The sequence below is a fragment of the Oculina patagonica genome, chromosome 2, assembly GCF_052425735.1.
Source record: "Oculina patagonica isolate OP01 chromosome 2, crgOcupat, whole genome shotgun sequence".
NCBI classification, from domain to species: Eukaryota; Metazoa; Cnidaria; class Anthozoa; order Scleractinia; family Oculinidae; genus Oculina; species Oculina patagonica.
In genome coordinates this window covers 41,279,585-41,414,183 of record NC_135759.1, presented here as the reverse complement: position 1 = coordinate 41,414,183, position 134,599 = coordinate 41,279,585, and the positions used below count along the sequence as shown (strand labels likewise).

At 38.5% G+C, this 134,599-nt stretch overlaps 8 protein-coding genes, 1 non-coding gene and 1 pseudogene across 16 annotated transcripts in view; 8 read left to right on the top strand and 2 right to left on the bottom strand.

Moving 5' to 3' along the window:
• The window catches only part of LOC144641549 (uncharacterized), a 5,609-nt gene extending 1,864 nt beyond the window's left edge, over positions 1 to 3,745 (top strand). For 2 of the 3 annotated variants that reach the window (XM_078500574.1, XM_078500573.1), the window contains 3 exons: positions 1,832 to 1,900; positions 2,289 to 2,516; positions 3,011 to 3,745. In XM_078500574.1, coding sequence (XP_078356700.1) covers positions 1,832 to 1,900; positions 2,289 to 2,516; positions 3,011 to 3,466 — 753 coding nt within the window. In that variant the 3' untranslated portion in view covers positions 3,467 to 3,745. The remainder of the gene's footprint in view (positions 1 to 1,831; positions 1,901 to 2,288; positions 2,517 to 3,010) is intronic. The other variant, XM_078500575.1, reaches the window with a different exon arrangement.
• A 5,603-nt stretch (positions 3,746 to 9,348) lies between these two features.
• LOC144641628 (uncharacterized) lies at positions 9,349 to 11,173 on the top strand. Its single transcript, XM_078500677.1, has 2 exons — positions 9,349 to 9,500; positions 10,666 to 11,173. The coding sequence occupies exons 1-2, from the start codon at positions 9,455 to 9,457 to the stop codon at positions 11,004 to 11,006; spliced, it is 387 nt and encodes a 128-aa protein (XP_078356803.1). The 5' UTR covers positions 9,349 to 9,454; the 3' UTR covers positions 11,007 to 11,173.
• Positions 11,174 to 14,652: 3,479 nt separating this feature from the next.
• On the bottom strand, positions 14,653 to 31,384 carry LOC144640979 (uncharacterized; annotated as a pseudogene). The gene is made up of 11 exons (XR_013568473.1): positions 31,311 to 31,384; positions 28,922 to 29,230; positions 27,280 to 27,765; positions 26,249 to 26,326; positions 25,885 to 25,978; positions 20,374 to 22,423; positions 19,035 to 19,256; positions 18,259 to 18,301; positions 17,545 to 17,802; positions 17,021 to 17,098; positions 14,653 to 16,493 (listed from the first exon to the last, which is right to left on the bottom strand). The product of XR_013568473.1 is annotated as an uncharacterized LOC144640979 (transcript).
• A 1,890-nt stretch (positions 31,385 to 33,274) lies between these two features.
• LOC144641627 (uncharacterized) lies at positions 33,275 to 36,201 on the top strand. The gene is made up of 2 exons (XM_078500676.1): positions 33,275 to 33,412; positions 35,812 to 36,201. Exons 1-2 carry the CDS (start codon positions 33,367 to 33,369, stop codon positions 36,153 to 36,155), a joined length of 390 nt encoding a protein of 129 aa, XP_078356802.1. The 5' UTR covers positions 33,275 to 33,366; the 3' UTR covers positions 36,156 to 36,201.
• Positions 36,202 to 38,375: 2,174 nt separating this feature from the next.
• On the top strand, positions 38,376 to 40,773 carry LOC144641626 (uncharacterized). The gene is made up of 2 exons (XM_078500675.1): positions 38,376 to 38,505; positions 40,236 to 40,773. Exons 1-2 carry the CDS (start codon positions 38,460 to 38,462, stop codon positions 40,577 to 40,579), a joined length of 390 nt encoding a protein of 129 aa, XP_078356801.1. The 5' UTR covers positions 38,376 to 38,459; the 3' UTR covers positions 40,580 to 40,773.
• A 695-nt stretch (positions 40,774 to 41,468) lies between these two features.
• LOC144641000 (uncharacterized) lies at positions 41,469 to 64,514 on the top strand. 3 transcript variants are annotated; one of them, XM_078500067.1, is made up of 29 exons: positions 41,469 to 41,599; positions 41,743 to 41,848; positions 41,989 to 42,036; positions 43,211 to 43,259; positions 43,374 to 43,421; positions 43,845 to 43,952; positions 45,259 to 45,420; positions 46,195 to 46,274; positions 46,893 to 46,970; positions 47,323 to 47,361; positions 47,779 to 47,829; positions 48,022 to 48,092; positions 48,648 to 48,720; positions 48,886 to 48,956; positions 50,639 to 50,709; positions 51,103 to 51,204; positions 51,781 to 51,839; positions 52,467 to 52,587; positions 52,762 to 52,921; positions 53,435 to 53,530; positions 54,021 to 54,258; positions 54,736 to 54,768; positions 55,228 to 55,433; positions 56,311 to 56,432; positions 56,813 to 57,322; positions 58,744 to 59,430; positions 60,117 to 60,359; positions 61,040 to 61,098; positions 62,981 to 64,514. In XM_078500067.1, exons 2-29 carry the CDS (start codon positions 41,822 to 41,824, stop codon positions 63,077 to 63,079), a joined length of 3,711 nt encoding a protein of 1,236 aa, XP_078356193.1. In that variant the 5' UTR covers positions 41,469 to 41,599; positions 41,743 to 41,821; the 3' UTR covers positions 63,080 to 64,514. The 3 variants fall into 3 exon arrangements, with proteins under 3 accessions (XP_078356193.1, XP_078356204.1, XP_078356198.1); XM_078500078.1 differs by lacking the exon at positions 56,813 to 57,322; XM_078500072.1 differs by lacking the exons at positions 61,040 to 61,098; positions 62,981 to 64,514 and having other exon boundaries at positions 60,117 to 60,364.
• On the bottom strand, positions 45,802 to 45,874 carry Trnas-gcu (transfer RNA serine (anticodon GCU)). The gene has a single exon. It is a non-coding gene; the product is annotated as a tRNA-Ser (tRNA).
• Positions 64,515 to 68,108: 3,594 nt separating the features above from the next.
• LOC144641605 (AN1-type zinc finger protein 6-like) lies at positions 68,109 to 76,098 on the top strand. Its single transcript, XM_078500652.1, has 4 exons — positions 68,109 to 68,256; positions 70,527 to 70,705; positions 72,452 to 72,670; positions 73,863 to 76,098. The coding sequence occupies exons 2-4, from the start codon at positions 70,531 to 70,533 to the stop codon at positions 74,009 to 74,011; spliced, it is 543 nt and encodes a 180-aa protein (XP_078356778.1). The 5' UTR covers positions 68,109 to 68,256; positions 70,527 to 70,530; the 3' UTR covers positions 74,012 to 76,098.
• Positions 76,099 to 79,383: 3,285 nt separating this feature from the next.
• LOC144641141 (glutamyl aminopeptidase-like) lies at positions 79,384 to 105,424 on the top strand. Its single transcript, XM_078500192.1, has 19 exons — positions 79,384 to 80,187; positions 81,394 to 81,673; positions 82,468 to 82,588; positions 82,983 to 83,137; positions 84,388 to 84,501; positions 86,146 to 86,280; positions 88,246 to 88,311; positions 88,976 to 89,041; positions 89,384 to 89,550; positions 93,460 to 93,548; positions 93,805 to 93,929; positions 96,344 to 96,399; positions 96,837 to 96,984; positions 98,394 to 98,473; positions 98,578 to 98,679; positions 99,581 to 99,754; positions 101,913 to 102,053; positions 102,772 to 102,850; positions 103,616 to 105,424. The coding sequence occupies exons 1-19, from the start codon at positions 79,502 to 79,504 to the stop codon at positions 103,760 to 103,762; spliced, it is 2,931 nt and encodes a 976-aa protein (XP_078356318.1). The 5' UTR covers positions 79,384 to 79,501; the 3' UTR covers positions 103,763 to 105,424.
• A 5,453-nt stretch (positions 105,425 to 110,877) lies between these two features.
• Positions 110,878 to 134,599, top strand: part of LOC144641082 (colorectal mutant cancer protein-like) — a 26,157-nt gene continuing 2,435 nt past the window's right edge. The window contains exons 1-10 of one of the 3 annotated variants that reach the window (XM_078500139.1): positions 110,878 to 111,122; positions 114,898 to 115,240; positions 124,585 to 124,885; positions 126,560 to 126,786; positions 128,117 to 128,231; positions 128,932 to 129,011; positions 129,992 to 130,120; positions 130,559 to 131,125; positions 131,936 to 132,997; positions 133,753 to 134,088. In XM_078500139.1, coding sequence (XP_078356265.1) covers positions 111,028 to 111,122; positions 114,898 to 115,240; positions 124,585 to 124,885; positions 126,560 to 126,786; positions 128,117 to 128,231; positions 128,932 to 129,011; positions 129,992 to 130,120; positions 130,559 to 131,125; positions 131,936 to 132,997; positions 133,753 to 134,088 — 3,255 coding nt within the window. In that variant the 5' untranslated portion in view covers positions 110,878 to 111,027. Of the gene's footprint in view, positions 111,123 to 114,327; positions 114,620 to 114,897; positions 115,241 to 121,587; positions 121,774 to 124,584; positions 124,886 to 126,559; positions 126,787 to 128,116; positions 128,232 to 128,931; positions 129,012 to 129,991; positions 130,121 to 130,558; positions 131,126 to 131,935; positions 132,998 to 133,752; positions 134,089 to 134,599 lie in introns of those variants that run through there. The other 2 variants (XM_078500132.1, XM_078500146.1) reach the window with 2 other exon arrangements.

Sequence of the window (134,599 nt, the reverse complement as noted above, 5' to 3'; positions counted from 1 at the left end):
AGAAGTGTCGCTTGTTAAACTGCTGTCAAGGTTTTCGCAAGTTTCCAGTGAACACAAATCATTAGGTTAGTCTCTACTTCTTTCAAACCATGCTGTAGTTTCATTCCTCCGTTCTACAACACTTACAACACTAGGGTTTGGGCTGCATTGTCAGGGACGTGTTGGGTATTCATTGTTTATGTGTCCAATGATGATATTCATGAATGTGAATGAAATTACAGGAAAATTACAGAATGTGAAGTGTCGTAATTATCCTCGCTACTGTTTGGGATTCAAGCGATAACAAGTAAAGAAGAAAACTAGGAAATAAAAAAAAAAACTGCTGGAGCGATCTGTGGTCATAGCTTAAAATGGTTTAAACAGATCTAAAAATATAAAAGGATACTCTAAATTTTCGATCGCCTTCTGCGGTCTTCTTCAGAGAATGATGGATTTTGCATGGTTAGCAGAATTCTAATAAGTTGCATTGACGTTATTGTTCGTTGCCCCCCTGGGGAGCAACTAGCGATGCGTAAACCCTTGGGAAGGGCGCTCTTTCGTTTATAGTGTTTTTGTCGAGGAAAGAATGTAAAGACTCCAGAAACAGTCTTTTGTTCTTGCTGCTTACACCTGTTTCAAGAATTTCGGCGTAACTTGGATGTATGTCGTGGCCGATTTCTGCACTACTAGGGCTAGCTGATTACTAGGGCTAGCTTTAAAATGTACAGCCATCGATTCCCTTCTTCCGAGAAGCAGTGAGCGACAGCGTTAACAGACATTTCAAGTCTGCACCCTATCAAGTAAATTGAAAGGAAGGCGCGGAGGCCTGGTGGACACAGTTAGGGCTTTCCACAAGTTGCTCGGCAACTTTTTAGCAACTTTTCATCTTTCGAGCAACTTTTTTCCTTTCGAGCAACTTTGCAATTTCTAGTCCGAAGATTGCCCGAGTGTTATTCGAAAACCATACCAACGTTTCCGAGCATTTTTCGAACTTTTCCGAAGATTAACGAAACTTGCCGAAGATTTCCAAAGAAGTTCAGAGGATGCTTCAACTTTCGGATCATTGAGCATTAAAATCTCGTCAGCAAACATGACGTCGTCGGTATCTTCACGATTTTTCTTTAGTGAAAGAAATCCTTGCAATTCAACAAATTTTGGCCTTTAAATGTTATTTAGTTGTTTCTGTTGAAGTAAAATTACATGAAAATGCTTAGCAATCTTACCTTCAAGGGGAAAATAGCATATATTTGGAGAACGTTCTTATTTAAATTAAAGGCAATGTTGTGGATTTTTGGAGCAACTTTTTGGATTTTGAAGCAACTTTCGAGCAACTGTTTAAGAAATTTCGAGCAACTTTTTAAGAAATCTAGAGCAACTCGTGGAAAGCCCTAGATACAGTGCGTTGTTGAACTGTTTCTCTGAAGACTTTTCACTGTAGCTCAAATTTAGTGCGTGGATCTGAATCTAATCAAGAATAGCTTTTTAGGGTCCCAAACGGTGTGGGGAGAGGTGACCGCATCCCGGAAGGGAGTAAAATTTTCGCAATGAGCTTGGAGCCCTGATAACGTTTGCCACAGACCCCGGAGCCCTTTTTAATGGAGAGGGGGCGGAGTTTTATAGCTACTTTGGAATCCTGGCTTTCCGGTACAACTTTCCAACTTTCCGCACAACTTTTGCACTCATTTTGTGAAAGGGGAATGAAAATGGCACTTTTCGTTTCCGTACAACTAGGAAATGTGGCAGGGGAAATAGACATAAAAATAAAACTCGTTGTTTGTACGATGATCAGCCTTTGACACTGTCTTATATGTTCAGACGTGACAAATATTCCTGTTTGTCTCTTCTATCCCAGATGTGCGCCACAGGAACTATCGGTATTGTCGCCAGTCGCCGAGAAATAACTTCTTCCAGAAAAGTGCTTGTAAGTTACAAAAATTAAAAGCGTGGTTAAAGTAACATGTACTGACTGAAGTGTAAAGTTTGAACCCTGAAATACATTTCTGAATCTAGCTTAATTACATCCCACTAAATACTTTTTTATTCTCTTTGTTTTTTTATGAAAAGCTCTATTGCGCATAAAATTCTTCACCCTGTTAGAGACTAGCATTCTGCGCCTTCTTCGTTCTTGTTTACTAAGAGCATTCCAGTGTTTCTCTGTGCTAAACTGCTAGTAGAAAAAACGTTGCAGTGGACGCCTTCTGTGGACACCCGGATAGCAGGGACACTTGTGTGTGTCCTTTTGGTGTCTATATTAACCACCTAGCCCAGGTTTATACTCACGACATATGTTTTATCTTTTCTTTCTTCAGACTGGTGTGTTCTTGTGTCTCTGCATCGAATCTGCTTTGCTTGGTTTAGGACTAATCGTGACCTACGGCTTTTTCATTCGCTTTCTTTGGGATGTCGCTACCCATATTCCTGTACAAATAGCCATCGCTTCAATCCTTCTGACTCTCGGCATTTCCGTGGTTGTCATAGGCATCTGGTCAGCGGTCTGCTGTTGTAGGACATGCTGTACCGTGAATCCGTCAGAACTGGTGAGTCTTCTTTCGCAAACACTGGAACGACATCGAGACATCTCGAAATCCCGTGTAGCCGGCTAGCTGGTGTTTCGGGTTAAATAACGCAGCACGAGGTCAAGGTCAGGAAAATGAGCGGCGAAGCCACAACGTCTCCCCATTCTTCTCGCGGCTGTCCGCGCGCAGCGACCCCAGGCGAGAAACTCTGCTTCCCATGGGAGGGGGCACACCTGTACTAAGGAAACACTGATTTTGGACCCCAGGGAATTTTTCTTTACGGGAAGTTCGACTTAAGTTTGGTATCATGACGAATCACTTGTTTTATGTGTCTCGCTCCTTCTAAATTTATTACAACTCATTTATATAGTGGAATTCGGTGAAAGATGATTGAAGTCACACTTACCTTCCTTAGGGACACATGGAGACGATTTTGTCACAAGCTAAATAAAATTATTTTTTACTGATATAAATATATTTTTTCTTTTCGTCTTGTTCCCTCTTGTAAATTCCAGGAACAACCTTTTGTGAATCCTGCTGATGAGCCTGAATCAACTTCCTCTGGTGACGTCATGACGCAAGGATCTGGTGGTGTTCCTGTGGTATATCCAGTTCAAGTAAGCGACAGAACCAATGCAACACAAGTGCAGGGAGGCCTTCTTCCAGTGATACTGGTACCTACGGTTAAAGCAGTGATGGATCGACCTCACCTTGGTGGTGCTCCCATGACAGTTCCCTTGCAAGTAGGTGGTGGAGAGGCTGTTGTACAAGATTCCACATCAGGGGCTCAGCAAGAAGGACCTCAAAAAATCCAGCAACAGCCTAGTGGTACCCAAACAGCAGTTGCAATTCAAGCAGATGCTGGAGTGGTCGCAGTCCAAGCATCCACATCAAGATCACAGGTCTGCCAGCCTCAAATGATCACGGTGCCTACATGTGAAGTGGAAGGAGGGCAACCTCAGATTGTTTAAGCTGAGTACCTCTCGAAAGATAACGCAGGCAACCCAGCTCCGTAAAAGAGATCCCTCATACGGATTTGTCTAATTAAAATTGTTACAAGATAAACCTAGGGAGTCAAAAAATACTAATAGCACTATATTTTTGTACGCAAGTTACACCAAGGCTGATGCGTGAAACTAAATATAAAGCTGAAGCATACCAATCAAACATTTGGTTTGTGGCAAGATGTTGATCTCGAGAATTAAGACCGTTCTTATTACCGGCGCTAGGAACAGTAGGAACATACAAACTTAAATAAAAAACACAAGACAGACACTGGATAAGTCAGTTTTATTTAGATTAATTGCGAAATATATAACATTTAGAACATATTTCGTGCATTGTCACTGGCAACACCACTATACACATATAAACAGAGTGATTTTCACTTGAGGCGTGACCGTATGTAGCGTCTGTTTTGGTTTTGCATTACTACATTCAGTGATTGATGATTGGTTCAAAAAGCTCGCGCCAATTTCTGCAAACAGAAATACACCTGGATTGTCTGTGTTCTTTGTTATTGGCCAGTGATTACTTTGACCTTGGTTTTATGATACTCAATCGAATAATCTGTTTCCGATTATATATCTCACGTGCAGGACCCGTGCCTATCCTACCCAGTCTGGTCCAGTCCAGTCCAGTCCACAGTTATTTTTTAGTGTCCCAGTTATCATTTATTTCCGAGAAAAAGTTTCTTGTATTCTTAGAAGTGTTTTCCGGGTAGAAGATTTGTCTTGATGCTGACCTCAATCGCCTCGTAGACGTCACCGACAAGGCATTCCTATTGTTGGTTAAATTCCGAGAAATGGAGTCACGCGGTCTTTGAATTTTTATGACCACAATCCTTCTTACAATCGGAACCTCAAAGCGCCAGCTCGTTTTCGACGTAAAATACTTAAGTCAAGGCGTGAACCGTTGAGTAATTAGCTCCGAAGAGACTTTCTTTTCAGTCATTGTCCGATGTATTTGCTGCATTTTAAGCTATGCGATTTCTTTTATCCCAGTTCCAGCGTTGACGGAACTTCTTATCTGATGACACCTATTGCGTCATCAAAGCATGTTTGACCTTTATTCTTTTCTCAAAAACAGGTTCCCTTTCCTAGAATGCATTCTCATTCAAGACTCAAATACAATGGAATCAAGACTTCTGGAACCTCCCGATAGCTTGAATTTGCCTCACTGAAGTAGAACACTGCAAATTTATCTCCGATTTCTTGAACTACCGATTTTTCGAAACAATTTTCGGTTCCGTTTGAGGTTCGGGAAATCGCGATTTCATTGCATTTATACAGCCTCAAAAAAAGCTGATGTGTTAAATTGTGGACGGGCGCACAGATGTATACCGAAAAATAACTTTTGGTCATGTTTTAGACGTGAGTGATAAGATATACCTGCATTATAAGATTAATGTTATATAGCGACATTGAGTGTTCGACTGAGTTGGGGGCAGGGAGGGGGGATTCGTTTATATTGAGGGTAAATTCGTGATCCCATTTATCTCGGTCGAAAAATGGAATCTACAGTAAAATAACACGTAACAATCCCTCGTAACAAAACTGGTCAGACCGTGATGTTTGCCAGGGATTCAATCACGATTCAATGAAAAACCTTGCCAGGGCAGAGAAATATCCAAATGGCGACCGAAAAAGACCTCAACTGACAAAGCCACCGAAGAAAACAGCCCCTGAATTTAAAGCCAAAGTTATCATTATTATATAATACTGCCAACAATATTAATTGCGGTCGTTTCACCTACGAGTCGTTTCGCTATTATATTTTTATAGTGGAATTCGGTGAAAGATGATTGAAGTCACACTCACCTTCCTTAGGGACACATGGAGACGATTTTGTCACAAGCTAAATAAAATTATTTTTTACTGATATCAATATATTTTTTTTCTTTTCGTCTTGTTCCCTCTTGTAAATACCAGGAACAGTCATTTGTGAATCCTACTGATGAGCCTGCATCGGCTAGCACTGGTGACGTCATGACAAGATCTGATGGTGTTCCTGTGGTATATCTAGTGAAAGTAAGCGACAGATCCAATGCAACACAAGTGCAGGGAGGCCTTCTTCCAGTGATCCAAGATCACCGGTTTGCCATGCCAAATGACCATGGTGCCTACATGTGAAGTGGAAGGTGGGCAACCTCAGATTGTTTAAGCTGAGTACCTCTCGAAAGATAACGCAGGCTACCCAGCTCCGTAAAAGAGATCCCTCATAAGGATTTGTCTAATTAAAATTGTTACAAAATAAACCTATTTTCTTCTAGATTTATTTGTTTTCAACCGTTTGGAGCGTGAAAAAGTTACATTTACATCGTCTAGAACTTTCAACCTCTTCAGGGTTCTCTTCAGGACATGATAATGAATATTATATAAGTCACTACGTTAAATATGCTGGGCAAGTAAGAAAATAGCACATGAACATTGATTCCCTAAGGTGCTGTCTAAATTGTCTTATTGTTTGAGTTTCTTAGGATAATAGTATTTAATTAGGATATGTACGCAGTTCTATTCTTACGCTCTGGTGATTTGTCTTTGTGCGTATTTGCGTATATATACAATATTGAAATAAGAATAAGAATAAGAATAAATAATAAGAACGTTTCCATGCTTGGCGAACCGCGCCAGTCCTATCATTCCGGTCGTAAAAATAACAGCAGGGGTTCTTTCGGACCCAGGGCCTCGTCTGAGATCTTGACGCCTCTGTAGGTGTCGACTAGAGCCACGTTATCGGCGAATTTCTTGGTCAGGTGTTCGATCTTATGCCGGTTTTTCTGCTTCGCCTTCGCCCAGTCCGCCTCTACCTCACGCTTGTAGATCCTTCTGAACTCTTCTGCGACTACACAGGCAAAAGGAATTATCTTCCAAAGTTGTTTCTTGGATTTGTGCCAGCGGTAGTCGACGATGTTCAAGTCTTCCTTCGCGTCAGCAATCTTCATGTTCATGATGTTTCTTAGGATCGCTCTGTTCCTCTTGAATCCCGTTCTGAAGCCTTCCTTAGTTAGTTCCGCTGCGATTCGCTCTGCATTGTTTGTTCCCACTCTTCTTTTCAACAGAGTTTCTAACATATTAAGTCTCTGAATCCTCCTGTTCCTTCTCAACAGGTTTTCTAATGTGCTCATCATCTGTATTTCCGTCCTTTATGGATCGGTGCACTCCGTGGCGAGTAGTCGAAGGTCGTATCTTGTTGTTGGTCTCATTTTCTTCTAGATTTATTTGTTTTCAACCGTTTGAAGTCAGAAAGTACTAATAGCACTATATTTTTGTACGCAAGTTAAACCAAGGCTGATATGTGAAACTAAATATAAAGCTGAAGCATACCAATCAAACATTTTGTTTGTGGCAAGATTTTGACCTCGAAGATTAAGACCGTTCTTACTGGCGCTAGGAGCAGTAGGAACATACAAACGTGAATAAAAAACACAAGACAGACACTGGATAAGTCAGTTTTATTTCGATTTATTGCGAAATATATAGCATTTAGAACATATTTTGTGCATTGTCACTGGCAACACCACTATACACATATAAACAGAGTGATTTTCGCTTGAGGCGTGACCGTATGTAGCGTCTGTTTTGGTTTTGCATTACTGCATTCAGTGATTGATGATTGGTTCAAAAAACTTGCGCCAATTTCTGCAATCAGAAATACACCTGGAATGTCTGTGTTCTTTGTTACTGGCCAGTGATTACTTTGACCTTGGTTTTATGATACTCAATCGAATATCGCTCTGTTTCCGAATATATATCTCACGTGCAAGACCCGTGCCTATCCTACCCAGTCTGGTCCAGTCCAGTCCAGTCCACAGTTCTTTTTTAGTGCCCCAGTTATCATTTATTTCCGAGAAAAAAGTTTCTTGTATTCTTAGAAGTGTTTTCCGGGTAGAAGATTTGTCTTGATGCTGACCTCAATCGCATCGTAGACGTCACCGACAAGGCATTCCTATTGTTGATTAAATTCCGAGAAATGGAGTCACGCGGTCTTTGAATTTTTATGACCACAATCCTTCTTACAATCGGAACCTCAAAGCGCCAGCTCGTTTTCGACGTAAAATACTTAAGTCAAGGCGTGAACCGTTGAGTAATTAGCCCCGAAGAGACTTTCTTTTCAGTCATTGTCCGATGTATTTGCTGCATTTTGAGCTATGCGATTTCTTTTATCCCAGTTCCAGCGTTGACGGAACTTCTTATCTGATGACACCTATTGCGTCATCAAAGCATGTTTGACCTTTATTCTTTTGTTTTCTCAGAAACAGGTTCTCTTTCCAGGAATGCAGTCTCATTCAAGACTCAAATACAATGGAATCAAGACTTCTGGAACCTCCCGATAGCTTGAATTTGCCTCACTGAAGTAGAACACTGCAAACTTATCTCCGATTTCTTGAACTACCGATTTTTCGAAACAATTTTCGGTTCCGTTTGAGGTTCGGGAGATCGGGCTTTCATTGCATTTATACAGCCTCAAAAAAATGATGTGTTAAATTGTGGACGGGCGCACAGATGTATACCGAAAAATAACTTTTGGTCATGTTTTAGACGTGAGTGATAAGATATACCTGTATTACAATATTAATGTTTTATAGCGACATTGAGTGTTCGACTGAGTTGGGTGTGGGGGGGAATTCGTTTATATTGAAGGTAAATTCGTGATCCCATTTATATATCTCGGTCGAAAAATGGAATCAACGGTAAAATAACACGTAACAGACCGAACGCCTGAAACAGGCTAGTGTGTTCATGGCAGCCATGTTGGAGGAGTCAAACAATAAAAGATATTTGCATAAAAATGTTTTTATTTTTCTCAAAGGAAAATCATTCTATTGTTTCACTCCTCCAATATGGCCTCCATGAACACACTCTACACTCCCTCGCAACAAAACTGGTGAGACCGTAATGTTTGCCAGGGATTTAATGAAAAACCTTGCCAGGGCAGAGAAATATCCAAATGGCGACCGAAAAAAACCTCAACCGACAAAGCAACCGAAGAAAACAGCCCCTGAAATACAAGCGAAAGTTATCATTAAAGGAAATGTAATGTCACCGGAGACGATTTTCAACAACTATTTTTAAAGTAACACATGGTTGCAAGGTTGTACAAATCAACGTTGCATTAAAAATCGACACGTGTAACAATGCAACAAGATACTGCCGTAAAAAAACAATCCACAAAACACGTCAAAACAAAGATTTGTAACATGAGCAGAGAGTTTTCGGATTGCTTGAAACGCTAACGAGATATTTGCATTAAACCCACATAAAACAGTGGGAAAACGGCTTTCACGTGAACCCCAGCCTTAACAGACACATTTTCCCAAAGTCCAGTCCAGCAGTACAGTTTCGGCACTTCCTTTGTACAGAGCCCAGTTATGCCATCATGTAATTCCGAGAAAAAACCCTTTCATTCTTAGAAATGTTTCCGGAAAAGGATTTGTCTCGTAATCAAAGCATCTCCATTGTTAAACGAATTCCGAGAAACTCGATTCGACCCTTAATACACTAGCCGGCTTTCTGTATAAATGTAAAACAGAAAAGTCCTAAAAGACAAGACGTGATCTATTCATTAATTAATAAGCTTCTAAAGTGATTTTCTTGTCAGTGATTGTCTCTAATTTATTATAGTTTCATTTCTATTCTTTTTCTTCCCTTTCCAGTTCCAGAGATTGCGGCATCTGACACCTACAGTGCACGTGTTTTGTCAAAGTCTGTTCTGACCTTGAGCATTTCTCAGAAATATGGTTGTTCTTTCCAGGAATGCTGACTAATCAAGATCCAAAAAAATATGACGTCTGCAAAAGAAGCTGATTGGTTCAAATTTTTGACAGGAATCAAAACCACTGTTTTCAGTGACACACTATAAATAACGGCCAGTAGCGATACAGACGTTAATTCATTCGCCGCCGAACTGTGCTTTGGCGTTAACAAAGAGAGTTAAGAAGAGAGATTGCGCCTTTGAAGATGAAATCACTTTTTGTTCTCGCTTTTCTTCTTTGCATCTCTACTGGTAAGTTAATAACATCACACTTTGCTGGAGTTTGATATTCTTTGCACTGAAACCAAGAGAAGTTCCCATAGTTGAGCATTTTTTAGGCTTTTAATCCAAAATACGAATCAGCCAGCGCCCACTTATTGCTTAGAATAACAAAGTGTTGTGAAACAAGTCAGAGTTAAAAATCATCGCGTTTCGGTAGATCGAGTCTTTGATTCCCAAATTCGGACTTTTCGCTTGTTGCTAATGTAATTTTCCGCTGTAAACGTCTTTTTTAAGTGTTCTAAATGCGGAAAATACTCGACCACGTTTTCAGCACGCTCGCATGGCACGCTCTTCTATGACAATACACACTTCTTTAAGGTTTCAAAGAAGAAATTAAACGATTTTACGGTTCAATTTGACTTAGAATTGTATCGCGAATAGTAACTTTTCGTGTGCGTAAGTGCTAAAGTTTAAATTCGAGTAAATGTATCGAAGGATTATCGAACGATTCATGCTTTAAAGCGAAGAAGTCGAGTGCTCAATAATTTGTGATGCACTGCTTGGTTGATGAACTTCTTTCTACTGGCAAGCATGTGCTTTTTTTCGCTCTGATAAAATTATCCATTTGACCACGTCCCTTTATTAAAGCACAAGAAAGAATTAGAACGACTTGTAGCTCAAATGTTACTTGAGGTGAAAACGAAAGCAAATACCAAGCGTAGCCTTTATGTGACCTTAGACAGCGCCCAGAAATTCTTTACAATTGACAACGGCAAACAGGATTCGGCTATTAAAATCTCCCGATCTGTGCTTCAGGTTTTTCGAAACATGGGCCTTGTTGCGATGATTACTGCTAATACGTTTACCTATGAATGAAATTTCAAGTTATTTTGACCAAGAGTTGCTGAATGTTGACCAAATTGCGCAGCCTTGTTTTCGGCTTAATACAGTTCAGTCAAATTTACTTATCGATTCATAACTGACACAACTGATCTTTACGAGGATATCAATCCTGTTTGCGTAACATATTTTATTTAGTATTTAAACGCTTCACAATCTTATTTGTACACCACCTTGAAATGAACAGCTTCACAAGATTAGTTCGAGTCATGTTCCTCTAGTCTTAAAGTTTGTATTTGCAAGACTACCATTGTTTATGCATGAACTGATTCTTTCTCCGATGATATTTTCGCAGGATATGGCCTCGAGTGCTACCAGTGCTATAGCACTAAGAGCTGGGATGACTGTGCTAATGTCAAAAAAGAGGTGACATGTCCTTCAGTTGCAGACCGCTGTGGCAAAGCCTATATTTCGGGGAAAAGCGATGAAGCGTCAGTCGCGGTATACGGCAAAGGATGTGCCGTTTCATCTCAGTGCGATGCTGATTCATCCGAGTTGTGCAAGCATTCTGATCCCTCAGTGACGGTCGAGTGCGACATCTACTGCTGCAGTGGGGATTTGTGCAATGGAGCCAAAGTACCAATGGTCAGCGCCATCATGCTCTTGGCATGCGCTCTTGTAGCTTTTCTTCGTTAGTTTTTTGTGAAGTTGTTGAACAGTATGAAAAGCTGTATCAATGTTGCGTTACCTATTCTGTAAAACTTGTGTCACATTAAGGACATTACATTCTTACTAGGAGTTGTTTTAGTCATTGTAAACTGAGTGATTTTATTGTTCAGAATAAATCAACATATATTTGTTTATTTTTGATGAGTTTGTGCTTGACCCTGAACCTCCCGCCCCTTGCTTTCTGGTTTATAAGATGAAGAATAAAGTTGAAGCATGAAGTTGACTTTTTAAGTCCAAAGACAGATGAAACCATGGAAAAGATTTCTGAAAAGCTCGCAGTTGATTACGTAACTTGTGATAAGCTCTCCTGAAGGACACCGATATCAGATCTTTTCTATCTTTGGTATAGACTGAGAAAATCTTGGTACGAGATTATAGGATGTGAGTAATCATGGCCGGGCTTGGGATTTACTCACCGGTAATATTTCCTCTTTTGTCCGCTTTGTTGAAAATCAGTTCAGATTTGTGTGTTTCAGATAAGTGTGTTTAGAACTAATTAATGGCTCTTTCGTTGTTGTCCTTTAATAATCGCCATTATTCCAGTACAAATAGCCATCCCTTCAATCCTTTTGACTCTCGGTGTTTCTGAGGTTGTCACAGGAATCCGGTCCTCGGTGTGCTGTTGTTGGTCACGCTGTTACGCGACCCCTTCAGAAACAGTTAAACGACACACAAATAAGATATCTCGAAAATGTTTTTATGATCCTCATTTTTTCGTGGCTTTACCACTTGAAAAGAAACGCTAGCCAGATACTCGGACAATGAACTCTACTTTGACGCTTGAAAGCACACCCATGGGAATTATACGGAAATTTTGACAGAAGTTGTTGTGATCAAAAAGGATCAAAAAGGATTTTTATTTCGTAAGGTCCTGGAGCCGTGATGTATTTCAGGATCACTGAAATAAGTTTGTTTCATGAGCTAATGAAGGCATGCATACAGAAAGCGTTTTTGATTTTGCATTTCATCGTAACATAAATTTAGCCAGTGTATGTAAAGGAACCAGACATTGACCTCCTCTTGATAATAGTCCAGGCATTTTATCGCATAAAATAGGTCAACCTGATACTAATTGCAACAGAAGGTTTTTTAACGGATTTTGATCCAGGAACATGTCCTCTATAACATATCAAAAGTCTCTGAAAATCTGAGCAGGGGAAGGTGACTAAAAACGGGTTTTTTATAACCCTGTATCGTCCCTGTATAATACAGCATGGAAACGAGGCTCCTCTACTATCTGCTGTGTTGTTTGAGTTTAATGCCACGTTCACCATGGGCTAGCAGAGAAAGAAATATTTTTGTGTGTTTTCCTGATAGTTAAGTCCAATTACATCTAAATTAGATCAGATAATTGCTTTAAGAAGATGATTAAATCTATAAAAATACACAAATCGACACAAAGCTTGTAGAAAGCGTCTGCGCTGTTGCTTATCTGTTTGAGGTATTTAGCGTAGGAATTTGTTTTCCGCTAGCAAAGTTAAAACATAAAAAAAAATTAAGCTAAAATAAACATGGATGTCATGTGCTAAGGTTATGCAGTTCAAAAAAATCATTGTGGCCTGTATAGTGAATCCCAAATTGAGTTTCAACTCAGAGCTCGAAAACTGATATTCCATTTATCGCTTCGCGCTTCGTGCGTTATCTTTTTCTCATAACTTAGAAATCTCTAGATCTGAACAATAAATTCGTTTTGAGCACAAAACATTTTGCCTAAAATTCATTTTTACTTAAGACTTATTAAATTTGGCAAGAATAGAACCAAACGTTATCAAAAACTCAAGAAAGCCAATTTAAGTCACATTTAGGCAATCAACCTAGACGTTTCCACAAATAGCTGTTAATTAGAATTGAGAATTGGTTTGAGCAAAAAGCGTTGTTGATACATCTATCGTTGCCTTGTTGTCTTTTACACGTTTCCATCTGCCTGTAATTTCAGAAAACAAGATACTCAACTATGTATGACACAGAAAAGTGTGTTATTTGTAAAAAAAAAAAAACTTTGACGGCGCGGGCGAGGTCGTAACGCTAAGAGAAAAGGGAAGCGCGGGAATTAATCGGGCGAGCACGGAGCGAAATGATTCTATCACTACGGTTCCTGTGCAGCAGGTTCATCAGAACTGCCGGCGAGAATATTGTCTGCCAAGTAACATCAAGCGAACCAAGAAAATTCTTACTTCTGAAACAACTAGTAATCGTCGCTCTCTAACTCGCCAAGTAGAACAATATTTCTCATTCAAAACTGACTGTTTCTTTTGTGGTACCAAAGTTGAGTTCGGGGAATAGAGAAAAAGACTGGGGGAAGCGTTCAGGGTTACAACAATTGAAACGAAAGGCACGATATTGAAAATTTGTTCAGAGAGAGTGGACGAGGGGTCTGACACGATAAAAGCTAGACTTCTAAATGTGCATGATTTGCCTGCTGTTGACGCAGTTTACCACCAGACCTGCAGTGTAAACTTCCGCACAAAGAGGAGATTACCTAAAGTTTATGAAGTGGAGGAGCAACTCCTGTGCGACGGACCTTCCGCCTGCGCCAGACTCGCTTTAACAGGTGCATCTGCCATAAGAATGGCATGCAGTGCTCTCCAGCCTGCGGCCAGTGCAAAGGGTCCGCGTGCACTAACTTTACCAACGCTCTGGAATACGAAAGTGAAGATTCGGAAGACTTCCTTGAATAGCATGACTGTGTAGATTACAATTCAAGAATGACTCTATCTCTAGCTTGAAGATAAGTGATAAACGTGTCTTGACCAATGTAAACTTTCGAATAACTTAGCATTTTAAAAATTGCTCTTTTGTGGGTCTTTATTTTATGATTAAGGCCAGGGAAACATTGTATTAAGAGTATGTTCTTAACTTTAAAGAAAAGGCATAATTTATACCAATAAAACAGCCGTAAACAGCAACTTCCTGTTTATAGCCTCGTTTTCATGTTGCAGCAGAAAGCGAGTTAGACGTTGATCGTATTTGGAGGTGTTCCCAAGCTTGAATCTTTAGAGACTTTTAGTATGTTATTGTATAGGTCATTCCTAACTAGTTTATGTTGAGAAAGCTTCTGTTGCAATTAGTAGTAGGTCTGATTACAAAATGCCTGGACTATAAGTACATCATGATTTGTTTGCTTGCCTCGTTCATTAAGACGTGCTTCCCAGTCACGCCCATTTATCCTGCCAGTGACTCTTTATCGACTTGCACCGATGCATGTTAAAGAAAACTTTGACGGGATGTAAGCTCAGCTCCCTTTCACAAAGAATCCAGAAGCAAGGAGCGCGTAGCGCGTGTTGGTTATAATTATCTCATATCCAACAAACTGGAATGAATGTGGTGGATAACTTTGAAAGTGTATTGTTACCTTGTTTTCTTGTGAATTAGCCATGTACGGGGCGGGGCTTCATAGAGAGGGGGCCTTATTAAACAAAATTGAGCTTCCAGAAGGGGGTTTATTAGAGACGGGGACTTAATAGGGCTTTTACGGTACTCAAATATTTCTCTCTTTTTTCGATTAAGAGGGAACAAAAGGCCTTATATCTGAGCGTTTTATATTTTGCAGTACAGAGCACAATTTCAGTTAACCAAGTCACGGCGGCTCGCGAATATAACGTACGAAACAAAATACATAACAAAATATGTACTTGTCTTTATTTATCCACATATCTCTGGAGTTACGAGGTGGTGTGAAAAATGCTCTTTTCTCCCAGCCATGGCATGATTAAGTTTGTAATCACTTGCTAACCAGCAACGAGCCAGTTATTTAACATTTGCCTAATTACCTATCCCGACCAGGAAAACAACACGATTCAAAGAACAGTACTTATTCATAATTACTATTAGTCTCCCTCGCAGCCGTTTTTAGTGTCGTTACGCAACGCTCCACCTGGATATAACGAATTTGTGGAAAAACAACCAAAATGTTCGTTATCTCGAGGTACAGTTAATTATTGCTTTTCACGCTGTTATGTTGCACTAACCAGCATTTACTGAACTGAACGACTCTGATCTGAAAGAATGGACATATGTCTTTGAAGTTGTTCTCCTATTACAGGATTAAAGTATTTTCATCCTTGTTGGTCTGTTCTACATTCATCTTTTGTCGCGGGTTAATTATAATTCGTTATATCGAGGTACATTTTTCGCTTGGGCTTCCGGATTGTGTTCGTTATAACGAGGATTTCGTTTTATTGAGGTTCGTTATGTCGAGGTCCTGTTCCATACATTTTACTGTAACTTTGGCCGGGCTGAAGAATATCGTTCGTGATACCGTGGACTTCGTTAAAAAGAGTTTCGTTAAATTGAGGTTCCACTGGGGAGGAGCCTTGCGTGACGACAATTAAAACGGCAGCGAGGGAGACTAGATTACTAAAGACGATCTAACATAGCTACAATAAAGTTTTTAAATCTTAATCGATTTTTTTGTACAAATTTTGAGTATAAAAATAGAATATTAAATTAATTTGCATCATCTAAGAAAATTAAATGTATTTCAAGCAATAATCAGCCTTGGCAGTTATATAAAAATACTATATGGAATAATTAATTAAAGATAGTAAGTGTATTTTAAATTCAATTTGTTATTGTGCAACAATTACACGCTACTATTTAATGTTCTATTTAAACTAGCAAACTAGCAAACATTTGATAGACATTAGCCGAATAATATACAGAGAAAAGAACTCTGTTATGCAACACAGCTCAACAGACCATTAAGTTATCTTTAGTTTTCTCTGTTACGTTTTTGCCACATCCGTCAAGGGTGTAGCCGAATAAAATACAGAGAAAAATACAAATCTTTGGTATAAAAATAGAATATTAAAAAAGTCGCCTAATCTGAGAAAATTCAATGTATTTCAAACGTGCCTTTTTGGCAGGTCTTTATATAAGACAAATACTATAATGGAAAAGTAAAAGATTCAATTTACCCCCACCTTAGCCTGTCGTCTTTAGAATACATTACGGCAAAATCTCTGTTAAAATATAGACAAGTAGTCCCTCAGTCGAGCGGGCGAGCACAAAGTAATTTTCTGAGGGTCTACTCAAATTCTGACGAAAATAATTCTCAGAGAGTGAATTCCGACCTAAAAAGGCAGTTGCTCTCCCGAACGTATCAATCACATGGCGAGTTGTTTGGAGGCTACATATCAGGCTATAATTAAAAATGGTAAATCACCTTGCACGCGTAGGTTGAAAAGTATAATAGCTTGAACAAAAGATAAATTTTCTCTGTTTTCTAAAGAAATAGTACAACATCACCTAAATACATCTTCTATAACAAGTCAGCAAACATCGGAAGTTCACAATCGACCAACACATCATACAGGTGTCCCACAGTCAAATACTGCTGATTCCTGCTGTGCTGTAGTGCAGGCTCAAACGGGTTAAGACATCGTCTCTCAAGGAAACGGATCTCTGCTGGACTCAACCCCAGTCTCTCAGCAACGGTCATCCACTCATCTCCACCTAAAAAAAATGACAGCATTTTGAATCTTATCCAACATAAGGAACACATGACTCTGAAAAAGAGTTTTAGTGACACTTTGGTCAGAATTTTAAGTAAACAGTTGGCATCAATGGCCGTGTACAAAGCATTCAAAATGGCTGCTCTAAAATTGAGTAAATATAACAGTATCAGACAGTTTTGAATAAGGCCAGTTCAGTTGTGGGTATAGAGTAAAACTAAACGGAGGAACTTTTAGGAATCTTACCAGATAACAATGAGCAAAGTGTAAACAACTGTCCTATGTAAAAACAAATCAAAATGCATTTTAAAAATCACCAATCAACCTATAACACAGAAGTTCAGTACACCGCTTTCGAAGCAGAAATAAAAAGTGGCCCGTACGCTTAACTGTGAAAACTCTGCGTCCCACATACTTGATTTCATTTATTGACCATCATAACAAAACATTTTCTCGTTTTCAATTTATTAATTCAACATCTTATATCAGGTCTCCGTTCTACAGTGTGCACTATACATCGTCACTTACCACACAAATGCACGGACAGCTCTCTACTCTGCTGAAGAGGAATGTTCCGAACATCAAGATTTTCATGCAGTAACGGGCCTGTTGGAGGACAAATTTAAATGAGTATTACAGTACTCTCCACACAAAAATGCAATCTTGGGAAAATGCACAAATAGCGGACTTCCGAAGTAAAATTGCGTCACGGCTAAAAGCTCTTTGAGCTATTATAGCTAGCTTTCAACTTTGAAATGCAGCCAGTAGTAAAGCCCTGATGCCTTAGACTGGTACCATAACAACAGCGTAATGTCCTTTTAGAATCCAATAACATGTACATAGCTTAGTCCAGGAATGACAATTGTTCGTTCGGGTGGGAGAAGTCCTGAGGAATACTATTGTTGTTTATTTTACATTTAAGTTATAGCCAAGCATAAGTCATCTTCTAAAGCTCAGGTAACTGAAATATCATCCAACAACAGTTATTCTAGGCACTGCTCGCCATAGTTACAATGTGGCTGCAGAATGAGCAGCGTAAAACCTACAATTACCTGTGGTCCCAGCTGGTGTAACTTTCCTCAAATGCTTCACCACATCAAGTCTGCACGAACATTTAGCTTTTCGTGCCAGGCAACGGATCATCCTTTTGGTTTCTGGGTCTGGATTTTCCAGAGAAGCCTGTTCCAACTGCAGACCCTCTTGTAGTCGAACCACGACATCTTTTGCATCACAAGACTGTGATAGAAGAGCATCTTGAACTGCACAGGGTAAGGCAAGGGCCTTCTCTTCACCTGACTCCTCCTCAGCTGCTGGGATTTAAACATGTCACAACACTATAAGAACTTTTCTGATATATTTAACACTTTCATCACTACACAAGCTAGATTTTAGTGTATTTGGCTTGGCTTTCAGTAATGCAAGTGGCAATTACATCCAAACTACATCGCCAAACGTGACTCTTAAGGCATCAATCTAGTTATGATGTAGTAAAACACCACGCAAATAAAGGTTTAACTCCGAGTTGACGATAACTTTCACCTCATCTCTCAAACAATTCACCCACAATTTTCAAATCAACAACCGGCTCGAACATCGGTCCACTCCTACCCCTCCCTCAAGTTTACATGTACACAACAGTTCTTGCCCAAACTGAAGTAGCATCACTTTTTAGGACGAACAGTGAAACTAATCGCCCTGTGCTCTTATTAAAGGAATGTATTCAGTATTCATAGAGGAGAAATTCTACCAAAAGCACGCAGGCTTACCTTCCGCTAAAGGCAGACCTGTCCTCTCTTTATCTTCAGGTTTCTAAAAATAAAAGAAAATATTGATAAATAGATTTAGTACAATTTGCAGAGGTGAATTCAATTCTGATTGGTCGAGAAGCTCGGACTATGACCCGATATTCACCGCGCTAGGCGGTGAATATAGCATTTCAAGGCGTGGCTACTAAGCCATGCCACCTTTCCCATCCAGGCTAGTGAACATGGCGGCATTTGCTGAATGAAAATTTCTCTCATTTAAAAGACATCACTCCAAGTCCTGGATATTTGAAACATTGGGAATTTTGCAAATTGACTACCAAGGCTTTTGGACCGAAAATATTTCCAAGAGATGGTTTTCAAGGCTTTGAATTGATCGTAAACATGGTGGTTTTGGAGATCGCAGCGGCCATGTACTCAGTCAGATCGACTGGTAAAACATTATTTAGCTACCAATTTCGAGAGGATTCACACAATTGCTCAGAAGTCACCAACGATTAAACAAAGGTAACAGATATCCATCTTTTTCGTAGTGTTTGTTTTGTTCCGTTTCATTGCTAAAACTTGAGTGTAAATTACGATTTCAATCGATGAATTAAACTGGTTTACACGTATGTAAGCGAGCACCTGTGTCTTTTGTTTTCGTGTTTTCTATTGTTATTTTGCAGGTTTTGATATTCACCTCTGAAAACTATACTAAAACAATTTTTCGCCTCAGGCTCAGTGATTATTGTTGAATAATCACTGAGCCTGAGGCGAATAATTGTTAAATATTTTACCTTATTATGTGAAGGTATAAACCATGGTGAAAAGTGTTTCACTTGAACCCTGGTTTCCACGGCATCAGCGGACTCTCGGCAAATGACAGCTTGTGAATGTTTGCACAACTCAGACTCGGGCCACAAGTGAAGGCACTCAAGCTGCTGGCAACCATGTACTTGATGAGTACGGCAGTAGTTAACTGTGCCTCCTTGTGAACACACTGGGCAGAGGAAACTGACCTTGTTGAAGGCACAAGTGTAATAACTGGTCACAAATGTAATAAAGTCACAAGTGTAATAAGGTTTGGTCACAAATGTAATAAATATTTTACACACAGGCACAAATGTGAACAGCAAATATCATTAAAACTCATGTTGTCAGTCACCGTCGCTTTACATCTATACAACACTTATATTGGAGAGCTTGTCTAAATGGACAAATTAGTCATTTATAAGGTCGTTTTTACAATAAGATGTTTCAAATGTTCCAGGAAGGCCACAAAACACCACATATGAATCAATCAATTAACATTTCATTTTACTCTATGTAATTTTTAGTGCTTTTTTCATAAGCCTCGTATATTTTGATATATTTCTTGTGTTCGTCTTATGTCAACAATTGTTATAACCTTCGAACACTTAGGGTGGTTTGCCTGTGGTTTCATAAGAGGAACAGTTGTCAATAAAAATACTTTATCAGCATTTAACGATCTTGAGGAATTTTAAGAAGTCTATTCACCTAGTGACAGTCATTTTAGTATGAAACCCAACTTCAACAGCAGAAGTTACAATGCTACTATACTAACTTTAATATCGTGATAGCAAATCTTGGCCAGTATAGTGTTATTCATTTCGTCAGTTGATGTATTTATGATATACTCGAACTAAACTCTAGCCATGGTTTAATGAAAGCCAGTATACGCTGTCTGGCCATTTCTTGAATAAATCCCAGCTATGGCAAATCGACCATACTCCAATATATCTATGCTTGGTGCCATCTAGGGGATTTTATTGCCTAATTACTTTATGGTTGAATGCAATTCCATTTGAATATGTTACTGGTTGAGAGCAGTGCTTTATCTGACGTGGTCCAACCGAACCAATGATTAATATGTCCATTTAGACAAGCTCTCCAATATAAATGTTGTGTACATGCAAAGTGATAGTTACTGACAACATAATTTAATTCAGCGACAGGTGCCGTTCACATTTGTGCCTAAGTGTGAAATATTTATTACATTTGTCACCATGCAAACCTTATTACACTTGTGACTTTATTACATTTGTGACCGAATGTTATTACACTTGTGACTTTATTACATTTGTGACCAGTTATTACACTTGTGCCTTCAACAACCTCATATCTCATATTCTTCAGCCAACAGAATTCATTTTTCATACAGTCGAGCATCAGAACCAACTGCCTTCGTACAGCACGGGCCACAGTGACTTCAAATGTGCATTGGCTTTGGTCAGCGGAGAAGCTCAGCATCGACTGTGAGCTTTCATCTCGATCAGCTATGTGACTTTCACTGAGAATAACAACCTCGACCACAGCAGGATGGCTCAGAAGGACAACTGAACAACCTTCATCTGGAGAGATGTAAAACCTGGCAAAATTGTGGAACAACTGGGGGTCTACAGGGCTTGGAAATTCTTCAGTGCACCACTGAAAAAACTGCAGCACCAGTCGGGGAAACAAGCTGGGAGGAATTTGAAAAAAAGAAAAAGAGAGGGAATTGATGCAGCTTCTAAAAGTTTCACGATGCTCTGTGGTGGGTGCGACATCAGCATGGATGGCACCAGGTACTGTTTGCCACATGAAGCATCTGATGAAGGCCACGGACACATCAGGCTGAATTTCTCCATGATTGCAATAAGGCTTTCAGATGTTCCTTGATGGTCCAACAGAGGACTCCAGACATGTGTTAAAAGTTCTTCCTGCAGGATTCCTGTTTTCTCTAGTTTGCGCCATAGTTCTCTAAATTCTCTTTCTTCGTGATCATAACGCTTGACAGTTATCACTTTCTTGAACACATCAATCATCCACTGAGGGTCCAAGACCACCAATCTATTCAACTCAGGAGTGTCATCAAAATGAATCAAAATTCTCTGGTCATGTAAAAAGTTCAGCAACGTCACAATTTCTTGATCTTCACCAATCTTGCATACTTCAGAAGCAATCTGTTTTGCTCGTTCAAGAGAAATCCAGTGGAATCCGTCTTCCTTCATGACTTGAAGTTCTTTCTCATATTGCAGCCATTTGATCGGAATAGCTTCTTCCATCTGCGGCAGTTCCTTGGCAACTGCAAGTATTTCCTGCCGCAAACGTAGTACTTCTGGACACTCAGATTTTCCGCCAGATTTAGTATTATCCACAACAAAGACATGCTCGAACAAATGGGCACTGTACGGCTTGTTTTGTAAAAAATCAAAGATTTCATTGGCTAGTGCACAAGGATCACCACCACCATGAGGTTCATCAGCATGAGTGCACACTAAGAACACAGGAGGAAGTTTCTCTGGCAACAGCATTGAATTAGAGCACACTTGATGGTTGCAGTCAGGACTGGCTAGGGAAGCAACGGATGTCATCCAAAAATCTAGGTAGTCTAGATTCGTTTTTAGACTGCAGTTGTCTTCAAATGCTCTGAACATTCCTTGCTTTGCAAGAGGATCGGCTTTCTCATGTGGATTTCGGTTGAGGTCATAAGCAAGCAAATAAATTGCCCTCGATGTAAGAAAGAGCGGGTGGGTGACATAGTAGACTGACTGTCCACCAAAATCCCATAACACAGAATAGATGTCTTTCTTGTCTTCTTCTTCTTTCTTGTCCTCGTGAAGCAATTTTTCAACCAGAGTCGCGACCTCGTCTGGTACGTTTGACGTGCCTTGTTGATCTCATTCATTTGAATTGGCCACATCCTCTCCAGGTTCACGTGTTGTCTCTGAATCTTTCGAAGGTAAGGGTTTCAAATCTCCTTCTTTGGGTCTCGGAGGTGATGAATCTGCACTAACGAAAGGAATACTTTCAGACTGCGCTGCAACTGAAGCTGTAGTTTCTTCTGGTCTTTGTTTTTCCGTCATCAAGCTATCTACAATCAGCTGTGCTGCTTGGTGCTCATAAGAAAAGGCTGCATTAACAGTTGATCCTTGATCCTTCTGCCCTGTCTTCCAAACCTCAGTTGACACTTTGAAATGTGAAGGATCCACATCTATCCCTACAGTGGTGTCTTCATTTGGGTTAAATACCTGCCCCTTCAATGACTTCTTTAAACTGGTTTTTCCTGACCGATCTTGTCCAATCATCATGACTGGCACCCTCTTCACAGATGTTCTTCCCTCACTAAGAGCATTGTGGTATGCTCTCAAGGCCAAGGGCCCTCGTGCAAGAATCTCTGGAGGCACTATATGAGAAAAGTAATGTTGAAGAGGCTGTTTCTGTAAAAGCGGACCGTTCGGTTTCCGATCAAAATATAAACTCGACTGACCCTGAACGTGTGGTAACCCCTGCTCCCCCACCTCGCACGCGTGCTTCTCCCTTTGCCGCGTGCATATGAAGACGACTGGGGACGAATCAGGTAAACACCTCGGTAAAGGACTGAGTGCCAAGGTATCAAAATCACAGTTATTTGGGTTTTGGCTTTTAAATTACTTCTATTAAGGCGAAAATTTATGTTTTACTATCATAACCAATTATTGCCCCCGATGTTTCTCATTTGTTTTCTACTAGTAGTCAAATACACAGTTAAGACACAAGAATAGAAAAGTGTTATCGACCACATCACTGTCGTACAAATCTAAAGCAGTTTACAATACTTTTCCAGGGTCCTAAAATTTGGAATTCTCTACCAGCATCGATCACTGGTTCGAGTAGCTTCTCTTCTTTTAAGAAAAAAATGATGAAATTTCTAATAAAATGAGTCTGAAATTGGCCTAGCTGCACATTCACAGCGAAATTACTAACTTATTGCTAACCCGAGGTGGCCTCCCCCATAAGCCTTGTGGTTTCTTGGAGGTCTCCTCGCCCTATCTATTTAAGTTATTTTGTATGTATTAATTCTAAAGTGGCAAATAAAATGATGATGATGATAAACTAATTTGAGCGATCGTTACTTGCACGCAACCAAAGCCGACACGACTGTTTACCATTGTCAAGGCGAATGGCGTAAACCAAGAAGTGATATATTGACACAATTTAAACATAGCAAGACAGACATTCTTTCTAGCATAAAACAGACTTAGTTTGATGTTTTTATTCTCGCACGAACTATCAAAGACCCATTGATGCAACTCCCGTGAAAAAGACATTCAAAGGCAAATGAAGTGAGATTAAGATATTATTAAACGCTTAGGAGGGAGGGCATTTAATCGACCTAATCGCATTACCATGAGGTTGCTCAAAGGAGCTTTAATTTTATCTCATCCGCCAACTGGTAAAGAGCCCCCACGAGCCTCTAAACGTAGGGTGAGAAGCTTTATTGTATACCAATAAGTAATTTCAAAAAGTTGCAGCCCATAAAAAATGCAAATCGTAAATAGCTCTTGTGTCGGAGTTCGATCACCTGCAAGCAACCGTTACAGTCGAAGCTCTCGTAAGCGGACACCCTCGGGACGCGAAAAAAGTGTCCGTAACTGGAGCTGGCTGCTTACGAGAATGGTTCTCGTAAGCGGCCACTAGATAGGGATAGATGGCTGCTTACGGGAGCTTGCCCAGCTAACAACAACCGGACTGACGTGGATGGCGACAAAACAAACACTGAAATATGGTACTGTTATTACTGTAATTACGAGCGTTCGATTGTTTCATGTTCGCGTTTTTGTTCAGTTTTAGTTTCTTTGTTTAGCGTTGTTCATTATTATGTATTTTTGTGCAAGTTAGTTTCTCGGTGTCGCATTATGTAATCGTTTATCGCTAGTTTCGTAACATCCTTAGCGCTATTCTTTGTTCTCAAATCGGAAAAGTCTTTATGCTTTGGTTGTAAATTAGTTCCTGTTTTTCTGGAGTTGCCGTACAGATCTTGTATTTTTTTCGATTCTTGTTCATTATTGTTGTATTCTGTTTAGTAAAGTTTCAAGTTCTAGTTTATTAATTCTTCGTTTTTCTTTGTTTATATGTAATCCAAGTGAATCGCAAAGTTAACGCAAGTATTAAAGGCGAATTCAAAACTTTAGCAGGAGTGTGTGTTACACTACCCTTATGTTGATTTAAACGGAGAAAAATGTAAGCTTAGTGAGTTTTAGAGTTTTTGTGTTCTGGATACGTGACTTACCAAATATGGTCATGACTACTGAAAATGAAAGCTTCAATAGCACAAACATGGCCAAAACCTAAACCTAGGATACTAAGGGAGCCCAAGGTATTTTGTAGTTTAGGGTCTCCCGCCTTAACACTGAAATGAAAGAGTATGCACAAACTGCGACGACTGAAGCCGACAACAAACAAAATATTACATGAGAATGTTTGTTTTTAACATCTTTGTACAATTAATTACAAATAATTGTTCTCAGCTTTGTGTCCCTTGCGCTGGAACATAGCGAATTATCATAATTAGGTTCATTGTTGTAAACATTGGCTCGAAAGGTCTTCGGAAGCCTCAAAACCAAACGAATTCGAAACATCAGGCCGTTTCAAATTCACCAATCAGGTTTTGAACCGCGTTAGGCTACTGCGGGATGCCAGCGCTGATTGTTGAATTTGAAACAGCCTGCGTGTTTCGAATTCCTTTGGTCGCTGAGTTGGGCACCGATCATATTGAGAAAGCTGTATGCATGATTTCAGCATAGATTTTCCCGGAAAATGTTGGAGGGATAAAGCTAAAATTTGGTGAAGAGATAGAGCAACAACTCACTGGTCGACAGCCATCGTCAGACAGGCGAGATTTTCAGTAGTTTTACGTTAATTCCGGTTTGAAGAGGAGGAGGTCGCTGCTGGTGGCCGCCAACTTGCAAGCCATGCACGTTGCTGAGTCTCACGCATGGTTTGATGAATACAACTACCGTGATTCCCTGCAGGCGTGCGCTATAGAGGGAATCGGCTATTCATTTAAAAGGCGCTTAAAACGGCCCGGGCAGGCGAAGAAATACAACACATGAATCGATTAACGTCTCATTAAACTTAATTGAGATATTTAAAGCGAAATGTAGTTACGATAAGTAATTTCCAGAGCTTTATTTCAGTAACAAAAAAACAAAAAATTTCTTTTGTTCGTCTCACGGTCAACAATAATAATTAACCACGAGCACATAGGGTGGTCTGCCTGTGGATTGACGTGGATGACGACAATTAATTGGTAATTAAACGTTCGATTTTGTTCGATTGACCAAATTTTATTGTGAGTTTGATTACGTTCGATTACCGAACCCAATCGAACGATAGGTGTCCGATTGGGTTTGATTAGCGAACGTTTGATTGGATATGCTGTGTTTAATTTGATGCGCTGTTCTAGCTGAAAACTTGGACACAAAATCGCAATATCTGCAGTTAAACTTGTAAGAACTTGTAACATAACAGTCAACGGTCATCTCTCAGTAAAAGGACATTCATGATGTAATTCCATCATCCCCTAGCATCCTTGTTAAATTTTAGCGAAATCGATGTTGAAAATGAAGAAAATTCACGAAATTTGCCTAAGGAATTTATTAATGAGCAGGAGTCTTGCACGACCATAAAGAAGAAGGAAGGTCATGTGCCCCCCCCCCCCCTCCCCCCGCCCCATGATGCAATTTCATTCACGACCTGTCTCACAGGAGCCTTTGTCTAAGGAGCCTTTGTCTATAATAATGCAATCAAAAACTGTAGATGTATCAATTTCTGGTGTACAAAACCCTAAAATATCCCACAATAAAAAAAAACATAGGAAGATACCTGTGGATTGCTTGGTTTCTTGTGTAACATGGTTTGTTACGGATGATGACGATGATGATGACACTGTCGATTTAGGCTGTACACGGTATATAGACTGTAGGAACATAAATAAAAAAGAGAAAAAGGGAATTAAAGAAGAATTACAACAAACAGCTTCTGACAACCCGTGTCCTCCATGTGACAAAGTAGCCTAAGTTGCCTCAATTAACTTCTACTATATAATCGTCTGTAGCCTGTGAATAAAGCAGCCTCTCATCAATCCCAGCCAGTTTGGCTTTTTAGCCAGGAGCGATGAGAGGTGGCTGTATTCAGGGGCTACCATACATGTAACTGGCACACATGTAAAGCTTACAGTAAAACATACCTTTTTCCGCCCAAGCTTTTTAAATATGTGTCTTGCAGAAGAGAAGAAACCTTTCTTAGATTTTTCACTTGACTCTTCCTTAAAGCAAACAATGTTTTAGGATACGTTCAGCCATTGTGAAGTCTGTTATATACATTGCATACTAGAAGTATGCAATTGAAAATGCTAAATGACAGAAAGATGGACGGACTAAGAGACAGGCAGACAGACAGACAGACAGACAGACAGAGGAGGGAAGGAGGGAAGGGAGGGAAGAGGAGACAAGATTACCATTATTTCAACACATTATAGTTTTTAAAGTTTCAAGCTTGCGGGGTTGGGTATAAAGTAAAAAATGAAAATGAAAACAAATTCAGTGTGAGAAATAGGATCATGTTCCTATATATCGGTACCGTAATGATTCGATTTAGCGCCCGGGGCGCTTATTTACTTTTGGTACCTCAAGGGAGGGCGCCTATTCGAGACAGGGCGCTTATTCGGGACAGGGCGCTTATTTCATTTTTTGAGAAACAACCAAATGTTCAAAACAAAACTTAAATAAATATTAAAATAACTAACAATAACAGAACCTGTCACAGTAGCAAATTGTCGAAAGTTCAGTTACTTTTAAAAGAATTGTTCATTTTAGCAGTAAATATATACCTGTACAGTACAGTGAATGTTTATGAGTTTATCTATTCAACGTCAATGACTTCACTAGGGGCATTTATCCACAATAGGGGCGCTTATTAGAATAGGGGCGCTTGTAAGAATGGGGACGCTTATTAGAATGGGGGCGCTTATTGGAATAGGGGCGCTTATTGAGAAAAACACATTCGAAGGGGGGCGCTTATTCGGAAGGGGGCGCTTATTGGAAGGAGGGCGCTAAATCGAATCATTACGGTAGTTGTAGATGACTATAACAGCTATTCACCACACAGTTGGAAAAGGATTGCCAAATTTTCAAACTTAGCTAAGCATGAACTACTTGTTGTACTCTGCTTGAATAGTTCTTTCAAATAATTTACCCGACTGTTCAAAATTCAACAAACCTTGGCTGAATTCACTGATGTTGACTTGTTTCCATTTGCAGGCTCATTTTCAGTGTCTATAACTACCGTCACATGGTTTATAGGAACAAGCCCTATTAAACCATCTTGGTTTTTCACAAGCCACCATTCAGGATCATCTTCAGGCTTATAAATAACATCCAGAATGTCTCCCACTTCACAACTAAGTTCCTCAGGTTTATCAGCATAAAAGGTGAACTTGCACTTGACTTTGTGTATGACAGAAGCATCAGGTCCACATTCATAACCGTTATCCCAGTCCTTTGTTACATAGTTTGATGGAAACCATCCAATCCTTTTTCCAATCTTTCCTTTCCACCACCCATCCTTGGCCTTTCTAATTACATCTATGCGGTCACCCTTCTGAATAGTAAGTTCATCCCCATATCTTCGCCTGAAGTTGAATTTAGCAATCACAGTATCGCATTCATTTCCTGGTATCACTGCTCCATCGTCTTTTTGGTTTTTCTAGTCATTTGAGTTGAAGAAAACAACAATCACATTGCTGCAGAGGCTTTTTGTCAAACTAAAACAAATTACAGTCAATATCCTTGTTATAGCGGACACACTGTGGCGTCATCTAGTGTCCATTATAGCGTGAGTCGTAATAGCAAGAGTCATTTCCAGTCAAACTTCTTTCGCCGGGGATCTGGATTTTGTCCAAAATAGCGAGTCTCTGCAATAGCGGGGTGTCCGCAAGGCAAGATTTGACTGTATATCAACTCAGCAACTCTTAAAAGCGATCAGTATCTCATTTGTTCATTAATGTCATGCAGTAAAAACAATATTATTGAGGAAACGCGCAAGGTCTACGTGTACACTAGTGTACAAGACACTTGACAAACACAACCATAAAAATTCTGTTATGTACGTACAACATAATGTTCGCTAAACCAAATGCCTCACCAATTTCTACACTGGAATCACAGGCATGGTACCATTTGTCTACGCATTTTATAATTAGACTTGTAATCGATGGCAATAAATATAATAATAATATATATTTAAGGAAATTTCATTTGTGACTACATGTACCAATTGGTCATTGATTGGCCGATACCAACCGATATCAATTAACTTACAATAATTATTATCGACTGATATTATTTGATCGATTGATTTCTGATCATCGATTTTCAATGATTGGTCAGGTCAGAAAATGTTCTGTGCTATTAAATTTATTTGGGTTGAAAACTTAATGTGCAAACATAAATCTTAAAGTTTGAAAACTCAGAGGAATATCAAATGTGCTGGCTTGCATATATTAAACCAGTTAAATACAACAGTTGCAAATCAATTTTCACATCAGTTAATTAGGCAATAAAACAAAGTAAAAGAAACACTGACTACAAAAAACATTTATTTCATACCTTTGTTTTATTATTCGGTTGTGATTTATCAGGTCTATATGAACAGTGAAGGTTGTCATTTTAAAGCTCCGATCCAGTCCATTAAAGAGAAATAAAATTGGGTCGCTTGTTATTATTTGGCAAGTCAAGTCTGTTTTATTTAGGCAGGGTGGCCCAATCAGCACTTGGCTGGTATCAAAAGGGGCCCTGCATATTACAATCTACATGTAATTGAGACACAGACATTAATTCATAATGAATTTGAAAAAAATTACCTGGTTAGATGATGCACGGTTTCCAACTTCTGGCATGTTTTCATGGAAAGGTACATGTGACACATCATCTCCCACTACCTGCACATAATTAGTCGGAATAAGGCCAACAGAGCCATCTTGGTTTCTTGCAGTCCACCATGCTGTGCTTTGTATACTAATTATATCCAGAATCTCATTCGCTTTAAAACTAACTTCATCTGACTTCAAAGCATGATAATCAAACAAACCCTTGACTTTGCATAACACAGGCTCTTCCATAGCAAGTTTGTAATGTCAAAATATTTCTCCTTGTATATTTAACTCCCTCGCCTGCCGAAGAAAGTTAATAAGCCTATAATTAACAAAAATAATCTTCCAACATTCTGGCACATCCTAGTGGAGTATTTTTGACGAAATTTGAGGTGTTTGGGTAGCCAATGAAACACTGCCCGCGGAGTGTTTAATATCAGTCTTCTCGAGTGAAACAAAACCTACCGAGTAAACCGAGAAACCAAATGTAATAACATCTATGCTAACTAAGACCAGGTATCCAAACCTCCTTAACCTCCTTAAACCTCCTTAATGAGTTTGAGAAGTTTAACTTGAACAGCCAAATGCTTGGAGGGGGAGGGAGCGGTGCCAGGGGGGAGGTAATGTTGAGGCTTCATGAGTTAACATACTCCATGTTTGGGTGGTAAAATCATTAGACTACCGTATTTTCCCGATTAAACGCTGGGCCCCGAATATTATTTGAGGTGTAATATGCTTTAGGTTCGATGGCAAGATACATTCATGCCACAAATAAAGATTAAAAACCCTTGTTTAATAAACATTTTGCTCAAATAAACTGCACCATTCAAATAAACGCCCGATCTATGGTGCCTAGTTTGAAATAAACGCCGGGGGCGTTTAATTGAGAAAATACGGTATGTTTTTGTGGGGATGGAAAATATTCAGAAACTTTTTTGTCCAAAAGTTTATCTGTCTAAACGTTTTGTTCCTCGCGAAGCAAGGCCGAAGGCCGAGCGTAGCAGGGTGTATAATTTTGTCCCTCAAAGGGCTAAGGCGGGATGAAATCTCGTGTGGAGTTTACGGTCATATATATTTGTGAGCTTGATGTGTGGCGGAAATGGCGCGCTGGTGGCCTAATGGTGTAAGGCGTCGAACTTGAAATCAGATCTTCGGGACTGAGGGTGGGGGTTCGAATCCGGCTAGGGTTTTTTTATTTTTTTTTTATTTTTTTTTTTTGTGGGTTCGAATCCTGAGCCTTTCATTTTTATCGTTTTTCTTTTCGGATTAAAATAACACTGATTTCCACATAATACTCACTCAACGCCTATTCAGGCTATAAACCTTTCATCGCCATCAGGGGCGCGCGGGCGGAGGGTTTGAATCCTCCTGCCGTTCGTTCTTTTTTTTTATGCCCTCAAATAAATGTCCAAAATGCGACTATCCAATAATTTGTCGATGATTTTGAAAATAGCCTGCGCTTCCCAACGCTTTATACCTCTTTACGAACCAGAAAGAGCCGCCATCTTCAAAGCGGAGTAGACCCTGGGAACGAGGGTGTCACGGCCATGCCCGTTACTAGGCAACAATAACAAATTACCAGTTACTACCCCTCCAAAAAATATTTTTAAATTTCTAACAAATATATCTTCCTGCCTACTGTGGAAAATTGAATTTGTACAATTCAATTAATGTTCAACTTCAAATAATCCACTCCTTATTTATAACACCACCCCCCCCCCCTCCCCAACCCAGAGCTTCGCAAGGCCCTGTGAGTCACGTATTACTAGTTGTTAAAGTATAATGTTATAAAACACTCTTAGTAGTAACACAAGCAGCAGGCTCGTCAGATCATGAGAAATCAAAAGTTAAAGGTTACTGCGACAGATCAATTATTCAATTAATTAACTTATAACAGAAATTTTCCTTATTCTGCTTAATTGGACCTTGATTCCCGCAGTTTACGCTTGCAAACAATGTATTTTGCGGAATGTTTAGCAATTTGGTGTATAGCAGCTCAAAATGGCCTCCAATTTGCGAAAAATTCCAAAACACTAAACGAACGAAAACCGGAAGTCGCAGATATTCTCTTGCGCGTTGTTTACAACAACAAGAAGTCAAGTTGTAAATAGCTTATCAAGCATTCCATCTCATCGGTGGGAGTGAAAGCGCGACAAAAACAAAAACATCAACTTGGTATTTGCGTCTGTGGTTCGAAAACGTCTGTGCTTTTCATAGTAAAAGGAGGGGTTGGGGTCCCGTCTATACTAGCTACAGTACGTATGGTGCTCTAACGATCACCGCCAAGGCCGTCTGCCGACGGTCTCTCAATTCTCTCTCCGCTCTCTCAATGTCAGCAGATATATTTCCTAGATCTTCTCGTAATTAAACAAGACTTTACCTGTTGTTCTTTGCTGATGTCCAAAAAATCCTTGGAACCAGGAACATGCTGGCTGACATGCATGCATGATGAGGATTCCTCTCGTGAAACATGAGAGGACACATGACAGGGAAACTTGCGGGAAACTGGGACTATTGGAGGTACCGCTGACAAAGATACCTTTTACCGCAGGCATAAGGAATTTTTACCCGGTGTGTGATCTACTGTAGCGGCAGTTTTAATCAATCTCAGCATAGTTACTACTAACTATGATCTCAGGCTCTGTAAACTGTTCGCAGCCCTCTATTATTTCGTGTTTTTTCGATCGATGAGCGCGCGGTGAGAACGGCGAGAGAGCTGGACGCAAGCGCAAAACGGAAGAAGCAAGGGGGTGGGGGGAGGGGGGGGCGCGGAGCGAAAAAAAATAGAGGGCTGTAGACATCTTTGGAAATATTGAATTTCCCGTTTCTCCAGAAACGGAAAATTCCCATTGGTTGAAAGGCGGCAAAAGTGTCATCACCTTGACAACGGCCGATCATGATTGCTTGCAGGCACGTCTTGCGGTTTGCTCGAGTTGTCATCACTATTGACATGCTGTGATTCAAACGTTTCGTCGCTCAAAGACGAGCAGAAAGAGGCTGTCCTCGTCAATTGGAGTCGAAGATGAACTTGTAGCGGTACTACAGTTAAAAGAAATGGACCTTCTCGCTTGAGACTGCTTTGACGGGTTTTGCTCGCGTTGTTTAGGATTCTTTGGCGAATCACTTGGCCGGCACCTCGGCCGGCATCGCCGAAGACGTGTGAAGCGAACGAGACATTCTTTTGAATCACTCGTCACGATCAACTTGCCTTATAGGAGATTCTACGCCATCTATCCAATCTATCGGTCGCGCTAGAGATTTCTTTATAAATTTAACATTGCTTGCTGCACTTCTAGCTTTAGATGCACAAGATGAACACACTCTACTAGAACAAAATTCGTCTTCTTGCACTGCAATTCCAAAATCGACCAAGACGTCTGCCAACTTTCGCCGTAAAACACCTTCGCGTTTTGGCTCGACAAATAAATTTTCCGTAGAGATGTACGATGTCTTGCCGAAGTTCCCCAAGCGAATCGTGAATGAGCACCTGCATATTCTACAAAAATTGGAGGATCCGCTTGATTTCGGCTTTCTGCCTCTTTTTGCAGGTTTTTTGGGGGGTTGAAGAAGTCGTCTCAGACGACATCCTCAACACCGAAATAAAAGCTCACGTGTTGTTGTCACCACACGTGTAGTTGTTTTGTAAGCTGACATTTGTAGCCAATTAAACAAGCACTTTACCGCTCAAATTTTATTGGTCCGATTTAATTGAAAGGTCAAGAGGCGGAGTTGTAAATTACAAGGCGATGACAAGGGGAGGAGTCTAATACTTCAAACATGTCCACAGCCTCTCCATTTTTCTTTCGCTCGCTTCGCTCGCATCTCGCGCTTCTCGCTCGCTCGCTTCGTTTGCTTTTTTGCGTTGAAAAATCGAAATTCGCGTTAATTTCATGAAGCGTTAATTTCCTATAATAAGGAAGTCTTCTTTCGAAATTACTACAACGACTTCGAGGCATCTCGAAATCCTTATTCCTGCATGTGTAGCTCAGCTAGCTGGTGTTTCTGGAACAGAAAAATAATGCAGCAAGGTCATGGGAGGGGTCCCATGGGAGGGCGAGTGTTTCACTGGATTTCCAAACACGAGAAAACAGATAAAAGTACGAGGGCGAAGGCCAAATGATTTTATTATTTTCGAGTGTTTGGAAAGGCAATGAAACACGGTGTGTCGTCAAAGCTTGCTGTGACCTCATAGCATTTCTCAGAAACAGATTCTCTTTCCAGGAATGAAGTTACTCAAGATCTAAATAATCATGACGGCTCCAAAAGAAGCTGATTGGTTAGAACATTTGACAATTATCAAAACCACTCTTTTCATTGACTCACTATACAAATAAAGGCCACTGAATAACGACAAGGAGTTTTAGATTTTTTTGCCGTCGAACGGCACTTTGGCGTCTTCCAAACAGAAGTCAGGGGAGAGCGTTGCGCCTTTGAAGATGAAATCACTTTCTGTTTTTTCTTTTCTTCTTTGCATCTCCATCGGTAAGTTACTAACATCACACTTTGCTTGAGCTTAAAATTCTTTGCACTGAAGCCAAGAAAGTGACCGTGATTGAGCAGTTACAGGCTTTCGATTAGATATCAGCCCGCGCCCATTTATCGCTTCCCAAACTCCGCGTTTCGACTGATCGAGATGTTTTATTCTCAAATTTGAAGTTTTGATGAACTGTGGGATCGTTGCTATGCAATTCTGCGCTGGAAAACGCTTTGTGTACCGAATGCGGAAAAAATTGTCGCTTTCGGCATTCTAGTGATTGTTAAATTGCACGCTCTGTACAGTATTCAGAGTTTCAAGGAAGAAATTATACGATTTTAAGGGTTGATTTTGCCTTAGAATTTGCCTCTGTCATGTGTACTGTGGACGCTGGAATTGTATTTACTGGCTTGCTTGCTCTCACCGTGCTCTTTTTTGCTCAGATAAGAAAACCCATTTCATTACTTCCCTTTTCTGAAGCAGAGGATAGAATTAGAACGGCTTGTAACTCAAATGCTACATGCGGGGAAAACGAAAGAAAAGTCATGTAATTGCTTTATTTTCGACTGTCAAAATATGTTGTTCTTTGCTCCAGGTTTGTCATGTTACGATGATAATAATATACATTAAATATTACTTAATTCTGATTGGTTAAAGAAGGAGTGCAGCTTTCGTGTAACACGAGTGCAAACATTCGCTAGGGGAACAACAGTACAACGCTTAAAAAATAGTTCTATAAAGAAGCCAAACACAATATTAGCCCCTCGTTCGGGCTAAATGTGTGGAAAACGTGTAGCGCCGGAGTAAAACGAGCAAGCCGAACTAAAAGTTCTGCCCTAAAGTAAAAGGACAAAAAAGTGACGTCTTGTCTTCGAACCAGACAGCTTACAGAGTGATGATAGCTACACTCGGCAAGCATCTGAATAAGCAAGGATACAAGTTTTCAATCAACCAAGTAAGTTCTTCGCCAAGTTATTTGCCAGTCTGTAATGGGAAAATTTCCAAATAAAGCGCAAAGTTCAACCGAAGAAGAAGTCCAGGTGCTATGGAAGCAGAATTTTCGGTGCCAAAACACCAGAAGCACAGGTGGCTCTAAAACGGCTTCGTATAATTTTTTTTAACTTTGCAGAAAGTTGTACCTTAACATGCTGATCAATGTTCAATAATAATAAAAAAAATTGGGGTCATCAAGCTCGTTTTTAATTTTTAAGCACTTAAAGCCAAAATTAAGGGTGTTTTTAAGGGTCATACTGTTGCTATGGTAACCAGTATCGTCAATCAAATAACCAAAACGTATTCACCAATCATTGGGTATTTATTTGATACCATTATTGAAGCAGTAACTAATAAAAATTTGTTGGACTGACCCGTCAAAGTATAAGAGCTGAAATGTGCTGAGAACCGATACCAGCCACCTTTTAAAACATTCACCTTAGGCCAGTCGAGGCTTATCTCGGTTTTCAAAACGGCAGAACGGCCGCCGTCCAGTTCTTGTTTACACCGAGCTTTTACAATCTAAGATGTACATTGTCTTTAGTCGGTTTTTATTAACCGAGTTGTGCTTCAAAAACGTTTGAAAATAATCCTAAAAAATTCCCGAGCTCACTGTACAGATGAATGAATTTGAATATTTCGCTCTTGTGAAAGTTTGAATGTGTTTGCTGCGCTTCAACCAATCACTTGAATGAACATTAAAAAAGGCGCGCGTTATCAAAGTTCAGCTGGTTTTCTTTTTTCTTCTGTCCATTTCTGCTTTCGATTAGCAAACTCGTATGATATCGCATGAATGAATGAATGAATGAATGAATGAATGAATGAATGAATGAATGAATGAATGAATGAATGAATGAATGAATGAATGAATGACTTTATAAGTATCTAAAGTATCTTGCATAGCTGCGTTAGCCACGAGCTATGTAATTTAAAATTTACTACGTATATTTGATCCAAAACACGTGCACGACTCCTATCTTCTATTAAAATATCAATCTTGTTTGTCAAACGTATTTTGTTAAAAATTTTAAAAACCCTGCATAATATAATCTGAATACCACCTTGTAATAAACAGCTTTACAAGGTTATTGATGGCACTGTTTATTTAAATCCCGCATTGTTAACTTGGCTTTTAACCAATTCATATTTATCTATTTATTTATGATAATCTGTATATATTTTAATTTATGACTTTGTTGCTTTTTTTCTTAATTTTAACATATATGATGACTGAATTGTAGAAGATTTTAGATTTTTGTGAATTTTTTCCTTCTTCCTTTTTAGTGTCCCAATTAGTGCCGATTTGGGTACAAGAATTAGCTCGACACTTAAATTAAGGTTCTTAGGCCCAGGGCAAACGTCGAACTTCACATGAGTCGAACCTAATGAAAATGAGCAAAATCTATTTTCGCAGGATATGGCCTCCAGTGCTACCAGTACTATAGCACTAAGAGCTGGGTTGACTTTGACAGCAACAAAAAAGAGGTGACTTGTCCTTCAAGTCTAAACCGCTGCGGCAAAGCCTTTGTGTCGGGAAAAAGAGATGAAGCGTCATTCGCAAGATACGTCAAGGGTTGTGGTGATTCATTGGAGTGTCATGCTGATACATCTGAATTGTGCAATTCTTCTGATCCATCAGTGAAGATCACCGAGTGTGACATCTACTGCTGCAGTGGGGATTTGTGCAATGGAGCCAAAGTACCAGTGGTCAGCGCCATCATGCTCTTGGCATGCGCTCTTGTAGCTTTTCTTCGTTAGTTTTTGTGAAGTTGTTAAAAATATAAAAGCTTTGCTCAATTGTAAGGAACGAGCTTTAGTAAAGCTTTTGTTTAATTAGTTTATTCTCAGTCGTCTACACGACTCCGGGGTGCACATGAAATAACCTTTGTGGAGTCACCTCATAAACATACTCTTCCCTCAATAGACTGCGACAAGACCGTACCCAAGATGGTACTTTACCCATTTAAAATGCGTATACAGTCAACTCTCTCTTAGCAGACACCTCTATAAGACGGACACCTCTGTAAGACGGACACCTCTATAAGGCGGACACCTGCTGTTGGTCCCGTCCCTGCCTGTCCCCTTTTTTTTTTAAACAAAATTCAATGATCAAAGATGTTTTTAAGGGACTGTTCAATATGTAGGGGGGCGGCGGAGTAGAAAGGGGGTGGGTCATGTATTTTTTTACTTTTGATCTGCACATAGCGGGGGGGAGGACATCTTAGTGACTTTCAAACTGTTATAGTTAAAAGAAAATCCCCAGTGGTATTCATCAGTATAAATTGATATATTTCTTGACGAGAGCAGTTTTAGATGTATTTCTAGTGATTTCAGAAGGCATGAATATAAAAAGTTCCCAAGACCATCAGGATCAAGTGTTCTGCCTTTTTGAATTAAAAAAGCTCCCCTGTATGGCCTTACGGATTAAATGTGCTTTTGAATAGTTGAGTGTTTGACCTGTGTGACACCAAATGAACGCCTGTCGACAAAATTATCTTTAAATTTAATCAGTTGTAACTTTACAATCTTAAATTCTTAAAAAATTCAAGCATTACTATTAGCTGCCTCCTCAGCTTCCATAACTTTGCTCACTGTGGGAGCCTAGCACAGTCTTTCAAAAGTTTCGTCTGCTCAAAAATTTGAAAGGCACTATATTTTTTGAAACGTTTCATATATACGCTTTTCTAAACACATTTTTTCTAATCGTAGATTGTGTTATCGCATTTGATGATCTTCTTTTTTGGCGTAGTTTTAACCACCTCGCCTCTATTTCGGAGTTTATCTTATTCCGGCTTTAGCGACAACATTTACGGTGATAAAACATAGATGGAATTTCCTTTTCTCCAGCAAAATTAAGGACTGATTTCAATTCTCCATCTATTGTGGGGCTTTAAAATCGTTGCTGTTGTCATTACTGCAATGAATGACATATGAGGGGTTGGTTTTTCTGAAGCTGAATGTTGTTTCTCCGATGTACAGAGGCTTGTAAGGTAAAAGTTGAGATGCGGTGATAACCGCCTACAAAGAGCGCGTCTGTCTGCCATATTTTACGACGCATTTTTATCATTTAGGTCAGTGACGACTCTTCCATGGTTATTTTGACATTCTATGAGATCGCCACGCGTTCTCCCACCCCACCAAACGGGTTCCTTCTCCTGTTTTGTGCACTTTGTCCTCGCATTAGCCAATCAAACTTGATTACAGGAAATATCATCTGTACATTAGACATCTTGATATTTTCAGGGTATATAGATAGATGCAGTTCCTTAATTTTCACGTGTTTAATCTTCGCGCAATGTTTTTTTTTTCGCGGTTATTAAATTTCGCGATTATTTTGAAATCGCGAAAATTAGGTACCGATCGACATGTGCAACAATGCAACAATGTTGCGTTAAAAGTTCCCATGTGTAACATGAATTAACATACACATTTTCCACTGAGCAGCAGTAAGGCCGTCATGTAATTCCAAGAAAAAAAACTTTATTCTTAGAAATGTTTGCCGGGAAAAGCATTTGCCTCGTAATAAAGACATCTCCATTGTTAAACGAATTCCTAGAAACTCGATTTGATTCTTAATACGTACGCTTGCCCGCCTTCTGTATAAATGTTAAACACTGAAAGGTCCTAACAGACAAGACATGATTAGTTAGCTACAAAAGTGACTTTCTTGACAGTGATCGTCTCCATAATTTACTATATTTTCTGTTTTTTGTTTCTTTGTTTTTTTTCCGGAGTCTGCGGCAACCGACATCTATTCGGTGTGTCGTCAAAATTTGTTCTGACCTTTTAGGTTTTCTCAGAAACGGGTATTCTTTCTACCCGGCATAGTAAATCGAACCCAATCGAGCTTAATTTCAATCGAACTCAATCGGACTTTTACGCTAGATCGAAAAAAAAGATGACGTCCCCAAAAGAAGCTGATTGGCTAGAACTTTTGACAGGAATCAAAACCACTGTTGCCATTATACAAATAAAGCCCACTCAGCAAAAACGTCACTGTTGAACTGCTTTTTGAAGTTTCACAAACGGAGTTCAGAAGCTAGAGAGATTACGCCTTTGAAGATGAAATCACTTTTTGTTCTCGCTTTTCTTCTTTGCATCTCCATCGGTAAGTTAATAACATCACACTTGAACTTGAAATTCTTTGCACTAAAAACCAAGAAAAGTTACCGTAATTAAGCAGTTTCAAGGCCTTCGATTGGAGGTCAGCCAGCGCCCATTTTTCGCTTAGCCGGAACTGTTATGCAACAAGTCAGTGTTAAAAAGTACCGCGTTTCGATAAATCGACATCGTTTAGTCCTTTTATTTTCAAATTTTGAAGTCTCGATCAATTGTGGGAGTGTTGCTGTGCTGGTTGCTGTGTAACTTTGCGCTGGAGAACATTTTGTGTATCGCAAGTGAAAAAATGCACGACCACTCTTTCGGCACTTGCGTGATAAACTCGAACGCTCGTTAAGGTTTATACGAGTTCTAGTATTGATTTTGCCTCAGAATTGTATTCCGAAAGGTAGCTTTTCTTGCGCATAAGTGGTAAGCTGTAAATGTATCGAAGGATGCATGTTTTACAGCAAAGTCGGTCAAGCCGCGTGTTCAGTTCTTGCATTGTCTGTCATATGTGGTCGCTTGAATTTTGTTTACTGACTTACGTGCTCTGTTTTTGCTCAGAAAAGAAAACCGATTTCATTACTTCCCTTTTCTAAAGCAGAGAATAGAAATAGAACAGCTTGTAACTCAAAATGCTGCATGCGGTGAAAACGAAAGACCAAGCGTAGAATTCATGTGACCTCAGGCAGCGCCCAGAAATTTTTTTGAAAATTTCAAACTGGAAATTCATGTAATTAAAGTCATGTCAGAAGTTAACCCTTGCATGTTACGATGATTACTGCTTAGAAATGAAATTTCTACTAGTTGCTGATGTTGACCAAATGCGCAACTCACTACAGTTTCAAATTTTGACAATAAAATTTGACAGCTACTTGTAAAAATTTCACAGCGCTTCGTTTCGGCCATGGGACTCTTCAGAGACCTTTCTGCTTGAATTGGCAAACTCGTTGAGCATCGCGCCCAAAGTCCCGTTCGCAAACACGATGACAGCAATCTCGTCTTATATCGCACATGGATTATTCGTTCCCTTCGATTCCCTGTCGCATAAATAAAAATCTCGAGTTAACATTTGACAATAAAATGAATGAATGAATGAATGACTGTATTGAAGTGTCTAAAGAATCTAGCCGAGGGTAAAAACCCTCAACTTATAGCATGATAGGGGACACAATTTCACAATTAAACTTGGGAAATAACATTAATTACATTATTAAAATAATGATACCAATCTTGTTTGTCAAACATATTTTGTTTAGAATTTTAAGAACCCTAGATTATATTATTTGAACACCACCTTGTAATAAACAGCTTCACTATTTCATTGATGGCACTATTTATTTAAATTCCTGCATTGTTTAACTTGGTTCAAGTCATGTTCCATTTTAACAATTTTTTTTTTCTAAATTAATATTGTTTATATTTGCAAGTTTAGTTTAGTACTTTATCTAAGCAACACCTAGTGTAACTTGGCTTTTAATTAATTCACATTTATCTATTTATTTTTAATAATTTGTATACATTTTAATTCATGAATTTTTTCTTAATTTGACTCTATATATATATTAGGATTTCAAAAAGATCATTTCCGATTTTTGTGAATATTTTCTTCTTCCCTTTTTAGTGTTGCCAATTAGTGCCGATTTAGGCACTAGATTGAGCTTAACACTTACAGGTTCTTACTTACGTTTAGAGTTTTACTGTAGAACATGAACAACATCATTGATATTTTTGCAGGATATGGCCTCAAGTGCTATCAGTGTTATACCACTACGAGCTGGGAAGAATGTGACAGCAACAAAAAAGAGGTGACCTGTGCATCAGGTCTAGACCGCTGTGGCAAAGCCTATGTGTCAGGAAAAAGTGATGTAGGGTCAGTCGCAATATATGTCAAGGGTTGTGGTGATTCATCGGCCTGTGATGCTGATACATCTGACTTGTGCAAGTCTTCTGATCCCTCAGTGAAGGTTGATTGCGACATCAACTGCTGCAGTGGGGATTTGTGCAATGGAGCCAAAGTACCAAATATGGTCAGCGCCTTCATGCTCTTGGCATGCGCTCTTGCAGCTTTTCTGCGTTAGTTTTTTTGAAGTGTTCAAAAGAAAGAAAGCTTTGCTCAGTAGAAGTTAGCGTTGCGTTGACGATTGGACGTGTTATTCATGTCAACTTGAGAACATTAAGATTTTTAGCAGGAGATGTTTTAGTTGTTGTAAGGACAAATGACAAATTTTGTAATGAACAAGCTTAACATGTAATAAAGTTTTTGTTTAATTTGTTTATGCTCCGTCTTCTACACGACTCTGGCATGCACATGAAATAACCTTTGTGGAGTCACTTCATGATTACATACTCTTCCCTGAATAGACTGCGACAAGACAGGGATGGAGGAGCCGGGGGGCTAGCCCCCCCCCCCCCCACTTTTTCCGAAAAAATAAAGACTTACTAAGAGAGGAGTCTCTTAAGCCCCCCCACTTCAAGTCACTAGTCAGCCCCCCTCCCCTACCTGAAAAAATGTTCCGCCAAACCCACAAGACCCCCATGCCCAAGATGTTTCCTCACCCTCTTAAGGCGGGGGCTTACCTGAAGGCCGTTTTTTCACTGCTTAACGTTTGTGTATCAAGGAATCTAAAAACCGTTCAGTCATCACACATAACTATGTTTTACAGTGTTTTGTAAATTTTGGGGGATGTTTGGGAGGAGATAGTTTAGAACCCCACCTTAAAATGAGTATAGTAAAAATTCCAAGTTTGACAGTGTTGGCCTTTCTTACATCAACATAGCACAGATTGGCCAGATTTGTATAGTTTTTCTCATCGTCTAACTACTAAATTTGCAAAACGGGTAATGGCAAGAATTCGAAAGAATTTCCGTTTTCATATTATTTGCTATGACCGCGCAAATAAAAGGGAAATCTGGCACTACTTTTGGCCGCTGACAAGGGGTGACTTGTCACTGCAGGCGCTAAATACTGTTGTGATGACAAGAAACCAAAGAAACCAAGCGGTTTGGAACGAAAATGTCTTTATAAATTTGGCGTCAACATCTTGGAAAAGGCTTCTTGTAGAGGCTGAAAGTATGAAATATGAAGATGATAATAAAAGGTAACGAGGCAGATCGATTCTTTAGTTATACGATGGACAGTTAGCGGCAACCAAAGGTTAACCTTTTATAGTAAGGCCATTTCAAGTACCGTAGTACGGAAGCCTATTTATGACTTACCGCGCTTTCTTCAATGAATTTACAGAAAGAAAATGTAACAAAGACTATGGAATTGGACAGAGTATAAGCTTACGAACAGAAGGAATAAACGACAGATAAAACCAATGCCAATTCCAGGAGTTACGGTAGAGGTAGGTCATTTTTGTGTATTATATTTTCAGTCACTCCATCGGTGTGATTTCGATTCTCTGGACGATGGCAATGTATCTTACATTTATTTACATCTTTTACTGTTGACACGATAGTTAGAGTTTTTAATCCGTTATTTTAGGATGTGGATGCATACTCTGATGTGTCCAATGGCTCTACAATCTCAGTGGTAAGCTTCCAAATTTTAGTAAATATGCTTAATTACTAAAGTTTTGTGCTAAATTCATCAAGCTTACAACTGTATTTGAGCTTAATTTGAAATCATTTTTTAAGTTTTGAATGGACACTTTTCAAGTACTGCAAGTGTAGCATTCTAGTGGAGAAAACAAATTTTGTCTGACACTTACTAGGCTGATTGACAAACTGTCAGTGGCTTAACTCTACAAATTACCTTTATGGTGTCTACATTAATGTCAAGCAGGTATCATTCTATGAGCAATAAGATGTGCATAGTTCCAAGTTGGCTACTTGTACAGCGTATAGCCAAAGACATCATATCCTATATATGCGATAGTGGAATCTGCTCTTTAAAGAAGCAGAAGTACAGTTTTAAAAAACCATACTTCTGTAAGAACCTGGGGTATAGATTTAATCTAATGTTGGGCACCCAATCAAACACCAATCGTTTGATTGGGTTTTTTGGTAATCAAACATAATCAAACTCACAAAGACATTTGGTCAATCAAACAAAACTGATCTTCTGATTACCAAACGGTCAACAATCATACTCATTCGAACATTTACCAGACTCCTGTGTGTTAATTTTGATTACTGCTGGGTGATTTACCTATTTTCAGGGTGTTAAGAGATGCATTCCAAACAAAATCGAATTGGATTAAGTTCGATTGCGTTCGATATTTTTGGATTGGTTTAATTGGTGCGATTGGTTTAATAATCAAACTCATAGCAAAGAAGATGTTTGATTTTGTTCGATTACCGAACTGATTACCTAGTAATTTATTGAATTTTGGTTCAATTTTGTTCTATTATAGTAGGTACCTCTAGACAAGTATGAAACATCAATGTAACTCCAACATTGTAAAATTTTGACTGGAATGGTAGATTTATACATGTTTCCCACCGGCTTAAGACTACAATCTCAGTTCTGTTCTATCACTGCTCATTTTCCCAAACAGTAGCTGGCTTTCAAGCCTGATCTAAATTCAGAAATAAAGTTCAGTGACTTTGAAATATAGAACAAAGGAAATTAATTAATGGAAAGAAGAACGGGATGAAGAGAAACTGAGAGAGCATGTCATGCTATAGGAGGCCTCCATGATGTCATTATTAAAGATCCCTAGCTTAAATTGTAATGGTTATTGTTTGAAACTATGTTTATTTAGGGCAGTGCTGCTTCTGGTGGTAGTGGACACATGCCAAGACCCCCGTCTGGTGAGATAAGCACTACATGTAAATGTTCTTTCTATATGACATTTGTGTGTGCCATTTTGATGGACATTCTGGATACATGAATTGCTTACTTATAAATTTTGTTCTTACTCACAGGTGGTTCACGGAGGTCAAAGTCTGTGCAAGGTAGACGGTCTCGAGTTGGTAAGATTCAACCTTATGATACATACAAGTCATGTACATGTACTTCACACAATTTTATACTATGTTGTAAAATTTGGTTACCGTAAAGTGAAGTGAATTTACTGTCAGTAGCTTTTCAAGTTACAACATACTGTTTTAAATGTTTAATTGAAGTATGCCCTAACTGATAATTATTATAAACACATACAGTATGATTTTCTTGTTTTGCCTTCAACGGTTTGCGCTAGTCTTCACACCAATAAAATTATAAATATTAATACAGAAATATTTGACCAAAAATTATAAAGGCTCAAGTAGCTGATCAAACAGTAACCAGCTATTTTTTTTAAAAAAAAAACATGTTCTGTGTTGCACAGTTGTGTTTATATGCACCCAAATGGATGAAGTAAAGTTAACTTAAGTTAATTTATATTATTTTGACAGCAAAGTCACCATACTCTAACTCCCAACTTAAAGGCTCTACAAAGCAACAGCCTCCCAAACCGGCTGCAAGAAATATGTGGATCACTGCAATGAGAAATGGAACTGCTAGTAAGTAATATTGTAAAAATGATATAGAATGTACACTAATACACATACCAGTGCTATAATTATATCTTTTATGACTTTGTATTTTACACAAGACTTAGTAAAAATTGAATGCATACATAACAGATGGACTGAAGGACGGACAATAGGTTGGACGGACAGACAGACGATCGAACGAACGAACTAGATAAAATTAAATAAGAAATAAAGAAAGAATTATTTGGAAAGAGCAAGAGAGAGAAAAATAATAGTACAGTACTGCTCAAATGTAAGTTACCACCTCTTGTCTCGTTTCGTTCTCCCGAAAAGCGTCTCATTTCTCTCAAGAGTCACTGAAGTATGGAATATATTACTTGCAAGAAGCTGTAGACCTGTGCATCATGTCAAAGATTTCTACTCTGTAAATTGCTCCCAGTCTTAGAAAGCTTGATCGATGCTGTAACGGCATCCGCATGCCTTGGTTTTATTTCGTACAATTTTATGTATTTCCCTTTTTTACCGCATTTATGTCACAATGATTTTCCGCTAGCTACCACGTGACTTTAGTTTAAATATCGCGAGCACATGTAAAAAACCCATAAGGCTCACAGAAATTTGACGGAAACCACCAGTTATTGCTGTACAACTCAAAACCTACTAGAGCGTTCGCCCCAACACGTCCTACCATACAGGATCACTGTAAAAGTTTGCACAATAAACCTGAGCCTTGTGGAACCTGTGAGTCTTTAGTCTTTTAGTTTCACGGATCTACTACTAGCTACTGGAGCTGACGCCGCTACAATACTATCAAGAAAACTATGGTAGTTTGTAATCATTGTCAGTGACCTAAATTCATTTCAAACTACAACAGTTACGTGAAAACATGAAAACATAACAATACGCAATGTACATGTCAGGATTGGGTCCAGGAAAATTAGAAACAAGGGACCATAGAAATCACAAGTGGAGCGCATTACATCAACCCATAGGCACAATAATCAGAAAAATTTTAAAAATAAAATAGAAAATCTTTCCCAGATGAGAGAGGCTCCACCCGTAAATACGCCATCACATATACATTGTATAACTTTCAAAACAAAGGGAGTGACATTAAGTTTGAATGATTATCCCCTAGTGGACATGATGGGGTTTATTTTACCCTTTCTACAATTTGGTACTTCACTTTGTTCTGGCGAATGGTAATATATGAAAATGAATATAAAAAAGGAAAATACCATATTGTACCAAGGATAAAATTAAATCACAACGGACACATAAAGAGTGATTTCTGTGAATAATCTTCAACTGTTTTTAAAAAATTTCTTCTTAGCTCTGAGTACGGAAAATTCTCCCATTAAGACTTGGTCAGGTTCCAGGGCTTCTCACAGCAAGCAGAATAGGACTGGAACTAGAGCAAGGCATTTGAGTGATTATGTTCAGGTTGAAGACTTGAAAAATAAAAATCATGTTAGGAGTGCCAGCATGTCTGCAAGTAAGTTTCACACACATGTACACTGAAATCCATCCTATTAAACATTGAACCCCAAAACTATAATAACTATATTAACTTTAGTTAATAATAATAATGATAATCAATTTATATAGCGCATTTTTCATATGTAATGTTCAAATGCGCTGTACACATGCTGTAAATTACTACACAAAGGCCAGACCACAACACCGGGAACTTCGTGCCCTACTCTTTGCGAATAGTGTGTGGGTTCTTAACGTCCCCTGTTATAAGACTGAAGATACAGGAGACGGGACCTACGGTTTATCGTCCTTGTCCGAGAAGACTAGAATGTCTAACCATTTGCAGATGCAATTACAAAGGCAGCACATTCGCCTCAGTTATTTTAAGACCCTGAGTGTTGGTCCGGTCTGGGGTTCGAACCCACGACCTCCCGCACAGCAGTCCGGCGCTCTACCAACTGAGCTAACCAGGCGGCGGTTAGCCTGGTTAGCTCCGTATCCTTCTCATTGTAAATTAATGAGAAGGATACAATGTACATGTGAATGTAATTCTCAATCACATCTATGACTATAGGGCAAAGAAAAATTGTTGTGTACTCATGATAGATCTGGGACATGACGATTGTTTGTTGTATTTTGTATTGCTATTTCTCCCCCCTCCCCCCCCCCCCCCCCCACACACACACACCCACACACACACAAAATGTTAATCCCACAAGAACATGGTGTAAATGCATTAAGTCTACAAAATTACAAGTAATTAGATTAAGTGTATAGTTTTTTTATTTTTAAGGTGAACCTCATTTGTATGGTGGGGGTCCTGCATACAAACCACAGGAAGACTACTATGATGAGATCATAGAGTTAAAGAAGGTTAGAAGTGACACTTTGCTTTGAAGTAAATAAAACAATAAGCTCAAATATTTACTTTTTAGTTATAGTACACTGTCACAGTTCATACAATTATATTAAACAAATAGATTCCATTTTGCTTTGCATCTGTTCAGTTATAGATCACAGATGACATCAAAATGTGGTAAGAACAAAAACATGGCCAATGAGTCACTTGTTGAGTGGGTCACTGATGTTCTTACCACATTTTGACGTCTTCTGTGATCTATGTACCTGAACAGGCCCACAGTAAAATGATGAAAAGACTTGAACTTAACTGAGCTGAACATTTTTGTTTTGTTTTTGCCAGTAAGACTGACTTGGACTACGAACTCTGATTACGTACACGAGTCACACTACACAGTGACGTCATCTGTACATCTGTCCTCTAATCGATCATAAGCATTTAGCCAATCATAATGCACGCAGTGTTTTGGTTATTGTACCAAATATATTAGTCAAGAAGGATCAGGTGATACAGCAAAGCCCTTATTTTTAAAATATATTTGTTCTCTCAGATGTGAATGAAAAGGATGCTTGAATTGCAGATCAAGAATGTAATTTCAATATTTGTTGGTTGATTTCTATTCAATTCTGCAGATAATAAATGCTTTGAAAGCAGAAAACAATGTTATCAACACTAAACTTCGTAGAGTTGAAGGAGAGAATGTATTAAAGGTTTGTAGATAAAATTACTTTACTTTTCATGTTAGAGTTCTTCAATTGAATGTTTTTTTCACTAATTTCCAGAGTAAAAAAATAAGTGCCTGTTATTACATGTACAAGTGTTGTGTTTTCATGTTATAAACACCTTAAAATTTAGCAGTCTTTAAATTTAAGATCGACTGGTTTCTCATGATCACTTGGTGTATTATTGTACATATTTCTAAGAATAGATAAATTACATTTACGTTAGCTTTTATTGTCTCCCAATTTATTATGCAGTTTAAGCAGTTGCAAATATCCAGTGTACAAATCTGCAGTAACCAGCTACTTATGACAGCCCTATTTTTTTGTATATTTATTTTAGGACAGGAAAATGGAAGACCTCTTGAATACAAGAAAGCAGGTATGCAAGTAAAAAAATATAAATTATTACTACCTAGTTACACATTTCCTAAGTTTTTCAATTTTGTCATAGAAAATCTAAATTAATCAGACCCATCTCTGTGAAAAGTGGTAGTAAATAATCTTGTTTAGAAGATATTTCATTAATAATTATTTTCATATTATGTACTTGTAAGCAACTCTGTAACGCCAGCAAAGGGTGTGAAGAGAGCAAATTTACATGCCGTAATGACAGTGGAATGACTGGACCGAACCTACAATTTTTTTCAAGTGGTTAAGATTTATATTCAGTGCATGATGTTACTTTGTGAATGGCATATTAAAATCTTCATACATTAGGCCTGCAATAAACCTTACACTTTCAAAATGTCAATTGAATTTTTTCATATTTGTTTTTGATGGAGTTTTGTTTCAACAGCCTGAAGATGTGAGAAGGACATTAACTGACAAAAAGGGAGACACCAGTGCAGTAAGTAGTACTGGTACATGTTTTACATTACCAATGAACACATGTACGTTCACTTTTATATAATATAAATTTTTTATATCTACAGTAATTTACGTGATGAGAATCACACTTTCACATTTGTTTTAACATGTAAGAATTTAAACTCAGATATGAAATAACAATTGCAAGGTTAAATTTGTTGTTCTCTTTTAGATTGTGAATAGTTTAAAACAAAAACTACATGCAGTTGAAAGAACAGTTAAAGACAAAGAAGCAGAATTAAGGTGAAAGTTTAGTATTATTAGGTGCTCACTGACTACTCACAGGCCATTCATTTTGCAGAGTAAAAGAAGGTTCATTGTATTATATATTTAATGATTATTCACCGAAGTGGAGGTAAATATCCACCACATTCACTGACACTGTGGTGAATAATATTATTTTAGTACCACACAATTAGTTGAATTTAACTAGCGGACCAAAACATCGCTTTCGGTAAACAATGCGACGCGCGAAGGCAGTTTGTTTCTCTTTAGCTGCTCGGAGGTGAATAGTACTTTACTAATCACCTCTGAGTTAACCAATCAGCGCACGCGAAAAACACTATTCACTTGTGTGGTATATGCTAATGGGAATTATGGTTACCCTGTCCTCCCTTCATCTCAAATATGTCTGAGTAGCAGGTCTGGGTGGGAAAATCTCATGTTATAAATACGACCTTTTGACACAGCTAATGGAACATGGGGCTACAGATTGGTATTACATGAAGTTTTTATAATTATTATATATTAAATTTATTTAATATTTATACTATCCCGTATTTTTGTTTTGTTTTGCAGTCAGTTGAAGAAGGATATAAAAATGACAAACATTGAAGAGCTACAAATCCAGAGTGAAACATATTATCAGGAGGTACCAGTATTAATCTTTACATTCTGGATTAATTTCCATAAACCATTTCCAGAGTGATCCACTGAATGTAGTCTCCTTACTGGCAGTTATTTCAAGGGTCTTCACAATGGAAATTTAGTTTGTTAGTAAAATAATTCTGATCTGTCTTGCTGATTTTTTCTTCAGGTTCAAAGATTACAGCTGGCTCTGTTGGAAATGCAACAATCTCAAGTTCACGATTCTTTTGGAAGGACCAGGTACTTTTTAGTAAAAAAAAATGCTTTGCTTGCTCATTTGTGGCTGTTGTGCAATTTGGTGCTAAGTTTTCCCAAGTTGCTACAGCATTATGTTAATTAGCAACGGCAACAACAACAACAACAACAACACACGCTTTATTACCAAAAAATAAATTAGGCTTACAGTTCAAACATATATTAAAACAAAAATTTGGTTAATTTAATCAGGTGAATTGATAAAGGTAAAATAGTAGCAAGTTCGGAAAGTTGATGTTGGAGCAATAGCCGTTGGTTACCCACAGTTGATGTTACCTACTGTAGAGGGCAGATTACATGAAGAACATCTGCCTGTGGTGAACTTTAGCCTGGTAACAGTGCCAGAGTTCAGTGCCCATAGTGAAATTTGCCATGTTATTGCCCCTAAATGTTTCTCTTTTTCTCTTGCCCGCCTACACAGTACAACAGTTTCTTTAGGAAGAAACTGTTAGCTTTCCAGCGCTGCATCAAGTTCAGGCAAGTAATCACAAGGGGTGCACTCCAGGATGCCATGATATGTTATGTCAAGTTACATATGTCAAGTTACTTTTTACCTTTTTAACCGCCTTTTATTTGTAATTTTTAAACCTTTTTATTTCACGAGAGCGTTTTAACGAACAATGGGTCCTAAGCTCTTCGTGGATAAACAAGAAATGTCTTACATAGCCTTTTTCAATATAATAGCATGGTGTCACAGGCGCGTAGCTGAAGTTTTTGTAAGGGTGTTCGTATTGACAGGATATTTATTAAGGGGGGTTATTTGGCGCGAGCCTCTAGGGGGATCTGGGGGCATGTCCCCCCAGAATATTTTGAATCTAGAGGCCCGGAAATGCTATTTTCAGCATTGTGTACGTGAATATTTCAAACTCGATGGAGTGTAAAATAACAGGTATTTTTAGTCATAACAACAATATTTCCGGCGTTTTGTTAACTTGATACATTCATACATACATACCGGCTTAGTACACTAAACGTTTTACAAAAGCTTGATGTGTGCTGCAAAGGTTAAGCCCCCACCCCGGCTCCACCTTCAATGTACTAAAAGCGGCGTCAAATCGTCAATATGCACTAAATACACCATAGTTAGTACTAACTATGAATGCACGTATCACCTGGGTCCCCCGAAATTGTAATCCCCGCATTTTGTTTATTGATACTCCATTTATCAAGTCCCGGACGCCTGTTAAGGAAATACTTTTTCAGCAATGGGATTATTTTGACTACATATAATACTAGGGCACTAAGATCCATTCTCCTAACAATTTAATACTTTCCCGATACTTTTAGCGTTTTCGTGCAGGGTAATTTAAAAGCTGCAACTCTCAAAGTTTGTTTTCCATTCCCCCACTATTTGCTAAAAGCTGAAAATCAACAGTTTGTGTTTTCGGTCCTCCATTATTGACCTCCAAAGGGGGTTCGTTCGAACCCCTCGAACCCCCCTCCTACGCGCCTGTGTCAGAAACGGGATTATATCAGCCTCATGGGTTTAATTCCCAAAACTCCAGTATGGTCTTTCATCAGCAGGAACTTTAATACTTCTTTTGATGAACAAAAGCACAGAATGTCAGCTTGGGTAGCTAGTAATTTCCCATCACAATGCATGTTTTCTACAGATTATTTATCTTACTAACTATTTTCAGTGATTAATGGCTGTGTCTTTTCTGCAGTCCAAGGAATAACACCCTCCCAAAAGAGACAAAAGGAAAGCCCACGAGCGTGTCTCTTCAGAGATTAGCAGGTGTGATACAAACAAATTACCTCCACTTTGAACACGTTCTTGAGCCGAGGATATGAAAACCGCAAGAGTGAAAAATACGCCCCCCCCCCCCCCCCCTAGCACCATCAACTTTTCTCTGGCCTTTTTCTCGTCTTGTACATTAATCCTTCAAGTGCTTGAGGCACGATATGGTTTGAAATTCTTGTCTAACTTTCATTATGAAGTGCAAACTAAAAATTGTCAGTGGTATTTTCAATTTCTGACAACTGACATCTCAGCTGCAAGTTTCGTTCAAGTTTCGTTCAATACAATCCCTTTATAAATCTTGTCCAAATTTAACAGTCCATTCTTATTTTTGAAACAACATGTACTTTCTTGTTTTAACAAGGTTCCTGTGTTTTGTTTTGTTTTAAGAGGAAAACGACCACTTGAAAGCAGAAAACCGCAGTCTCAAGAAAGATCTTATGACGGCGATAGAAAACGCTGCAAGTGGAAACAAGAAAGTTTATCTTAAAGGTGCGCTCAAAATGTTAACTCTCATAATTAATTTTCACACATTTGTTTCATGTTAGTTCTCAGAATTTGGTGGAACATAAAAACGGTACGTGTAAATCTCTCTTGACAATTGTCAGTGTAACTTTTTCACAGATTAAAGCTCTTGATCCCTGCGCTTTAATATTCTGTCTATTTTGACAACTAGTGGGAGGCCTGTGGCCTAATGGTTAGTGCGCTGGACTCCGGATTAAACAGTCTGAGTTCGAGCCTCGGCCGGGGTCATTGTGTTGTGTTCTTGGGCAAGACACTTTGCTCTCATATAGTGCCCCTCTTCACTCAGTTGCATAAATGGCTACCGGCGAATTAATGCTGGGGGGTAACCCTGCGATGGACTAGCATTAGGATAAGCTCCGGCGGTATATGGGCCACTTGGCTCAGCGCAGACTTTACCGTACCTTACCTAATTTGACAACTGGCTTTGCTTTTAACAAAACATATATTAAACAGCCTAAAAAAAATTCAAAATGCTTGCGATTTTCCTTGTTGTTGTGTAAAAGATATCAATTTTGTTTTTGTTTTTGTTTTTGGTAATTTCAGCTGAGTATGCAGATATGAACCGAGGACAACTTTTAGCCAAGATTCGTGAACTAGAGGAAGTAAGTAACATGGTAAAAAAAAATTAGGGCATGTTTCTTAGTTCTGCATTAGCAGTAATTTTGTTTCAAGCTCCTATATTTTGAGTTGAACTAGACGAAGCGCCGTGGAATTGAAAAGCAAAAAAGGCGGAAGGAAACCATTATTTTCTTGACAAGCTGAATGAAATAACCTTATGTGGCAACAAATTGGACGGACTATCGAACGGACAGAACGGACGGACTGTAGGACGAATGGACGGAAGGCCGGACGGACGAAATAGCAACTTGAAAGAGAGCCATTTTCAAAATGATTCTGACTATCTTTTTCTAAGTTCATGTAATATATCAAACACAAGAAACAATGCTTCATTAGGATATCCGAACACCGAGAAGAGAGTTGAAAATAAGACGCGCAGCGGAGTATATGACGAAATTCGAGGTGTTTGGATAGCCGATGAAACACTGTCTCGAGTGTTTGATGTATCTTCTTAATCGAAACAAAAACTACAGAGTAAACTGAGAAATAAAATCGTAAAAATCTATGCTAGGTAAGACCGAGTATCAAAACCTCCTTCGCGGTTATGATTTTCTTTGTTTTAACTTGAGAAATTATTAATAAGTTTGAGAATGCGTTTTTCTTGATTTCAGAAAGTGCAAGAGTCGGATGGAAAGGGAGCATTGACCAGGAAGGGATCTTTACGAGAAGATAGAGATAGAGAAAGTGACGGGGAAGTTAGAAGAAAAAGCGTATCAAAGCTCGGCGCGGATGGTAAACAGGATTTCCATTTGTGTTCTTCAGATCGCGTGTGCTACGTTGGTTTTTTGTTGAATGTCTTCGTGTTTAGAGACCCTTCTGAACAAAAATAACGTCAGGGCTTATTACCAGAATATGCAGTGTACCTTGCCAGTCCAAAAATGTACCAGTGTCTATTGTTGTGTTTAGTTCCAGGTAGAATAGAGCTAAAGGGAACTTCATCCCAGAAACTAGCCCAGCTACAGGAAAGAGAAGTGGAGCTTTTAGAAGAAAGAGAAAAACAACGCGAGATTATCGAACGACTGAAAGAAGATCGCGCCCATTACAGATCAGTCGCCGACGATCTCAGGTAAAATGTATTTTCCGCTTAGCGTTCGGGTGAGCCTTTTCAACCTCCAGGTTGAAAATGAAGGAAAAGGGCGGGGAATGGAAAAAAAGAGAAACTCCCTTGTCCCTAGATTTTGTTTGAAGTTTACTGTCTTTTGAAGCTGCCTACTAACTCGTTTCTAATATGTCAAAAAAACTCATCCTTATCGTCTGTACATTTCTGAGAGGCGATCAAAGATTTCACAAAGTACTTTTTATCTCAGGAAATTTGAAATTTAGAGGGATACGTTTACATGCATCCCATCAGTTGAGAGCCGCAAAAGGAAACAGCACTTGGTGTTAACGCAAGGGTCACGTAGTCTGGCAATTTTTGTTGGGAGGGGGGTGGAGAGGTGCGCGTAGTCATTAAGGCAAAGATATCCAGAATGCTTCTCGGGTGTCATATTGCAGTCTTAGAGACCTAGAGGTGGACTTAGGCAAAGTTTTGCTAAGGATGAAAAGTATGTTATTAACCTCGTTGATATACATGTATTAGGTTGCAGTTGAAATCAACTCAAGAGGAGCTGGACAGACTGAGAGATGAAAAGGGTGTCGTTGGAGAAAGAAGGAGATTGTCAACAAGTTCAACAAGGTTTGTTTCCTTTTAATTCTGCCCAAGTCATATGTTGTGTTATCCTAGCACATGTGCATTAGTCGATTGAGGTAAATTGGCCTTGACGCCTTTTAGAGCAGTTTTTAATCGAGTGTTTTAAAACCTAGCCTGCGCCGCAGACGTAACCTAACCCCGGTCAGTAAATCAGGATTTAGTTTCGTCGGCGGCGCAGGCTATTTAAAACCCAAATCAAAGAAATTACTCTGGCCAATCACAAAGGACACAGACAATCCAGTGAACCAATCAAAACTCGATGCAAATACATGTAGCTAGGGCGATGCGCGGAAAACGTGCGCGAGCGAGACACGATTGGTTTTGGATTTTGTTCTGATTGGTCGAGAATGTGGCGCGAGATTTTTAAACCAATCACTAAACGTAGTACTGTAAAACCAAAGCAAACGCAGATTTCTTTTGACACTCAAGTGAAAACCGCTAAAAGGTGTTTTAAGTTTGTTTTCTGTGATTACAGCCCAACAAGAAAGCCGTCTATCAAGGAAGTCCCTCCTCAAGATGATCGCGATGAAGACCTGGATCGAATGGTAAATGATTTCCAACAACAGAGGGCCGCTAAGGCTCTTCAGCGGCAGTGGCGAGGTTACCAAGGGAGGAAAAAACTGCAGACAGAAGAACATGAGAGCGAGACGCAGGAGAGACAAAATCAAGCTGCTTCGACGCTACAGAAAAACTGGAGGAGACATAGAGACAGGGTAAGCGGATTCAATAAAAGAAATTCTTTCTAGCTAGACACACAGTGAAGATCTGTTTGTCAGTCTAAAATTTGCGTTTTTCAGTTTAGTTTAAGGGACTGAGTTGAGTTTAAGTTTTATTACGTTTGACTTTATAACGTTTTGCCAAATACTCGCTGTGAGAACTTACATGTAATGTTTACAAAGAAATTACCTTTATGGCTCTAAATAACAAAACCATAGCTTCATTGCAAACACATGTGTCTCCCGTCGCTATAATTTAAAGCTACAAGCAAACAAGATTAACTTTGAAAACTGTTTAGCCAAACAATATTTCAAAAACCCATTTCGCAATCGGTTTTAATCTCCGCTAAAATCCGTGTCACAGTTCCTTTAAGTTGGAAACCGCATTGGAACGTTACGCCAACGTGCAAGTAGCCTTTTATTGTTCTCTATATGCATATTTTTCAGAACTTACATGTTTTCATTTCTTTGCAGACCAAACAACAGGAGCAAGTTGATAAAGAACAGGTAATGGTTCTTCCTTAAAGAATTTATTAATTAAATACCAAGGCGGTAGTTTTACAACCGAGTGGATTTTAAATCACGTTCGAAAGTAATTTTGTTTTGGTTTAATTTTTATGTTTTCTTGAAATTGTCTTTTTAGAAACCAGTGGATACTTTTCGAGCAATTTAGTAACAAATTTGTAATGAATGGTACTTTGACTGGCTCTACTGTATGTTTTTCACAAGTTTTATGCTTTGAGTGGAAATATTAAGCGCGGGAAAACGAGCGCCCTGCCCTGTACATGTAAGCCTGTTAAGCGCGGGAAATTATGCCACCGGTGTTAAGCGCGGGAAAACGTGCAACTTGATGTTCCGAGAGAAAATAACTCCTTTGCTTTTATGAGTTAAAGAATGTTGCATGAGTTTCTTAATCCAACTGTTAAGCTTAGCAAATAAAATTTGAAAATAATTGTCACGTTGTAGGCAATAGCAGAGATCCAGGCTGCGCTGCGCGGTCACGCTGTACGTAACAAGTACATCGAACAGTTGGATAAAGAGCTGGAATTTACAGACCGTGATGACGCAGTGGTCACTATCCAATCAGCGATGAGAGCTCATTTGTCAAGAAAAAAACATCTGGGGTCTCCTGAAGACGAGCTAGAGTCACGTGATACGAGGACTAGAGGAAGGTAAAACACTTGAATTGCCTGCGGTCAAACGCTTAAATCAACGCCACTTACGCCTCGAACTTTTTAAGATTTTGGTGCGAAAATGTGAGGCGATTTTTGTAAGGAAACGTTATAAAGAGCAGTGGTAAACAATAACGATAAAAATTATTAGCATTCGTTGGCACAATGAGGCGTACAAAGCTTAACTTTTCAGTGACTGTCTTAGCTTTTGGCTTAAAAGTGCTTGTTAAAACATTTATACAAGCGGTGCGTTTGACCGCTCTGTACTGTAGCAGGCTAATGCGCATGAGCAGCTGTGAAAGACAGGAGAAGTATGGAAAGAGTAAAATTCATTTATAGTAAGCCATTTAAATACACAATGACAAAAATGTTATTAGGCAATGACAAAGGCAGCATAGGCTAGTCGGGAAAAGAGTTTTAAGTCAAACCTATGACCTTCCGGTCATCGGTCGGACACTCTATCACTGAGCTACAGGAAAATCTACGGGCTAGGCTATACAGTTTAAAAGTAACAAACCTCCCGCGTAGTGCTTTGATTATTTTTTTATGCACGGAAATAAATGAGACTTAAGAGGACTTAAGACTGGTTGACAAAGCGAGAAAGGTATTCTTCTCACATGTATTCAAGTTGGCATCAAAACGTTACGTACTACAATGGTATTACCTGACTCGGCTTTTCGCCGCCAAAAAAGTTCACTCAAAGACCGAACGAATTCAGTTGTTTTAAACAAAATGTAATTTCCATTTGGTTTTTGGTCTTCAGTTCCTTGATATCTGCAGTAGCAAGTATGTCACAGTATCAAGCTACCATGTTGTTTATTTAATTAGGAGAAATCTCCAAAGGAAAGCAGATTGAAGAAAAACATTTTTTTTTCAGTTCTAGTCGCAGCCTTCACGACTCTGAACCCGACTCCGATGAGGGCTTGGTAACTAAAGCGTCTATCAGTAAAAGGCACCCAAAACCTGCTATAACAGGTTCGAGAAAATCCAGTTTGACAGGTAAGAATTTGCTGAGTGCTACTTACGTCAATTACTTAATATACATTTTACTTTATAGAAAGTGCTTAGTCGTTATTTTGCAAACATCAGTCGTTACGTTTAGACATGTATCTTCAAATATTGTGAATTCAGGCAATTTCTTGTTGGTGCTACGATTACCAATAACGTAAAACAACTGATTCAAAAGACATTTAAAACTGAACCACAAAAACAAAATTGCTAATCAACAACTGGATGGCTTACACCGTACCAAGTATGACCTTGCGTTCAAGGCTTTAAGAACTTCTAGATCTATAGGCAACAATAATGAGTGTCACGCACGATATTATTGATGTGTCACGCAACAGTAACAGGTATTTTGTCATGTTTTGCTGTAAAAGACCCACAGGATTCTGCTGGTCACGAGTTCCTGGCATCCTCAGCCAATGATGTGGCCACAAGTGGTGAGTCGGCACTAACACGTGATTCATCATCGAATCAAAAAGAACTTGCACGTGATAAAGCACGTGCACTTGCACGTAATGAAGCACTTGCACTTAGAGAAAATGCACATGGTAAAGCACTTGCACGTGATAAGACACTTGCACGTGATAAGGCGCTTGCACGTGATAAAGCACTCGTGACGTCAGCACCTGCACGTGCCCCGTCAGAATCTGACTCAGATGATGACGCTGTTGTGGTTGGCCGATCCGTTAGAACAGAAAATCAAAAGAACGAAAAGACGACTCAGTTAAACACGGATAAGTCTGTAGAAAGAAGCCAAAGAACTTCAGGCGCTAGTAAAAAGGATCCGCAAAGAAACACAAAAAAATCCCACGGAATGAAAAAAGCTGCCAAAGAGACAGCGAAGAAAAAAGATGGCGATGGAGAGAAAAGTAATGCAGAGGAGGGTATGTTTTCTCAGTGAAGATTGGTGCATGAAGATCTGTTGCTGTTTAACCTCGCTACTTACAGTTAACACATCAATAACCAACCGATGGCATGCATCATAAATGATTTTAACTTCTACGAGTGAAGCTGGCGGTTCTACTGTCTGTGCACACGATATCAATACCGATGATGTTAACTTTACCTTAACTGCTGTTTAACCTCGCTACTTACAGTTAACACATCAATAACCAACCGATGGCATGCATCATGAATGATTTTAACTTCTACGAGTGAAGCTGGCGGTTTTTCTTTCTTCGCACACGTAACTGATCAATGCCGATGATGTTAACCTCACCTTTTTTATCTAACACGTTCGATCACGTTAGATTCGCGCCTTTTTGATCTAACAAATCTAACATGTCTCTCTGCGTTGCGAAACCTTCTTGCAAAAAAATACTGACAGTTGAACTTGATTGTCAAACACTAAGCTAATCTATAATGAAGCATTTTGTAATCACTCATTCTTGCTACTTAACTGTGTTGTCAACTTGACGTTCTTCTTGAATCTCATTACCTGTCTGCCTTAGAGAGTAGTGTTGTTGTAAGAAGAAATAGGATTTTGGTCACTTTGACAAAAAACATTTCACTGTGTGTATGTCAACAAACAGCAGGACCCGCATGAAAACCGGCTAGCTAGAGCTGATGTGGCTTCCTCTCTAAATATAGTATATTACTATTTATTTAACTTATTGGTTGTTTTCGTCTAGCCGTAACATTCAAAGAGGCTGAGATATCTACAAAAACACTAATATCTTTCGTGTTAATTCTATTTTAGTAAACTTTAACCCTTTAACCCCTAAGAGTGCCAAATGGCACATAGTGTCATAACTTGGTCAATATCATGTTGTTCAATTGATTTGAAATTTTGGCACAAAAATTGTCTTGGCAAGATCTGTATTTTAAAAAGCATAAAATTGTACCTTCCCCCTATTTGTGACTTGATTGACCATCCGGCCTATAATTTTTAAAACTTTTTTGCAGATACTTTTGTGGTATGCAACATAAACTGAAATTAACCACTACACTGAGAGCTGCACAATAAGATACAGTTTAGGGGTATACCTAAAATTTACGGAGATAAACAACTTTTTGAATATTTTTCTTTTCAACGTTTTAACTCATTTCTTTTAAAGCTATAACATTCTTTTTATTTGCTCAAGTATTTTATGCAATTAACTGATCAGTCCTTTCAAATGGTGTCTCATACATAGATATCTGGTTTATACTTTTTAATTTACGAAAAAGGCCATTTGCTTTAGGGGGTAAAGGGTTAATGCTGGGATTCACTCTGATGTAAAGCTACTTAATGGTGGATGGTGACAATTTGGTCAAATTATGCAACAAAACCTCATTTGCTTTACCTTTTATATTTCTCTCCAAGGTTCTCGACGAAGTTTGATTACAGCTCCAAGGTTCTCTAACATCTCTGAACACAGCGAGGAGGACGAAGTTACGAGCCCTCCGAGGTCTAGATCACTTCAAAAGAGGTCGGGTGGGCTGCTAAACGAGTCCGTGCCGAAAGAAACCGAGCAAAGACCGAAGAAAAAACCGTTCGAGATCGTTGATAGCGACGATGATGATGAAGATGATGCGATAGTTTCCCGACCTAGAAGATCACTAGACACAGGAATGAACCAACAGAGACCTTCACTCTCACGATCAAGCCGAGCGCTAAGCCCCTCCTCATCCAGTCCGAGGGAAGACAGCCGGGTCACTACTGTTGAAGGCAGACCCGGTTTATCCCGATCGACAGGTCAGCTGGCTCTGAATCGAGATCGTGGAGATTCTGAGTCCAGTAGAGACGAGAACCTTCAGCGACCAGGTCTCTCAAGGTCTAAGAGACCTCTGAGTGGTCAGAGGCCGAGTTTAAATCGCAGTGGTAGTGGCGGTGATAGAGAAAAAGGGACTGATTCTAGAGCTTCAAGCTCGCGAAGGTCCAGTTTTCCCGCGGGCTCTGAAGAAGATAGCGAAGATGACGTAATCGTGACTGGAAAAAATACGTCGACCACTGGAAATGACAAGAAGGCAGGTCGCCCCAGTCTCACTCGGAGATCACCTGCAAGCACTCGTAAGTATTGCATGTTTTGGTTAATTTGGAATGTTAAAAAAACATGTCCTTAGCAGAACGTTAAAAGCTAACAGTTCAAGTTTCAATGATGTCTGTACCTACTTTTACCGCTAGCTATAGTTTTTATCATTGGGAGGCGCTGTGGTCTTATTGTTTATAGAGCGCAGGACTCCGGATCGAGCAGTCCGGGTCCGAGCACTGGCCAGGGCACTACGTTGTGTTCTTTGGCAACACACTTTACTCTCATAGTGCGTCTCTTCACCCACGTCTACCGGCGAATTTAATGCTGGGGGTAGCCCTGCGATTGACTAGCATCCCTTCCAAGGGGGAGTAGAAATACTCCTAGTCGCTTCATACTTCTAAAACCGGGATAAAGGCCGGTCTGGTGGACCACTAAGCTCAAACGCAGACCTAACCGTTTTTAAACTGCCATGGTTTTTTTATTGCTTTACAACTTTTTCATTGTCTCTTTTGTTTAGTTTTTTTCTTAGCCAATCAGAGAAGTACATTCGCTCGTGCCCTTTAGCGGCACGTGAATAATTAAAATTATTTGACTCCTGCCACTCAGACTAAGTTGGTTTTTGATTGGCCCGTGCACTAGGGAAACCAGAACGGCTCGTTACACTAATCCGTGAAAAAGATGCCCTTTCGCTTTCTGAATCTTCAGTTTCCTTTTTTCACCATAGTTCCAGTGTCATCTCAGCGTGAATCAATAACAAGCAGCTTGGACAACTTTTTCTCCTCCACTGTCCCGTCAAAAGAATCTAGTGGCAAGAAGTCCCCCCGGAAAACTCACGCTACGTTCAACGACAGTGATGATGACGATGATGATGATGATGACGATGAAATTGTTGTTTCTTCTCTGTCGAGATTCAAGTCCAAACAAAAGGACAAGTCTTCCGCTGGGAGAAAAACCTCCACAGACTCAGGTTAGCACTGAATCTTCGCAGCGACATGGGCATAACAGACACATTATCAGTTAAATGGCTTTGTCACAGATTTTAACAGATTTTTAAACAGTCAAAATTTAGATTTGTGTCAATGGAAACCTAAAATAATGGTCTATTTTCTTACCAATTGCTTTATTAGAGAACTGAAACTGTTAACAAGCGTCTTTGGCTACGGATGGCTAGGATGGAAATGGATTACGACTTAACTGAAAAATTAAAGGCTAAACGTTCAAATTGTTTCCGCGCGTCTTCAAAAACTTGATATTTATAGCCGTGGTTTGATTTCTCAGCGTGAATTAGAATTATATCTTCCTTTAGATGTTCAAAGATAATGTTTTCATGAGTTTAGTTGCCTACTACATTTCAGAACAGTTTAGATCAAAAATCCGCAAAGTCCCCGTGACGTAGCTTCTTAAATCTCGTACCCAAATTTCCCCACTCTTCAACAGGGGAGAGAGAGAAGGTCTGGGTACATGATATGGTAATTCTTTCTAGCTGAGTAATCGCGATTTTACGCGCCACCTTTCGGAACATTTTTCTTGTGCTTAACGGAGATTTGCGTAGCAGCGTGTACTTTTTTCTGGACTGTTAAACTTGTTATGGTGAATATTTTGTTTTATTTTCACTGACTTGGTTTCTTTTGTTATGTATATTGTTAGTCGCTGGCTTATGGGCGACTTCAGACAAGGGAAGCGACTCCAAGAACAAACGAAAATCGGTAAGGTTTTTTTGGTGAACCCTAGCTTTGTTCGCGCACATGAAGACATCAAACTCTCTTTAAATAATAAACTAAAAGGGTATATATATCTATGAAACGAATGCAAGAAAGTTCGTTATAAAATCCATAAATGCTCCACATGGTGAAAAGTAAACTACAGCAATTTTAAAATGTTTCTTCCAAGTTTTGTTAGAAATCTTGAAGTCTAACCGATCAAATATTATTGCGTGCTAAATATATAGGATAACAGACCCAAGATTACCCATAACCAATGTCAGTGTGTCATATGGGGATGAGGGAGGGGGGTGAGAGGGTTTGGAACTCGATCTGGAACTCGTCCTGAATGTTTGCTTTGGAAGCCAGGGTTCTGATGGAGCCTGGGTCCCCGTTAAATTTTATAAATCTTGGTCATTGGAGCCGCAAGTTTTTGTTGTTTAAAGTGACATGGTCAGCGTTCTTACAGCGCTGACCTGGACACTAGTTTCACGTTTTGAAAGAAGTCCACGGTGGACTTTTTTCAAAACGAACCTTCAGAAATCTGCTTCAATCTTCTCAGTGTTTCACTAAATGGGAAAATTTAGAAGAAGAAAAACACTGAGAAGATTGAAGCAGATTTCTTAAGGTTCTCTACGCGTATTTTTGATTTCGGGTTTTGGTGGACTTTATTCAAAACCATTCTCGTCCCCATAGCCCTTTCGTTTCTCTTAGCCGGCTTGGCACGAGAAAACGGAGGGCTCTGGGGACATAGGATTTTTGAATTAATTCGAATTTTTTTGATTGGCTGTTTGGAACAAAGAATTCCTAAACGGAAGTCGAAAACGTAACGACTCTCTCATACATTCTTTTGAAACATCATGACTGCATACATGAAGACCGGAAGTCCTAGAATCTAGGACTGGAAATCCTGTCCCCAGAGCCCTTTGTTTCCTCGTGCCAAGGCCCAGCCGGCTAAGAGAAACGAAAGGGCTATGGGGACGAGAATGATTCAAAACGTGAAAACTAGTGTCCAGGTCAGCGCGGTCTGAACGCTGACCATGACCCTTTAATAACGAGCAGAAGTGCTTTATCAAGTTTAAAACACGAAGCGCAAGTCTTTTAGACTTGATAAAACACGAACTGCGAGTTTATTGAACGGCTTCAAAAACCTCTGATGTACATCTTTTCATTCTTGTACCGATACTTAGATTTTGGGTTATTAGTTGGCCAAGAGAATTGGACATAAAATTTAGCCGTGTCTTTATCAGATAAAAAAAGACACTCATTAAACATGGTAGAGTTTATGTGATTGAGATCAGATAACAAGGGATAACTCGTAAGATAACAAGGGACGAGTTGTCTGTGTGATAGTAGTGTTCAATATAAGAGGAGGCCGTTTAAATATACAGTCTGTTGAAGTAAACTTCAGGGAGAACGTTCTATTGACATCTTTCTATACAAAATTCTGCAAATTCTGCAGCTTGAAACTTAAGCACTGGTCAAACGGTAACGCAAGTAGTTGCCAGTTCAACTTGCGGACAGACTTGCGTTGGGTAGCCAAACGGACACGCAGATTTAGTTGCATGTGCACGCAAGTTTGCACGAAAACGTCTACGTACAAGGTGCAATTCAGTATTTGAAGTAAACTGTAAAAAATGCGTTGACTTACGATGGGTGGCACAACGGTGAAATTAAGTGCAAATTTGATCTCGAGTTCTCACCAAAGTTAACGCAAGTTACCAAGTACACGCAAGTCCTGGCCAAACGGAGACGCAAGTGGACGAAATTTTTTAACTTCAATGCGTCTACTTGCGTTGCCGTTTGGTCAGGGCTTTATGATTTTATATCACAATGTGCCACTCATACGTTCTCGTTTTAATGACATTTTAACACCTTTCTTTTATAGAGTACAAAATCCTCTTCAAGTAATAAGTGGAGCCCAGATTTTGAGTTTGAGAAACCTCCCTCCCGCCGACCAGACTCACAGCTTGATGAGCTGTTTTGAAGATCGAAACACAAGAGACCCACTTGTACAGACATAGAATGGAAGTCCAGTATAAACGTTGCGTTGTAGCATGGGAGAAAAAGGTCACCAAAGCACATAACAGGACATTTCTGAAGTACAGTACCCCCAACAGGAAAGACAAGAAAAAACGTCTCTGTTGTATCGATGATTGCTTACCTATTGTTCGCGGCTACTAATTTTAGCAAGTTGGGCGAAAATCACAAAATTTAGTACTCGTTAAATTTAAGTACCCCCCCCCCCCCCTCCCACCCCAAAAGGGACACAAAATTAAGCATGGTCGAATTGAAAAATTCTTTAAAAAACGGATGCCTGTAACTTTGTTCTTTCTAGCAGTGCAAATGTTCGTTCAATTTTAAGTAATTTTTTTTTTTACTGAACATTTATTTCCATCTTAGCGATTAAAAACTGATTTACACGATATCACTATTTTTTAAGATTTTCGGAAAATCGCTAAATTTAATAGTAGTTAAAATCGCTAAAATTAGTAGCGGCTAACAATAGTAGCCTTAAGGTATTGTTGTTGTGCTGCGCGGTTGCGAGGTATTATTAAACTATCAAGCCACTATGTGATATCTTATCGATTCTGAAACAAATTCCAGGGTTGGACAGCTGGACAGGCCTAGTAATTTTTCCGTAATCACGATGTATGCTAAGGAAAGCGTGATTTCTCTTCTTTTTTCTGCAAGTCTTTCTGAAAGTATATTCCATGCGCCAGCCATTCATCTAGGAGCTTGGTCACCGCAAACCAAATAACCATATAACCTTTCTTGGAATAAAAAAAAAATCAAATTAAAAAATTTAATAATAAATAGGAATATATTTTAGCATGACTCCATACATGCTTGGACAAGGTAGCATTTTATATTCATTCCTCTGAAATATTTATCAAGGGCCCTGTTGTTCAAAGGTTGGATAACGCTATCCGCTGGGACAATTACCATCCAGTTGATAGCGTAATGTGTTTTGTCACCACAGCACTAAGAGCAGTTTTCAATTGAGTGTCGTAAAACCAAAACCAAAGTAATTACTCTGGCCAATCACAAAGGACACAGACAATCCAGTGAACTAATCAAAATTCGAAGCAAATACAAGTAGCTGGCACGAAGCGCGGGAAAACGTTCGCGAGCGAGACACGATTGGTTTTGGTTTTAGTTCTGATTGGCTGAAAAAGTGGCGCGAGAGTTTAAACCAATCCTTAACGTAGTAATGCTAAACCAAAGCAAACGCATATTACTTTCGACATTCAAGTAAAAACCGCTCTATCTACTGGAAAGTTATCTATCCGGTGGAAATCGTTATCCACCCTTAAAACAACTGGACCCAGAACTATTTATCATATGGAAAAGCAGTTGTAGTATTATTCTAGTAGTAGTATTAAAACTAGTAGTGAATAAAAAAAAGTTCCCATTTTTTACTCAGAGTTAAGTTGTATTTAGTCTTCTCGGAGAAGGACGAAAAAACGAGGCCCCGCTCCGAAAAAAAAGGAAAAAACAAAAAAAAAAAAGGGGCGGGCGGGGTGGTACCTTCGATTGAATGAAAACCGAACAAAAACAACCCAACACCCAAATACCAGGGTAAATAAAGTCATTTCAGAGTGGGTTTATTGAAAACACGGTAGTAGATCTGACGGTCTATGCTTCTATGCTTTTATGGGCCGAAGGCAAGTAGAATATTAAAGTGCTCATGACGCGAAATTTTTTCCACATACAGTTGAATCTCGATATCTAGAACCCTCAGTAACTCGAACCTCCCGCCAACTCGACCTTTTTTCCATCCCCTTCAGGTTGTTTTCTTATCATTTTACCCTCGATAACTCGAACTCCCGATATCTCGAACCTTTTTCGATTTCCCTTCAACGAAGGTTCGAGTTATCGGGATTAAACTGTAATTAAAACGTTTACTATTTGGAATGCACAATTCCAAAGTTTAACGCCGAAAGTTGGTTGTTTTTCATTCAAAAATCTCCCGAGAACTGGGTCTGATTTAGCACGAAATTCCGGCGTGTGACGTCACGTTGAGTTACACACATTTGAGTCCCGGTCGCTAAGGAAAAATCGTGTGACGTAACAACTCGGTCTAGTGACCCTGAATCGAGTAGTTTTCGAAACCGTGAAATAGTTCTGACTAACTTTTTGTTATGTAGAACATCTTATCTTTATTATTTATTACCGAGCTTAAAATTTACCATCTTTATTGTTTACTACAAAAACTTGATGAATTCGACATTGCTGATCCTAGCAGTATGCAGGACGCGTGTCACATATCAACCTAGTAAAATGGCCCAGCTCACAACGAGTCTTCTCGTAGCTCAGTTGGTTAGAGCGCCCAACCGGTATCTGGGAGGCCATGGGTTCGATTCCCGTCGGGGACTCAGAATTTTTCTTTGTCCCATGCTCGTGTCATGAAGAACATCTTATCTTTATTATTTATTACCGAGCTTAAAATTTACCATCTTTATTATTTACTACAAAAACTTGATGAATTCGACATTGCTGATCCTAGCAGTATGCAGGACGCGTGTCACATATCAACCTAGTAAAATGGCCCAGCTCACAACGAGTCTCTCGTAGCTCAGTTGGTTAGAGCGCCCAACCGGTATCTGGGAGGCCATGGGTTCGATTCCCGTCGGGGACTCAGAATTTTTCTTTGTCCCATGCTCGTGTCATGAAGAACATCTTATCTTTATTATTTATTACCGAGCTTAAAATTTACCAGCTTTATTATTTACTACAAAAACTTGATGAATTCGACATTGCTGATCCTAGCAGTATGCAGGACGCGTGTCACATATCAACCTAGTAAAATGGCCCAGCTCACAACGAGTCTCTCGTAGCTCAGTTGGTTAGAGCGCCCAACCGGTATCTGGGAGGCCATGGGTTCGATTCCCGTCGGGGACTCAGAATTTTTCTTTGTCCCATGCTCGTGTCATGAAGAACATCTTATCTTTATTATTTATTACCGAGCTTAAAATTTACCATCTTTATTATTTACTACAATATCAAATCAGTTTGCCGTCTACATTTTGCATAGAGACTAGCCTGCGTTGCAGACGAACAAAACCCCGGTACCGGGAAATCGGGAAACCACACGAGACAAGGGAATCTTTGACCACGATGCCGGTGGGATTCGAGCCCACCACCTCCGGACTGGATCACTGTTGCTCTACCGACTGAGCTACCTTACAAAAACTGTGATTTGAGAAAACTTGCGTCTTCTTGCGATTCAGTTTAGACAGGACTTGCGAGCGATGACTTGGACGGGCTCAAATTTGCATCATGCAAGTCGGTGCAAGATTTCCTTTTTTGCATGGCCACCCAATGCAAGTCAACGCAAGTCTTGTTTTTCGATTCTTTACTTCAAGTACTAAATTGCAGTGCGCGCGGTAGCATTAAAATGACTTTTTGCAGCTTGAAAGTAATAAGGCTATGTTAACACGGGACCGGTTCCAAACGGATCCAAATGAATCCGGTCCGAGAATAGGCCTACATGGGACCGTTCTGGAACTGATCTAGAACAGATCCAAGCGGATCCAAAACTAGACCAGCTACTGTTTTGCCGGTCCAGTTTTGGACACATACCGTACTGGTTCCAGAAATAATAATCATTAAATTTAGATAGCTCTTAAGTGATAAAAAGTTCATGTATAAAATATTAAAACGATAAACTATTAAAATATATACTGAATAACTATTAAAACAATTAAAGAGTAAAAATTTTAATACAAATCTCATGTAAGCTCGAAAAAGTGTGTCATTAACTTTAAAACAACAAATGAAGTACCAGTGGAGCAGGGATGGCGCAGTGGTGAGAGCGCTCGCCCCCCACCAATGTGGCCCGGGTTCGATTCCGGCCCGGTGCCATATGTGGGTTGAGTTTGTTGTTGGTTCTCGCCTTGCTCCGAGGGTTTTTCTCCGGGTTCTCCGGTTTTCCTCCCTCCTGAAAAACCAACATTTCCAAATTCCAATTCGACCTGGACAGAGGACCCGCATGAAAACCAGCTAGCGCTGATGTGGCTTCCTCTCTAAATATAGCAATTTATTTGATGATCCGGTCCCCGTGCATGCGTGTAACTTCAAGATGCACGGCGTTCGGCTTGGTTGTGACCTGAGTATCAGGCCTTCCTAAGGGGAGGGGGGTAGAGAAGGCCTGATACTCAGGTTAGCTTGATTTTGAACCCGCGTTCCTTGCCCTACAGGGTTGTTTTGTTTGTTTGTTTGTTTTGTAGGGAGGGAGGGGTGGGTGAGTAACCCGAGACACAAAATCTGGAAGAAGAGTAAATAATTAATTAATTTTAATTAATTTAATAATTGATTTAATGTACGATCCAGGTAGTGAGAAGAAAAGATCGAATAAGGAAGTGGAGTTGGAAAGGCGGATAAATGAGGGAGACGTGACTATCGCAGTGAAAGCTTTTACAATCGTTTTGCCTTTAAAATTTAAAATTTGGCTGTGTATGATAAACACATGTCATTTTACATGTCATTTTGAGGTCCAAGCTTTTTATTCAGTCTCGTGATCTCTTTAGTTTTTGTTGTTGTTTTCAAATATAGTCTCGGCTATTAACCACTTATGACGTTTCCGTCGATCGTGCGAAACTGTCGCTTATCTGAAGAATGACACGAAACAAGTGACGTCACCTACGACACGGATGCGTCGTCGAGGCATGCTTTCATTGTCTGTAATATTCGTGACTTCCGGCATGACAGTCGTGACGTGGTTGATTTGCAATCGAAAGTAATAATTTCGTCGGAAAGTTGTGCTGCCAAAGTCGTTTTGTCCCTCGTCAGAGAGAAGGAAGTTGCTCTGAAGTTGAGCGAGTCAATAAATCAACCGATAAACTTTAGCTGTCTACTTTCGGAAAGTGAATGGCCGAATTCTCTAGATTTACCAAGTTCATGTGATGCGGTCATATTTCGTATCTTTTGCTTGTTTGCGGGGCTATTTTCAGTCACCCATGGTTTATAGTGGGCTTTTTGTTGAATTATCCAATCACATGAAGCAAATTGGAGGTGATTGACATTTTTCCCTGAATTAGTGTGACGTCACAGTGACCATAACAAAAGGAAAATCGCTTCATTTTCCGGGAGAGAGAATTGTTCGAAGGGCAACGTTTCAGATTCAAGGGAATTTTCCTTGCGTTTTTCGTCGACATTTTGGTAAGTAAAGAGTATTCTGGTGGCATATAGTACCAAGCTTAAGACAGCCTTGAACATCCACCGCTAAAGGTTCAAAATTTACCTTGGGCGCTGCCAGAAGAGCGAGCCATATTTGTTTGGCTTTTGTTGTCAGCAGTCTGTGATAGCAACCTTGGTCTTCTGAATACAGACTTTCGAAAATGTTCAAAGATACGATTTTCGCTAGTCTAAAACCTTCAATAGGTTATAAAATTACTGCGATGGAAAGTACAAATGAGGATTATGTCGGCCCTCCCGGCCGTACACACGCGTGACTGCGAGGGCTTTGAATCTGGCAGTCGAACCGAACATTCTTCAGCTTCAAGATCTTTGTTAGGCTCGTTATTGTAAGCCTGTGTTTTGACTAAACGAAGTAGATGTGATGTTCTGTTATGTATTTCGTTATCGGCTAACTCGAGCAGATAGCGGAGTGAAAAGAAAGCTTCTTTCTCAAACCGCAGGGTTCGCTCGGGCTGAGTCATGGTTGCGTTAGCGCAGCGGATGAATCCGGCCCCACGGAACGAAATGAAAGGGAATGGCCACGACAAAAGAAATTGAAAGAATTAGTGCTTATAGTTCGTTTTCAGTTTCATCTTATTATTAACTACGTATTTGAGCCTGAATTGTACGAACATAAGCAAAAATTGGTTGAAAATTTCAAGCTTAACAATCAATGCACAGCTTTAGATTCGAGTCGTCGTCTCGCTGTTTCGTAATGTGGTTGGTATTTGTACAGTTTCTATTGCAAAATTAACTACGCTTGCCTTCTCTTTATACTGATAAAACCGTTAGAGGAGGTGAGTTTAGAGTTTTACGTGAGAATAGTCGGTAGTTGGGAACAAGAAAGTCTAATTTTATGGCGTCGCGTCATATTCGACCCATAAGAGAACCGCGAAATTATTAATGTTGAACAAACATGGCGACCATTTGAAGTTGTCCACCATACGAACTGGCACCTAGTTTTACTTGAGATCTCTTCAATGGCTAGAATATTACGTTATTTGTTCATAAGGCAATTTGATTTTTTAGAAAATGGCTCTTTCGTTAGGATAGGAACAATAAAAACCTGTATTATTTCCGTGAAAACCTTGTCTAAAAGCTAACTAAATTCGTGATATTTTAGCTTGGACGTCGATTATCATGAAATTGAAAGCGTTTTATTTGATTTCGGTAGCTTTGTTTTTCTGCTCACATCGGTTAAGTTGTACCACAACTTAACGACAACCTTTCTTTGGCGAGTTGTACAGTTTTAAAACCTCATGGGAATGAAACACCATTGTAGTATTTTCTATGCTCTGTTTTGATGGATTTATAATCGTTTGAACCGCGTAAAACCTTAAGACTTTCTTGGTTTTAGTGCATTTAAAAAGTCGAGTATGTGGTTGTACAAAGCATATTGCATTCATTGGTCTCATTTATTTCTTTTTAGAAATCTGGATTTAGATCCTTTGAACAGAGTATTTAGTATAAGCTTAAATACATGAACTATCTTCAGCTTTCAGATCTCTTGAATAGCCAACACGGTAAAATCCGTGGACTTTTTTGTTTTTCTAAATCCTTCTTGAGAGATGTATATATATACTGCAGATAGTTTTGTATCAGTGTTTTGTGAGAATCAATTCAATAGAATATTCCAAGAATATTGCTAGAATCGTGCTTGTATGAGAAGTGTCAGCAGTTTCCTTGTGACACCACCCTCATATTCAAGTTGTATTTTAGTAGAGATTCTCAAGTGTTACAATACTCTTCTTACATGATAAAGGCTCTAGCATGCCAGATGGAAATCGTAAATCAACTGTATACAAAACTACATGCAGATCAGTTAGCTATAAAAGGGAACTTTGTTTTATTTTCTTCAGTAGATGTACCTGACAGAAAAAAACCTTGAAGCTATAAATATAATTTTATGTTCAATGTTTATGTCAATTGCCTTCATTTTATTTTTATCAGTGCAAAAATCTAAGTTTGCATATTTTGATTTGGCATTTTTGTCATGCAGAATTCTGTAGCATTTAAGAACATACATAACATTCAAACTAAACTATATAAATTGATTTAATTTTATTGCTCTTCAATAAAAAGTGTATATATTTGAACAAAAGTTTTAAGTGTGCCAAAGGGGAAAATTTGGTGAACTTATTTTTTTTAATACAGAGTCTTTTAGATATGTTTCATGTGTTTTCGGTTGTCCCATTTTAACATAATTTGTGGTGGTCAGGTGTGCTTATCAAAACCTTTTCCTTTATCAACAGTGTAATGGAAAGAGGTTCAGACGACACTCAACAACCTTCTTTGTGCCGAATGGGCTGCGGATTTTATGGCAGCTCATCAAGTGATGGTATGTGTTCTAAATGCTTCAAAGATGCCTTACGGCGGAAGCAGTCTTCACCAACAACCAGTGCGGCAACTGTAATATCAAGTCCCTCCACAGGTTTGTATTACAATAATGGAGTACATTAGTGTGATGTAAGAAATTGTGTTTGTGATGTACATGCGTACCATGTGTATTTTTCCCCCCCCCCTTTTTTTTTTTTTTTTTCCCCCCCCTTCCCAACAAAAAAAACCAAATTCACACTGTATGTCAGTATATCTGTGTTAGCAGCCACAGAGAGCTATGTGTATGCGGGTGATTGAAAACTGTACAGAAATGCTTCAAAATGATTTACAAATAATTGCAGCACAGTGTCTTAAAACAGCAGGTTTTACTTGACATCAAATTGAGGTAATGTACCAGACTTGTATGTAAAATGAATGCCCTCTGCCAACTGCTTTTAAAAAAACATACAGCAGCAGTGTAGTTTGTCATCTTCAAGTTGTTAACACATCAAAGCTGTTCAGGACATTAGCTCAAGAACTCAAATTCTTTCAGCTGGCACACTGGTTGATACCGTATTTATTCGATTAAGTGCCCTAGGTGCTTTTTTTTAATTTTTGGACCTCAAGAGTGGGTGCCTTTTTGAGGTGGGCATTTATTTGAGGCTTGGTAGTTATTAAATTTGCACCCATTTTTAGCAAGTAGTAAGGTTATTTTAAAAACAATGAATAATTATAAAACGTGAAAATATACCAAAGCAACAATTTAACTGTTCATTTAAAGTTTTTGGAAAATACTAAGAAAACTTTGTCTTCTAAGTAGTATTAAGTCAATGACAATCACAATCTCAATAATAATCAATACTCCTCTTGTGCACTTCAAGGTTTTTATAGATGGGTGCTTATTCAAGGGTGGGCGCTTATTTGAGGTGGATGCTTATTCGAGGTTGGGTGCCCACTTAATCGAATAAATATGGTATGCCATCACATGTGCATCCAAAGGTTTCGTACCTCTGGCAATAAAAAATTATATTCTGAAATTTTGAACAAAAGTTAATACCACTAAGGGTGGTAACTCATTAATGACAGTATACATGTAAATTTAGCACTTTAATGCTCTAAAAGTCAATTAAATGTTTTCATCTACGCAAATAATTGGTCAATACTGCAGTATCTTCCCAGGCTATTTTAAAAATGTTTTAGTTTACACACTGAAGGGTTGATCCCAGTGCTAACACAAGCAATATGTACAGTCCATCACTAAAGTCCATGTCTAGGAACAGCCAATATGTACAATGTACATTGTAGCAGACAGATCAACTTTTCATTTGGTTATCAGTCCCAGGAACACGTAGGTTTAGAGCTTATAGCCAGGGTAAAATGTGATTAAAAATGTTGATCAGAAATGTTTCAAGAAAATTCTGTTACAGTTTCCAAGTTGTAAAAATTTACAGAGACATCTTTCATCAGCCAAACTAAGAGTATCTGCTATCAACTACACTGAACTTCTGTGACAAACATACTTGTAGCCAAACTCCTGTTGGAGTGGTAGTGCATGTCTTAATCAAAAAATCATTCAATTTATTAAATGTTATTAAAGCTGTTGTTTTATTTTGCAAATTGAAAATAGAAGCAGTTATGCATAAATCTAGATGGGATGTTTTTGCATCAAAGTACAAATGTATTTACTGCTGGTTTTGACAATACTTGCTGTTTCACTATTATTAAAAAGGGCACACACTTGGTCCTGGGATTTCAGTCACACTTTGTAAATGAGATGAAAAATAATCAACTTTGACTGTCTTAACATGGAAGGCAATAAAGCAGAAATATTCAAATGAATTTATTTCTTCCTTATTTGTAGGGCTGACTGAGGAACCATGCACTTCTCACTTGCCTCCAAGCGAGGACATCGCAGGAGCAGCAGTGAGTCCCTCATCTTCAACCAGCAGCGTCTCAGAAGAAGATGATAGTTCAAGACAACCAGAGGCCCAAGCTGAAGCAAGCACGTCTGAAACCAAGGACAAAGCAAAAACAAAAAGAAATAGATGTTTTATGTGTCGTAAAAAAGTAGGATTAACTGGTAAGTCAAGAAATAAGAAAAAAAGAAATACTTGTAAAAGGACTGTTCAGTTTAGTTATTTACCTTATTCTTACTTATTTTCGCGAGTACTAATTTTCGCGATTTTCATGATTTCAAAATAATCGCAAAATTAAGTACGCGCGAAAAAAACATTGCGCAAAATTTAAACACGCAAAAATTAATACCATACTGTATATCAAAACAATAAAAACTTTAAATGTCTGGAACTCGGCTATCTACCTTTAAAAATATCTTTCCGTCTTGTTTTTGACTATCACCCTTTCTCTGATAACTATTTCGAGCTTGTAAATTGGTTCAAAACCTCTAGTACAGTCACCAAAGTTTCCTTTTGCAGGCTTCTTGTAGTTACATTGAGTCAGAACTTTGTGTATTTCCAGTGCTTCCTTTGTCTTTGACGACTGATGCATAAATCACTGACAAAATATCGCAAAATTTAATACGCTTTTTCTCTCATTTTTCTTTCAATCGCGAAAATTAATACTCGCAAAATTCGGCTCTCGAATTTTCGCGAAATTAAGTACGCGCGAAAATTAGTAAGAATAAAGTATCATACTTGTGATTAATCACAATTGGATGACCACCAAGCAGAAGTCCAAAATATTCAATCACAGTGTGAAGCAAGATAGACCGAATTGGATATCAGAACATTTTTTTTTTCAAATTATAATTATCATGTTAGCAGATTGGAGGAAGTAACTTAGACAATTTAGACACAGTGAATCCATTTAAAAAATGATCAGGTCAATTCTGACAGTCAGGGATGTTGCTAAGGGCCACCTGCTGGCTAATTTCACTGACTGAAAGACAACTCAAATGTGGCTGAAATTTCACATGATAACAAAGACTTAAGAGCTGTCGAGGCCAGAAAAAACAGCTGGGCTTGTTAATGAGCCGGTTTAGTGCTTGGTGCAACATTCCTGGACAGTACCTTATTAAAAACAGATTGAGAGTTTTGTATTTGTGACGCTTTCCTTTTATCTACATGTAGTATAAGATTGATACCAGCAAAGAGGGTAGTAATAGTGAAAATGAAACAGTTGCCGCATTTTATCTGTAGTTCATAATTTTTGATGTAATTTATTTGTTCTACACAATTTTTTATGTATTAAATTGTTTTAATGTCTGCAAATCACAATTCTTGTTTCACTAACAAGTCTTTTTTCCTTGTTAGGGTTTGAATGCAGATGTGGAAATGTCTACTGTGGCCTCCATAGATATTCTGATAAACACGAGTGCAGCTTTGACTACAAGGCTGATGGCAGGGCCAAGATATCAAAGGACAATCCTGTAATTGTTGGCTCAAAGATTCAGAAAATTTAAGATACTAGAAACTTAGTCAGGAATGCTTGGGTAGAGGGGTATGATCAGTATCTTTGAATCCTAATAATTATTGTTGTTCAAGGGACAGTCTGTAGATGTATGTGTAATCTATGTGAATTGCATAAGACTTTTCTTGTGTTCTATTTGTCAGTAAATAAGTTTGTTAATAATAACCCAGTAACCAACACAAACTTTGTGTTACTCACAACTTTGACATGTATATGTTCTGTAAATGTACATAGTGCTGCCACTTTGCCCAAGCATTCCCTTTTGAATTCCTTGCCTCTGTGAATCACTACAGTATATTGTGGCTTAATTCAGTACAGGTAATAAATTATGCTCAAGTTAAAATTTTATGTAGGACGCAATGTGAAGGTAATGATAATTATGTACAAGTGATTGCTAGCTATAAAGTCCCTCACCTGAGTATCTTCAGGCTTTGTTTATCTTCCTTGGTTTTGACAACCTTATAATCAAGTAGCCAAAAGGAATATAACAGGAGCCTTGTACTCGGTTTAAAATGTTTTCAGATACCCTATCCGATGTTACAGTTTCAAGAGTGTATGTGATCGGTTGTACTTTGCAAGTGCTAAACAGGTTATTGCATACCTTGTACTAAGTCTTTTCCTGCAAGACTTCTTTCTTTCTGTAAACAATCCTGCCATGCACCATAACTGTTACTACATCCTTTTTAAATGGATATATTTCCATGCTACTTGAAATCAGAATGAAAGGAAATTTTAAGAAACAAGCACCCTGGTACAGCTTTCTTTTATTTCTGCAAAACAAGTGCTTTTCCTACTTTTTTGGTGCATGTGTTAATTTTCATATAGTTTGGGAAGATTCTTTCTTTTTTCAGTGGAAGAGACTGAAGGGTAACTATGTAATTAGGTGCTTGCAGGATTTTTATATAACTGAGTATTCCCATGGAATTTTACTGCTTAGATCAATGTGCTGGTAAAAATTGCAAGAGCTGGCAATAAAGTTTGTCTAAAGTGATTTTAAGGTTAGAATGCAGAAAAGCAGAAATTTGAGGGGCAAAAAAGCAGCCTTCCTTAAGTCACTTTAGGCATTCTTAATCCTGCTTAAACATGTATCTCTTTATTTGTAATAAATTGATAATCGGATAGAAGAATATAGGCATTTTTTCTCTCAAAATATATAACATATCTCTTATCACATCTCGACTTACACTTTACTACTTGTACTAAAATTAATATTAGGCGTAACCATGTATTCTCATGTGTGAACCAGTATGAATTACACTAAAGTTGAAACCTTTTCAATGGAAAGACTCATAACTTCTTGGGCAAGAGCTGGAGCTGGAGTAGAATTGGAAACTCGCTATGATGTCAAGATACATTATTCTGAATACGAGCCAAGAAGGTTGAAGATTTCAAGACTTTAAAATAAAACATGTCTTCATTTCTCCATACTCTATATAGCAAGTGATCATTCAGCATGCCTTGAATAAATGGGTTTATTTATACAATATGATTTTAATTTCTTTCGGTTTTCACAGCCTAAAAATAGCTTTCTGTAGTGGAGTAAAGAATGTGCTTTTGTGCCAATAATTTTCTAAAAAAAAAAAAAAAACATTTCAGCGGCAAAATAAGAAAGGTTTGTTTTTCCCTTTTTTCCTGAATTATCACTTGTTTCATCTTTGTATTATATTATGAGGGTAAGGAGAAGTGACACTTGAATTACGTTCATGCATGGGAATGCCTCAGAGTTGGGTGGGGTTGGGTAAAGAAAGCTATAAACACAGATATTGATATTTTGTACAGTACCTAGTATACCTAGTATTAAGATAATAAACACTAAACATAACAATGAGAGACCGATTATATGTACGTAATGATAACAAGGAAAAGTTTCAGATAATTTACTTCATTATTCAGTGTATCATAAATTAAGGCTACGTTTATGTGCGATTATTTTCAGGAAAATTGCTGTAATTTGTTGGTGTTATAGATTAGATACAGTGTCAAGTGTGTTTTTTTTTCTTAAGGGTTGTTTAATGCAAGCTTTTCCCTGTTGTCAAGGGATTCCGTTAATAAATTTCTCATTGCTATATCAGTAAACAATGTGGCTGTTGTTGTTTACCATTGAACCTGTTTAAGTAGTTATGTTAGGATAAATGAAATAAACCCTTTGCATGGTGACCATATTGGCGACAGAAAAAGAGAACTTTAAAAGAAAACCAATATGGCCGCCATGACACCATTGCTTATATAATACTACAGGTACAAGTCCCCATGACAGCATGTGATGTACAGGGGGCCCTCACATCTGATGTCGAAGTAACACGGATAGGCCATTTCCGATATATTAAAATTCTAACTTGGCTTCGAGGTTTGGGGGAATAAAACAAAAGATATCATGTTGAGTTTTTTTATTATTATTCCCGCAAGCCTCTGAGCCAAGTTAGAATATTAATAATGCTGGAATTAGCCTATTGCAATATAATAACCTTGACCTTGTTGCCATGGTTCCTCTGGGAATAAGGTTGTTAGCGTCTTTAGATTAATAGCCTCTCAACTCAAACATGGTCTCGTTTCATATTCGGCGCTGGAACCAACCAATTAAGTTCGTCACGCAACGCTTCTTAGTTGCGTGACAAGCCAAATATCCGTCCACGAAGATAATTTACAAAATAAACAGCACGTAACGTGTTCACATGCACAACGTAATCAACATCAACTAGGACTACGTACTTCTCCAATAAGTGAAATATAATTATAAGGTAAAAAACGCCCCAAATTCCTAACTACGAAGTTCTAAGCTAACTTTACAAGAAACTGGAGTAACTCGAGAAATATATTTTCACAGTTTCACAGAAAAGGAGTTTTTCAGGCGGTCTTGGTGTAAAACGTGATACGATACAGGGTGATGCAAGAATATTTTTTCCAGCACGTGTTTTGAGCGCCGTTATCATCAGTTAGGATATTGTGTGTAATGTCCTGCGTGTCAGGTGCCGTACTCGGCACGTGGCCGCGGTATGCAAGTCGTTCAATGTGGGAGAAGGTTCGAGAGAAACTGGATCAAAGTTCAACGTGGGGAGGTTTTTCCTTTGGTCGAACGATCGATTGACCAGGAATTTTATCATCGTCTTTGCTATAATTAACTTTTTGTTTTGTTCAATTATTGTTATCACTTCTAAAAGTCATTCCTTCTCTGTTTGATTAAAAATTGCGCACCTGTTCGTTCTACGATTCATTTGTATCAAGAGCTTTTCCGCTGTCTCTACTGGCACTACCCAGTTAGCTTTGCATTGACTGCATTCAGATCTCCCACATTTTATAGAATGCTCAGGAACATCGTCAATATTCAAGGGTTAACACCAAACTCGTTCCCAGGGTAAACAGTGGATGGCGTTATTGGTGGAATCGGTGCGCGCTCATTGGCTACTCAAACTCTGGATATCCTTTGTTATTAAAAACTAGCAACGATATATTGCAATTCCTGAGTTTTGATTGGTTAACAGGCTATGGTATATGAGCTCATATACCAATGACCACAAATATGGTAGCCGATACGCATCAACGAAAACAGCTGGGGAGCTCAAATATTGCAATTCTTTGGGCGTTTTTAATAAAACAATTATTCCACTCGCGCTTGTTGGTAGCCTGTGTACAGCCGTCCCGCTGAGTCCCCTCCGCGATTTCTTTGAGCGGAGCGGGGCGGCTGTACACAGGCTAGCTTATTGGATATAATCCAACGCGCGCTAGTGGAATAATTGTTTTAAAACTATTCACATCCGAGCAACGCGTGAGAGAAAATTCAGTGTTATCGTTACAGGAATAAATTAGTCAAAAATAATCGTCCTTTCTAGTTATATTATCTCACTGTTTTAGTATATACTAAAACATATATTTCCCTCAGTGTTGGTGGCTGGTAGTGGGTAAATTTTCGGTAAAAATTTACCACTCGGTAAATAACCCCCATTTTATATTATGTACTACATAAAGGGCCTTAATGTACAGTGTACTACATAAGCTATAATAATGTACTACATAAGCTATTATGTAGGAGCTCCTGTAGAAGCCGTCTCAGTTTTCGTCTCAAAACTGTTCATCATCCCTATTTTTTCAGTTTTATTTATTATCCAAGATATCTCTTTTATATCTCCTCTTTTCCCTCATTACTTCGACAGGGTTTTTTTTTTTTCAACTAATATCTGGTCGGAACAAATTGCTAGCCTCGACTAGCAGATCGTTCAGCCCCTTGACTTCGCGATCCTGGATCCACCATGTTCACGCTGGCGATTAGGGACGGACCATTAGAAAAGTGGTGATGGGGGGGATATAAATTATGGAAAGGAAAATGCCAAGATTCGTGCAGAAAGAAAGGTCCTATTAAGCACTTAAAATACTAGCCTGCGTCGCAGACGAAACTAAACCCTTGGGTAGATTACGTCTGCGACGCAGGTTATAAAGATACCTGTCATTTTAACCCCCCGACCCTACGTACTGCATAGCATCTCCCATACGCCAATGGTTATATATAGAAAGTTGAATTTCAAGTCTGCAATCTTGGACAAAACTGTTGAAAACATTTTGCAAACTTCCACTTATTTAGTCAACGAAGTTCGGTTTTGCAACCCCCCTCCCCCCATTTCAATGTTGTAATGCTTAAGTGTTTTTAAAACAAAGCCTGTCGAACCGCAAACCTCAAGAAACAACACTGAGTAGGGGAGGAGGAGGATAAGATATTTTAACCCGCTTGCAAGTCGAGTGATTTGTGAAAAATGCGTGAAATGCGTATGTGACAACTCCAAAAACTTTAACACCAACATTTGCAAAATTCGACATAAATTGCTGTTGACAAGTGCATAGGGTGAAAAAAAAAAACAATAAGTATATTACAACTATTTACAATTGATCGACAAAGCACAATTTGTCTATAACAAAAATTCGAGCAAAGGGTTTTATTTCATCTGCAAAAGATTCCTGAACAAGCAATGAGGTACAAGAATTCCTTCGGAACAAGCGACTCAAGCGACCACGCGTAACTCGATACGCGACATTCCTTTCACGATGATTTGATTTCTTCCATCTTGAAACTTTCCTCCATTCCTCATCGTGATTTTCAGCAGAAGGCGATGTCTGACTTCAGGGGGCCTTCTGCTGCAGATCTGTTACGACTGTTACAGACATTTCCTTTCCCTTCAGCCTTCTAACCTGTCCTGCGATTTTGATACCTAGCGACAATGAATTTGAAGTTCAAATATTTATGTCTTCTGGAACTAATCTGATTTAATTTGGTTGAGCTTCATCCCTTGACAGTGTTTTCCCGCTCTTTCCAAAATTCGTGCTCTGATTGGTCAGAACGCAACTCAAATGACAACCTGTTTGCTTGTCCATTGTGTTTTACAAGTGTAGGGTTTACATTACAAGACGCGAAAGGGTTGCTCGATCGATCGAATGCTTGCTTGATCAAACGTTCTTCAGGTTCTTTGGGTTCCTCTCGCAATACTTGGACAACAACATGTCGTCCTCCGAAGAAGTTCCAATGAAAAGTACAGACGATGACGGTGGTGCCAAAAAGGAATCGGGGCAAGTGTTTGTTATCACGCGAACGAAAGCAATCGTTTTGATAGTCATTGTGATCGCGTTGATTATCTTTGTCGGGGTTATATCGGGCGTTTTTAGCGCTAGACAAGCAAGAAAAGACGCTCTGGCGGAAAAGTCGGAACAGGAAAAGGTAAAGAGAGAGCAGACCGAGGAACCAACAGCATCAGTGGGCCCGACGGAGCCTACAGGACCTCAGCCGTGGTACCAAGTCCGATTACCGCAAAATATTCGACCGATTCACTACGATTTCTACTTAGATCCGTATTTGGAAAAGAACACTTTCCAAGGAAAAGTTTCCATCCTGATTAAGGTGACTGAAAAATCAGACTATATGTCCTACATCCTGATTCATATCAATGACATGACTGTAAAAGAAGCCAAAGTTTACAAGCCTGCGAAACCTAACACCGCTACCCCGGGCGAGGAAGTACCTCTCAAGAAGACCTGGGAATATCCAAGAAATGATTTCTTTGTTTTCGAACTAGAAGATGATCTTGAAGTTGGGCAGTATGTGCTGGTTATGAGCTACAACTCGACGTTTTCTAGTCAGCTGAATGGCTTGTATATCAGTACCTACAAGAACGAAAAAGGTGAAAAAAGGTAAGGCGTTGTGCTTGCATTGTTTTGTAACCAGGAACTAGAATCTTTTGCCTCGTTTTCAAAACGAGTCCTGTGTAAAAAGAATGAATTAAAGTTGAGCATGGATAGGGAAGATGGAAACCCTAGTCAGCTGTGGCAGGGGGTTAAAAGGGTGCGTCTGCACCGCCCTACCGCACACTAGCCTTGGAGGTCTGGTCATTATCAAAATAAATAACTTAAGTGTGAAATGGTATTTCTGTACTTCCACTATTTACATTCAATATGCAGAGATTCCAACCCTTTGTGGAGGATAATATGGAGAATTTTTAGTGCTGAAGGTGCAAGCCTCTAGAGGGGTCTGGGGGTATGTTCCTCCGGCAAATTTTCCAAATTTGGCTCTCTCAAGTGCCATTTTCAGCATTTTGACAACATTTCTGAGTTATTGCATAAGGTCTTTATTCTTTTCACAGACATTTTTGGTGCTTTTCTTACTTTGTTACAGTCAGATTGCAGAATCGTACTAGAGATAAGCAATTTTTTCCTTATTTTCAGAATTAAATGATAAAATTAATTGGGAGAAACTAATAGAAATCAGGAGAGTGGGAGGCAATGCATCAAATCGGGAGACTCCCAATCAAATCTGGAGGGTTGGAATCTCTGAATATGGTCCTTTGGGTTGAAGGTCCACCATTTTCTCTGTGGCTTACCTGTAAACTTGCTGGTGCATTCCTGCAGATTTTGCTAGTTATATCTGTGGGACGCATCAAAACCATAGCATAAACATTGTTAAGTATTGTATTGTATTGTATTCTACTGTACTGTACTGTAGATTTGTGTGGTATATTTTGGACCAAATTGTTTGATTCTAGGTTAATTTCAAAGATACATTCAACCTGATACCCCCATAGTCGAACCGTTCAAAGTGCCATTGATATTCCCAGGCACTAGCAAAAAGAGAGGAGACTGAGAGGCAAACACTCTCGCCAAAAAGCAGGGTTGGCTCTGCCCCAACCCTGCTCAACTGAATATCCCCTCCATCTGCTCAACTGAATATCCCCTCCACCTGCTCAACTGAATATCCCCTCCACCTCCCGTGAACGGTTTTTGGATTGACCTGTGTGTGGAGTTCTGTTAAACCGTGATGAGCTGACATGTTGAATTTTTGCAGCATTGGTTTACTGCACATTTTTAAAAGCATACAGGATTGATCCCCTTTTTCATTTGCAGACGTCTTGCAACAACAAAGTTTCAGCCAACTGATACACGTAAAGCTCTTCCTTGCTTTGATGAGCCTGCCATGAAAGCAACTTTTTCCACTGTAATTGTCCATGAAAAAGATTACAGAGCATTGTCAAACATGCCAGTGGTCAAGCAAAAAACTTTGGCAAATGGACGAATAGAATCACATTTCCAGAAGACAGTGCCTATGTCATCGTACTTACTGGCATTCATTGTATGCGACTTCAAGTTCACTAATGCCACCACAGGACAGTATAATAATGTCACAGTGAGTTGCTGATTTTTTTAATATTGACTTACAGTAACTTCATTGATACCTGATGTGTAGGGATAATATTATTTAACCGCCCAATCGAGCAATACAAGCAAAAATAAAGTTACCAAAGAGTTCTCATAGCACGGTGTCAGTTTAAGTACAGCTAACAAAAACCTGCCAAAACTTTAGCACTCAAGCTCACCCCGCGAGAGAAAAATGGATTTGAAATTACCTATATTTCAGTTAAAACAGACGTTTCATGCCAGTCCAAAGCAGAATGGTGCGTATTGTAAACATTTTACGAGATTTGACTTTCATTTTCTCGAGAATGCTTTAGAATTTAATTACAGGGTCACTAAGACAACTGAATCTAAGTACTAAGAACTTTTGAATAGTATACAAAATGTTGCCGTGCTGTGAACAGATTTTTGGTACTCAATTTTCGCACTTATTGCTCGAACTTTTAGCGGAATCCATCTTAATCATCCATTGGTCTCTGAAAACATGATCTACATTGCTCAAGCATTTACTGATGAATGCTTTTGGGTAAGAATTTATTCCTTGTAGTGCATCATGCTACCCAAGAGAATTAATGAGGATTATTGGGTCAATATCTGATATTAAATATTTTGATACCGTGACACCAAAAAAAAAAAAACATTTTAGAAAAGAGCGTTACTAGCAAGAAACATCTGCCTAGCTTTCTTTTTTTCCCCTTAGTATCTATATTGGGTCAAACGCACTCCCCTAAGGCTCAACACCATTTTAATCTTAGTAAAAGTTAACATTTTGAATGTCATTTGCAGCTCAGAGTATGGACAACCCCTGCCCAGGTGAATCAAACCAAGTTTGCACTGGATGATGGAAAAGAAATGTTAACATACTTTGAGAAATATTACAACCTAGGTTACCCTCTTCCTAAGCAAGGTTAGTGTAAAGTCACTTCAAACTTGATACATGTAATTCTCAGCACAATTTGGGGGTTTTTGAATAAAGATCTTTGGGGAGGGGTCAAATAGGATGTATTCTTATCTAAAAAAGAAAATTCAACATTAAAATATTCTCGAGCTTGGAAATGCATAAATAATTTTTCACATTTTCATTAAAAGAGGCAGAGATCAATGATTGACATCTACAAAAACTCAACTTTTTGTTCTGGACAATTTTTGCTCTAAAGGTGGCTAATTTATGCAACTGTACATTTTGTATTTATTTTGTATCCAGTTGATGTGATGTCGTACACAATTTTATCAACTCAACAAATGTAGATGTAGATGTAGACAGCTTTTTAACATTCAAAATTTGATTTCCGATTATTCAGACATGATTGCCATCCCTGATTTCTCGTCTGGTGCCATGGAAAACTGGGGATTGATCACTTACCGTGAGACGGCATTACTTATCAATGAGGGCGTGTCCTCTGAGACTAATAAACAAAGAGTATCTGTAGTGGTGTCCCATGAATTAGCACATCAGGTATGAAGAAACCAACTGTCCAGTATTATGAGGAACTGCAGTGTTGATGGCGCATCTCAATAATATATTGCAGCTATTTTACATATGGGAGGCACAGCAGCCTTATGGTTAGCGCTTCAAACTCTGGAGCGGACCTTCCAGGTTCAAGCCCTGGCCGGGGTCATTGTGTTGTTTTCTTGACCAAGACCCTAAACTCTCATAGTGCCTCTCTCCACCCAGGTTTTTAAATGGGTACCGGCAAAATAATGCTGTGGGGGTACCCCACGATGGTCTAGGATCCCATCCAGGGGGGAGTAGAAATATTCCTAGCTACTTAATGCTAACAAAACCAGTATGCGCCACTTGGCTTGAAGCTGCCCTATTTTTTTCCATACATGTATAATGGTCTCTGTTTATTTATATAGTTGTTCTGAAAAATTTCCATAATTAAGCCCCTCCCTTCCCCTTTCCGCGCCTTCCTTGGAGTTAGTATCAGGGTTTCTATCTAGGGTATTTGAGGGTATTTAAAATTCTGGGGGGTGCAGGTGGGGGCATGCCCCCTAGACCCTAGCTAGGAAGCTTACAAGTGGCCTTCCACCACTTGGAACGTTTTCAGCCCCCAAATAATAAATCCTAAAAAAAACCTTAGGTATATGGATATTTCCTAAGTCCACACAATTCATTGTTTTTTATGGCCCACCTAGATAAACAGTTCTACATTACAAACACCCTGAGGACAGAAGTCGAAATCCCAGCAAAAGAGAAACTAAAAATAACTCCAGACCTTCTGCTATTTACATTTCCTTTATTATTACAGACACCAGAAACTTATTGTGGTCCTTGCGAATGCTGACTGACTACTAGGATTTTGAAATAATTATGTCTAAAACAGGGCTGAAAATAATTTTTTTAGCTTTAAAGGACATATGTCCTACTAAGACACCATCTTGGTCAGACAAAACAAAATTGTGGTCGGACATCACCAAAAACAAAAGGTTGAATTTTACCACTCCTTACAAGTTATCACTTATAATTTATTATCAAAAATTGTCCGGACATCATGTCCGACCACAATTCGGATTTCGTCGGACATGAGCACATTTTGGTTGGCCAATGTCCGACGACCGACTGTTATTTGCAGCCCTGCTAAAATGATCTGGTGGCTGACATAATTGGGAGTAATAAAGATCAAATGTTTGTATAATTTGAGGCTATATTATTGTAGCAACAATTAGCTGGATTTCCACATTTAGCATTTTGTATTTTATTAGTGGTTTGGAAACCTTGTTTCTCCCAAGTGGTGGAATGACTTGTGGCTAAATGAGGGATTTGCAAGCTTTGTGGAGTATTTAGGAGTAAACCACACCCACCCAGACTGGGAAATGGTAAGTTGCTATTGGCTTTGTTTTTCAATTGATTATGTTGCACTGCTAATGGGCAAATATTGAGGTCAGGTTATTGTGCTTTACTCTAGGGTTGAGTAGGGTAATCACAAAGTGCTTGGGCAGCGAGTCTTGCGAGCCATTCTGGTTAGCCTATTAAGTAGTCCTTCCGTTAGCCTAAATATCACTCTGGTAGTATCACAGGTAGTTTAGGTAGCTTGCGGTTAGCCTTTATATTGGGAATCGGGATTTCTGCATGTATGCCTCACTTCACCTCCCTTGCCATGCTGCCTCACATATTTGCAATTTGACTAGTTGTGTGGCCCTAACAGAACCCTAGAAAGATATCATCGTATTGTGTAATCTTGCACAAGACACTTTAAATTACTCTGACTCACAACAGTGCCTCACACCACCCGGGTGTGTCAAGTGGGCAGCAGCCAATAACTCAGGGAGGGGTGTCGAATGGTAAATGCGAGACTTTGCGAGACGGCGAGACTGATATCTTTTCTGCGAGCCCGAGACCATTTTAGCCTTGCAAAAGAAATCGAGACTCCGAGAAGGGGTCAAAGAAAAATTTGAGACGACGAGACCCCTGAAATTTGGCTAAAATTTTGCGAGACACAAATTTTTTGAAGGACCATTCACCACCCCTTCAGGGGGTGGGGGTGGATAACTCTTTCAAGGATTTCTATCCTGTCTCAGGTAGAAATTCTCCTTGTCACTTTATGCTGCTGAGACTGACATTAAATCAAGTGATGTAATGGACTGCTTATCTCACATGCAGGACTTTTATTTTTATTGTCTTGAGTATGGCTTAACGCTAAAATGAAGAGGCAGTCTCCCTAAAATGAAGTGTGTGTGTTAAGTTGTGATCCCACAGCAGCTACCACCTTCACTTTTGTTATAATAATTTAAGCATTAAATAATTTTTTACATTTTAATAGTGTGAACATCTATATAAATATTCAGTTGCGCTTTACAATGAGCTAAAATTAAGAATTATTATTACAGTCCGACCTCTATTAAGCGGCCACCTATTAAGCGGTCACCCTCCATTAAGCGGCCACTTTGAAACGTCCCGATTTGTTTGTCGGTACACTGCTGTATTTGATACCTCTATTCAACGGCCACCTCTATTAAGCCGCCGCAGCCACCTTTTTGCTGTCACAAGTGTGTTATTTACATGTATATGGTTTTTTACCTCAATTAAGCGGCCAGCAAATTATCTTTCCAAGCGAAATGGTGAAATATATTGAGCTAATTGTTTTCATGACTAACTCTTGATGCAAAAAGGCCTAAGAATCTTGTCAACAATGTTTTGCATGTTTTTTTGTACATTATCAACCCGAAGAAATACTGTACGTTTTGACTACGTGCCCTCCGTGTTAAAGCTAGAACTATGCATGGGCTGGAAATGCACTTGATGTTTTGTTACAATGAATTTTGGATTTATCATATATGTTCACTTTTTAATAGCATTTTGTTATATAGAATCAGTCAATAAAATCATGTTTACTGCCATTCCTATCCAATTTATATTGTACCTCTATTAAGCGGCCACTTTTCAAAGTCCCGAGGGTGGCCGCTTAATAGAGGTCGGACTGTATTATGCAACCAGGCCCTTGTTCATTATTTTTCTTGCAGATGGAGCAGTTTCTTCTTGCAGATCTTCAGTTAGTTTTTCCACTGGATTCTTTGGCAAGTTCTCATGCTATATCAGTTGAAGTTGATCATCCCAAGAAGATCAAACAGTTATTTGATAGGATCTCCTACAGCAAGGTAACTTTTGTAATTTATTGGTGAAGTTATTGTTTGTCCAGGGTATTAATTTTACATACTGGTGAGGAGCAACTGGTGTTCAAATACCCAATAAACTTTGAAAGCTGTGAATATTGAATTTTTAGTGCAGAATGCACTATAGACCATTTTACAGTTGTCTATTCAAACTGACCTTTGAATGAAAGTTAGGCTGGAGGTGACCTTGTTTTGATACAGACCTCACTGCTTTTGCCCGGGGGGGGGGGGGTACTCAAAAAAAGTTTTGTACGGGGAGGCTCCGCCCGGAGATCCAACCCCTTACCCTTTTATATACCATTTTGATAGAAAAGGTACCCCTTTTGTATACCTTTTATTACAAAAAGGCACCCCTTTCATATACCTACACGACATCACATTTACCTAAAACGGGAAGTTTTCTTGTTATTTTTATGTAGCACTTAATAAATTAAAACAATACTGCCAAAAGTTGCGTCTGCTCGAAATATATGATATAAAGGCCTTTTAAAATAACATTATGCCAGATTTCCCTACCCTTTCATATACCTAAACTTGTGAAATCCCTACCCTTTTATATACCTGGAGCCTGAAAAAGGTACCCCTTTCGGGTGGAGCCTCCCCGTATAGGCCATTATAGGGAGTACCCCCCCCCCCTCGGGTGCTTTTGTTGTGTAAATCATGTTGTTCTGATACTAACTAGTTTGCATTTACATAATAAAGCAGAGGTTTGTATCGGCTAGTAAATGGTGGAACGCCGGAATACTGAAACCCGGGAAGCATAAAAAACCTGGGATGTTTGATTACTAAAACCCGGCATGCAGAAAAACAACCGGTACGTTGGAATTCTAAAGCACAAAGGGTACGTGTGACATGTGAAAGGGGAAAAAATTATGGTAGACTGTCATGCATACTCGCGGGAAAATAGCTAGAAGAGACATGTGAGTTGTGAAGTCTGCTGTTTCAAGTATTCATGACATGTGAAATTGGTTAAATTTTGTACGTGATATATACCATAAAGTTCCATGTATAAGCCACACCTGTAGATAAGCCACCCCCCCCCCCCCGATTTGGAAGCTCAAATTTAGAAAAAAAATACAGACAAAAAAGTTTCAAGTTCAAGTGAAGTGCTATTGGTAAACAAACAAGGGCAAACAAGCACGGTTTCAAAACACTGACACGGCAGTTGTTGCAAAGTTTGATAGGTATTACAGTAAGTCTTACGAAAGCAAAGTTTCACTTGTCATACCTCTTTTTCAGTTTGAATTCACAATAACTTACACTTGAGATGCTTTCTTTATCATTTTTTCAAGATAATCACTTCTAAACACTCGATGAAATTCATACACGGATGAATGCTTAGTAGCCAAGCTTTGAAATGTAGATAGGAGTCTGGGCATGAAAACAAACATGGTGGCACTTTCCACCAAGATAACGGCAAGTACTCACAAGACCAAAATGCCCGACTGTTTCGCTTTTTTATTGACCTTCACAGCAAATGATTTTTTGTATTATCAAACTCCTATTCTGCATAAAGTTTTTATCCTGTTGCAGGTAGCAGTCTCCAAGAATCTTGAAAACGTGGTTTCTTCCGAGAGCCAAACCGATAATATTTTCGCACATGGTGGAAAGAGATGGGTTGAAGTGACCAGCAGGCCAGGCCTTGGGAAACTCCAACCAGAGATGTTTAAGTAGATAAGCCACACCCACAATTTTTGAAAATTTTGAAAAAAAGGTGTGGCTTATACATGGAACTTTACGGTATATGGGATCACACACAATGATAGGCATCTGGTTTCTAAGCTGTGACATGTAAGGCTGAGCTGATTGATAATTAGAAGTAACAAAAAGAAATAAGTTTTCTTCAATGCATTTTTTCTTCATTGCAACAAAAAAGTATCAACAGTGTTATACTAGGGGGAATTTTGTCGTTAAGTTTACATCTGAAGCGTTTATTTGCCTTGTTTGCAGGGTTCCTCTATCATACGAATGCTGGAAGGTTTTCTTGGCAGGGAAAAGTTCACTGAAGGCCTAAGTGTAAGGTTTTAACTGAAGATTGTAGTGAATTTAATATTCTTGTCTGACATCTTGGCTATTATTATTATTATTATTATTATTGTTATTATTGTTATTATTATTATTGTTATTATTATTATTATTATTATTATTATTGTTATTATTGTTATTATATTATTATTATTGTTATTATTATTGTTGTTGTTGTTATTGTTACTATTATTATTATTATTATTATTATTATTATTATTATTATTATTATTATTATTATTCAGTTACTACTACATTTTGATATTCAGTTTGATATTCAATTTTTCTATAATTTAATAACAAAAAAATAGATTTTACAAACAAAAATAAAGCTTAGAGCATGTAAAAGCTTCCACAGTGTTGTTATGTAGGTAGGCTATTGACATTTTAACTGAAATTATCTATGGGAAAAAATAAAAGGAAAACAAAATTTGTATATTCTTATTTTAACCAGATGCACTTAAGATTCAAGTTTGTATGAAAAGTATTCATCATAGATGTTGTTAATAAAGGATTTGTTTTATTTAAAAAAAAATATTATTGTTATTATTACTATTATTATTATTGTTATTATTATATTATTATTATTATAATTGGTTTTATTAATGAAATGTTATATTTTGTTTAGTTAGATTTCTTGTTTTTATTTGGACAGTATTACTTGAAAAAGTATGCATATGATGTTGCTGAGACAAAAGACCTTTGGATTGCCTTAGGAGAGGTAACTGTTTCTTTTTATTTCGTTTCTGAGGAAAGAAATGCTATTGTTTTGGATTCAACAGGGACTTAAAATGTTAATTAACAGTTTTGAACTAGGAAGGAACCAAAAAAAAAATTATCAAAGACTGTGAACATGCCTAAAAGACTAAAACGTTACCCAAAATTAAACCTAAGTTAGCTTGAGAATTCTGGCTAGCCGAAAATTGGTATTGGCTTGTAAAATCAAAGCTGTTACTAGCCAAGATTAGCTAGCAAAAAAATGAGTCTGGAGCCCTGGAGAATACGGTCAGACTGAGTTATATCAATAATAATAATACTCCAATTTAATATCTAAATCCATTAGAAAGCAAAAGATGTGGATGTCAAATCCATCATGGACACATGGACACTTCAAATGGGATTTCCTGTGGTTACAATCAAGCGTGAGGGTGACACAGACAAGGCTACAGCCACACAGAAACATTTCCTGTTGGATCCCAATGCTAATGTCACAGTACCATCTCCATACAAGTGAGTTTTGAATGTCTAAATTCTCCTTACAAAATCAACACATTGTTAAGTAAAAAGGTGATGAGAATTGAAAAAAAGTCTCACTAATGTGAGGATGTACATGTTATCTTCATTTATTATTAATTAGTTACCCTAAAGTATCATTGGCCCACAACATGCCACATGTGCAAAGGGCTACAACTATCAAGCCTTCTGCACACATTGCATACCTACAATGCTAGGTTTCTGTGCTTTATCACAGGCCTGCAATGCATGCAAAAGGCTAACATGCCTCCAATATATGCAGCAAGTCTAAAATGTAAAGAAGTATTATAGACCTGCAGTGTGTGTAGAATGCTTATAAGGCTTGTATGCAGCATGTCTATAATGTTTGAAAATAGAATTAAAATTAATGGCTGGCACTACCACAAAGGAGTTAGGACACTTTTAATGGGCCAATATTTCAACTAGTACAACTAGTTTTTAAGTCGTGAATGTAAATGAACGACTTATTGCGGTTTGCTGGGTGGTGTAAAACTCGCTTGGTAACCTGGCAATTTTATATTAAGTTTAAATTAAGTTCAAAATGGCGGATGAACGTGGACAAGGGCTGGTTTCCCGAGTTGTAATGCGAACTTGTGGATGTACATCAGGAGAATACGAATATTTTTTCCTTTCTGGAAGGAATTTTTCTAGTGAGGCCAGTGCTCGAATCCACATTTACACACAATGCAACGGAAAGGATGGCCAAGGAAGCAAGAAACTTGCACGCCGATCGATAGCTTATTTTGAAAGTCCGCGGATATGAAATTATCTTTCATTGAAATGCAATCAAATAGTTGGTAAGTAATAAATCACCCTAAATAAGGCTGTATTTTTCACTACAAATTAGTCTCACTCAGCAAGATTAAACTGATGCGTTTCGAAACGATTAGAGATATCTATAGTTGGCTTGCTTTGTCTTTCGGTCGATCATTCATTTGCACGTTCGTCAAGTTTTTGTATCTAGTAATATTTTATATTCGTTGTCACACTCTCGTTAACGAAGTTCCCAAGTACATCTATCTCGTATCTCTTAAACTTAAATCAAAATTTCCTCTGGCATTCGTAGCTCATTAGGTAGCAAGCCTTATGTGAATGATAAATTTGCTCTGCTTTTGAAGGCAAAACTACATTTGTAAACACAGTATTATGCATCAGTCCCTTACAATTATTTTTTCTTCATACACATGGTCTGTCAAAAAAGGGACATAGTAGTTCAACTGTGGTAATTGTAGTTCTCCAGGGGTGTATCATTGCACTCAGATAATTTTTTGCTTTGTCAACATCCACTGAGTGCTATGGGGTAGACATTCAAAGAAGTACTGAGAGAGTACTATTGTTAGCAGCTATTAATTTTAGCGATTTTTTCTGAGCAAGATTTAGCGACTATTTAATATAGGGATTTTCCAAAAACGTCAAAAAATAGTAATATCGTGTAAACCAGCTTTTACTGGCCGGTGATGAACATATGGCTAAGATGAAAATAAATGTTCAGTAAAAGAAAAAAACTACCGTATCTTGACATTGAATGAACATAAATTGCATTGCCTAAAAGAACAAAGTTACCAGTATCCATTTTTGTGTTCCATTAGGGTGGGAAGGGGGTACTGGGGAGGTACTTGAAATTTGACCACGACAAATTTTAGCAAGTACTAAATTTAGCGATTTTTGCCCAACTCACTAAAATCGCTAAAATGTAATAGCCACTAATATAACAATAGTAACCTTAAGGTCGATTTATGTACATGTCCTATGCCTCCCCCCCCCCCCCAAATAAATGCATGCAGTCATCTCAGCCGAAAAGGAACCTGGTTGCATGTCATGCTGATAAAAAACAAATTTTTTACACTTAGATGGTTTGTTGTGCGTGTTGTCCTACAGATTTATTTTAACAAGGCACATAGAATTTTGAATTAATTTACAGATTCACCAAAACAATATCCTGCAATAGAGCACATCACTGAACTCTACATGGGGCTAGGCTGTCAAGAGGTGTGGGCTGGAATGAACATCCTGCAGTAACTTGTATGAAACACATGATCAGAAAAAGAATTTTATTTCAAATTTACTCTCATTTCACAGACAGTGAATACTGCTCTCTATAAATTGCCTTTTAGCAGACTGTACAGCTTGAAAAATAAAATATTTGGAAGTGATTGTTATTGACTGCTGAAAACAAAGAGTAAAAGATAAACAAGCTTTAAGGTTCAGATCCTTTAATCCAACATGGCCACCAAATCTATGCAGGATGGCTGGCAATGTATAGAGATTATTTTAAAACGAATTAATAAGGCTGATTAAAATGCATTGATGATTTTCGTGGCATGTAAAGGGGTAAAGTAAACTTTTTGGTTGCAAGTAAAGATACCAGAAAAGGAAATAAGCAGCAGTTTTCATTTGTTACATGTATCAGGCCTCTAAATTGATAATAAATTATGTTGACTTTACTGTTTCCTGCCAATTTTAATTCTTAGAAGTCACATGTATGAGGCATCTGTTAGTTTCTTTTAATTATTTGCCTTCTGTCACAGTGTCTGCCATTCTTTAACAGAGAAAAATGTATGTCAAATAATACCACTGTCCTGTATAAAATGGCTAAGTTACCTGGTTATTAATTAAAGAACCCTTTAGCAAATGTGAAACAGTTTGGTGAAAAAAAAATTCCCTAGCTTCTTTCCATTACCAGCTTCGCAGCATCTTAAGGTACCTCATATCTTGTTGCCACTATACGTGTCTCTCTCAACATTAATTATTTTAAGCTCTGAAATAATCTTCACTTCTTAGCTGCTTAGCTAGAAGGTCTCGATGGACTACTGGATGGTTAGTTTTCAGTTAGAATATGGGGTTATTTATCACTTACCAGCTAGAATTTTAAACATGACTCAATTATGACGTACGTTAACAGATTCCATAGACAATTACAAAAATTGTCGTTTGTCAGCAGACATTTAAAATTTATTTTGGCTAATTCTGGGCTATCAGTTTATAATATACCACATTCACGACTTTGCTCATAGATCCTTTGATTAGTACAACAAATGTTAGGAAGTATTATAGGCCTGCAATGTGTACAAAATACTTATAAGTCTCCTGTGTGTTTGGAAGTATTATAGGTCTGCAATGTGTGCAAAATGTCCATAAGCCTCCCTTTGCAGCATGCCTGTAATGTTTGGAAGTATTATAGGCCTGCAATGTGTGCAAAATGCCTATAGGCCTCCCTTTGCAGCATGCATGTAATGTTTGGAAGTATTATAGGCCTGCAATGTGTGCAAAATGCCTATAGGCCTCCCTTTGCAGCATGCCTGTAATGTTTGGAAGTATTATAGGCCTGCAATGTGTGCAAAATGCTTATGTCTCCTATGTGTTTGGAAGTATTATAGGCCTGCAATGTGTGCAAAATGCCCTATATGCCTCCCTTTGCAGCATGCCTGTAATGTTTGAAAGTATTATAGGCCTGCAATGTGTGCAAAATGCCTATAGGCCTCCCTTTGTAGCATACCTGTAATGTTTGGAAGTATTATAGGCCTGCAATGTGTGCAAAATGTCCATAAGCCTCCCTTTGCAGCATGCATGTAATGTTTGAAAGTATATAAGGCCTGCAATGTGTGCAAAATGCCTACAGGCCTCCCTTTGCAGCATGCCTGTAATGTTTGAAAGTATTATAGGCCTGCAATGTGTGCAAAATGTCCATAAGCCTACTTTTGCAGCATGCCTGGAATGTTTGGAAGTATTATAGGCCTGCAATGTGTGCAAAGAATTACACCTACATGTCATTTCCATGCCATGGGCCACCAGCTCACTGTGTCCCTGCAAAAGTTACAGTCTACTGAATACTTTCTATTGTTATCTTCATTATTTAAATCTTTGTTTGTCTTTTTGTTATGAAAGGTACAAGTGGTATGTTCCTCTGACATATGTGTTTCAAGATTCACCCCAAGAACCTAAAATGACCTGGATGAACATCTCATCTGATAAAGGTACTCAGCCTTAGTCAGATAAGCAACCAATCAAACAAACAATCAGTCAGTCAGTCAATCAATCAATCAATCAATCAATCAATCAGTCAGTCAGTCTATCAATCAATCATTCACTAAATCAGCCAATCTATTAATCAATGAATCCATCAGTTGTTGATGAATGGCTTAATCTCTATCAATAATAAATTCTGTGACATGCTTATGTTTTTTATTGACTGCTTTCTAAGCAAGAGGTTATAAATGTTTCATTTTGTAGTTGAGTTTACGTGGCCAAAAAATAAGTGGATCAAAGCAAACTTTAAACAAGTGGGGTACTACAGAGTCAACTATGATGACAGCAATTGGAGAGATCTCATAAAGCAACTCAACGCTGATCATACAGTGAGTGCAGGATTTTCTTCTTTTCTTTCCCTCCAAATTAAAACCATTTTTGTCGCCATGGTGTCTAAAATTTTGGAGGTGGCGAATAAATTGGAACTGAACTTGTCGCCAGCCTGGTGACTAAAATTGAGAGGAAGGATTGATAGTGTTCAGCTTAAATTAGCAAGTAAAATTTTTCACTGGTGACCAAACTTGAGCAGTCAGTGGCCAAATGGCCACTAAGAAAAAAATTAACTTTGAGAGTTGACTTAAATGATCTAAATGTTGCACAATCATAATTATAGTAAGTTTAAGAAGTCCCATTTAGTAGATCTCTAATTGTGTTCTGTCCAAAGCTTGACCTGCTTGTCTAAATTTCTAAATTGCTTGGCGGGAAATAAGTTGGTTTTTTTTTTTATTTTTTTTTTTTTTTTATTGATTGCTCACACATTTACAAACATTACATTAACAGCGTTATTATTACACTACTTACAGATATTATTTGCACAAAAAAAAAAAAACTAACAATACATTACGAACTACAGTTACAATACAATGTAAGTTAACCTTATTAGAAATAAAAGAAAAAAAGAACTTACAAACACTAGCCTATCTTATACCTATAGAAAATAGTCCACGTAGCTTTTAAACAAATATTTTTTAGGAGAGTAATATTGTATAATTAAGGAGATCGGAAGAAAAAAATTACTACTAACAGGGTCAAACCAGGACTGAAAAGTTAAATTTGATTCAGTTTTTTTTATATAAATTTTTAATTTGAAAGGTGGCCGAGGAGAGGTTTCCATTTCTCTGATGAAGAATTAGGATCATTTTTTTCAATTTCATAGCTTTTGTTCATGAGATGCAAGAAGTGCGAAAGATTAGGGATTTCGTTTTTTAATTTACAGACCCAGATACAATATCTGCTCATCAGACAAGAGAAATTAATTTGCAACTTTGCATTTGAGGTGTCTGGCTTTAGGCCGAGAGCAATGGTCATGTCTAATTTATTCTCTTTCTGCGTACATAGGGATGTCTGAAGCCATTTAAAAAAGCTTTCCCCAAAAACGAGTGGTCTGGTTGCAATGCCAAAAAAGGTGGAGCAAAGTTTCTGTTTCCTTTTCGCAAAAGGAACAGCGGTCACTGTCTTTGACTTTAATTTTATACAAAAAGGAGTTTGTAGGTAGACGTCGATGAAGAAATTTAAATTGGAATATTATTAGTTTGGTACTTTTTGTGCAAATCTTTGTAGATTGAAAAGCTCTTTTCCAGTCAATTTCACCTTTTTCCAAGTCGCAATCTTCGTGCCATTTCGCCTGAGAAGTTTCCGGTGCTTCGCTTTTAGTTGCAACTAGAATTTTGTACGTTAAGTTGCTGGGTTTTTTTGCCTTGAGGAAAATTTTAATGAATGGTTCAATCTCATCTTTTTCGGGGCTATCTATGTTTTCTTTGAAACGTTTTCTTAGGTTCTTCAGCGTGGCAATAATCCCCCCTAATGCTAAAGGGCAGGCTTTGAGTCCGTATTTATTCTGAAATTCTTCATAGGAGAGAGGTTTGTTTGCGTCTTTCATGAGAGACCTAATGGTCGATATTCCATTTGCAAGCCATTCTCGAAAATAGATGGGTTTGCTGTCTATTCTGATAAGAGAATTATTCCAGAGAGGCTGTGATTGATAATGTTGTAAGTTAACCTCGGCCCAGATCATCAGAATTTCATTAATGAAGATATTGGTAGATGAGAAGTGATGCTTGATATCTGTTTTGTTTAAATTTCCAAGAAAAACAGCTTCTCCGCCATATCTTCCAAGTTCTCGTTCAAAGAAAAGTTTCCATTTTCCTAAGTTTGTTTTGTCAAGATATTTTTTAATCCAAATAGTTTTCAAAGATTTATTAAATGAGAAAAGGTCAATCATTTTAAGCCCACCATTACTGTAATCGTTAATCATAATGTTTCTTTTAATTTTATCGGGTTTCCCGTCCCAGAGGAAATGATAGAAAGCTCCATTCAGTTCTTTGATAGCCTGGTGGTTTGTTGGGAGAGGGGAAAGAACATGAACCAGCTGTGAAGCAATTAGGCTCTTTAATATAGCGATTTTTCCAAGTAAGCTTAGCCTTCGGTACTGCCAGTTTCTAAGTAAATTTCGAACTTTCTCTTTTTTTTTCGTTAAAGTTCAGCTTTACCGTTAATTCGGGTTCTATTGAGAGCCACACGCCTAATGTTTTGATTTTTAAATGCTGCCATCTGAAACCATTCTCGGGAAACATAATGTCTTGGCTTCTTGCTTTTGAACCTATCCACAATGCTTCGGTTTTTTTATTATTGAGTCTGAGACCAGAAATCTTGCTAAATTGTTGGAAAATGGAAATAAGTTGTTGATAAAACATTGTTAAGGCTCAAAGAAAGAACAGAGATAATTTTTTACCTTTTTTTTTAGGTTTTTACTGCAGAGGACAGATCAAGTTTAATTGATGATGCTTTCAACTTGGCAAGGTGTGTACTGTGAGATAAAAAATTGCTTACTATAACACAAATACCACACTTGCTGCAACAATAAAGTCGTGTAGCCTTGACAAATAAGCTGATTTAACAAGCTGGAGCCTTGCTCCCAGATGTACCTCTTTGCATGTGGTGCATGCCTATTTTTTTTTCTAAAAGAAAGTCAGCCTTACTTTTATTTGACTTGCAATGTAGCAATTGCAGGCTTGAAATGAAAGGCACGTGGAAAAACTATTTGTGTAAAATGAGGTGACCGTGTGCTCATGATTTCTCATCATTATTAACAAAGAAATTGATTCTTAACACTGTAACAATTCATCAAATGTACTTCTATATGAAATCTTTTGCACCAGATTGTAAGTTAAATTGTGCCGGTTTAGGAAGAAACTGTCTGACTAATGTTTTTTTTTCTTTTCTGACATTCCCACTAGAGCTGGTTATTTAAAATATGATATTGCCCTGGGCACTCTAGAGTATTTGCACAAGGAAACACAGTACGTCCCTTGGAAGACTGCACTGAACAGCTTGGGTTACCTGGGTGGTATTCTTAGGGACCGACCTGCAAATGGTAACTTCCAGGTTGGTGACTCTTTAGCAGCAACTGTCAAGGTTGTTAACTGAGAAAGTGTGACAGTGAAAGATAAGAATAAGGATACTGTGGCTCAGTTAACAAGTTAGGATACTGTGGTTCAGTTAACAAGTTAGGATACTGTGGTTCAGTTAACAAGTTAGGATACTGTGGTTCAGTTAACAAGTTAGGATACTGTGGTTCAGTTAACAAGTTAGGATACTGTGGTTCAGTGGCGTGGGAATGTTTCCACTGACCCCTAACTTACTGATATCTATATAGGGTCTGTCTGTCCTTGCAAACTTTCATTTTACACTCTCAAGTCTCAATAGGAAGCTTAAAAGGAAGGAAGGGGAGAAAAAAAAAAATAAATCAAATCTTGTCGAATTAGTCGCCTCCCACCTGTGGAAAAAGAACCCATTATGAAGTTAAAGTCCAGCAAATGAAAATAACTGAAAATAACTCCTAATACTACAGACTTTTTATATTATTTATTGTAATAAGAATGATTGAGAACTGACCTGTGGACTATTTGCCAGTCGATAATGATATAGTTATCATTGCAAACAAATAAATTGTGTAGTATCTGTGAAATATTTCAGGTTATTTATGTATTCGTACTAAAATTATTTTTCTCTTTGACTTTGTCAGGATTATTGATTCAGGTAGCCAGTCAGTTAGTTATTCACTGGTCAGACATTTCGTTGGTTGGATAATCATTTAGTTGGTCAGCCATCTAGTCAGTGGGTCAGTCAGTCAGCCAGTCACTTAAAGAGTTAATCTTTCATGTAATATATCAAACTCAAAATTAAATTAGTTGCATGTTTTATGACATTTTCATGCTGAGAAGAGAGTTGAAAATGCGACTCACAAAGCGGAGTATTTTTGGCGAACTTCAAAATGTTTAGAAATGTGTTGACATTGAGCAGTTTTCAATTGAGTTTCGTAAAACCAAAACCAAAGTAATTACTCTGGCCAATCACTGACAAAGAACACAGAAAATCCAGTGAACCAATCAAAACTCGAAGCAAATACATGTTGCCGGCACGAAGCGCGGGAAAACGTGCCCGAGCGCGTCATGATTGGTTTTGGTTTTACTTCTGATTGGCTGAGAAAGTGGCGCGAGAATTTTAACCCAATCACTACGCGTAGTAATGCAAAACCAATGCAAGCGCGAATTACTTTCGATACTCAAGTAAAAACCACTCTATCTTCTTGATTAAAACTTAACTAAGGAGTAAATGGAGAAATAAAATCGTAACAATCTATGGTCAATGTCCAATAAACACATGTCTAAACCACTCACGATTCTGATTAACTTTGTTTTAACTTGTTGAATTATTAATGAATTTGAGAAAGTTTGTCATACTTTTTGTCCATTTACTATTGATGCATTTATTTGTGTCTTAATTTATGACAGAGACTGTTACGAAGTAAAGTAAAACCCCTCGCAGAGAAGCTTGGAATGAAAAGCAAAGCGGACGATAACCACATTCAAAAGTGAGTAAAACTTATACCCATGCAATTTTGTCATTTAAAAAAATCTAAAAATCTTAACATGACATAACTTGACATGTTTATATGAGTACCTTTGTCTCCTCCAGATATCTTCGAAGTGCAATTCTACGAGCAGCCTGCAGTGCTGGCGACACAGGCTGCATTGAGAATGCAACTAAGATCTTTAAAGAATGGAAAAGTGGACAAATGTAAGAAATTTGTTTCTCATCTTGTTTCTTGTTTAGTTCTGTTCATTCTCATTTCCACGAAACCATGGTACATATTTACAAAGTTCAAGTTGTTGTTGTTGTTTTTTATTATTTTATTTAAGATGTGCTTTGATTTCTTAATCATGGTTTGAAACTGATTAGTGAGCGTTTATTCCTGGGTCACTTTGAGGTGTTTATCACGACGTTACTATGGAAGGGAAGGGGAGGAACGGGAAGCATACCTCTAGCCGCTTCAGCTATACCGTTATGATTCGATTTAGCGCCCTCCTTCCAATAAGCGCCCCCTTCCAAATAAGCGCCCCCCCCCCCCTTCGATTGTGTTTTTGTCTTTAAGCGCCCTTATCCCATTAAGCGCCCCCATTTTAATAAGCGCCCCCATTTTTATAAGCGCTCCCATTTTTATAAGCGCCCCCATTTTTATAAGCGTTCCCATTCTTATAAGCGCCCCTATCTTGGATAACTGCCCCTACTGAAGTCATCTCCTTTTACAAATAACTGAACTTTCAACAATTTGCCACTGCTACCATTTCTGTTATTGTTAGAGTTTTGTTTTTAACATTTGGTTGTTTCCAAAAAAAAAATAATAAAGCGCCCTGTCTCGAATAAGCGCCCTCCATTGAGGTGCCAAAAGTAAATAAGCCCCCGGGCGCTAAATCGAATCATTACGGTAAGCCAGTTGGAGTTGAAAGGCTTTACTCATATTAATGGACCCACTCAGCTCCTAAAATTGATTTGGATTGACTGAACAACCTTTTCTTTACCTCAGCTTTCACTTCACTGTCCAGTAGAAGGAAAAACGGCTGGATTTCATTGGGTTGACATGCCATATTGACAATAACACGTTCAAAAGTTTGTTTGTGTGTGTTTTTTTTTTTAACAGTTCTAATATAGAAGTTGACCTACGAACGCTGGTTTACTATTATGGGATTGCCAATACTGGCCTGGAAGAGTGGACTTGGTTATTTAACAAATACTTGAACACTTCTGAGGCCTCGGAGAAGATTAAACTATTGTATGCCCTTGCTGGGTCACGTGAGCCATGGATTCTGAACACGTAAGCACGCATGTTGTGTTAGTTTACAGTGTAAATGATGGTTGAACTTATGTTATCCGATATCATTTCTTGGCTGGATTGCCAAGATTGCTAAAAACAAATAACCCAGACAAATTGTCCTCTGTGTGCGTTCTCAGTTAACATTTTCAAAGTTACGTTTTCAGTTAACATTTAAGTTCAAGCTCAAGTTTTCTGTAAGCAATCAATCAAAATTTGCTTGCAAAATGTGGGTAGCGAGATAACGGATCACAGGCCCATCCTCCCCTGCGTTGTCGCAGGTCGCAAGAAAAATGCCACCATTAAGAAATTATAGGGCGCGTTTTTACCCACAATTCTGTAATAAGAATGGTTGTTACAGAATGCTAGCCGAATAATTTCGATTGCCTGCATTAAAAAACGTCCATGTAGTCGAGATGATAAGCGCGGTCCTGGCACGAGTAAGCATTGCGTAGTCGAAGAAGAGGCTGCCATTGCAGCCATTATCGCAACAATTTTTCTACGTAATAAAGAGAAGGAAGAAAGTATGGAAGACTAATGGATTTGCCGAATGTTCTGGCAGTGCTATTCACAAAAGAGGGGAGATACATCCCTCGAATCACGGGCTATGACGTCCGCCATCTTGGATTTTCATTCGCAACATTCTGTTTATTCTGCCTCTGGGAGTAGAATAGATGGAATGGCGTTCTGTCCATTCCGTAATAGAAATGCGCAAAAAGAAAAACGCGCGCATTTCACATTCTGGCCATTCTCATTCCAGAATTGTGAATAAAAAAACGCGCTTTTAATGAACACAGAGGCAGTCACTGAGAAATTTGAAAATCTTGCGGACCTGACAGGACCTGACAATCTTGGCCACACTGAGGATGGTAAACCTGTGGTCAGATCAAATACAGAAAGCAATGGTGCCGCTTTGTTATTGTAACTTTCAGTGTTCGAAACCGCGGGATAGACTTAGCAGTAGGCTCTTACCGAAAGTGCTCGTAAAAAAGCATTAAATGCTAGAAGAAGTGGTCGTTTTTTGCCAAAACGTGCTAAAATAATGCTTATTTTTTAAAAAGTGCTCGTGGGTTACCTAACGGGCGCCCGGTCGTCAGAGGCGGCTAAGTTACGAGCGCGGGCGACTAATTTTTGTTCAAGGGCCCGCTGGGCGCCTAAACATTGATCTTCCACTCCCATCTTTTGACTTTAATTTCCTTGTAACCTTGTTTCATTGGCATAATCCCATTTAAAACAATAACTCTTCATTTTAAAACGGAAACGCTAAAATTGTTCGCATTGCGTTCGTACGTAACGTGTCTTGCTACTTCCCATTCGTTTTCGTTTAGACTGGGCCACTTCCGATTGGAATATGGTTCTGGTCGGGGCGGACGGTAATAACTTTGCTTCAGTCATGCTTTCAGCTTGAACGGCTACACGAAAGCGTGCAGGGTGAATATCTTTTTTCTTATTTTTACTTTACTCTCGTTCCCCACCCTTTTATACCTGGAGTTGTCCGGGCGGGGCCCCCTTCCACTTGCTGGGTACCCCCTGGGACATTGGGTATGGGCCCGGGATCGGATTAGCAAGTTGGGGAGGTTCCGCCTTCCTCTATCCGCCCCCACCCCCACCTCACCTCAGATTTTCCGCAACTTTGCTGGCTCCTAACATTGGGCTCCTAAATTTTGATGTAGGGCCCGGGCCCATTTTCTTGGCGCAGCCTTGTATACATTTTAGATTTCAGTTACATTTTTCAACTCTAAAATGTAACGATCATTGATGTAGGTACGCTCTCGAGCTTCCCGCTGTTCTTTTCCTCGTGAACGTGGATGACGTCATCTTGGAACGAGTGTGATGGATGGGTTTCTGAAGGCACCACTGACGTATCAAACCTCATCAAACCTATTCCCCAGGCCTCCTCGGCTACTTTGAATAAAATGAGGGCATAATGCATCTTTGGACGCCATAAATAAAGTCAGATTGTGCTTTTTAACACAAAATTATACAAATAGTCATCGAAATTCCAAAATAATCTAGCAGTGCTTTTTGGGATAAATGTAAAAAAAATGCTCGCAAAACCAAATAATGCCAGAAAAGTGCTAGCACTATCGGTAAGAGCCTACTTAGCAGTGGTTGTCGTGTTATAAATTGTTCATGAAAATTTTGTATTTGATTTCATTAGGTATTTGGGGTACACCCTGGACTCTTCCAAGATTCGGTCCCAGGACGCAACCAGTGTTATCAGTTACGTAGCTTCCAACCCTGTGGGAAAATACCTGGCATGGACGTTCGTTCAAAATAATTGGAAGGCTTTGTTTGACATGTAAGTGTCGATTGAAGTAAGGAAGCTGTTTTTGTTATATACTCGGCCCTGTGGTCAGTGTGTTGTTAGGCAACACACTTTCCTCTCACAGTACCTCTCTCCATCCAGGTGTAAAGATGGGTACCGGCGAATTTACTGCTGGGGGGGGGGGGGGGGGTAACCCTACGATGGACAAGTATCGCATCCGGGGAGGAGTAGAAATACTTCTAGTCGTTTGATGGCTCGGAAACCGAAAACAAAGCGCCGGCGAGAGGGGCTTCTAGGCTCGAGCGCAGACTTTATAGCTCTAACCGTCTCAAAAGCTCACTGGAGCCAAACGTAGCGTGCATTACCCTTATATTAGGGACGGGCTGTTTAATTTTAAAGGAGGGAGGAGTGTCCGTAATTACCAAAAAAAAAATAACTACACAAGGAAGGTAGGGGAAATCGTGCACATATTAACCGGGAAAAAAATTCAAGCAAGCTAAGCCCCACCTGGTAAACATGGATGGTGCAAGGAAGGCTTGCATAGGGTTATGTTGGTAAAAAAAAGTTCTTGCAAATAGCAATGCTGAAAAAAACTCTTACTCATAAGAAATTGCCTAAACACCCCAACCCATCCTATTAAACACTACCAATAGTGTTGTGAGACGAGCTAAAGAACGATTTCCAAGGATGCCAATAAACTCAGTATAGCGTTACGTAATCTTACGTAGACACATCTATGTTGTTGTGACAGGTTCAGTACCAGTACCTTCCGTTTAACAAGCCTTACCAATAGTGTGACTCAGTTCAGTACCGAGGCTGATTTGGAGCAGGTTTGGGTTTATGTTATTTCTTACATAGCGATTTGGCGGGAAAATCGTGTGACCAGCGCGGTTTGCGGCATTTTTTCTGCCGTCAACTGAGTAAAAAGTGAGGCATTAGTAACGCTTCGAGGCGTTATCCACGCAGACTGTCAGACTGAACGATGATGTTTTTAAATTTTATTGAATTTTTAAATTGTTATTATAATAGTGAATTTTTTTTATCTTCTCAATATTAGGATGTCTTTTTATATGTCTTTTTAAATTTTTAATTTGTACACGGCCCCACAAGCTTTCAGCTTTAAACTTTTTTACCGTGTTTAAATAAAGCTGTTGTTTTGTTTTTTGTTGATTGAAGACAATTATATTCAGTTTAATTTGATGGAAAAGCAAGGTAATGACTCCTACTTAATGTTGAACAGTCTTTGAAATAAAACTTAGCAGACGAGAGAATTCTCCTTTTCCCTAAACGATTGTCAAACTGGAAGCACAGAACCGATCAGAACCTGTGAGAAAAAAATAGTTGCGGGAAGTGTAGAAGAAAAGCCGGAGAATCATTCGATTGGTTTGGTGTGGTCTGTCTGTGAACGGTTTATTTATAGTTTTGGAGTTTTCCGCATGAATCTTAAAATTAAATAAAATACAGACAGCTATTTTAGGTAACATCGCTTCGCCAACAAAAATTGTGAATGGGAAATATTTATAGATGATAAAAGAAAGTTACAAGGAAAGTTGCAATGCTGATTTCTATCAATAATCATCTCACTTGTTTTGCAGATGAAGGCATTCTTTGACCGTTCTGAAGCCGGAACAAGCGAGAATGCTCGTAAACAGGCCATCGAGCGTACACAGGCTAACGTCGACTGGCTCAAGAAATATGAAGAAACCATCACAACATGGCTTGGAACTGCTGTAGGAGCTTAGGAAACTAAGCAGTTTTAGTAAAATCAGTTTGTGCTTAGTTGTTTTATCTTTTATAACCTTAGTAAACAGGCACCATCGATCTCTTCGCGCGCGCAATTATTTTCCCGGCTGGAAAGATTTGTGACACTGTACCCGAAAATTACCAAATCCGCGTAGTCCTCTATCCGGTTTGTATAGGATAACGGTCTGTTCGAGAAACAATTAGGGATTAATTGTACGAGTGAACAGATCGGACTTTTTAGTTATTCCACGAGTAAAAATTAGAAAAAGTCCGATCCGCTCACAAGTACAATTAATCCCTAATTGTTTCGAGAAAAAAGACGGATTTTCTTTTAATAATAATGCTACCGTAAATACGAGCTTCTAAATTCAACAAATTTTTGTGTTATTGGGGTATTAGGGCCGTCAACGTTCATCGCTTTTAGATCGATCTTTGACTATTTCTCAGAAAGAAAGCCGCGACTGAAGCAGACTGGAAACGACTCGTGATTGTGGCGTAGCCGCGATTTTTGGCGCGAAACTCTGAGCGATACAATTAATTTTCAATTGTTCAGCTAGCGATACAATTTGGGATAAATTGTTTTGACGTCAATCAATCAGACGCGAGTATTTACGGGAGCAGTATTATTATAGTTGGTTTTGAATTTTCGCGCGCAGGTATCAACCAATCATGCGCCTCTAGATTGGGAAGAGAATTGAGCGCGGTAAGGGAGACTTCCGGCTTTGTCTTTTCAGGAAATCATGAGTGGATTAGCTGTTCCGAAAATAGAGGCACTTAACCTTGGCTTCGTATGCAGACTTTCTTTTTTCGCTTCACACTTTTAATAGCCCACAGGCTAGACTGCAAAACAGTCGGGGTTTTTTTCTTGAGTCGTCTCTCGAAAGCACGAAGCGATAAAAGTGTGGATCGTCACGAGCCTGCGGGCGCTCCAGATCTTTCGTTCGAAGGCCGCGCGCGTTCACACAAAAAATACGACTGTTTTGCAGTCTACCCACAGGCAGGCCTACGTTTGTGTCACGCGCGAACGGAAAAGCCGCGACAATACGTGGATTGTTTTGATTGGTTCCGTGAATACTCACGAACAGTTGTAAGAGGTAGTCAGAAAACCGCTGTACTTCAGTTATACGAACTTTTAATCTAGCGCATAATTTCGTAAAACGTTTCTACGAGTGTATCCAACATCTTGTGAGTGTGCACTTCAACAGATCGTGCTTCATCCGTCGTTAGTAACACAATCATTTATGCGATATGTACTGAGTTGACGATACTGTGAGCTCTAGCTAGTGTAGTATCTGCACTGTGAATTCTAAAGATGTCGAGTGGCTTCCAGAATATTTTCTCCAGTCCTAAGCATTGTTTGTTCCTAGCGCCAAAAACACAAGTGTGGGTCATTTAATTGAATGTGTCGGCGTCAACACAGGACAGAAGTATAATTCTTAAATCCTCTAGTACAGCTAGACTTTTGGTAAACAGATGAGCGAGATTTCACAGTAGTTTCCGTTTTTATATGTCTTAATAAAGTAGAATTAGCATGGGAAATTATTATAGGTTTACGTTAGAGCAAACTTTTTTTGATTTGGTCTCCTTTTACACTAAAAAATCTGACAAATCCTCAAACTGTTGCACCAGTGCATATGTTACAACTGTTGTAGCGATATATTCATTTAGAAACGGGTAAAAAAAAAAAAAATAAAACACAAAATAATTTATAAAAAAAAAAAAACGCAAAAAACGAGACGAGGAAGGGGGAGAAACCGACGCTATCTATGGCTGTATTTTCTATGGCATGGTATAAAATAGTTTATCCATAGTCTTTTTTAAAATCCTTTAGATGGCAAATGGCATTTTGTTTACTAATCATTTGTCAGCTACGGTAATTTTAAATCAATAGATCATAGAAATATTATATAGTAAAAGTAAAGATAATCATGATATAAACAAATGGAAGTATTTTTATAGCTATTTTTATGTCAAGACAATGTACGACTCATCAACCAGTCTTTAAAATCAGAAAATTTTTCCATACAGTAGTTATTATTTTTTTTTATATTATTGTCTTTAGTTTTGAACATTCAACTAAAACAAAAAATAGAATTAATAAAAGTTCCTAGGGTTTGTAGAGAAATTGTTGTTTGACTTTTTTGTTTGGCATTGCATACATACAGTCGAACCTCTTTATTACATACACCAAATAAAAGGTGTCCTTATTACAGAGGTAGAGTTTATATGAATTTTTGTCACTTTCTGACCAGTTGAACTGTCCGTATGGAAAGGTTCGACTGACCCACCCCTGATAGGGGGTTGAAAATTACACGACCCACCCCCTTTTCTAAAAAAAATTCATTATTCTGTAAGGGGTTGGAGGTTTTTGATTTGATATCAGCTTTTAAAGTGTGATTCTCTACATACACCACCCTAATTTTCCCTGATGGACACTGCGGTTCCGTATACGTCTTTTTCTTTTTCTTAGCACACCAAAGAAGGAAAAATTTCTCACTTCTTATACTAGTCTTTTTCACGTTGTCCACATATTTGTGTGTTAATTTCATGGGAAAATTAAAACATAAACATATGCGAAAACTGAAACAGTTCGTAACATTTATTCATAAACAATTATTGAAGAGTTCATATTTTAAACAGAAATTGATAACAGAAACTGTCTTCAACTACTGTCTATCATTCATATTTGCAAAGTGTTTGAGAAAATAGTTAACTGGTGAGAGCTTATTTTCGTTATTTTCGTTTTTGAAAAGGGGGGTCGTGTAGAAAAACACTCCATTTTAATCCAGATCAAAATCTTTTATTTTCAATAAATATTAACAAACTTGAAAGACCAAAGTAAAACATGTTTATATGTTATAAAGTACTTACAAAAGTTGTTCTTAATAATTTTCTTTGATTATTAAATATGTTCTTTCAACAAAATAACAACACTGTTATAAAACAGTTCTATTGTTGCATAAGCAATAAATCTACACCAGTTACAAGTAGTGTACAAATTAAAATTAAAAAATACTGTCCAATATAAACTGGAAGAATCAAACGAACAATAAGCATCAAGCTAGACCCTTGATATATAGTTATCTATAAATCACAACTGGTAACTAACTATAACTGTATAGGAATGGCTCTGCCACAGCCATCCCTATCATCTTCACTATCAGAACTCTGATCACTTTCAACATCTTCTCTGACAGGTAAGTAATCTAGAATGAACTTTCTACGGCCTCATCTGTTATAAAATGATCCTCTGATTCCAGGATGTCTGACAAAATCTTTACCTCTCTATTTGCTAATCCCTCTAATTCCTCAATGATCAGATCTCTCTTATCTGCCTTCTTTGTAAGGCCCATAACCTCTTCTGTGCCAACATCCGGTGCATTTGTTTTGAAAAACTGCCTTCCTACAATTTTCTAATCTGATATCCTTACTTCTTGCTTTCCTGTCATTTTGCTTACGCTTTCTGGATTTTGATGTACCAGCTTTTAAAGCTAGACCCTTGAATGTGTTCTTTACCTCTTGATCCCTTTCACTGAGACTAGTAATAAATGAAGCTTGACATGGTGTTTAATTTTTAAATTGTAGCTACATGTACATCAAAGTCATGATGAATTGACTTCCCAGGGCAGAGTTCTCTACCAGCTTTATCAAACAGACTTTCGTCAAAGTCTCGTAGTTCATCATTCTTTGAGCTTGTTAACATCATCCTTAAGTTTAATTAACTTTGCAATATTCTCTGATAAAACCCTTACATCACCAGGCTTTGGAAGATATGAAGCGTCTAAATACTTTCCACAAGCAGCCAAATTGTCCCCTCTAGCAAAGTCAAGCTGCTTCTGTATTAATCTCACCTTTATTGTAGTCTCGTATTGTCTGCTTCTTTCTGCCATGAAAAGCTTTCGAAATGCTTTAACAAAAAAACAAAATGGGAAAACAGCCTTGTTAAATTTTGGTAAAAGTTTCATGTATGCTTCGGTACGTTCACCTTTTGGATGTGGAATCTATAACCAAGGGAATTTTTTCATGGTTTGGGGCCAAGGGCTTTATCAGTTAACTTTAGGAAGGTTGGGAACTTTTTATCTTGCTTTAAACCAGTTTCTGCTGGCCCAGTTGCTTCTTTGGTCTTGCGTATTGCTAAAGCCCCTTTTTCCCTCTGACCCAGAAGTGGGATTCCTTCAGTACGTATGCTGTCAGAGCTCCATGGGATGATGTTAAAGCAGGTTTGGGACAGAATGGGAGGTTTGATGTGAATTCTTTTTTGAGGTGCATGTGTGTTTGTGTGTGTGTGTGTGTGTGTGTGTGGGGGGGGGTCGCAAAATTTAATATTGCACTTTAGGGGAGGGCCTTCCTTTTTAACTCTACTACAGGGGGAGGGCCAAAAAGTTTCAACCGAATACACACAGGGATTCCTCCGGCCCTCCCCCCCCCCCCCTTCCAAAAAATGAATGGTCCCTAATAAAGCGCAGAGTGAATCTACAAAGGCTGAAGAGAGAGAAACAAAACTGATGCTATCATCAAAAGACATCTAGGGACCCACCCCCGTTTCTGCTCCGGCCCACCCCCTATTGACCAGTCTCTAAAAGAGAAGTGCTTGCCGAATGTAAGAATGAGAAAAGAAAAATTATTCCACTGCACGAGAACACGCGTACTTTAAATGCGAATTGTTTTTGAATTTTTTTTTACCGCGTGGCACTGCATATATTTGATGTTTGCCCAAGACGGCCGTGCTGAGAAATGTGCAGGGATGCCAGAAACATGTGCAAAGCTATTGCACTAATAACTTCACCTTTTGTTCTCTTCAAGATGTCTTGAAAAAAATGTCATGGCGAATCAGCCCTTAGTCTACATTTTTATGCTGTAACAAGATAAATTGATTCATACGTATTTTGAGGCCATTTGTATGAATATATTTCATGCATGTGCTTAATTAATTCCAATTTTCCTTTTTCCTTTTTTTCTATGACAACCTTATTGCATTAGGTGTTTGTCCTTTTTTATTGCAAAAAGCATGTTCATCTTTTTTCAGGCTTGACCGCCACAATACGCTGTAATAGCAGCCAAGTGAAAGTCCAAGCCGAGTCGAGGATTTTTTTTCCTACAAAACAGCAAATCATGTACGTGTACGAATAAAAATTATACCCATTGTGTTTTTGAACGTTTTTCCCTTTTAGCTTGAATAGAATCACGATTGACCAGTTTTGTGGTCATGTCCCCTCTTTTGGATTATCATTCCTCCTCTCGCCGGTTGATGGCGGGCCAAAAATAGAGAAGACAATTTTTGTGTTTATTCACATCTTTCATTTGCATCCGGCACTGATTTCAAATAATCCGTAGCTGTTTTAAATTTTCTTTAAGATTTGCGAGTATTCCCAAAAGAAACACGTATGAACTGTTTTCTATTTCCTTCAGAAAACAACCCATAGTTTTTTAAAATGTCTTCTTGTTTGAATAAAAGCATGGCTTTCTACCAATCAGCGCGTGAAGTTTATATTTCCTATTACCACACGTACCTAAGTACTTTTTATAATATATTCATCCATCCGTGTGTATATACTAACCTGCGCATTATTAAGTACCCTTGTGTTTTCTTCAGACGGGCTTTCACTTGTATTGTGCCCTGTCCATGTGGGAAGTGCGATGATAGCCGATCCAGGCAACGCCCATCCTGTTTGTTCGCGTGTCGCGGAAATCTGTCGTTACGCAAGCTCTAGTACTTTATGAGTGTTCCTAACGCTCGTGGACAGAAATTTAAATAGCTTTGTACAACAGCTATATTGATCGCCCGTTAAATCATATCACGCGTTTGTCCACACAAAGCCAGCATGGGCCGAACCATGGTTTCGAACTATGCTGATTCTTCGCTTCAGTTTAACAAAACACTAATTTCTTTGCCTCGTTAATTTTACTTCGCACTGTTTAACTTGGTTATTCAGTTTCTTGCTTTACCCTGACAGTTTATAAACTGAGAATCGAGAAGTGCGGAAATCGTAAAAACCAACGGGAAGGATGTGTAGGAAGATTCTAGTAAAACATTCACACCCCCACGCAAACTTAAAACAAATAAGAAAGTTCAAGATTCAGGACAAACTAAGAATTTTTTTTCTCTCTTGATAACCAAGCCATATAAAAACTATTGACGTTTTTCGTGGAAGGTTCTTAAGGTTTGCGGACACGCTCGAGACGCAGCCGTGTTTGTGGGTTTCACGCGCGCTATCATGCTGCGAAAAACGCTATTTATAAAAATCGAATAAAAGGACACAATCAGCCATTCGCCTATTTTTATTCTAATCGACAGGACACGCGTAATTTCTTCTCAAAATCCGGATATATAAAGTTAAGCCAAACATGTAGTATTGTGTAGAGCTTAGTAAGCAGAATGCCTGGAAGGATAAGCTAATAAGCTGATTTATTTGTTACTTTCCATGTAAAATATTTGCGTCCGGAGTCTGTACTGTGCTTTTTGAATCAAACGTTACGTTTTGAAAATCAAGCAAAAAGTTCCCAAAGTTTGGCCATGATGTTGTTTGCTGAAACCATGTTAACTCCTATATAATGTTTCTTGGCAAAATAATCGTTTCCAGAAATTTTATTGTTATGGGGATTAAATCCCGCAATAATCGGTTACGGTATTTCTTTATCAAGAGCGATTTTTGGATAATCCTCTAAGAGTGCTAAAGACGGAAAAATCTTAAACCGTCCACACCTGAACCGAAGTAGAAACTCAAGAACAGACTGTTGAGTTAGATGGCGGGAGTGTTCGATCACGAGAGAGTTAAGTTTAATAGTTTTCAAAAAGAACACCTAAAATGGTAGTTGAAAAATACTCTCGAGATACTCACTTACAGGAGATCCTGAGCCACTAAAACTTTTAGCGCATCGGCTTAAATTCCTACAGATTAACTCATCCCTTTCGTTTGAGCATTCTGAAAACATGGAATCGAACGTGACTTAGTTAACCTCCCGCAGATAAATCTTTTAAAAAATCCAATTTATTTTTGAGGTATTTGGCTCGCAATGATGTACATATCTCCGTTTGAGAGGATCAATCACTTTTGAAAATAACTCTCTACTTTACACAGCACGCAAGCCGGTATTCACCGTATTACAGACCCGATTATATACCACGGCTATAGCTTATAATGACCAGACTTGAATGGACTGAGAATAGGGAAAGATTTTGACGAAATGATCGCGCTGGCTTCAAAGGTGTTGTGATGTATCTGTGAAGTTTCTACAACGGATAAGTACAACACAAAAGCAAGGCATGGGTTCAAGAGTAGGGCAAGTGGTAGCCAGGCTGAAATCGACATTTTCCTGTGCATCTGGTAGGACAGATCCACATAAGCCACGGCGGGCAAGGTATGTTTAGTCACTTATAACATTTTTCACTCGCTTTCCTTCGTGCGCTCTATCCCAATCGCAGTCGTATTTGAAGGAAAACTACGAATAACTGAAATCACCGTCACCTTTGTGTTAATAGCTTTCTACAACAGTACGGGTTGTAAAATGGCAGAACAAAAATGACTGTGTATTTTCTCATATATTGCGTGATTAACCACCTCCAAAATTCATTTCTGTGCGAGAATCGTTTCATTTCCCGCCTATCTGTATCCTTTACTACTAACAGTAACACCCGAACAGCATTTTTTGTTTTATTTCGATAATTTTGCTGTTTCATCATAAATGTTGAGCAACAAGATTGTGAGCAATCAATATATATTCGTAGGATACTTACTATGAGAAACCAGTTGCATTGTTTAGGGTCCAAAAATACTGAGTTCTGATTGGTTGATCCGTTGGTGTCCGTGTTTACTGACAGTTGTGACGTCGCTTGCATTCTTACTTGAACTCAAAATCTTTTATTTTAACTCGGCTAAAATTTGCCGATAATCATCGTTTTCTTTGGACCATTCTAAACTCCTAACAGTGATGAAATAAGTTCGTATACCTTGAAGACGTGCGTTTGTGTTTCCGCCTAAACAGCCCGCACGCCCCGCAGTCCTGCCGGACTTAAAACGTGTCGAAAATTCGTGGAATGCTCTAAAATTCTTCCTGGAAAGTTAAGCTTTAGATTTGTGCCAAATAAGTGAAGATAATTTAACATATAAAACTGTATATCCACACACCAGATTCTTTGGTTCGCGCTTGGTTTGTCGGCGCTGAATTCTCGGCCCAAGGGAGTCTGGGCGTGAGGCGTCTGCGTGACGCTTTAAGGGACGGACCATTATTTTTTGGAGGGGGGGGGGGGGATGAAAAATATTGAAAAAAATTGTATGCAGGGCCTGGAAAGACAAAATAAATTGTTTGCAAAAACAAAATGTATAACAAAAAATAGTAAGAATTTCGAAAAAAAAAAATGTTTGCAGAGGTGCATAAACTAGAAAAAAGTTTGCAGAGGAAAATTTTTCATCCCCTCCAAGAAAATAATGGTCTGTCCCTAAAACATCATTAATCAGGCAATAAACCTGTAGAACTCAGGACTCGGGAAAACAACAGCTTGGACGTTTGTGCACCAGCTTCGTGTCCACTGGGATGAATGTGTCCATAAATCGAAACACGCGAGGCGGGCAAACATTGTGGTATCGAAACTGGGCAGCTGACTTCTGATGTCTGTCTAGTGATCGAGTTAGAGTTTGAAAGCTTTGAATAAATTACTAAAAAGGTGTTAGCCACATGCTATGTTGCTCTCGAAGCTAGGCTTTGTGTTTTATTAATTATGCAACGTACTTCGCATGAACTAAGCTGATCTTCACACATGTGCAAACATTGTATTAGATGTGAATTACTGATACCAAGAAACAGATTTGCCGCCTTTCAGTATTATAGAAAATAATGATGTGGAGCTTCAGGTTAGAAAATAAACAGTGTGCGGGACCCTGCCTTTTTGCTGCAATAAAACTCGTATTTTCTTTCAGCTAATCGCAGAAGATCGCACGTTAATCGGCTACGTTCTAGAGGCTATAGAGGGCACTCGTTGATGCAGTCTATTGCTCTTCAATAAGCGTATTCGAGCGTATGGCTAAACATAGAAGGAGGCAAGGAAGTTTCAGCTCAGAACGCGAGCAGAATTTGTAAAGATTTATTTAAGGCAAGCTTTACGAGTGTTTCGCCAGCATTCCAAATGTTTTATTACGCCGATAAACCATATAAAGTGTGGCCGGAATTTCTTTCATGAAGTGCCGGAGTACGACATGAGTTGTATTTTATATGAGACAATAGGCAGTAGCTATTCACCAATGAAAACGTGCGTAGCCAGACTAGATTTTAATTTTGAACTTTCTGAACCCTGTAGTGATACTTTAAATTCGTCTTCTAGATGTTTCCAGTCTCGTGGGAAGCCGATCTCTTATTTCTAGAAACAAATCAAATTTCACAGCCTAACGTGCAAGAATCTTCGTTTCGTTTCAAATGAGAGGGAAATTCTGATAATTGATAATCTTTAGCGGCTCCAACAAAATTTACACCTCCTTCGTGTATTGTGTACTTCCCCCCTACCCCCGCCTCAAAGATAAGTGAAATAACCTTTCCACACACTTCTTTTCGGAACTAGACAAGTTAAAAATAGTTCCTGTAGACTCGACGAGCGGAAAAGCTCAATGCAAAGAAATAAACAAAATATAAGATAAGAGCATTGCCTTACTAATATTACATTTGCTGTGTACTAAGCTAAACGGTTCCAGCGGCCAGCACAAATTGTTCCAAATCTGAGTGTCCAAATCATTCTATGCAAAGAAACAAAATATCTCATTTATTAAGCTAATCAATTAGGTCGAAAATGTCATAAAACGGTTACATTCAAGAGTGTTTTTGTAGAAGATGATAACCTGTTGATTTACACGCGAAGACATGAAGTTTATCGTCCAATATTATTTTCAATTCTGTTTCCTTTGAAAAAAGAAAACAAACACTAACTGAACTAGACCTCCGCCGATTAATACAAAATTGTTTAGCTTTTCTCACTTCTCTGTGTTAAAGATGAAAAACTAACAAAACATTAAAACATTAATTCAATTAATGCGTTAATTCCTCGGAAAAATGCTAAATACCGGTATATCTTTGCGATTTGTCTGTTTCCAAAACTGCAAATAAACTTGATTTTGCCCTTGCCTTTAATCTTGTTTATTTTCCATGAAGTGCGGGTAGCATGCTTGAATTACTTCAATTTTAATGATAAAGGAAAATAATTTGAAAGGAACCACCTGATTCCATTCATAAAAGACAAAATACAATGTATTGAATGAAAGGAAATACCCTGGTTTCCTGTGCGCAAGCAATAGGCACTTTTAAAAACATTGTCGTCTAGGGTAGGGTGAGTAGATCTTTTGCTCAGGGCTCTATTTTAAAAAAAAAGGATGTCCCTCTTTTACACAAACTTTGGATATAAAATTAAGTGATCAGAATTATTAAGATATCGACGGCTTTTAAGTTTTCCATTGCTGTTTTCCACGCCGAAAACGGAAATTCATTTGATAAACGACCTGTGTCCTCCCCGGAAAGCAATGAAATCCGAACCTATCGCAAGCTAGGCAACCAATCAGCTTCCGATATCCCGCCATTCAGAACATTATTTTATACCATCAGAAATTTATGTGATCTTTCTCGCTCTATTTTCTATATTTCTGTATGAATAGTCGACCTTAAAGTCGTTAAATTTTTCCCAGAGTTTACGAGAGATTCAAAGAAGAGTTTAACGTTGACAGAAAACGGAAAACTCGCCCGCATATTATGAGCGACAATGAAAATGGTTTGTCGGTATCGTCTGAGAGTTCGAGGCGAACGTCGAGTGAAAGTTTGGAGGATAGCATTCGTAAAATTCTAAACACAAGTGATGAACGGGTCACTGGCTTTCTTGAGAGGTATGCCGTTATGTCTGGAGGATTTAAAATCTTTAGATTCTTGTAAAATAGGAGGTTAATCACGCATCCAACCCGTATTAGTGCGGTCGGGTTTCGGGTCAGTGCATTTTGGGTTTACGTGACATAAAGCGACATAAGTACAAACAGCTCAACATTGTCCTTTATACTTGTCACAGTAGATTTTGTTTAATCATTTTACCGCTCTTACTGGGTCCCTTTCACAGGCTTACCGGGGGTTTATTTATCTTGATGTTGTGTCTGTTGTGAATTGTTCGCAGCCCTGATGTGTCGTTAACATGTAAGCAACTTGGACTCGAGGACAACAGCGTTCGAGACATTATCGCTCAATTGGGTTCTGAAAACCACGATGGACTCGCTTCACTAGAACATCTACGACAGCAAGTTATAAGAGGACATGAGAAATCAAAAGTGACGGCAAATAACTCAAACGACGATATGAGCGCCAAGAAGTTGAACGACAAGTCGAGCGGGAAAGAAAGTTGGGAAATTGATAGCGGTGCCCACGATTTGAACGGTGATCCGACTCTACAACAGATCATGTCTGTGGCGAATTCAAAAGGGCAGTCTCGTTCAAGTAACTTCTTGGAATTAGCGAATACGGTGAGTTGAATGTTAAGTGTTTTTATTCGTTATCATCTGCAGTTTAGACTGAAAGGTTTCGACGTTTTTAGTGCTTTGATTTTGCGGGTGTGAATATTTATATCGCATGGGTGCGCGTAAACTTCGCTGATCATTTCCGGCGAAACTACCGAAATTACAAATTACAAAGCTTCCCTAGGGATTACGAGCGACTGCTTTCTATATGTTGTTTGAGTTGTAATATTTTACTGTATAAATGAAGGTTAGAAGATTGAAAAATTAGTATGTGAATGCAAACACATTTTAAATTCGCGTTTTGAGTGGGATATAAGTTACATAGCACATCGTGCTTCACAAATTCACTTGTTTGCCGTCTTCGCCGGTTTTCCACCAAAGTAATAACTCGTAAGATTCATTGAGGGTGAAATCTTTCAACATCTGTGGATCTTTTTGACATTGAAAATGCAAACAATTAGCAAACTGCGAGAGTGATTTGCTTTCTTTTAAATGGAAATTACACCATGTTGGAACTAATGATGGTTTTGTGGAATGCCCAATTAAGTCTTTCGTGTTTTTTGCTGATTGCATTGTCGATTTCACTGGCGATGTTTTTATCTGGCTTCGGGTAGCAAGTCAATTGATTTAGAGGACTAAAACAGCTAAATTTGTCCTGAAGAGTTAGTTGTACATATTTGTGTTCAATAAATTATTCCTAGCCAATAATGACGCGTAGTCGCGAACGAATGCGCAAAATTAACTTCATCATCCATTATATTAGCGAAGAATTAAACGTAAGCTCTTAACGAAGTTGTAACTATAGCTTCTTTGAAAACCATCTCTTTCTGAACCACAATTATAAAGCTTTACTTTCAATCTTGTATACACAAAAGTTGAGTATAAACTAATAAACAAATGCTAACTGTTCGGAAGGAACCCAGGCTCTGTATTTTCAACCTGTATTTTTTAGGGAAACCATCAAAGTTACGATGGTTCATTATTGATTCTAGGAAACGACAAGAAGTCAATTTCAAGTTTTAATATGTTGGTGATTAAATCTTTGACTACGAACGCTTTGTAGATAATTGACCGAAAGTCTGGTTATCACAGTTAGAGCTGAGCTGAAACAAAGAGATTTCGTGAAATTACCGCAGCTATCTTTAGGCTAATCGCTAATGTTTGCCCGCAGCAATTTGTATCTTCTAGCACAATAAGCTGTAATTAATTTTGGGCAATGCCTTTGTCAGTATAAAATTGTTAAAGCCTTTCGCAGTAGGCTTAACTGTTTGAATGATATGAAAATGCGACAACTCTATATTATGTGCCCCCTCAGTGATCTATTTGATGCGTTCTCAAGTCTTATCGCTTCTTTTGCCATGTCAACATAAATAATATTCTGTCATTATTTTCAGTCTATATCACTTGTGACAGAATATAATTTGACCTCTCGTGCATTAAATATTGATGTGTAAAATTCCACAACAAGAAAATAAGTAAAACTTTCCCCGTTAGTTTTTGGTTGTTCTGAAAAGAGTTACATGTTTGCGTGTCTAATGCAAAAACGACACACAAATTTAGTTGTAAATGATACCTTTAAATGGTCTAATATAAAGTACATGCGTAGTGTTTAGAGCTAAAAGGCAATATCACTTAAAAGGAAGCATGCATATACAATTGTCTATTTTTTTTTCTAAATATAGATTTTCTTCTCGATTTTACTAATGACTATACAGGCAAATTAATAGATTTCTAATAAAATATATAGCTTTAAAAGCGACATGCGGTTCCTATTTTACCCTTATTTAATTTGATGTTTGGTTCAATTGTGATAAGAATGATACATCATAATTAGTCACATAGCTGAAGTGCCAGCCCCCTCTTTTATTTACCCACCGCACTTTTGATTCAGTGAATGGGTCAGATTTAATGTCCTCAGTCAGTGTTGTTAGATGTCTTATAATTTGCCCCCGCAGGGCTTTCGTCTCTCTGAGGAGGCATTCATTGTAGCTTGCGCATATATAGAGAGAATGTACTTACAGTCAGAATATACAGTATGTATACCAGAAAAAATCTCGATTTGCTCGAACAAGGCCGCAAGGAATCTCTGGGTAATGATATCGATGACATTTTGCTGCAAGGGATCTCTGGGTAATGATGACGTAAAAGCAGAAAATGCTTGAAGGAGTTATGGGTATTATGACGTCACAGTAACAGAGGGTAGCGGTAAATGAAAATCCCTATCTTGGGTTAGAACGGTATTTTGGCATCTGTCACATGTTGATTACTCCGAGTTTTGGCTTACGCGTGTTCACAGATTTGTTCGAGTGGTTTCTCTGCTTTGGTTGTGTTAAGTGATATTTGAAGCAGTTGTTAGTAATACGTCGAAAGATTTTGAGCAATTGGTTTCGTGTTCTTGGCTACGTGTGTTCCAAGAGCTGGTTCGAGCGTTAAGGTTTGCTTTCGGGGTTTCCTGTATCGTATACATCTTACAACCAGTAATAAACAAAAGCGTGAACTTTGTCATGTGATACAAGGTAATTTGTTTTCGTTTTCTTATGAGTAGACAGATGAGAAAGGAGATATTGTCATTGGGTTGTTCCAGAAAAAATCCACCCCCCCCCCTCCCCCCAACTGATGGGATTCTGGAAATTCTCACAGAAGGGGGGGGGGGGTAAAAGGCTCTGGAAATCCAGGCGGAAGGGGGGTTGAACTTCAAAAAGTCTTCTGCAGGGGTCGTTTCAACCGATAATTCAAGCGCTTCGAACGTTTAGTTCGGTGACACTTCAGCGCCCTCAGATCCTTTCTTCTTTTCTTCGCCCTCCTTGCTCCTTTCTTCTTTTAGTTCCGCGCGATAGAATTCTTAGCTTAATATTAGCTGATGCTTTAGAAATTAAACAAGAACATCTTCTAGATGTGATTGTGCATATTTTCTATTAAAATTTAATTAAATATAAGCATAATATTTTTTTGCGGAAATCCAGGCGGGAGGGGGGGGGGTCTTTGGTCTTGGAAATCCAGACAGGAGGGGGGGGGTCTTGTGCTTCAGGAAATCCAGGTGAGACGGGGGGGGGGGTTAAAAAATGACCCCATCCGTCGGAGGTGTGTGGATTTTTTCTGGAATAACCCATTGAATGGGCTTTAAAATTCCCCTAACTAGCAATAAAGAAATTTATGGCAGTTGCTAATGAGATTTTATGTTTTGAGCTTGAGAATGAATGCGATTGAAAGGGAAAAGTTGTTTGGAAGAATTATGTTCGTATTTGGTGTATACTTTGTACAGGTTTTTACAATGTTATTTTTTATTTTTCTTGCTTTGTGTTTCATTATAGTCAGTTTCAGATCTCAATCATGTTTTGATAGATCTTCTTTAATTTACTCTTTTATTTTCATCCTGTTAATTGTTTGTTTATCCTTTTACACTTTGAAGATATCCCATGTAAATATTTCAAATTTTAATCAAACCATCTCGATAGACATGATAATATTGTACATTTTTCATCAGTTATTAAGCTGCTGAATATGTTTGGGGAATAGAATTCAATCTTCAGTTTTATTTCTAACTGGTTAAATCTGCTTTGCATTTAAATTGTATGTGGTTAATAATATTTAGTATATTGCAGAAAGCAATTTTACCCAAGGGTAAATTTTCAAACTATAATTTCATAACATCTTTATTCCTAATGCTATCAATATCAATATTTATTTTTTTTGTTGGTATGATTTACTTTGCGTATAAGTTATTCTGAAAATTGAAATAACAAAAACCATGTTATATGAAGTTCAACATGCTTCAGAGGTATTCACTTATCTTTAATTCATTTTTATCCCTAACTGATATCTTTTTCTAAAACCAGATGTGTTCAAGGGTTCACTAATTTAAAGTGTGTACATGATTTATTAATTTTCTTATGCCCTAGCTTGTCACAGTAGTCTTTGGCAAAATGAATTTTTTAATTACAGACAACAGCTGACTGGAACTATTTTTGCTTTCTATACTCATCATGTTTGATTTCTGAAAAACAAAGTTAGAAACATCTTTTGTTCTGTCAGTGGCATTAACTCATGCAAATTTGCTTACAGTAAATTTATTTTGCTTTCACTAAAGTGGAGTGATGAATGGATTTAATAAACAGAAAATCTTTACAAAATCTATTGGCTAGCAAGGTTTATTGTATTGACAAAAATATCTCATTTTATTCATTGTACCTTGGTGCTAAGGTTAGACAAGTGGTTAAGTGGCATATGAAGTCTGGTGCCTGAATAACTCGTTTTTTCAAGAGATAGAACTCTAATTTTAATTCATGGGAACAACATGAAGGATGAAGAAGTTCCCAGACTTGATTCAAGTTAAAACATGCACAAGATCAAGGTAATAAGAGTTTTTAATTATTTAATAGCATTTTTCTTGTCTAAAATTTCTTTGTCAAACCTTCAGAATCTGCTCATGTTTCCATGGCCATGTATCCAATTGCATTGTTACCACATAAACAGAAATTATTAATGATAACACAAGAATGAATTCTAACATAAATATTGCCACAAAAATATGATTCTTGTTGATGGGAAGGTCACAGAATAAATGTAAATATCTTTGACTTGAAGGTTTAAATTTCCTGTTATGTGAGGTTGAGCTCTAAATGTTTATGTTTCAGTCAAGCAAAAACTATCCTCAAAACTGAATAGCCTTTACCTTTATTTTAACAGTAAGCTACTTGAGTTGTGCATGATAATTATCATTTTTCTATGTTGTGACTATTTTCAAACTGGCATTGTATGTTTGTAGCCTTTTTTTTTTATTATTCCTTTTCTAAATTTTGGATAAACAATATTTATCGAATTGCAACATCGACGGAAATGGTATACAAAAGAGTGTGATAATATACAAGTGAAATAAATCATGCTATGACAAGTAAACTGCAGATGGAAAATGCAAATGGCACCAATCTTTACAGTTTTAAAGCAATTGAGACAGGAGGCCAATAAAACTTCTGGGACCTTGACAGATATTTCTGACTTTGACACACCAATATAATACAGGGCTGCAAATATTTTTTTCATTTGAAAGGACATATGTCCTGCTAAGACACCATCTTGGTTGGACAAAACAAAATTGTGCATGGTCGGACAGATTTTTATTCGTCATTGCCGTAAAATTATTTACCTAAAAAATCGTCTGGACATCATGTCCGACCACACTTGGGATTTAGTTGGACAAGAGCAAATTTTGGTCGGCCAATGTCCTATGACCAACTGTTATTTGCAGCTCTGTAATATAATTTGATAGGTTGTTGACACATACTGCTCACAAATGTCCCAAAGGCAATATCAGAATTCACTGTCAAGTTGCTGCTTTTTTATTGCGTTTGACGAAGGAGACCACATACTTATCCTGTCATTTGTCCGAAATCAGTCCCGCGGGTTTTACAATCAGTCGTGCAGGTATCCCTGATGCTGTCTCATTTCAGTGTTTGGGTGCCATATTGGACTTTCTGGCTGGCTGGCTGGCTGGCCAGGACAGATGGCCTCGATTTCATGTAAAACAAGATGGCATCCAATCCTTCGATCCCAGAAAGGTTTTTAACAAAGAGATGACTGAAACATGTGTCTCAAGTTTAAATGATGCCAAAAATCTCATGGAAAATATTTCAGGGGTATCACCTAGGGACATTGAGTTTAAGACACCCACAGAATGTTGTGGGGGAGTATGGACAGTTTCTGGAGCCACGCATTTTGTTAACATTTTGAGCTCTAGTGAATAAATTTAGTATACATGTTCATTTATTTAAGTCTATGAACATTTATAAGTCTATGTGTTAAAAGTATTTTTTGTGAATTTGACGTGGTTAAAATCAACTCTTTCATGCTGTTAATTTGGCATAAGAAGACAAGTTTGACTACTGTATCATAAATTATTTAGCTTCTGATTGGTTTACTGAGTACTAAAAAAACGCATTTGATCCTTAGATATTTTGTGCAGCAGAGCATGTAAGCTAATAAACATCAGCTCTTTTCATCTGCAGGCCTAAATATTGATGGCTCAAGATATGAAACAAAATAAAATCTTGTATTTCTAATTTCACAAGGCAGATACATGTATGAGATATATTTTTCTTTCTTTCCTTCTTTCGTGTAATTAATTTGGATTTATTTCTAAATAGCTGTGGTAAAAGGTATTAGGAATCTCAGTGGTCATGTAGTTAATGTTTTTTGACAGTAACATTATGACAACAGATAAAGTAGTTAATTGCTGTTATCTGTGATCACTTCTTGGGGCGGATCTGGGCAGGTCCACAAGACTTTGCCCTATTGTACTCATGTTCAAATCACATGAAGACTGGCCATGTAGATACAGTGTACATGTATGTTGATCACACTGGTCTCAAATGAACACAATGAGTTGTAGTTATGTAGACTTAAGGCATCACGTAAAGAACGTTTGGTGTAACACAGTAGATAGAGTTTGTGTGGATGGCTCAAAGAAATACTTCTCACATGTGAATAACAACTGCAACTTTCTTTCGCCTCATGTTAGTGTTTATCTTCTCAGGCTGCAAAGGGTAGGCTTTATGCACTTGTTTCATATTTGCTTGAGGGCTGTTGATTAAGTTCAGTTAGACTAAAAGCATGTAACTATACAAGTCATGTATATTAGAAATTCAGTTAAGTCCATATTTAATTGAGTGGTCCTCAAAATATTATTGTACATCATGTTATCATATTATACATTGTATTTCATGGTAGAATTTATTTTAATAAGTACATCATTCATTCTTTATTTTCTAGTCTAGTTGTCTCAAATTATTTATGAATTTTGGTCAGGATTCTAAGGTTACATTCAGATTAGCACGGTGGTGTAATATTTACTCAGTGGATCCTTCTGTGTGGTGACACAAGCTTTTTTTTCAGTAAATGATAGGAGAAAGAAAACCTCTGGGGCCAGGGGAATTATTTTAAGTTATTAGTACAAGACTGTTAATCTGCATCCAAAGTTTAAACAGTTGAATTGTAATTCAATTTGAGGAAATGGACTGAACTGGCTCTAATTTAATTAATTAACACCTGAATTGTAATTCAATTTTAGTAAATAGAACTGGCTAATATTTAACAATTGTTGTGGTGATGGATGCTGTCCAACTGTAGCCAAAATGTTGCCAAAACTGCAGAAAATGTCTGAATTGTTGGCACAAAAAAGCTCTGTGGTTGCCATATTTCTGTTTCATGTTTTATTACAAAAATTATTATCAATAAGATAGAATTCATAAATCGTATTTTTTTGCTAGTGTTATCTGCGTAATCATGAACTTATTAGGTAATAACAAGTACACCTAAAATGCAGAGTTAAAAACACTGTATTGACCATACTGTCTGCAAGTGAATTTCGAGTCTTACAAATTAAAAATAATGTGCAAGCGTGCAAAGCAAGGCATCAAGGCACGCAAGGCAGAAATCCTTTCTTCAAATAAAATTAGGCTAACCACAAGCTACCTAACCTAACAGTAGGCTAAACGGAAGTGCAAATTTTGGCTACCGGTAATTGAAGTGCAACATGTATTTAGGCTAACCGGAATGGATCACATGCCTCTCTTCCTCGCAGTTTGTGACGACCCATGAATTTCCAACCATAGCACTAGGAATTTTGTATTTTCACACGACCTGCAAAGGTTAATTAACTAGCCCTATACGACTATCTCTGTCTCATTAGTTTGTTAGCTGCAGCTGTCCTCTTTGAAGTTGTTTGGTCATTAATAAAAAGAATTAATTAAATGTAAAATAACTTTTTCCAAGGTACATGGATATAATTATGTACAAAGTAAATTAAGAGGTTGTTGATATCCCCTTATACTTATCAGGCATGAATTGCTGCATGTTGTATATTATTACTGGTATGTTTGTTATGTACAATAAACTGCAAGGTCAAAAGGTGTAGAAAACATAAAATCTCATTTTTATGTAAATAATATGACTAAGTGTGCTAAGCACAATCTTAATCCTTTTTTACCCAAATTTAAAATTAAATTAAAATCGTTTTGTGTTGTGTAAAGAAATATAAACAACACCACAGGAATGTACTTTACACAATCATCGGCCGCGCGCGAGCTTTTATAAAAATAGTAACACACTTGGGTGTCATCCAAAGACATGAAAAGTGTTATGCTACATTAACAAAGTTAAGTTTGAATCTGAGTGACAGCTTTAACTTGCAAAATAATCTTTTTATTAAGATTTAGAGTGTTCATTGATTTCAAGCTTTGATAACATGTTTTCATGTTCCAGTTTTTACACAACAATTCAATCCAATCATTCCAGTTTTGGGTTTACCCAGCAATTTGATAATAACATCAATGAAGGGCACGTGGCTTTAATTGTTCTTTCTTCAAGGGGTGTCTAGTTTGTAATTGATCTTAATAGCAAGTGTAGTTTGTTGATGAAGCATGTTCTCTTATCGTAATGTCTTATCTCATTGTTCAAAGTCAAATCTTTTTATCTAGAATCTTGTGGTTTCCTGCCACACTTGTTATTTTGCAGCTAAGTTAAAACAATTTTCTTATCCAGCATTCACAGCAATACTGGATCACATTAACATGTTGAACAGTTAGCTTACTAAAAATTAATGCAAAGTTAACTTGATATTTGTAGAGAATTACTTAAGAGTTGACTTATTATTTGTATTTTTAACATGGCTAGTATTAAATGTATACTTTGTATTATTTATTGTTTTAATTCTTGAATTTCTGTTGACCATGTTTTGCATTCCATGTCTAATACACATAATGAGAAGGAAAAATTTACATGGGCAAGTTTAAAATGTTCAGTTGTGTTTCTTGATCTTTTTTGTTAGTTTTCAAGTGTGTCAAATACCACAAGCTTGAACTATTTCTTTTTTCTCAGTCCATACATCATGTCTTTATGTTAGTTGTAGGCTGCTTGCGGCTGCTTGTGAAAACAGTGAGTTGTTGAAGATTAAGACCATATAAACACACACAGCATGATTTATCGATATGACTGCAACAGGGCCATGTTTATAAATTTTGCACTTTTAATACTGTATGGCAAAAAAAAAAACTTAAAAAATTCAAGTTTGGTTAACACATGTTGAAACCTTTGTTTGGTCAAACCACAAACATTTGAAGGGAACAAAACAGATGCAATAACAAATGGAGTTATGGAATTGAAAATGCCATATTTTTACTATGAAATCTTTCGCATTGCAAGTGTTTTGCATTACAAACACTACACTGTTATGTTAATGCATTCACAAAGGAGTTACACACACAAAGTTGGAAAAGTGCCAATTGAAATACTTGTCTGAGCAGTAACTCTTACAGAACTATAATTTACTGAGAGGATATGTATATTTTTGTTTCCAGCTTCATCTAGCAGCATTGGCTTCTTTGAAAACGGAAATTGTAGAGCTCACAGGTAAAGTTCAACAGTTGACTGAGGAGAGAGATCAACTGCAGGCTTCACTTGCCCATGCTGCCCAGGAGCGTAAGGAGTTAATCCATGATTATGAAGACCGATTGACCTCGCAGGCTCAACACAGTGAACAACACATCACAGAACTACAGAGTGTTATCGCTGAGCTCAACAAGAAGCTGTCTCAGGCTTCTGTGGATAAATTTGACGAGTCTGAAGAACATGAAATAGAGTCACAGACATCGGAGCATGGTAATTAAGATACAAGATTTAAGTTAAATGTTAATTTAATATTACCGTACCTTAAGGGCTGCATGTTGTTAATACATGCACCTTGTTTAATCCTGTCAGTCAAAAGCTTGAAATGAAGTACATGTGTGCCTCCTTGTTGATTGCCTTGCATTTCCTTTGAAACTATTTCTGAGAATTTTGCCATGTACAGATTGCACATCAAGACGGCGTTATTAACATGTAGTTGATGATTTGCTTTATTCTCATCACCTCTCTGCTTTACAATGTATTGATATGATAAGGAGAAATTAGACATTGCAGATCACTCTTGGGATTGAAAAGTCATTTTCTGAAATTCAAGGCTCCTGATCCAGTGTAATTGAGGGTGGATGGTTCTCTTCCAGACAGCCCAGCTTTTTCTTCCCTCCTCCCTCCCCAAAGAAAAGGGTTGTGATTAATATGATAATTATTTTAATAAAATTAACATAATCTTTCAGGTCATACTGGCGTTGACAAAACCTGGATCGGATCGGACCGGATCAGATCGGATCGCAGATCGGATCGGATCACGGATCGGATCACAAACTAATTAAAAAATAAAATAAAAACAACAACAAAATAAATAAATAAATAAATAAACAAATAAATGGTTGTTAGTAATCGGAGGAACGTGGAACGGCGTAAAGAGAATCGGTGTAAAAAGATTTTTTCTGTTTCTTTTTTCTTTTTTTTAATTGCTTTATTAATTTTTCGCTATGAACTTAATTGAAATAATAAATTATCACTTTCTAGACCTGCAGACAGCGGTATCTGGAACCTATTTGTTCTTTATTTCACACACAACTGAGGCCGCAATGTCGTTTACAGCTTATATGATCTCTGGACTTCTGATTACGTAGAACTGGGCAAACAAACAAACAAACAAACAGTAAATATATCCCACAAAATAAAGGACACCCACATCTTCTTATAATTAATCCTTTGAGGTCCATCTAGATCCGGGATTTGAGGATTTCAAGGAGAAGCTATAAATGCGACTGCACAGTATGACTGCCCTTCAGACTTCTTTCCCCGATCACAAGAAAGCGTCAAGGCGGGAAAAAGGGGCGGCGAAAAGACGCGGGTCGGACTTGTCGGGGGTGGGGAGTCTTTGGTTCTGTCTGCTGGCTGCGGCGCCCTGGGGGGGGGCTTGGGTGATCGCTCTTTTTTGTCCTTTGCCCTCGCGGTTTTATTTATTTTTTTTTTTTTTTCGCTGTGATCTCTGGTGGCTGCCACCAATCTGCCCCCCCCCCCCCCCACCACACAAAATCCCTCCTGACAAAACCCTTTAGATGTAGTGCTGGAATTTGCACCTAAGACTTGGTAAAAGTGTGGTTGTAGATTGCACATGTTGGAGCTGGTCGTATGTGGGTAGTTTATTTTTTTGTTCCTGTCTTTCTCTCTTGGCGTTTTTCTCCAGGTTCTCTGGTTTTCCTCCCTCCACAAAAATCAACATTTCTAAATTCTAATTCGATCTGGGAATCTGAGGGTCACAGGTAAATTGTCACTTGTAAGTGCTTCTAGGTGTATTAGCCTTTTTGGTGAAAACTAGTCAATTAAGGGGGTTGTATCATGAAACAACAAGAAGTTGTTTGCTGGTAATTAGCAGTCATCACTTTGTTGATGTCTCTCAAGATGTATTTTCTTTCTGTATAGGTTCGCAGAGTGAATCTGACAGCCTGGCTTCTGAGGAAGGCGTGAATGATGATAACACTGATGATGAGTTGTCTAAAGTAGTTGGTGGGCTGGAGTTTGCTATTGACAGACAAAACACTGATTCCAAGGTGGAGGAAAAGAAGCCGGTGACAGTGCCGGAAACAAAGCCTCTGGAAGAGAAAACCACAGAAGACACTGAGAAGAAGCCACTGCACCAGTTGCAATCAGTACGTATTGTGTTTATGCTTTTATTAAAGGGACTGTGTCATGGCTGAGTTAAGTATATTTTATCAAGTTTTGCCAAATACTCGCTATGAAAATTAATGTTTGCAAAGAAATTACTTCTATGAATCTAAATGACAAAACCATACCTTATTGCAACCAAATGTGTCTCCCGGGCATAATAATTGAAAGTTACAAGTAAACAAGATTAACTTTGAAAACTGTTAAGCCCAACAATATTTCAAAAACCCATATCGCAATCCGTTTCAATCTTCGTCGCTTTTGGCCAACCATACCTTGTTTTGTATTTAATGTGTTATTGAAATGTTCCATCACTGTTTTGAGAGGTTATAATTTTTATATTTCAGCGAATTAGATGGTCATTTTCCCATGCCTAAATTTAGCTAAAATCTGTGACGCAGTCCCTTTAAGGCTTTTTTGTGACCATTCAGGAAGGCATCTGTACCTATAGTCTAGGAGTAAAAGGTGCAGGAAGTGGAAATTTGAGACAAACCCCTCCCCCTTCTGCAATTTTAACATGGGATTTAATCAACTTTAGAAAGGATAGACCCTTCCACGGTTTCTGACGCCATCTTGGTTGGGGGGCAAACACGGCAAAATTTACAGTAAATGTATGGGGAAAATCGGGAGTTTGACGCTCGAGGACAGTTGACATATTGAAACTTTTGTGAATTGCAAACTAAAGATACTAGCTAAAAGAGTTAACCGATTAAATTTGAAGGGGGCCGGTTTACTTAGAAGCAAGAAATCGTACTTTTAGTTTTTCATACAAATGCTTCTAAATTTTCGGGCGAACGGCGGCTCCATTTTACAGACAAATATATGAAAAATGAAAATCTTAATTTGCAGCTTTCTTAGTGAGAGTAAAATTCTCTAATTTGATCAGTTAACCCTTTCAGCTAGTATTTTAAGTTTGTAATTCATAGAAATTGCAGAATGTCGACCTTTCTCGAATTATCGAGCGTCAAACTCCCGATTTTCCCCATACATTTACTGTAAATTTTGCCGCGTTTGCCCCCAACCAAAAAAGCGTCAGAAACCCTGGAAGGGTCTATTGTATTGTTGGGAACGTAATATGTTTTTTGGAGATATAAACTGTCCTTGAAATCTCTTGCCCATACATGTATACATGTATGAAATGTTCTTTTGTAACTTACCAGTGTTAAATTAAATTGGTTTAGTGCTCCTCAATGATTGTTATGGATACTACATGTATAGACCTGTATATGATTTGATGATATTTTATCTAAATATTTATGGATGCTACATGTATATGGAATTATTGCATTTACATTTGACTTCCTTTTTCTGCAGCTTTCAAAACCTGCAGTTGACACTGAAAAGACAGTAAAGGAACATGAAGACCTCCAGACTAAAAATCGAGAGCTAAGAGTTCAATGTCTAGACTTGGAAAAGAAGAAACAGTTGTGTAAGTGACCTTTCTTAGGCCTAGCCTCCTTCAGATGTTCTTTTGCTTCATGGCAGACCTTTTAAGAGGACAGACTGTGCTCAGTCAAAAAGCATCAATCTACATTAAGGATGTCATTATTATTTTTCTAACTTCATTGCCAGTAGTAACCCCTTGCTGCTGAGAGTCATCCCTTGTGAGTTGACTTGAGTCTTTTAACAAGGTGGCTGAGAAGACCAATTTGGAAACTGTAGACCCTATTGCATATTTGGCACATTCCTGAGCAGAAAGGGACCCCTTAGCTGTTCAAAATGCTATGCCAGGGCAGTCCAAGCTTGGGGCCACAAAGAAAGAGAGTCCATGAGCCAGGACACCAAAATTCATTTTCATAGCCCCTTGCCCTTCTTCCCCCAGACTTAGAGCTCAAGTGATGTAAAAAAAAGAAACATTCATTTTATTTTCAGACATTAAACCTATGCTTAAGTGAAAAAAACAGAGGTTCTAACCCACATTCTAGTCAATAGTTCTTGTAACTGTGATTTTTTTAAACAAAATATTTGGTATGCCATTTGGGCTCATTAACTGATTCCTTAATGCAAAGAGTAAGACACAAATAGATAAGCATTTTTGCAATCTTTTCCATTTTTCCTTTTCTTTTGACAATGTTATAGTGTAATTCCAGTGCTGTTTTTAATAGTGGAAGTTTTCTTTTTCCTTACAGTGGAACGTCAGTTGCAGCAGACAAGTTTAAAGGAGTGGGTTACAAGGAAAAAGTCTTCAGGAAGCACAGGGACACCAGACGTAAGTGTAGTCTTTGGGGACCGAGTGGAGTGGCCATCAGAAAATGGTCTCAGGGTGTGCAGGAAGTTCTGCGGTAGAGGCATATCTCGTTCCCAGATTTTCTGTAGCTGGTTGTATCGTGGAGCGGCTTTCTTAAAACTGTTGTTAATCTTTAATAAAAGTTATTGCCAATCATAACGGCGACAAACAATGCAGTGGATGTAAAATGGACGAATTAGAACTTGAAGCAAAAATATGTAACTGGTGGCATGTGTGTGAATAGTCACGCAAATGAAATCGCGATTTTTGATTTCTGTGATGTTTTGTTGTGAAGGGAACTCTTGTTCCATGACATTACAGACACATCCTCATTTTGATGGGCTTAATTAACATCAGCTTATGATACCATATTTATTAAAAAAAAATAAAAAAAAAAAAAAAAAATTTTTATAGCGCTTTTTTTATAATATTTTATATCGCTTTAAAAAAACTATTCTAAAAAATAAAAAAAAATATATAAAAATACGTAGGTAAAGCTTATTAAATTTTGGATCTTTAGAGTGGGCGCTTATTCGAGGTGGGTGCTTATTTGAGTCTGGGCGCTTATTAATTTTTCACTCTTTTAGCAAGTAGTACGCTTATTTTTGTAACGAAACATTAAATACTAACAAAACGTAAAGATGCACTAAAGCAGAATGTTCATTGAAAGTTTCTGTAAAATATAAGGAAAACTGGGTCCTTGAAAAAGTATTTTAGTAGTACTTGGTCAACAACATTCAACCCATGTGTGGTCAATTGTCACTAAGGTCAATACTCTTCTTGAACACTTCAGATTTTTTTGTAGGAGTGGGGCGGGGTGGGCGCTTATTCTAGGCTGGGCGCTTATAAACTTTGTCCTACATATAGGGTGGGCGTTTATTCGTGGTGGGCGCTTAGTCAAATAAATACGGTATTTGTGATCTTGTTTGTAATGCTAGATATTTTTTGCTATCTTTTTTTAGGAGCTTCAATCGGTGACGAGTGAAAGAGATGGTCTTAAGGCAAAACTCAGGAAAACCGAGCTAGACTTGGAACAAATCAAAACTGAAAATCAGGGCTTCAGGGAGGAGAGGGACAGGCTCAGAAGAAGGGTTGGTCCTCTTTTGTATCACTGGTCACATGTAACCCTCCGAGCAAAATGTCTAGAAAAAAAAATTCAAATTTACTGGTCTATTTACATTAAATTATACTACATGAATATTATGAAACTAATCGCAACTTCACTTGTTTGAAAACTATTATGCATTTAGTTGTACCCAATCTCAAGATCAGAAATTGAGAAGGAAGATCATTTACCCAGTCAGTCTGCAGCAGCTGTAAAATTTTTGTCAGCTTGCCGAATTTACTGTTCGGAGCTTATGGCTCCACTCAATACTGTAAATATGAAAAAAAGAAAAGAATAAATGGTTTGGGGGAAACTAAGAGTAAATAAAATCTTGATTTTTGTGTAAAAAAAGTGAGAGCCCAGGACACTGATCATCGCTGTGAAAGTAGTTTTTGGTTGTAATTCAAGATTTTTCTCTCCATAGGTTCTTGAAATGCAGGACCAACTCAAGCTGCTCCATCAGAAATCACTTCAGTACGAACAGCAAGCAAGGACACGAGCTAACAGCCTTCAGTCACAGGGAACCCAGCCCAGGTCCCCGAGCACACCACGGCGAAACACTCAACCCTCATCCGGCCAATCAGGACCCCGCATGCATACCAGGCAAGCTAGCATCGGTGCTAGCTCGGATGTGTCGGGCAAAGAAGGCTTTTTGACATCGCCACGTATCTCACGGCGCTCCAGTACTGATAATCTTAGTATTCATAGCCACGGTCGAGGTTCACAATCCACTCCAAATGGGCAAGTCCGCAGGCCAAGCATTTCGGGAGCAGTGTGGGCGTCTTCTGATGGTAGCCCAGCGGGACCGTTACGTCATCCATCAGGTAGTGTCCAGTCCATCTCAAGTCAGGCGTTCTGGAGGCCTGGTGCCACTAGTGATCTGGGATCGTCCATGCATGGTTCTACCCAGGAGATAACTGTTTTGGCGAAAATGGTGGACGATGGTACACAAAGTGGAGGAATCACTGGGGTTAACTGCATCAGAGCTCTTGTAAGTACTCCAAGCTTTTATTGGTATGACGTGGAATTTCTTCCATGAGATTTGTGCCAGAGCTAGGAGTCTGAAACAGTTAGGAATTTGGCCAACTTTTTAATATTTAACAATAATTCGTGTACCCTGGTTGCCAGAGGTTTTTCTTGCCCGGTTTCCGGTGTCAGTCATGTCTAGAGGTGAATAGTGGTGGTAAAGGGAAGTATCCACCACACTTCACTGACACTGAGGTGAATAATTGTTTTAAGTATATATCACACAAGTTGAATATCTAGTCGACCAAAACATCACTTTTGGTATCCAAAGCGGCACAGGAAGATATTTTGTTTCTCTTCAGCTGCTTGGAGGTGAATAGTACTTTGCTAATCACTTCCGAGTTAACCAATCAGAGCGCACGAACAGAACTTTTCACTTGTGTGGTATATACTAAGCTCAATTATTTTCCCGTTCAAGAGGCATCTGAAATTCTGCTAGAATAAACCTTACTGATCTTGCAGTGTCTAATTGGTTATTTCTTTCGCGCGAAAACCGAGCAACAGCCAATCAGCGTCACTGATCTTTTAAATGCTATGTCATCAGTATGGAAGTTTTCGGGTCGAATGTCTGACATCTCTTGAGCGAGGGGAGAATTGAGCGCCCGATCTTTAAAACTAGCAATTAAGATATCATGATGATAGTAAATTCTCTTATTGGTGTCAATATGTTTTTTTATACTTTAGTAGAGAATTGGGTCATGTATGAAGGTAATTTAACCTTAGAAAGAAAGTAGTCTGAACGCTACTTTAACTATGATTTCTTTTTCTATTATAGAGTCATTTACCGGAATTTACATCGGGCAAAATGCCTTCGGATCTTGTTCAAGCCCTGGAGAGTTGTAGAACGGCTCAAGATGTGTTCAAAGCACTGTTCACATACTGTGATGCACAGGCCGACAAAAAACTCAAAGAATACGAGCTCGAAATCGAGATGTTAACAAGTCGCTTTGATCATTTACAAGCTCAAAACAATGTCATCTCGTTGTCTTTAGAAGAAAGTCGAAACAACGCGGACAGAATGAGTGTACTCATGGGAAAATACGAGTCCAATTGCACGGCATGTCAACTGGCGTTAAACTTTTCTGACCGAGTCATCGAGGCGTATGAAGTGTTGTTACCGTTATCTGAAGCAGAGCAGGCCAGGCTTTTTGCCAACTGCCGCGCGGCCGGTGTTAAAACTGGACTTCACAGCTACATAAGTCCAACAACGGACTCGCCTTATAGACTTATTTACTCCGAAGAAGCCGAAGCCGAGGATAACGATCGGGTACCCGAAGATGTTGAATCGTGCGTGAATCGGAGACGAACAGCGGAGAACGAAGCCCGCTCGCTGTTACAAAAGCTTGATCGCAACTTCGAGAGCCAAAATGGTGGCGGTCAGCCTTGGGAGTCTGTATCATCAAACAGTAGAACTAGCTCAACAGGTTCGTCAAATGACATGGAGTTTACTCCCGAAGAAGAGGCCAGATTAAAAAGTTACATTCAACAATTAAAATCCGAAAGGTCCACGGTCGGCCTAACGGTAATCGAACTGGAAAGCTTGCACGAGGTGGCTCAACCCAAGGATTTAAAACTGGAACCGCTTGATCCAAAAGTGGACTTGGAAAATGCCGTGTTAATGCAGGAATTAATGGCCTTGAAGGAAGAAAAAGCAGAATTGAAAGCCAAGAATTATTTAATTGAAAAAGAGAAGAAAGCTTTAGAGCTCAAGATAACATCACGTGACGCCCAGGAACAGGCGTACCTGGTTCACATTGAACATTTAAAAACCGAGATGCAGGATGAAATACGGAGGAGGAGAAGAATACAGAAAGACGCTGGCGTCGCTAGTAGCAAGGTAGGTAAAGCTTAAGCCTTTCCAGAGCTTATGGTCCTTTGGCATGAAGTGACTAAAGCGTAATGACAAAGCCTTTCCAGAGCTTATGGTCCTTTGGCATGAAGTGGCTAAAGCGTGATGACAAAGTGTGGCTCGGCTAGCTTTTTTATTTTCTTTTTAACTCATGTCCCAGCCAGCACCAGCTCTTGTGAAGCCTCCTTAGGGAGAGGCCCCGCCATGGCAGAAGGCAGTCGAGGAGTAGGGGCCGAAACTGTCTGCCATGGTTCCTCCTGACGACTTCCAAGCTGGATCCAGCATTGGAGCTGCTGGCTGGGAAGCACCGTAGTGTTTTACTACTTCTAATCGCCCTGGATGAAATACTAGTCCATTGCAGGCGTCTCGATCTGAAGTCCAGGGCACTAACCATTAGGCCACTGTGTGCACAATAAATTGTTCATTCATAAATTGGCCAGGTCCAAAAAACGTAGATTTTGCCGGCTCAGCTGAATACCCCATACCAAAAATCCAGGGCTTAAGTAGTAAAAAGATTGGCGAGAATCTCGGTCAATTCATCGTTTGCAAGGATACTGGACTCTATTATAGCCGTTTGGTCTATCACGCAGTTGGTCCTTGGAATGCCATGAATGACGATTGCGTGACGAGCCAAATAGCTGCAGTTGAAACTACCTCGTGATTCCAAAAGTATAAAGGCCAAAAAAGAAAAAAAAAGAAAGTTCGTATTGTAGTACAGTGTACTAATTAACTTTTTCTTTCAGTCTGACGAAAAGTCAGGGGGAAGTCCCTCGGGTACTCCGTCCATAACCCTGGCGGAATTAAAAACATCAGATGAAGACATACCACCAGACTTGTACGAAGCTGCCAGAAGGGAAAAGAAGCTGAAGGCAAGAATCCAGGAATTAGTTGAAACTCTGGAAACTCTGTCGAAAAATTCCGAAACAAGGCATCAGCAAACAGCTGAATACGTGGCAGACTTAAAGAAGGCGAATGGCGCACTTGTGGCAGCTTACGAGAAAGCGAAGAAGAAACATGGAGCCAGGCTAAGGAAACTAGAGCAGCAAATGATTACAATGGTGGAAAGACATGACGCTCAGGTGGGCTACCGCGTGTAAGCGCGGGTCGTAATAATGTGCGTGTGATCGCTTGCTCTTTTAGACAAACCGTCCGGGAACTGTTATCACTTGTCGATTATTTAGACTACTGTTTGCCTAAAGGTCGGCACACACTAGGGGACTTGTCGCAGGGACTTGCTTCGGGGACCAGTCCCCTAGTGTGTACTCGTATTTTGCATCGAAATTCTAGTCGCAGGGACCACATTTTTGGTCCCTAAGACTAGTCCCACGAATTAAGCTGGTTTGATTTCTGGGACTAGTCGCAGGAACCAAAAGTCCCACCAATCGGTCAATTTTCTAGTGTGTACACACTATGGGAGTCCCTGCGACTACAGTAAACACCCGCGTGTAAGAACCTAGTGGTTTAAGAACCTGCTGGCAGAAATTTGCCATTTTAATACCCCAAATATAAGAACCTGTTTAGCCAAGCAAATTTCAGCAGGTTCTTATATGTGGGTTATAGAAAATTTTTATGAACATTTTTAACAGAACA

What these genes read in the sequence shown, in the direction of transcription:
- LOC144641000 (XM_078500067.1), top strand. Translation starts at nt 41,822, where the DNA reads ATGCCAATTCCAGGAGTTACGGTAGAG. An exon ending in ATGGCTCTACAATCTCAGTG is followed by an intron (nt 42,037 to 43,210) that starts GTAAGCTTCCAA and finishes ATGTTTATTTAG; the next exon opens with GGCAGTGCTGCTTCTGGTGG. An exon ending in GAGAAAATCCAGTTTGACAG is followed by an intron (nt 56,433 to 56,812) that starts GTAAGAATTTGC and finishes TTGCTGTAAAAG; the next exon opens with ACCCACAGGATTCTGCTGGT.
- LOC144641605 (XM_078500652.1), top strand. Translation starts at nt 70,531, where the DNA reads ATGGAAAGAGGTTCAGACGACACTCAACAACCTTCTTTGTGCCGAATG. An exon ending in AATATCAAGTCCCTCCACAG is followed by an intron (nt 70,706 to 72,451) that starts GTTTGTATTACA and finishes CCTTATTTGTAG; the next exon opens with GGCTGACTGAGGAACCATGC. An exon ending in TAAAAAAGTAGGATTAACTG is followed by an intron (nt 72,671 to 73,862) that starts GTAAGTCAAGAA and finishes TTTCCTTGTTAG; the next exon opens with GGTTTGAATGCAGATGTGGA.
- LOC144641628 (XM_078500677.1), top strand. Translation starts at nt 9,455, where the DNA reads ATGAAATCACTTTTTGTTCTCGCTTTTCTTCTTTGCATCTCTACTG. An exon ending in TCTTCTTTGCATCTCTACTG is followed by an intron (nt 9,501 to 10,665) that starts GTAAGTTAATAA and finishes ATATTTTCGCAG; the next exon opens with GATATGGCCTCGAGTGCTAC.
- LOC144641141 (XM_078500192.1), top strand. Translation starts at nt 79,502, where the DNA reads ATGTCGTCCTCCGAAGAAGTTCCAATGAAAAGTACAGACGATGACGGT. An exon ending in ATAGGATCTCCTACAGCAAG is followed by an intron (nt 86,281 to 88,245) that starts GTAACTTTTGTA and finishes CCTTGTTTGCAG; the next exon opens with GGTTCCTCTATCATACGAAT. An exon ending in TTTGGATTGCCTTAGGAGAG is followed by an intron (nt 89,042 to 89,383) that starts GTAACTGTTTCT and finishes TAAATCCATTAG; the next exon opens with AAAGCAAAAGATGTGGATGT.
- LOC144641627 (XM_078500676.1), top strand. Translation starts at nt 33,367, where the DNA reads ATGAAATCACTTTCTGTTTTTTCTTTTCTTCTTTGCATCTCCATCG. An exon ending in TCTTCTTTGCATCTCCATCG is followed by an intron (nt 33,413 to 35,811) that starts GTAAGTTACTAA and finishes CTATTTTCGCAG; the next exon opens with GATATGGCCTCCAGTGCTAC.
- LOC144641626 (XM_078500675.1), top strand. Translation starts at nt 38,460, where the DNA reads ATGAAATCACTTTTTGTTCTCGCTTTTCTTCTTTGCATCTCCATCG. An exon ending in TCTTCTTTGCATCTCCATCG is followed by an intron (nt 38,506 to 40,235) that starts GTAAGTTAATAA and finishes ATATTTTTGCAG; the next exon opens with GATATGGCCTCAAGTGCTAT.